General features: G+C 52.3%; 4 protein-coding genes and 1 pseudogene across 10 annotated transcripts in view; 3 read left to right on the forward strand and 2 right to left on the reverse strand.

The window, feature by feature from the left end:
- Window positions 1–2,512, forward strand: part of CTDSP1 (CTD small phosphatase 1) — an 18,992-nt gene extending 16,480 nt beyond the window's left edge. The window contains exons 6-7 of the mRNA XM_039493663.1: window positions 556–741; window positions 1,902–2,512. Coding sequence (XP_039349597.1) covers window positions 556–741; window positions 1,902–2,030 — 315 coding nt within the window. The 3' untranslated portion in view covers window positions 2,031–2,512. The remainder of the gene's footprint in view (window positions 1–555; window positions 742–1,901) is intronic.
- A 6,011-nt stretch (window positions 2,513–8,523) lies between these two features.
- Window positions 8,524–44,611, forward strand: VIL1 (villin 1). Its single transcript, XM_039494682.1, has 20 exons — window positions 8,524–8,633; window positions 27,149–27,244; window positions 27,542–27,616; window positions 28,274–28,488; window positions 29,184–29,274; window positions 30,151–30,261; window positions 32,052–32,254; window positions 33,408–33,486; window positions 33,957–34,055; window positions 34,909–35,062; window positions 35,616–35,716; window positions 36,205–36,342; window positions 37,179–37,337; window positions 38,205–38,384; window positions 38,696–38,841; window positions 39,768–39,912; window positions 41,402–41,590; window positions 42,352–42,420; window positions 42,919–43,053; window positions 44,414–44,611. The coding sequence occupies exons 2-20, from the start codon at window positions 27,170–27,172 to the stop codon at window positions 44,525–44,527; spliced, it is 2,478 nt and encodes an 825-aa protein (XP_039350616.1). The 5' UTR covers window positions 8,524–8,633; window positions 27,149–27,169; the 3' UTR covers window positions 44,528–44,611.
- A 2,756-nt stretch (window positions 44,612–47,367) lies between these two features.
- USP37 (ubiquitin specific peptidase 37) lies at window positions 47,368–101,664 on the reverse strand. 4 transcript variants are annotated; one of them, XM_039494204.1, is made up of 24 exons: window positions 101,438–101,664; window positions 99,125–99,337; window positions 96,410–96,581; window positions 95,770–95,870; window positions 90,310–90,491; window positions 89,872–89,946; window positions 88,964–89,061; window positions 83,014–83,098; window positions 81,530–81,691; window positions 80,384–80,515; window positions 78,421–78,544; window positions 77,359–77,564; window positions 76,103–76,220; window positions 74,771–74,850; window positions 70,984–71,148; window positions 68,732–68,797; window positions 66,699–66,849; window positions 62,390–62,645; window positions 59,433–59,599; window positions 56,925–56,985; window positions 54,369–54,484; window positions 52,555–52,624; window positions 52,127–52,265; window positions 47,368–51,356 (listed from the first exon to the last, which is right to left on the reverse strand). In XM_039494204.1, the coding sequence occupies exons 2-24, from the start codon at window positions 99,278–99,280 to the stop codon at window positions 51,269–51,271; spliced, it is 2,970 nt and encodes a 989-aa protein (XP_039350138.1). In that variant the 5' UTR covers window positions 99,281–99,337; window positions 101,438–101,664; the 3' UTR covers window positions 47,368–51,268. The 4 variants fall into 4 exon arrangements, with proteins under 4 accessions (XP_039350138.1, XP_039350139.1, XP_039350141.1 ...); XM_039494205.1 differs by lacking the exon at window positions 101,438–101,664 and adding an exon at window positions 100,817–100,984; XM_039494207.1 differs by lacking the exon at window positions 101,438–101,664 and adding an exon at window positions 100,521–100,782.
- LOC120374472 lies at window positions 92,198–95,751 on the reverse strand (annotated as a pseudogene).
- Window positions 101,664–114,515, forward strand: CNOT9 (CCR4-NOT transcription complex subunit 9). 4 transcript variants are annotated; one of them, XM_039494211.1, is made up of 8 exons: window positions 101,664–101,842; window positions 106,010–106,189; window positions 107,060–107,175; window positions 108,583–108,692; window positions 110,351–110,460; window positions 112,307–112,405; window positions 113,212–113,303; window positions 113,981–114,515. In XM_039494211.1, exons 1-8 carry the CDS (start codon window positions 101,819–101,821, stop codon window positions 114,147–114,149), a joined length of 900 nt encoding a protein of 299 aa, XP_039350145.1. In that variant the 5' UTR covers window positions 101,664–101,818; the 3' UTR covers window positions 114,150–114,515. The 4 variants fall into 4 exon arrangements, with proteins under 4 accessions (XP_039350145.1, XP_039350142.1, XP_039350143.1 ...); XM_039494208.1 differs by lacking the exon at window positions 101,664–101,842 and having other exon boundaries at window positions 105,977–106,189; window positions 113,975–114,515; XM_039494209.1 differs by lacking the exon at window positions 101,664–101,842 and having other exon boundaries at window positions 105,977–106,189; window positions 113,978–114,515.
- The last annotated feature ends 6,978 nt before the right edge of the window (window positions 114,516–121,493 follow it).

A 121,493-nucleotide genomic window follows, 5' to 3' on the forward strand; every position in this document is an offset into this window, starting at 1 on the left:
GAGCCAGGCTAGGACCCGGGAGTCCTGGCCTCCGGCCTGGCCTGCTCCAACCACTAGCCCTCGCGCCCCTCCCAGAGCCAGGATCAGAGCCAGGAGTCCTGGCTCCCGGCCCCGCCTGCTCCAACCACTAGCCCTCGCGCCCCTCCCAGAGCCAGGATCAGAGCCAGGAGTCCTGGCTCCCGGCCCCGCCTGCTCCAACCACAGTCCTGGCTCCCGGCCCCGCCTGCTCCAACCACTAGCCCTCGCGCCCCTCCCAGAGCCAGGATAGGACCTGGCCCCGATCACTAGGCCAAGCTGTCCCTCCAGTTCAGCCATTCATTGCGCCCCCTCCTCCGCGGTGCCCCCACAATGCTTCGGGGATGGGGGGTGCCTAGGAGCCTGTGCAGTGGCTTTGGGGTGGCTGCTGCCTGAGGCCACCCCGTGCTCTCATGTGCTGGGATGTGTCCCCCGGGGAGGGGACCCCCAAGTGCCCTCGGCCAGCAGCCAAAGGGCCCGGGGCTCGGCCCCTCCCCTGCTCCCCTTTGGCTGAGCCTGAGCGTGTCCCCCGGCCCCCAGTACGCGGATCCTGTGGCCGACCTGCTGGACAAATGGGGAGCTTTCCGCGCCCGCCTCTTCCGCGAGTCCTGCGTCTTCCACCGCGGCAACTACGTGAAGGACCTGAGCCGCCTGGGCCGGGACCTGAGCCGCATCATCATCGTGGACAACTCCCCGGCCTCCTACATCTTCCACCCCGACAACGCGGTAGGGAGCGGCGGGGGCGGTGGTGGCGGGGGGGCAGCTGCAGTGGTTCAGTGGGTTCAGTACTCTCACGTCCGGGGGCCTGGTTCAGACACGATGAGTTCAGGGGGGTGTCTCAGCCCAGTGACGCGACTGATTCATACTCACCAGAGGGACGGGTTATTGGGGTAACTCGGTTCACGCTGTCCCAGGCTGGGGGTCAGGAGAGAGGGGCATTGGCCGAGCTGTGTGTCTGGGGGGGAGCAGCAGCCCCCTACTGAATTAAACTGGCTCTGCTCAGCTGTGTGTCATATGCCCTGTACTGCTTGCAGCAAATGGGGAGTCTCCCTTAGCGCAGGGGCCTGGGCTTTCGGAACAGTGTTCGAGTCCGGTTGCTGACATGAAATGCCAGGTGGCCCCAGTGGGCAGTGGAGAGAATCAGGCTGCACCCCGGTGGTCCCAGAGGGGAAGGGCAGGGTGACTGGAGAGCTCTTGAAGGCTCAGAGAGTCCCCGGGCTGCCTCCCCCACCCCTCCTACCCCCCTCACAGGGAGGTTCTGGCAGATGCTGCTTTCTCAGAGCTGGCGGCTGGCTTGCTCCCAGCACGCTGCCGTCTGTCCTGGGGTATTGGCACCGTCCCACCGGGCCTTTCCTTTCCCCTTAGAGCTGCTGAGTCAGGGGGGCACTCGCTCGGGGGCGCCTCCCTTGGGGCTGGCCTGACGTCCTGGCGAATCCGGGCTCTGCACACTGTGTCGAGGGATCCCTCCCCCGGGCTGAGCTGCAGCTGCCTCTGGGGTGGGGCTGGCAGGCACCGTGCGGCCGTTTAGGACAGGAAGCGAAGGCGACTCCTGTCTCCAGTGGACACAGCAGGGCAGATTTTGGGTGGCAGCCGAGGATCCGATTGGCCGGGATGCCAGGTTAACGCCCCCCGTGGCCTGGCTGGCCGGCACAGCTCGCCGGGATGCCCCCCGCCAGGCGCAGAAAGGGCACAGGGATGGGGATTTGCAGTGCTGGAGGCGCCTGTCTCCCAGCGTGCCATGGGGCAGGCTGCCACTCATGGCTGCGTGAGGCAGGAGCCGCTCGCTGAGGCTCCAGCGGGTTTGCCCGGGGACCCTGCGAGGGCTGGCTCTGCCCTGTGCTGCGTCGGCACCGCGCCTGGCTAACCTCCCGGGGGTCTCTCCGCAGGTGCCGGTGGCGTCGTGGTTTGATAACATGGCCGACACGGAGCTCCTGGACCTGCTGCCTTTCTTTGAGGGACTCAGCAAAGTGGACGACGTTTATACAGTGCTAAAGCAGCACCGGACTAGCAGCTAGTGACCCAGGGCCGGGCGAGATGCCAGCCTGGCAGGATTCCCCAGCCCTCCCCCTGCCGGCCACCCCACTGATCTACCCACAAGCCCCAGCGCCAGCCTGCAGCTTCTCCAGGGCGCAGAGCGGAGGCTGTGGCAGGCGGGAGAGGGGCCGGGCAGGGAGCCCAGTGTGGGGCTCACACCCGCCAGGCATGGGGGAGACGCCCGGCTGCATCACTTGAAACCAGCCACAAACCTGGACTTTTGTCGTCACGTAACGGTTCTTCTCCTGTAAACTGGGGAGGGCCGGAGGGCAACAGAACCACGGCCCGGTCCCCTCTGATTGGGCTGGGGGATCCAGAACCACGGCCCGGTCCCCTCTGATTGGGCTGGGGGATCCAGAACCACGGCCCGGTCCCCTCTGATTGGGCTGGGGGATCCAGAACCACGGCCCGGTCCCCTCTGATTGGGCTGGGGGATCCAGAACCACGGCCCGGTCCCCTCTGATTGGGCTGGGGATCCAGAACCACGGCCCGGTCCTCTGATTGGGCTGGGGATCCAGAACCACGGCCCGGTCCCCTCTGATTGGGCTGGGGGATCCAGAACCACGGCCCGGTCCCCTCTGATTGGGCTGGGGGATCCAGAACCGCGGCCCGGTCCCCTCTGATTGGGCTGGGGGCTCAGGACCGTGGCCCGGTCCCCTCTGATTGGGCTGGGGGCTCAGGACTGTGGCCCGGTCCCCTCTGATTGGGCTGGGGGATCCAGAACCGCAGCCCGGTCCCCTCTGATTGGGCTGCGGGGTCCAGAACCGCAGCCCGGTGCCCTTAGCTGGACCAGGGGGGTTCACAGAACTGCCCCCAGCCCCATCTCGCTTGCCGTGGAGGTGGGAGAGGCAGGTGGGGTTGGTTCCAGGAACTGGTCCAGAGGTGCTTAGCCAGGGGGGCAGAGACCCCGTCACCCCCCGTGCAGGGTGCAAAGTGCCCCCAGGAGGTGGGTGGGGGCATTTTCACCTGCTTTGCCCGGATGGGAACGACTCCCCCGGCTGTGGGCGAAGGGAATTTGTGGGGCCTGTGACCCACACAAGAGCTGGGTCCCAGATCCTGCCCCCTCCAGAAGGCCCTGGGCTCCCATTACCCACTGGTGGGGTGCGGGCCCTGTTCCGGGGGATCCTGCAGGAGGGTCAGTGCCCAGCGCTGGGGCTGCAGGGGTGTTGGTTGCGTGAGGGCGGGTGCTGGGCAGGGGGGATCGGCTCCCCCAGCAGGGCCGAGAGAGGAAGGACATGGAGAGAGACTGGGGGGAGGAGCCAGAGGGACTCACAGAGGCGGGGCTAGCGGAAAGGAGGTGGGGCTAGCGGAAAGGAGGCGGGGCTAGCAGAAGGGAGGCAGAGAGTCTGAGCTGAGCGGAGCTGCTGGAGTAGCCCGGGGTCCTGGGGGGGAGGGCAGCTCGGCCCCCCAGGCTCCAGGCCTAAGGGGACAGGGATGGGCACTAAGGTGAGATTTCCTGGGTGGCTGTTAACCCTTTCCCTTCTGGTTATACGGAAGGTGCCCCCCACCCCCAAACGGTTCTTACTTCCTCATCTCTGGGCCTAACGGGGAAATCAGATTTCTAGGTGCCTTGGGACTGGGGGCCATTGACCCCCTGGGCCAGCACCGCTTGGCTTATGCAAATGTCGCCTTTCCCTGCAGTGCATTGTGGGGCTTTAACCCCTCCCTCCCCTGAGGAACTGCCATTGTGGCTGTCAGAAGCCGTCAAGGTGCCCCCATGCTGTGGTTGGTTAGAGCAGGGAGTGGGCTGGGCCGTTGGGTTGAGCCCACCCCAGCCCTGGACAGGGTGGAGAGGGGGCAGTGGGATCGCCCCAGGAGGGTCTCGGCTGGCCATGGCTGGCAGCAGCTCTCCTGTCTGAGGGGCTGGGCCTGCCGGCCCATGAGCTCCCTGCTGGCCGGTGAGGTGGGAGGGTGCAGTGACACCAGCAAAGAGCAGCTCCACGGGCCTGCTCTAGAGAGACACCACCAGTGCCTGGAAGGATGCCCCATCCCCTTAACTCTGCCCTTCCCCAGGGAGCCGGGCCTGCAGGATTCACACCTGCGGAGAAACAAGCAGCGTCTCTGACTGCAGCTGTGCGGGGGGGGGGGGCCTCCTTCCTCTGGGATCACGTCCATGTCTCCTTCTCTTTAGTGCCTTCAGCCCTCCCTGCCGCTCTCCAAAGGGTTGGGGGGGCAGATTCGCGGGCCTTGGGACTGGCTCAAACCTCTGCCTTCTCACTGTGTTCAGAACCATAAATGCCCCGAACCGACCCCTGCCTGCCTGGGGAGCGTACTGGTGAGATTGTGCCTTGGGACACCATGTCCCGCCCACCCCTAACCTCTGGGGGGCCTTGGATCTGCTCCCCGCTGCACCAAGCGGGACTGGGGTGCTAGCCCCACCCCCCGTGAGTGGGGCAGTGGGGTGGTTCAATGGAGATGGGGGTCTCCCTCACCCCCCCCCCACCAAACTGCTCCCAAAGCTTCAGCTCTTACTCTGGGTTTGGGGAGCAGGGATTTTGAGGGGGGCAGAGGGAGATACCGATTGGCCCCCCAGCCGCTTCCCAGGGCCACATTCAGGTTCACTGGCGACCTGCTTTGCATTGCCCTCCCCCAGGCTCCCCACAACACCCCCTTGTGCCCCACACCACTAGGGGGCGCTGTCTCGGGAAGGCGCCCCCTTTCTATTGCCTTAACTGTTTTGTATGTGAGTTGGTCTCGGCCGTGCCTTGCGGCGGTGGCGTCCAGCACGCTGCCACCGCTGATCTCTTTAGCCTTAGCTTTGGAAATGTCCCTCAGGGAGAGGTCTGGGGGGGGCCAGGGGCAGGGGGGGTCATGCATTTTAACCGGGCACATTTAGCTCATATAAATATGTATCATGTGTATATATATTTTTAGAGAAAGCAACGGCAACACAAGTCACCAGAGGATTTTTACAGCTGGTATTTTTAACGATGTTCCTGGGAAATGGTTATTTTTCTGGTCGGGGCGGTTCCTCATGTGAAGAAGCAGGGAGGGATTTGGGGAGGGGGGGTGGGTATTTTGTGTGCCGGATGATGTCTGTATTGGATGCACGCAGCCCTTCTCCAAATGTCTGCCCGTCCCCATCCAAGCCCCAGGGTGCGCCCAGGGCCTGAGAGCCAACCGCCTCCGTCTTATGGTGCTGGGCTTTCAAGGGAAGTTTTAGCTCTTTAAAAATCCGGGCCCTTCGTTTGGTTTGGTTTGTTGGTTTTCCTCCCTGATTTTGTAACCACCAGGTGAAAAAACTGGGGTGTGTGTGTGTCAATTTCACACCTCCAAATTTGTCCATTTTTATACACATCTATTCTACCCCTCTCTCTATATCTCCCTACACCCACCCCTCTATCTATCTATCCATCCTACTATCCCTATCTATCTATCTGTCTATCCCTACCCACCGCCTCTATCTATCTATCTCCACCCACCCCCTCTATCTATCTATCCATCCCTACCCACCCCCTCTATCTATCTATCTATCTATCTATCTATCTGTCTATCCCTACCCACCCCCTCTATCTATCTATCTCCACCCACCCCCTCTATCTATTTATCTATCTATCTATCTATCTAAATTAGCCAAAACCCGACATTTCTGTGCTATGGGAAATTCAGAGATTTTTGAAATTTCATTTAATCCTAAATCAGGGTGAAGAGTTGAGATCTCAGACGCTGTCACAAACCGACGTGTTTGGACTGATTTTGTTTTGACTTTATGGGAACGTTTTATTTCCGTAGGGTCGAAATGTTTCGTTCTGCCATTCGGCGTCTCTGCGGTAAGGGACAGTCTCGGACAAGGTTCTCGATGGCATGTTTGGACAATTTCCCATCTCAATTGGGGTGAACGCAACATGTCCCCGTGAAATGTTTTGACGTCATCACGTCAGCCTCTCCCAATGGAGAACTGTTCTGTCGGACAAGCCCCACCCCGCTCTGCCATCAGCCCTGCTAGTGATACGTGTCCAGCTCCTGGCACATTGCTCACCCTCCCTGCCCCCACGCCAGCTGTCAGATTCCCCCAGGCATCTGCCAAGCCATGTCACATCTGCCCTGCCGAACCCACTCCAGCAGCATGAAATCTGATTCCCTTCACTGCTGGATTTCCCCTTTAGTGCCATGTCCCTACAGCGGCCTCTGCCTGGGGCCCGAGTCTGACGCCCACCAGCCTGGCCTGAGCCTCTCGATCGCCTGATTTTGTAGAGCAGCCAGCGCCCCATCCCGCTCCCTTGTGGCCAGGGCCTGACCCGCTCGGAGCAGTATTGGAAAACCCAGCACTTCCCTGCACAAGGAAAACGCAACCAATGGCACCGTCGTGTTAATTACCCTGGTTGGTTTCATGGCACTGAGGTGCAGCCCTGGCTAACACTGCCCCCTGCTGGGCACCCCCTGCTTTGGCAGCACAGGGGCAGTTTTGTATCGTAACTGCCGGCATGTGGGGAGCGCCCCTGCACGGGCCTTGGGAGAAAGGGCTGCGGGCCTGCGGCTGGTCGTATTTTCACTCTGTATCTGTTGGGTAAAGAGACGACCCAAGAGCAAATCGCAACTACGGGAGAGAGAGAAACCCGATCAAAGTGCCTTTGTGTGATTAAACTGTACAATAATCTTTAAAGGAAAAAAAATAACCGTGAGAACCAACCTGGCTCTGCTGTGTAGTGATTCAGCCACCAGCCCTGGGGGTGCCCCCTGCTGGAGGGGAGGAGATCTGGGGGGGGGGGTGAGTGACAACACACCCACACACCCGCATGCTGCAGCGCCTGGCCCTCTGCTGGCAGAACTGTGTGTGCCAACGTGTGGGGTTTACTGCCCCCTGCTGGAGGGAAGGAGATCTGGGGGTGCGACTACATTCGTTCTCTGCTGGCCGACGGGCTTAGCACTGAGCATGTGGGTCTTGGTGGCCCAAAGCCAGAACCTGTGCCTGGCCGTGTCCATTCCCCCTGTGAGTGCCCCCAGCAAGGTGGCGCGCTCGCCCTCAGCCAGCGTGGCCAGCTCTGGGCCAGCCCGAAGGCCCAGCCACCGTGCAACTTGTCCGGGCCTTGTACCTGCTCCGTGCGGCACAAGGGGATTTTTAACCACCCCTCTGCCGGGGGCCGGGCAGTGTCCGGCGTGGCGACAGCCGCCCTCTGCAGCAGTCCAGCGAGGGCTCGGCGAAGGTAAAGGGAGGTGACCGTGCCCCTGCTGCGGATCAGCCTTGCCTGTGTCCTTGGGCGGTGGCTTCCACTGTCCCCAGCTGTCACCCTGGCCCTGCTCGTGTGCGGTGGGGGTCTCACAAGACCCCCTCGGGTCATATGCGACGTGCTGGGGGCCCCGTCTCACACACACACACACACACACACACACACACACACACACTATGAAGGACTAAAGTGTGTGTGTGGGGGGGGTCAGGCAAGGGGTGGCCCCAGCACTGCCACGAGGGGAGTCTTGTGACTAAGTCACAGGCTGGGGGCTCAGGTGACCTGGCTTGTAACCCCCCCCAACCCCGCTGTGGGGCGAACGACTGACCTGCCTTCCAGAGGCACTGCGGGGGAGGGGGCTACACCGCAGAGCCAACCCGCCCCCAGGCTGCTGCCCCATGAGCCAGCCTCAGAAAAGCAGGAGGTTTGAGACCAATTAATTGTAGGGTTGGGGGGGCCGGGGGCTGGCCGCAGCGGGAGCCTCTCAGGTGTCTGAGTGACAGGCCCATGGTGGGAGGGGGCTCGGCCTGCCCCCCCCCCCCCAGCTGCTGGCTGGGTGTGCATAGCGCTGTCGGGCGGGATGGGCCCTCGCACGGTCACCACGTCCAGCCCCCTGCGCCGAGGCAGGACCGCCTGTGCCAGGGATCCCACGCCCACCTGGGGACGTCGATTCCTGCGCGGACCCCCCCAGGAGCTGGCAGGGCGTTCCCAGTAGCCCCCTTGCTGCAGCCCGTCGGGTCTCCTGCCCCCCAGCCTGCCTCCACCCCGCTGGGCGCAGCGCCTGAAGGGACTGGGGCCAGTGGGCTGCCTGCGTGACAAGCCCATGGGGCTGGCCCTGGGCAAGGCCTGAGCAGCAGCCCCCCCGCCCGCCCCCCGTGTTCATCCCTAACTCGCTGGTCCCTGGCCTCACCCCCCCACACACCTGGCAGGACCCCCAGCACTCCTGCACCCCCCACACCTGCTCAAACCCGGGATTGGGGGGGGCACGGCCAATAGGTGCCTTGCGTGGCCCCCCCATCGCTTGCCCTGGGGGGAGGCTGTGACAGGTTCACACACCCCCGCCCGGGCACCCGCTCTGCGCCCTGCTGGCTTGGCCGACTCGCTCCCAGCCAAGGGCTCTGAGCTCACTCCCCTGGCAGCGTGTCCCAGGCCCTCATGAATGAGCTGCCTGTCGGCCCTGGCCACCTTTCACCCCCCTGCGCCCAGGCGCCCCCCCCCTTTGAGTACTAATTGCTGGAGTTCAGCTCATTAGCGGGCAGGAGGGGGAGGGGTGCTGGGACACTCCATCACCAGGCTGCCGGGCAAGGTCCCCTCCCACGCCAAGCCCTGGGCAGAGCGACGCCTCGCACCAGCCTAAAGAGCCCAAACGAACATTTGGGCACTAACGCTGCCCCTCCCCCGGCTGCGCTGTGCCAGGTAAGGGGGGGGGCTGCCAGCTGCCGAATGGGGTGGGCAAAACTGGGTCTCGATGGGGCCGGGGCCGGGCGCTCGGGAAAAGCTGCTGGCAAAGGCTGGCGTTTTCCCTGCTGTGCCGGGCACTGCCGAGCCAGGGGGCCCGCAGGCCAGGCCCTGCTGCAGGGCGTGGTGGGACCCAGCAGGTGGGCGAAACGGCCCAAGGAGCTGGAGACCAGGAGGCCCCCACGCCCCGAGCCCAGCCAGAGCGGCAGGAGCTGGGGGTAACTGGTTTTACACGGCGGCGGATGTGATGGGGTGGCCTGGGGTTGGCTCAGGGACCGGGGATCCCGTCCAGGCCTGTGTCCTCTGAGGGGGGGGTGGCACAGGGCGATGGGGGCAGAACGCCCGGGGGCCGCCAGCTCAGCTGGTGAGGGAGGCTGAGTGAGAGGATGGGGCTCTGTGGGGCAGGGCCCACCTGGCAAAGACAGTGAGTTTGTCTCTTGCGGTTGGGGGGGGCAGGACATTGGGAAACTTGCAGATCGGGGGAGTGAGAACCTCCCGCCCCAGCCCAGTTCGCTGCCCTCCAGCGAAACACCAGCACTGCTCGGCCTGCAGCTGGCCTCACCCACGTCGCAGGCAGAGACGCCAGCGCACCCGCTGGGCCCAGTGTCCTTCCGAGGGCACGGGCTCAGCTCTGCCATGAGCCCCAGGCGAGTGCCACAGAGCTGGTATCCCAAGGGAGCAGGGGACGTTCAGAGCCCGGGCAGGGACGTGCCAGTGTTTCAAGGCAAAGCCTCGTTGGTCGTCTTTTCCTGCCAGCGCCGGGTCCCGACGGGAGCTGATTGCCCGGAGCCCAGCGGCAGTGCCAGTGCAACGGCCGCTGTCCCTCGGGCAGACCTGGGCACCAGACGGGGCTTCCAGCTCCGGCAAGCTGCTCTCCCGGGGAACCGCCCTGCCTGGATCGGAGCCGCGGCGCCGCTTGGGAGCTGCCCTTCCCGGGTTGCTGGCATCCCCCTGGCAAGGCGCGGAAGGTGGTGCTCTGCGGGTGGAGCCAGCCAGCGGGTCATGGGGTCCGGGCATGGCACCGAGCCAGCCCCTGCTGCCCAGAGACAAGAGTCACCCAGCCACCCTCATGCTGCCCACGCCCGTCCTGCCTGCAGGGAGCTGTCAGTGCATGGCACCCCCCCACCCCCGTAATGGCTCAGGGCCCCTCCGGTCTGCACCAGCGTCTGTGGAGCCAGGGAGGAGGCGGCAGCGGCCACAGGGCCGTGGGGACACAGCGCCCAGGCAGGGTGGGGGTGCGGCAGGAAAGGGGGGGGGCTGCTGCAAAGGGCTTGTCTCCTCGCGACCCCTCCTCCGCCAGCTTGGGCACCTGCCTCCCCAACTTCAATCAGCCCCGGCCTTGAGCCCCCCCCCCCTCTACCCCCCACTCAGACAGCTCCCAACGCCGGCTCCTGGCCTGTCCGACCCAGACCAGGCCCCGGTGCCCCGGGCACAAGACTTCCTGGCCCAGTCAGTGCGGCTTGTCCTAGGCAGGGATGGAGCCGCCCACTCGGAGAAAGCTCCAGCGGGTGCAGCCGCCTGCCCAGCAACACCAGCCGCCATGCGCCCATCCCCCTGGCGTCCTGGCGCCCAGTGATACAGAGCCCAGTGCAAGGCCTCGGGCCTGGTATTCAAACCCTGCCCCCGGGCAAAGTGTGACATGCGGGTGTCGAGCGAGCCAATGGCCTCCGTGTGCCCAGTCACAGGGCCTGGAAGGGGGCCCAGGCCAAGGGGGTGTGCGTGGGGGGGTCTGCTCTGCGGCTGGAAGCTGTGACTGGGCAGGGAGCCGGTGTGCCCACGGCAGAGCTGTTCCTGGCATTGGCCCAGTGGGCAGACGCCCAGGTCCAACCTCAGCCCTGCATTAGGGCAAGAGCAGCGTGGGCCCCGCCATGGGGTGCCCATGTGGCCCCTGTCTCCGTGGGCACCTGGGGGGGGGGGGCCTGGGAAAGTCCACAGGTTGCAGCAGAGTCAACATTATAAATTGCTTCTGCACCTTCATTTAGTGACTGGGCCATAAATGGCCCCGGAGCCGGGAGGAAGTGCTGGTTAATGTTTGAAGAGGCTTGGACTGTGCCACCAGCTTAGGCCCGATAACGGGGAACGGCCCGGCCTGCCGCCCTCCCCAGCCATCGCCTGCAGCGCCGAGCCCAGGGACCCGGCCCAGGATCCCTGCCCCTGCCAGCAGGCCTTGGGGTGCTGGAGAGCCAGCCGCAAACCCCGCCTCGCGCCCGCCCTGCCCGGCCATCGCCTGCAGCGCCGAGCCCAGGGACCCGGCCCAGGATCCCTGCCCCTGCCAGCAGGCCTTGGGGTGCTGGAGAGCCAGCCGCAAACCCCGCCTCGCGCCCGCCCTGCCCGGCCGCTGCCTCGGTGCTCGGCTCTGCTCCTCTCCCGGTGTGGGCTGCGGGAGGCCAGGGTCAGGGCCCATGACGGGGAAGGGGCCCTGCCCGCGGGACGCTGCATGTGCCAGTGCCAATGTCCGTTACACCAGGCATGATCATTCACCCAGCCAGCTGTGGCGTCGTGCCGCTCCGGCCGTGGGAGCTGGCTGGCTGGCAGACTGTGGCCAGGAGCAGCCGTACAGAAACCTGGCCAGGCAGCCGGCCGTCTGGCCCAGCTAGTCGGCATGGTGGTTGTATTCCCAAGTCACTGCCCCACGGGCGTGTGAGGTTGTCACCCAGCCGGACACAGGCTGCAGAGAAAGAGGTGACACCCGCGCCAAACCCCGGAGGGCAGGCAACGAGGGACAGAGTCTTGCCCATGCGGGTCCTGGGCAGCAAGCGGCCATGGCCGGGCGACACAACTCGGCCCCAGGACACACCCCGCGGCTGATGTCCCGGGGCAGCCGTGCAGGGAGTTGGCTGGCAGGCGCTGGGTGGTGTCGGTGGGGTTGTTATTTGGCTGGCCGTGCGGAGTTGTCACTGCGTTAGTGTCTCACGTTCTGGCTGGGAGAGAAGCTGCGGTATTGAGGGCTGTGCCTTTAAGGGCTGAGCTTCCCTGCCAGCCACTTGGACCCGGGCGCTGACTAAGCCGTCTCCTGCAAGCACCTGACCCATGGGGCGGTCGCCGGACCCCACGGGCATCCGGTTCTGCCCAAGAAACAGCTTGTACCAGCCCCGTGTTGAACAAACGTCAGTGCCCATGTGGAACAAATTGGAAAGAGTCCAGCGGAGGGCAACAAAAATGATCAGGGGGCTGGTGCACATGACGTATGAGGAGAGGCTGAGGGAACTGGGATTGTTTAGCCTGCAGAAGAGAAGAATGAGGGGGGATTTGATAGCTGCCTTCAACTCCCTGAAGGGGGGTTCCAGAGAGGATGGATCTAGACTGTTCTCAGTGGTAGCAGATGACAGAACAAGGAGCAATGGTCTCAAGTTGCAGAGGGGGAGGTCTAGGTTGGATATTAGCAAACACTATCTCACTAGGAGGGTGGTGAAGCACTGGAATGGGTTCCCTAGGGAGGTGGTGGAATCTCCATCCTTAGAGGTGTTTAAGGCCCGGCTTGACAAAGCCCTGGCTGGGATGATTTAGTTGGGGTTGGCCCTGCTTTGAGCAGGGGGTTGGACGAGATCCCTCCTGAGGTCCCTTCCAGCCCTGCTAGTCTGATTCTAACACTTGGCCTCACAAGGGCGCAGGAGCAGCCAGACTGGGGCAGCCCCCGGCGCACCCTGCCCCTCTCCTGTCTCTGACTGGCCCAGCCCAGAGTGGCAGGGGCTGGGTACAGACTAGGGTAACTATGCAACGATCCACCCCTGGCTTCCACTCCCGGCTCTGGTCCCTGCCACGCCTCATGGGCCTGCTTCTGCGCTTATCCCTTCGGCCCCGCCGGGGAAACCAGCTAAGTCCTGGCCCTGCGCTCCCCTCCCCCGCTCTTCCCCACGCTCTTTGTCAGGTCTCTGCCTGCTGCCTGTGGGATCATTAAACATCAGCCCCCCCCCCCCCTTGCTGCTGGTTCCTCTCAGAACAGCCACACTGGGTCCGGCCAATGGTCCATGCAGCCCAGCGTCCTGGCTCTGCCCGTGGCCAATGCCAGGTGCTTCAAAGGGAATGAACTGAGCAGGGGACTCATCAAATGACCCAGCCCGTTGCCCATCCCCAGCTTCTGGCAGGCAGAGGGTTCAGGGACCCTCAGCGCATGGGGTTAGATCTGTGATCATCCTGGCTAGTAGCCATTCATGGCCCTGTCCTCCAGGAACTGAACCAGCTCTGTTTTGAACCCAGTTGTACTTTTGGTCTTCACCGCATCCCCTAGCAGTGAGTTCCACAGGTTGGCTGTGTGATGAAGTACTTCCTGCTGTTTGTATTAAACCTGCTGCCCGTTAATGTCACTGGGTGACCCCTGGTCCGTGTGTCACGTGATGGGGTAAGTGGCACTTCCGGAGTGGCTGGGGGTGATGGTGGTGGATCCAAATGTCGTTCTTCGACCGGCCAGCACGGAGACGGGGCAAACGGCTCCGCTGCAGCCCTGCTTCTGGCCACTGCTGACGCAGATCGTGTGACTCAACCAGCTTGCACCCCAATGGCTTGTCTGTCCCGTCAGCCCTGGCCAGGGCCACTCAGCCACCAGCATCAGGGGCTGGCAAATCCGTGCGCCGCCACGAGGCTGTATTTCTTCCTCGCCGCCTTCCTACTGCTGCTCCCAGGGCCATGCCCTGCATTGCCACCAGCCGGGCTGAAGGACCCCAGTTCCCACCCACGCTGTGCTGGGAGGCCCCAGGCTAGCGCCCAGCCTGTGGGGGGGAGCAGTGCAGACACACAAACAGCCCCCCCCCCCGGACTGTGCCAGCTGGCTACTGGGCTCGATGCCCTCAGCCGGAGCAGCGCGTCCATGGGGACTTGCTGGGTGGAGAAACGGGTGCTCTGAGGCAGGGAGATTCTTCAGTGTGACCTGGTTCTTCACCTTGTGCACATGGTCCCACTTCCCCAAGCCCGTTCAGCAGGCAGGTCCCTTGCTCAGAAATCATAAGAACGGCCAGACTGGGTCAGACCAAAGGTCCATCCAGCCCAGTGTCCTGTCTGCCGACAGTGGCCAATGCCAGGTGCCCCTGAGGGAGTGAACCCAACAGGCAATGATCAAGTGATCTCTCTCCTGCCATCCATCTCCACCCTCTGACAAACAGAGGCTAGGGACACCATTCCTTACCCAGCCTGGCTAATAGCCATTAACGGACTTAATCTCCATGAATGTATCTAATATAATCCCCACATCTGCCCCTCCTGTGGGCTCTGTGCCCAAGAAGCCCTATCACTCTCGCAACTCCTTCACCAGCCTTCCTGCCTGCAACACATGGAGGCTGACCAGTCTCCTAGCCCCACTGCCTGTGCACCCTGAGAAACCCCACCGCATCCCCCTGACTCAGCTCTGATCTGCCATGTGCTTTGAGCGGTCACCCCCCACTGTTTGCAGCTCTCACTAATCCATAAAAGGGCTTAATTGCTTCTGCCCCCGAGTCTGAAAGAAGGTTCTTGGCACCCGCTGACTTTAACCAGGACTGCGATTGTCTGTGGAGCCAGGACTCACCCGATGGCAGCTGTTAGTGCCTTTTGCCCGAACAGCACCTTCGTGCTGGCGAAGGTGGGATCCTGCTGAAATCGGTGCCAAGCCGTGTGCCCAGCAGGGTAGCCTCCTGGCGAGTTGATCTCTTGTAGCTCAGCATGATCATTGCAGCAGATAGTTCTTTGCCGGCTTCATTTCAGGGAGAGCTGGGACGTGCCTCAGTTTCCCTGAGGATGCACCTTTCTGGCCTGAATGTGATGCTCCCCCCCGCTCCCCCCCACCTAGGTTTTTGGAACTTGGGGTGTAGATTAACCTCATGTTCTTCCATGACTGCTCCCGGCACCCCGATCGCATCCGCGTGGCTGCAGCCCCTGGAAACATTCCTTGGGCTGGGTGAATAGCCAGGGGCCAGCGCGGGATGCGCAGCTCTGGGGCCAAGCACTGAGCCTGCAATCTGGCTCCGTGGAGGCCAGGGGCCCAGAGACTGGGTCACTTCCCGTGCCGACTCGGCGCACCCTGACCGCCTCTTGCCTGGGTTTAAAGCAGCAGCTGGACGGAGGCCAGAGCCAGGCAGGAGTTCCCGGCCCAGCAGACACAGAAGCAGGCAGCAGTGGATTAGCCACTGGGCCAATGGGGCCATGCCCATGGGCCCCGGCCAATTGGAGGGGCCCAGGGAAAATGGGGGCCCCTTTGCCCCAACTCGCTCCACCCGCCCAGCGCTCCTGCCGGGGAGTGGGGGAAGCCCCCTCACCTCGAGCCCACTCCCTGGCAGGGGAGCCGGGCAGGTGGGGGGAGTGGGGGAAGCCCCTGGGCCCCACCCATTTCCCCGGCAGGTGAGCTGCAGGCAGAAGGGATGGAGAGCGGCCCCCACTTGCTCTGCTCCAGGGACCCACAAACCCCGACTCCACCTCTGGGAGCACAGAGCAGCCCCAGGCCCAGATACGGAGTGTGGGGATTATGTGCAGCTGGTCCCAGGACAAGGACAGGCACCGGCATGTCCCTGGGGTCGGTTCCTTCCTGCTCTCAGCTCCGGAGATCAGCTGCTCCGCGGGCGCCCGCATGGGGATCCCCCTGGGAAGCAGCAGCCTGGGGAGCCCCACGGCCGACCAGGGCAAAGCCTGGGACCAGCTGAACATAATCCCCACACTCCGTGTGCCAGGCCACCGCGCCCCCTTCCCGTGCCAGAACTGTGCCAGGCCACCGCGCCCCCTTCCCGTGCCAGAACTGTGCCAGGCCACCGCGCCCCCTTCCCGTGCCAGAACTGTGCCAGGCCACCGCGCCCCCTTCCCGTGCCAGGCCACCGCGCCCCCGTCCCGTGCCAGAACTGTGCCAGGCCACCGCGCCCCCTTCCCAACTGTGCCCGGACACCGCGCCCCCTTCCCGTGCCAGAACTGTGCCAGGCCACCGCGCCCCCTGCCCGTGCCAGAAGTGTGCCCGGCCACAGAACTGTGTCCAGCCACGCCCCGCCCTTCCCGCCAGAACTGTGCCAGGCCACCGCCCCTTCCCGTGCCAGAACTGTGCCAGGACACGCGCCCCTTCCGTGCCAGAACTGTGCCAGGCCACCTTTTCCGTGCCAGAACACCGCGCCCTTCCCGTGCAGAACTGTGCCAAGCCACTGCGCCCCTTCCCGTGCCAGAACTGTGTCCGGCCACCGCGCCCCTTCCCGTGCCAGAACTGTGCCAGGCCACCGTGCCCCCTTCCCGTGCCAGGCCACCGCGCCCCCTTCCCGTGCCAGAACTGTGCCAGGCCACCGCGCCCCATCCCGTGCCAGAACTGTGCCAGGCCACCGCGCCCCCTTCCCGTGCCAGAACTGTGCCAGGCCACCCTGCCCCCGGCCCGTGCCAGAACTGTGCCAGGCCACCGCGCCCCCTTCCAGTGCCAGACCTTTGCCAGGCAACCGCGCCCCTTCCTGTGGCAGAACTGTGCCAGGCCACCGCGCCCCCTTCCCGTGCCAGAACTGTGCCAGGCCACCGCGCCTTCCCATGCCAGAACTGTGCCAGGCCACCGCGCCCCTTCCCGTGCCAGAACTGTGCCAGGCCACCGCGCCCCCTTCCCGTGCCAGAACTGTGCCAGGCCACCGTGCCCCCTTCCTGTGCCAGGCCACTGCGCCCCCTTCCCGTGCCAGAACTGTGCCAGGCCACCGCGCCCCTTCCCGTGCCAGAACTGTGCCAGGCCACCGCGCCCCCTTCCCGTGCCAGAACTGGGCCAGGCCACCGGGCCCCCTGCCTGTGCCAGAACTGTGCCAGGCCACCACGCCCCCTTCCCGTGCCAGAACTGTGCCAGGCCACCGCGCCCCCTTCCCGTGCCAGAACTGTGCCAGGCCACCGCGCCCCCTTCCCATGCCAGAACTGTGCCAGGCCACTGCGCCCCCTTCCCGTGCCAGGCCACCGCGCCCCCTTCCCGTGCCAGGCCACCACGGGCCCACCCTGCCACCGCAGTCATAGAGCCATAGAAGTGTAGGACTGGAAGGGACCTTGGAAGGTCATCGAGTCAAGTCCCCTTCCCTCACAGCAGGACCGAGTCCCCGCGGGGTAGCAAAGCCAGGGCAGGGTCGGGCGCACGTGCCCGGTGACCCGGCTGAGCGCGCCTGGCACACGTGGCGTTGCAACACCGCGAGCGAGCCGGGAACGGCCGCTCCTTCCTGCAGCATTAGAGGGAAGTGGCTGCTTGGCCTGAGGACCCTCCACTGCAGCCCGGTGCAATGGGCCGACTCCTGCAGGACAGGCTGCTCCCTCGGGACGTCATCGCTCCGTGTACCTGCACCAGCAGCCGCTCCTGGAGCCCGGCTCTGGGGCAGGGTCCTGCTCTGCCGGCTGCCGGGTGCTGAGCACGGGGTGCAGTGGGGACCCCCCCCAGTTAGCTCTGGGATGCGGGAAGGAGGCTCTTCCCACCCGGCCCCTGCCAGCTTTAAAGCAGGCCAAGCCCAGGGCCTGCAGTGCTGCTTCCCCTGGGGGCAGCGGACATTGGTCTGTGTGCGGGAGTCCAGGCGATAAGATAAGCCGGAGAAACTCCCCAGTGCTGTAAAGCAATAAACCAGGCGAAGGCCCCGATGAAACCGCTCCCGCTCCCCGCCCCGCTCGGGGAATCCAGGCTGGGGGCGAGTGGGGGGGGTCCGGACTGGTCACTCTCTGCACAGCCAGACCCCGGCTCCGATCCCTCCATTCTGCGGCTTCGCTCTCACTGCCAGGCCTAAACCGTCACAGAGCCTGGCTGGGTGCCCGTTAAACAGCTGCCACGGCCCAGCCAAGAGGTGGGAGCTGTCAGGGGGTCCCCGGGCGCTGCCCTGGAGCTGCTCCCCACAAAGCCAGGCAGGACCCTGGGGAGCCTCCTCTCCCTCGGAGCAGCCTGTCTGCAGGGCAAGAAGCTCACACGGCTTCACCTCCTGGGTCTGACCTTGGAGCATTCAGCATCCTCTGCCCCTCCGAGCGCTTCCCCCAGCGAGTCTGCCCGGGCGGGGTCCTGGGGGGGCCACAGGGTCCTGCCCCCCAACTGCGCAGTCAGACGTGACTCTCAGCCAGCCAGTAACACAGAGGTTTATTAGACGACGGGAACAGGGTCTGAAACGGGGCTTGTAGGTACCGCGAACTGGACCCCCTTTAGTTAGGTCCATCTGGGGCCCCCAGGGAGGCCCCAGCCCCATTTGGGAGCCCAAGCCCCCTCAGGGCCCGTCTCCATTTCCCAGCCAGCTCCAAACTGAAAACTCCCCCCAGCCTCTCACTCAGCCTCCCCCCAGCTCCTCCTCCAGCCTTTGTCCAGTGTCCCGGGCAGAGGTGTCACCTGGCCTCCATCCCCCCTCCTGGGGTCTCATGTTACCTGCTCAGGTCTCCTCCCTTCCCCAGTGCCGGCCCAGCACAACTCCCCAGCAACCCTCCCAGGCCAACACTCCCCACTCAGCATCCACATGACGCAGCCCAAACATCCCCACTTCCTCACAGGAGCATTTCAGCGCCAGGCGCGTGAGCCCCGTGCAGTGTGGCTGCGCCTCCCCCCAGCAGTGGCTGCATTTTGCAGCTGGGTGAGGGACTCCCATAGGTGTGCAATGCGGTAAAATGCACTAGGAGAAATAGACCCGGTCGTTGCATCCCAGTGCCAACAGAACCTGAACGCAGCACGTCAGGCCATGCCCACCGGCTGCAAAGCCAGAGCCAGGCTTGCAGCACACGGGCAGACGGGGGCCCTGGGCTCGCTAGCTCACGCCCACAGGAGTTAACACCCAGAGGAGTTTCGCCCCACGAGGGGGGAGGGGGAGTCACGCTGCTCCCGCGGGTGATGGGGACAGAAAGTGAGAGTCCAGCGCACGCTCTCAAGGATTCTTTTGGTTTTGCTTCCCATCAGTTGGGTAAATATTTACCAGGCCGGGAGTGATCTTTGCCAGGCAGCAGGTGCTAAATAATGACCAACCAGGGAGACTTTAATTCCAGCTCTGCTAGCGCCCCGGCCTGTCCAGATCCGAGAGACCAGGATCGACAGCCCCTCTCCATCCGTCCCCACCAGTGCAGCTCCGGGGCTTCTGGGCCCTGCCCCTGCCCCAGGGGTCTGGGCTGAGTCCCCACAGGAGAAGGGGCCTGGCCATAGCGACCTGCCCTTGGGCTGTCAAAGCACCAGAACTGCAGGTCCCTGCCACACCTGTGTCCAAAGAGCAAGACTTGGACCCAGCGTAGGAAACGTCTCCCTGTAGGAATGTGCCACCTGCAGCAGTTCCTGGATTGTAGAGACCTGCTGTTGTAAAACACTCCTGCCTGATGCAGCAAATGCCCACGGATCGTTTCTCACACTATAGAGGTGTGTGAACCTGCTGGGTAGCAATGTGCTACCCAGAGCAATTACTGAGACGCAATGGATTGTAAGAAACTGCTGCCCCACGTAGCAAGTGCCTACAGGGAGCAGCGTGTCCCCTGCACTCAGGGCAGGACTAAGTGTTATCTAGCCCAGCCCTGACAGGTGTGTGTCCAACCTGCTCTTGATGGAGATTCCACCACCTCCCTGGGCCATTTATTCCAGTGTTTAACCACCCTGACAGTTAGGAAGCTTTTCCTAATGTCCAACCTAAACCTCCCTTGCTGCAGTTTCAGCCCATTGCTTCTTGTCCTGTCCTCAGAGGTTAAGAAGAACAATTTGTCTCCCTCCTCCTTGTAACAACCTTTTATGTACTTGAAACTGTTCTCATGTTTCAATCGTCCCTCACAGGCCCAGGTTTTCTAGACCTTTCATCATTTTTGTTGCTCTTCTCTGGACTTTCTCCAATTTGTCCACATCTTTCCTGAAATGTGGCGCCCAGAACCAGACACAATATTCCAGCTGAGGCCAAATCAGTGTGGAGTAGAGCAGAGCAGAATTACTGCTTGTGTCTTGCTTAGAACATTCCCGCTAGTACATCTCAGAAGGACGTTCGCTTTTTTTGCAACAGTGTCACACTGTTGACTCATATTTAGCTTGTGATCCACTCTGACCCCCAGATCCTTTCCGCAGTTCTCCTTCCTAGGCCGTCACTGCCCATTTGTGTGTGTGCGCCTGACTGTTCCTTCCTACGTGGAGCACTTTGCATTTGTCCTGATTGAATTTCATCCTATTTACTTCAGCCCATTTCTCCAGTTTGTCCAGATCATTTTGAATTTTAATCCTGTCCTCCAAAGCACTTGCAACCCCTCCCAGCTTGGTATCGTCCACAAACTTCATAAGTGTGCTCTCTGTGCCATTATCTAAATCATCGATGAAGATATTGAACAGAACTGGACCCAGAACTGATCCCTGCGGGACCCCACTCGTTACGTCCTTCCAGCCTGACTGTGAACCACTGATAATGACTCTCTGGGAACAGTTTTCCAACCAGTTTTGCACTCACCTTATAGTAGCTCCACCTAGGTTGCATTTCCCTAGTTTGTTTATGAGAAGGTCACTCAAGACACTATCAAAAGCTTTACTAAAGTCAAAATAAACCACGTCTTCGCCCGCATCCACAAGGCTTGTTACCCTGGCAAAGAAAGCTACCGGGTTGGTCTGACACGATTTGTTCTTGACAGATCCCTGCTGACTGTTACTTATCACCTCATTATCTTCTACATGTTTGCAAATCGATTGCTTAATTATTTGCTCCATTGTCTTTCCGGGTACAGAAGTGAAGCCGACTGGTCTGTAATTCCCCGGTTTGTCTTTGTTCCCCTTTTTATAGATGGGCACTCGATTTGCCCTTTTCCTGTCTGCTGGAGTCTCTCCCGTCTGCCATCACTTCTCAGAGATACTCGCTAGTGGCTCAGATATCTCCTCAGTCAGCCCCTTGAGTGTTGTAGGAGGCATTTCATCAGGCCCTGGTGACTTGAAGACGTCTAACTTGCCTACGTCATTTTTAACTTGTTCTTTCCCTATTTTAGCCTCTTCTGATCCTACCTCATTTTCACTGGCATTCACTACGTTGCACGTCCAGTCACCACCAACCTGCTTGGTGAAAACCGAAACAAAGACGTCATCAAGCACCTCTGCCATTTCCACATTTTCTGTTGTTATTTCCCCCCTCATTGAGTAACGGGCCCACCCTGTCCTTGGTCATCGTCTTGCTTCTAATGGATTTGTAGGACGTTTTCTTGTTACCCTTTACGTCCCTAGCTAGTTTGATCTCCTTTTGTGCCTTGGCCTTTCTAATTTTGTCCCTGCAGACTTGTGGTGTTTGTTTATAGTCATTTGACCTAGTTTCCACTTTTTGTAGGACTCTCTTTTGAGTTTCAGATCATTGAAGATCCCCTGGCTAAGCCAGGCTGGTCTCTTGCCAGACTTCCCATCGTTCCTACGCTGTGGGATCGTTTGCTCTTGTGCCCTTAATAACGTCTCTTTGAAAAACTGCCAACTGTCTTCAATTGTTTTTCCCCTAAGACTAGCTCTTTAGAGGTTCAGGCTTCTCCCACCAACAAATGAGCCAGCGAAGCAGCCTACCAAAATAAGTAACCCTCCCCTGCTATTTCCATTCGGAGGAGAACTGATGCTGAATCCTGCAGCTGACAGAATGGGGTATAAATAAGTATCACGCAGAAAAAATCCGTCACTGCCTGGACGTTGAGATGAGGGGAGCGGTCAGAAATACAGGGGGCAGGGGGGGCCCATGAGGGCTGAGACTGTTAGGGTGAAGGGGGCTGTACAGCACCACAGTAAACACTGAAAAATGTTTCGCGGCCATTTTATTAGATTTAATTCATGTTTTTATCATCACACAAATTAAAGTTGGCTACACAAGCCTACTAGGAAGCACCACACCTACAGCCTTCTTGTTGTAAGTTTGCACAACTCAGTTCTCAGTGGTGGCAGGTGACAGAACAAGGAGCAATGGTCTCAAGCTGCAGTGGGGGAGGTCTAGGTGGATATTAGCAAACACTATTTCACTAGGAGGGTGGTGAGGCACTGGAATGGGTTCCCTAGGGAGGTGGTGGAATCGCCTTCCTTAGAGGTGTTTAAGGTCTGGCTTGACAAAGCCCTGGCTGGGATGATTTAGTTGGGGTTGGTCCTGCTTTGAGCAGGGGGCTGGACTAGATCCCTCCTGAGGTCCCTTCCAACCCTGAGATTCTATGGTTCTATGAACTCTGTTAATGAACTTCTCGAATGCAGTGCATTCATTTTTGGTGGCTTCTCATGTGTCAGGTACTTCCAGTCCTTAACGATAAGCTCATGATCAGGCAGAAGGTGACTTCTTTCAAAACACAAAATTCTATTCAATGAGGAAAAAGAACACTCAGCTGTAGCTGTTGTGGCCAGGAGTAGACGGAGATGAATTCCTACTTCTCTCATCCCAGGAAACATAGCACAAAAATTGGGTCGAACCACTAGTGACGATAAAGAAGAGGTTGAAATCAAATCTACATTCGTTCATCGTATGATATTCCGCTTTGTGTTCAAATTCTCTATTCTGTCCTAGTCACATGGCAGCCCCATTGCTGGTAGTGCCTCACTCCACTCAACTGTCGGTGTTTTACAAGACAGGCACCTGTAAAAGTTACGTAGAGGTTGATGGAATCCAGAAGTAGTTGTTGTAGAGATGTCCATCTACTTTACTTTCTTAGCTGGCTTAAGAAACACTTCTTGTCTTCTTCATTTAAGGAGTTAATATAAGCACCCTAATTGGTCAACTTCTGAACTGAAGTCTTTGCTTCTTCCAGTACGTCTCCAAGGGATCGCTCGCTGACTGAGCCAAGGGTAGCTTCCAGCACTGGACAGAGATCTAATACTGGTGTAGCAGAGGCCTGGATGGGATTGTAGAATGACCCAAGTGGTTTCTCAATAGTAGACTTACAAGAGAGAACGGCGATTGTGTTCTCTGAACTTAGCAGCAAAAGTCACCCACCAGCCTCACTACTTAGATCCGTCCCATCTTGGTAGATACTTTCCAAAGCCAGTAATAACGGCTGGAGTAATTTTAAGACAACAGCCAAGGATTGCTCATGAGAAAGCCAGCGGGTTTTCCCAGGTTGGACTGATTTGAACTTCTGTCCCAATGAATCTTCTATTTTTTCCAAGATGTTCAGTCCTTTTGGACTCTTGCTGAAAAAGAGTCTAATGAAGACATTACATGTATAGCTTTTTAAACGCCTTTTGAAGATTCTGCAGCTTGTATTAGTGCTAGTTAGAGTAGATGGCCTCTGCAGTGCACATAGGAGAGATTAGGGTTAAGCTTTTCTCTGAGCAACGCTTACACTCCACCATGTCTTCCAGAGACATTTGCAGCTCCATCAAATGCAGAGGCAGCCATCCGTTTGGGGTCCAGTTGATGTGGGTTGTCAGAGATGTGTCTTCTATAACCTGAACATCTGGAAATTCATCCACTGATCTACCACTGACAACAAGCTAACATAGGCAATGACTTAATCCTTGACACCCATTTGCATCAGTGCATTCATCAGCCACGTATGCACATTTTTTGAATGTGCTGAGAAAGTTCCTCCCTTTTTCAACTGTTGAGTCTTTCCCTGTTGCTCCACAGGCTTCTAGCCAGTCAGTTGAGTTTCTTGCAGAAAGATAGCGAGCGCTTGCTGATCTTGGTCGGAACCAGTGTCCAACTTCAGGATGAACAAGTGACAATGCACTTAACATTGGCCTCCAGTTTGTAGTGTGTGGTGTCTCTGGCTTAAAGAGAAAGTCGGATGCCACGGCCGTGTGTGTTTGAATAAACTGTGTTGTGGCTCCAGCATTTTTAACAGCCTCGTTAAGTACTTCTAAACTTGGCTTTGACAGTGACTGGCTGATCAGGCTTTCTGCATGTCGCTGCAGTCCAGAGGCCTGGTGTTTTGCAGCCTTTTCACTTCGTTTGTCAGCATTGGCTTTGCTGATCAGTCTGGCAAACCAAACGCCTCCACTTTTACTATATAAAGCCACCGTCTGCTCACAGCTTGAACACTGGAGCCTAGCAAATTTATCTGGGCATAAGCTTTGGTGGGCTAATGGCCCATCCTGATTATCACTACAAAAGATTTTTTTTTCCTGCTGATAATAGCCCACCTTAACTGATTAGCCTCATTAGAGTTGGTATGGCAACCCCCATCTTTTCATATGCTCTGTATATATCTATAGATATCTATAGATATAGATCTATATCTATCTTTCTACTGTATGTTCCACTCTATGCATCCGATGAAGTGGGTTTTAGCCCACGAAAGCTTATGTCCAAATAAATGTGTTAGTCTCTAAGGTGCCACAAGGACTCCTTGTTCTTTTTGCTGATACAGACTAACACGGCTGCCCCTCTGAATCTTGAACACTGTGTGCAGTCCTGGGCGCCCCATCTCAAAAAAAAATTAAAAAAATGCCCAGGGGCAGGTGGGCACATGGTACCCAGAATGCCCAGGGGCAGGTGGGCGCAGGGTACCCAGAATGCCCAGGGGCAGGTGGGCGCAGGGTACCCAGAATGCCCAGGGGCAGGTGGGCACAGGGTACCCAGAATGCCCAGGGGCAGGAGGGCACATGGTACCCAGAATGCCCAGGGGCAGGTGGGCACAGGGTACCCAGAATTCCCAGGGGCAGGTGGGCACATGGTACCCAGAATGCCCAGGGGCAGGTGGGCATAGGGTACCCAGAGTCCCCAGGCAGGTGTGGTGCCGTCGACCTGCGTGGGCCCAGCGTGTTCAGAGCAGTGTCTGTTCCTCCCCCGGTGGCCGCGGCGCGGCTCTGCCGGGGACCCTGCTGCAGGCGGGGTGCTCTGGACCTGCTCTCCCCGGTGCCTCTCTGCCCGCGACACCGCGCCGGTTCCCTGCTGATTCCCAGCACGGCCAGACTCGGCTCCAGCACACGGGAACCTGCCCCAGGCTCCGTGGCAGGTGCCTCCTGCTGCAGGCGGAGGCGGGGTGGGGCCAGGGGGCAGATCTGCGACGAGATAACGATGCCGCCTGCCAGCAACGAACAGGGAGTAACGGTGCCCGGGCAGCAGGGGAAGCGCCCCAGGGACCCAGGGACCTTGGCTCGCCTGCGTGTCCCTCCCCAGGCTCCTGCCCTTATATGGCGAACGCAGGTCCGGGCAAGGAGGGGACAAAGGTCGCCCCGTCTCCGTCTCTGGCAGGAGAGCACTTTGCACAGGTACCAGCCGTCTCCAAGCTGCTGCCTGGGGCACCACGTCTCAGCCGCGCCAGCTAGCACTGCCGGAGAGGTAAGGGGCTGGCGGAGGGGCTCGGGGGCTTGGCACCTCGCCCCGGCCCCTGCCACTGCATCCCCTTGTGCCTGGCTTTGCCCTGCAGGCCCTGGCGCGGATCTCAGGGCCCAGCCCCGAACAGCTGGGACCCACCTGCCAGGCCTCTCCGGCCCCCTCTGCTCCCAGGGCAGGGGGCAGGTGGGATGTGGAGGCCTCTGACTGACGAGGGCTGCTCCTTGCTGGTGGCTTTTGGGGGAGCGCCAAGGGCTGAGGATATAGGGCCTGATCCGGCGCACTGGGCTTTGGATGGGACCCACAGCCTGCTGGGGCAGGGGAGCAGGGACCCCTCTGGGCTCCCCCTAAATCAGACCCACTCCCCGCCCCCTTGGAGGCGCAGGCTCCGTTCCCTGATGGGTGCCAATCGCCCGCACCTCCCTCCAGCCTGGCACAGCGGTGGCAAGGATGTGGTGTCTCTGGCAGCCCCCGGGGCCAGCGTCTCTGCATGTCAGCACCCACACGGCCCCGGGGAGGAGGGGCAGGAGCGGTATCTGCATGGGACACATGGGGAAACTGAGGCAGGGGGCCAGGCCAGGCCACAGAGGGTGTCAGGGTTTGAGATGAGCCTGGCGGAGCTGCCCGGGGAGGTTCCTCGGGGCCTGGTCGCTGTTTGACGTCACTGGGCAGGCGCGGGGAACTGGGGGCGACGGCCGAGCGGGGGGCAGGCAGCTGGGGGCATGTGAGGGCTGGGTCCAGCTGAGCACAGGGGTGGGGGCGGGAGTCGGCTGAACCCCACACCCAGACCAAAGGCCCATTCTGGGCAGATCGTTGCCCCCTGTAACAGAGCCCAGAGGGGCCGTGTCTGGGCCTGGGGGGCGAGGGGGGTGGGGCTGCTCCAGCTTGTCCTGACACAGGGGGCGACTGACCCGAGCTGAGCAAGAGGGGGCGAGTATCTGAGCTGCTCTGAATGTCGGGGGGGGCTGATCAGCATGGGGGTGCATGCAGCTGAGTGCCCCTGGATCCCGGGGTGGGGGGCCGGAGGGGCCACCCTTCAGGGCTCCAGCCGGCCGTGAGCCGTCATGGCACAAGGCCAGGCAGGGGAATCCGGTGCCGCTGGGGCTGGATGGCACAGAAGGGGGGGCACACGCTGGCCCTGGGAACAGGGGGGCTCATTGGTGGAGCTCTAGGGCGGGTGAGTGGGCAGCGGCGAAGGTGCCTGATCTCGCCCCTCGGACGGGCCAGGGAGGCCAGGCCCCCCCCGCCGCATGGCCCTGCCAAGGTGCTCGTGCGCGGGCCCCTCGGGCCAATCACCAGGTGGGCGGGAGGGATCTCGAGTGAGCGGCACGTCCAGCCCCCTGCACTGAGGCCCGAGCAAACCCGGAGCAGCCCTCACCGGGCTTTGTCCAAGCTGGTGTCGGACCCCTCCAGTGACCGGGACCCCACCCTGCCTTCCCCGCCTCCCGGGGCGGCTTTTCTAACCCTCCTCGGCTCTGCTGCTCTCCTCCAGCTCCCGACGAGCCCCCCGCCCCGTGCCGAGCAGAGCGGGACACTCACCTGCCGGACGACTCTCCTGTTAATACACCCCAGGGTGCCAGTCACCCGCACCCCCAGCCTGGGCGGGAGCCCTGCCCCAGGCAGCTGCAGCCGCCGGCCCCTCGGGCTCCGGCTCCAGGGCTCCGTCAACCCACGAAAGCATCGATCGTGTGCCGGGGCCCCCATGGTCCTTGGGCGCGGCTCCCTGGCCGGGGGCATGCTTCAGGGCTTCCCTGCCCCCACTCCCGGAAGCGGGCACATCCCACACAGGTGGCAGGTAACCCCTGGCATCTGGCGCGCGTCTGTTTATCAGCCTGGCTGGGCCCATCTGTGCCAGCAGCCGGACCCCGGCTGGCAGCACCCACACCCACGGGCCGCACCCCAGAGAGCAGTAAAACCCCATCGCCCGGCGTGACAGCTGCTCCCTGGGCTGAGCCGGGATTAAACCGGGCACCTCTGGAGCTGCCAGCAGGCCTGAGCTGCGGAGCCCGGGCCTGGCCTGGGCACAGGTAATGCCCAAGGGCACGGCCGCTGCCCCTGCCCCAGAGCTGCCCGTCTGGCACCTTCCACCACAGCCCCCGGCCCAGCCCACTCCTCTCGACCACGGCACTGCCCTCGGCGGAGCTGCCTCCCGGGCGCAGGGACTTGCTGGCACATGCACCGGGGGTCCCCTCTCCCCGACCACCAGGGGGAACTGGACACGGCCCCAGAACCAGATCTGGAAATGAGCCCTCGCCCAGCCGGGCCCAGCGCCGGCCCCTTGGAGCGTGGGGTGCACACGGAGCCCCCCGCGAGGCTCCAGGCAGGGGCTCGGCTCAGCGTCTCCCTGTTATTAACGAGGGCGTCACCAATGCTGCATCTCTCCCGTGCCAGGCCCCCGCCGTGCCGCCCACCATGCCGGAACTCACCGCCAAAGTCACCAAGACGCTGAACAGAACCACGCCTGGGCTGCAGATCTGGAGAATCGAGGTGGGTGGCGGGACCCGGCGACGGGGGGGACCCAGCCGGGGATGGGGCTCCTGGCTCTCTGCGCTCGGGACTGGGAGCCGGCGAACATCTCGGGGACGCGGCCTCACCCCAGACTCAGCGGCCGCCGGGGATGCTGGGGGATGTCAGGCTGCCGGCAGCAGCGAAGGGGTTAGCGAGCTCAGGCAGGCGGCACCAGGGGGGTACCTGGGCCGTCCCCCCAAGCCTGGTTCGCCTGCGCTGGTTTGCCAGGGGGGGCCCCCTCCGGACTCAGCACCGCGCGCTTCCTTCTCTTCCCAGAAAATGGAGATGGTGCCGGTGCCTCCCAAAAGCTACGGGAACTTCTACGAAGGGGACTGCTACGTGCTGCTGGCGGTATGAGCTGGGCCTGGGCCTGGGACGGAGCTTGGGGGGCAGCGGGCGCCCTCCCGGGCATGGGCAGCTGCGTGTCTCGCCCTGCGGGGGGGTGGCGTGGGGCAGGGACGGAGCTCGGGGGGCAGCGGGCGCCCTCCCGGACATGGGCAGCTGCGTGTCTCACCCCGCGGGAGGGGGGGGTGTGGGGCAGGGACGGAGCTCGGGGGGCAGCGGGTGCCCTCCCGGGCATGGGCAGCTGCGTGTCTCGCCCCGCGGGGGGGTGGCGGGGGGCAGGGTTGCTTAGCACCGGCAATGAGCGTGTGACAGCGAGTGCGGGCGTGCGCTGGGGCGAGCGGGCGTGCAAGCCGTGGGGTGAGGGGGCTGAAGGGGGACTAGGCTGTAACATTTGCATGAGGCCGGCCAGCCAGACGCCACGTCCACCTGCAAGCAGGAGCCGTACAGGGGAAACTGAGGCATGCACGGGCCTCATTGAACTATTACAGCATACGCCCACTTCATCACGGGGCGAGGGGAGGGGAGGGCAGGGCTGGGACGTGCCCGTGTTCCCTGCGGGCCGCAGCGTCTCCATGCGGTTAGCCGGCGGCAGGGTCCCAGCCCACGGCGGCCCCCGGCCCCCAGACCTCTGCCCGCCGCTAGCCCAGTGTCCTTTGGCCGCAGACGCACAAGACCGGGAACAGCTTCAGATACGACCTCCACTACTGGCTCGGCCGGGAGTCGTCGCAGGACGAGCAGGGGGCGGCTGCCATCTACACCACGCAGCTGGACGAGCACCTGGGCGGGGTGGCCGTGCAGCACCGCGAGGCCCAGGGCAACGAGAGCAACGGCTTCAAGGGCCTCTTCAAACAGGGGCTCGTGTACGCAGGGGGCGGGCGGCGGATCCCCACCCCAACCCGCCCCGAGCGTGGGGGTGGCCGTGGCGCCCCCTAGGGGCCGGTCCCAGCAGCTCCACCAGCCTGCGCCGCACCCGCAGTAGGAGGGGGCAGGCGCTCTCGGTCCCGGGTTCGAGCCCCGCTCTCGGCCGCGGTGCGGCTGCACGGCCGCGGGAGGGGGGTTGGGATCCGGCCCCTGCTGTCTGGGCCCAGGATGGAGCCACAACCCGTCAGCTAGTCCCTGCCCCATGGGAGGGACTCGGGAGCCACTGAGCGGTCCCCGGAAGGCAGGCCTGGCAGGGGGTGGCCAGGTTGGGGGCTGCCCCCACCCCATAAGCAGAGGCCCCTGCAGCTCAGCTCTCCTGGAGAACGCCAGGTTTCTGTTCCCAGAGGCAAGGGCCTCAGTTTCCCCAGGGACGGAGACTCGCTGGGACAGGAGTTCAGGCACCGGCTCCCTGTACTGAGAGGCAGCAGGGTCTAGTGGCTAGAGCAGGGGAAGAGGAGCCAGGACTCCTGGGTTCTAAGCCCCTCCCCTGCCCCTCGCTCTCTGTGCGACTGGGGCATGTCCCCGCCCATCACCCGAATGGGGCTCCCTGGGGGGGGGGGGGGGGGGTGTAACTGCCTGCAAAGCCCTGGGCCAGGGCTGGGGGGGGGGGCCTCCCTCTCTCTGACCCTTTCCCAGCTATATAAGAAGAGAGGCGCGCCGGGATGAAGCACGTGGAGACCAACACGTACAACGTGCAACGGCTGCTGCACGTGAAGGGCAAGAAGAACGTGGTGGCTGGAGAGGTGGGTGATGGGGGGGGCTGGCACAAGCCCCGGAGCCCCCAGTCCACGCTGGCTTTGGGCTTAAACCCAGCGCCCAGGGCCCTTTGCCAAAAGCCAGCTCAGGGCAGCGTACACATGGGGTTCTCCTTCACTTCCTGTCCTAAACATTTGCACTGAGCCGCTGTGCGTCATTAGCAACCACGCCCCACCCCAGAGGTGGCCGCATTTCAGCACGGGGCAGGTAATCCCTGAACAGCATTGCTGTGTGTCTGTTGGAGGGCTGCCATGCCCCACCCCAGAGGTGGCCGCATTTCAGCACGGGGCAGGTAATCCCTGTACAGCGTTGCTGTGTGTTGGACGGCTGCCATGCCCCACCCCAGAGGTGGCCGCATTTCAGTACGGGGCAGGTAATCCCTGAACGGCATTGCTGTGTGTCTGTTGGACGGCTGCCACGCCCCACCCCAGAGGTGGCCGCATTTCAGCACGGGGCAGGTAATCCCTGCGCAGCGTTGCTGTTTGTCTGTTGGAGGGCTGCCATGCTCCACCCTAGAGGCAGCTGCATTTTATTATGGGGGAACCTGTGGCCATAATGCAAATGAGGCTAATGACATTCAGTGTAATGTGGGAGCTGAGGCCGGAGGGGGTCATGTCAGGGTGAGCCTGCTCAGGAGCTCCTAGGCACTGGGACAGGGTGTATGAAATGCAGCCTTCTGCAGGACGACTCAGAATTGCATCGCTGTGTGTCATAGGCCCTGTACTGCTGCCAGCTGGTGGGGATTCCCCTTTAACTCCCATCCCAGGGAGAACCCTTTAGCGCTAGGGAACCCAGGAGTCCTGCCCCCAGCCCTGTGCTTCACCCCCTTGCTCCCCCACTGACCCGGCTGCCTTCGCCTGCAGGTGGAGATGAGCTGGAACAGTTTCAACCAGGGGGACGTTTTCCTGCTGGACCTGGGCAAGCTCATCATCCAGTGGAACGGGCCGGAGAGCAACCGCGCCGAGCGGCTGAAGGTAGCGCGGCAGCGGCCCAGCTCGGAGGGGCCAGACCCCCCCCCCGAGGGTCTCTGTGAGCGCGGGGCAGCCTCTGCTGGGGTGCAGTCGCCCAGCCCCGCTGGCTACTGAGTGAGACCCGGTGGGGACGTGTCCCGCTGGGGGCTCTCCAGGGGCCTCGCCTGCTGTTGCTGTTCACTCGGCCCCGATCCTTCCCCGGGAGCCCTGCTGCCCCCCCACCCCGCATCCCTGCAGTGTTCGGGGCTCAGCCCCTCATCTCTGCTCGCACCTGAGGGAGCGGGACCCAGACACCCCCTCCGCAGGGGAAGAAGCTGGGATGGGACATGGATCAGCTGTCCCAGGTCCCCTAGGCATGGTGGGGGAGCCCAAATGGGTTGGTGCCCCCAAGTCAGCCCTGCTCCAAGAGAGGGGGTCTCCCCTATGGCAGCTCTGGTGCCCCTCACTCCTGACCTGCAGCCCCCTGCTAGCCCAGCCCTGCCCCCTGCAGCTCTGCCAGTGCCCCTCACTCCCAACCCGCAGCCCCTGCTAGCCCAGCCCTGGGCTCCACCTCCCACAGCTCTGCCGGTGCCCCTCACTCCCGACCCGCAGCCCCTGCTAGCCCAGCCCTGGGCTCCCCCCAGCTCTGCCGGTGCCCCTCAATCCCGACCCGCAGCCCCTGCTCCCAGCCCTGCCCCCCGCAGCTCCGCCGGTGCCCCTCACTCCCGACCCGCAGCCCCTGTCACGGAGTGGGGGGGAGTCCGGCCCTGCACCCCTCTTCCTGGGACTCCCAGTGACTCTCAGCCAGCCAGTAACACAGAAGGTTTATTGGACAACAGGAGCACAGGATACAGCAGGGCTCGTGTTCAGCGCCAGGACCCCTTAATCTGGCCTTTCTGGGGGTTCAGGGTGTCTGGATTCCAGCACAGGTTCCCCTGTAAACCCACCACCCAGCTCCCAAACCGAAAACTGACCCAACCCTCCCCCTCAGCTCTTTTCCTTTGTCCAGCTCCTGGGCAGAGGTATCACCTCCCCTCCCCCAGGCCTAGCTCATGTTACAGTCTGAATACCTGCCTCTCACCTAAAATCCTCCCTGGCTCTCCCATCCCCCACATAGACAGTCCCTGCTCCTTACTCCACCACAGCCCCCTGCTAGCCCAGCCCTGGGCTCCCCCGATAGCTCTGCTGGTGCCCCTCACTCCTGACCTGCAGCCCCTGCTAGTCCAGCCCGGCCCTGGGCTCCCCCCCACCAGTTCTGCTGGTTCCCCTCACTGCTGACCCACAGCCCCTGCTAGCTCAGTCCTGGGCTCCCCCGATAGCTCTGCCGGTGCCCCTCACTCCCAACCCGCAGCCCCTGCTAGCCCAGCACTGGGATCCCCCCCCAGCTCTGCCGGTGCCCCTCACTCCCGACCCGCAGCCCCTGCTAGCCCAGCCCTGGGCTCCTTCCACAGCTCCACCAGTGCCCCTCACTCCTGACCTGCAGCCCCCTGCTAGCTCAGTCCTGGGCTCCCCCGATGCCCCTCACTCCCAACCCGCAGCCCCTGTATTATTCCATAAATCAGTTGCCCTGTGGCTGCTGCCCAGCCCAGGTTGCTCTCCCACGCAGCCCCCTGGCTTGTTTTATAATAATAATTGGAGATATAGAACTGGAAGGGACTCAGAGGTCATTGAGCCGAGCCCAGCCCAGCCCCCTGCCTTCACTAGCAGGACCAGCTACTGGTTTTTGCCCCAGATCCCCCTCAAGGATTGAACTCACACCCCTGGGTTCAAGAGGCCAATGCTCAAACCACTGAGCTCTCCCTCCCCCAATGCAGGCCATGAACCTGGCCAAGGACATCCGGGACCGCGAGCGGGGGGGACGTGCCCAGGTGGCTGTGGTAGATGGCGAGGACGAGGCGACCACCCCGGGGCTGATGAAGATTCTCACCCATGTGCTGGGGGACCGGAGGGAGATCAAGCCGGCCATTCCCGACACCGTGGTGGACCAGAAGCTGAAAACCCTTCTCAAGCTCTACCAGTAAGTCACCCGGGGGAGGGGCCAACACGCAGCGCGTGGGGTGAAGGAAGCTGTCAGCCCCGTGGGGAGAGGAGACCCCTGCACAAATGGGCCTTGTGTGGTCTCCCCCCAGGACTCTCCCATGCCCTGGCACACCCACTACATCTCATCTGAGGCTAAAAAGGGCTTCAGGACCATCAATCCACCCCCCAAAGCACTAGCTGTATAGCAGCTTCCTGCAGCAGTGAGTTCCACCAGTCAATTGCAATGTATTTCCCTTCTCTGTTCTCCCTATTACCTTCCACATGCCCTGTAGCGTCCCCTGGTGCTTGCATCATGAAATACTCCTCCTACAGAGACAGCAAGAACAGCTACGGAGCAGAACCCCGCCGGGGCTAGTCAGAGGGTGTCAGGTGAAGTCAGTTTTAAGGTCAATAGCAGCTGGCTTTGCTCTCTGGAGAGCTGTGGCTACGCTTAAATGTCTCCGGCTGTAGCTGCCGTGAGAGGTTTTTAGGCGTGAGCTCAGGAACCAGCCTGTCTCTGACGTGTTCCTGTTTCACAGTCACCGTTTTCGGCCAACGTGCTCACAATTCCCACAAAACGTTGGTCTCCCCTGGTTCTGGAATTCTCTGGTGGATCCTCTGCTCTTTCGTGATCCGCGTTCCTCTGAGGTGGAAAACGTGCATCAGACAGAGTCAGGTTCCTCTCAGCGTCATGCGGGAAGCCCAGGGAGTTAGAGATCTGCTCTGCCTGCAGAAATGAAAGGCGATTCCCGGCACAGCACCAGGGGAGTCTGCAATGTGAAATCGTACTTCCACGCTGCCCACCGTGAGGGGTTGGCTCTGGGGCACGGTGACGAGATTCTGCCACCTTTGTTGCTTTCTCTGTTCCTTTTGGTTGCAACCTTCGTGGCTGTTTTCCTTGTGTTTGTCTCCTGTTTACTCCTGACGCCATGTCATGTACCTCCGTAGCTTGCGCAGATACCCAGCTGCCCTGTGTTCACCATCACATCTTTTAAGACTGGCCCGGTATTTCGCACGTAGCGCCACCGAGTGGCTGAATTGTGCAATCCAGTTTAGCAGCCGAGTGGGCAGCTTTTAAAGGTCCAGGGCCCTGCGTCCCCTGCTCCGTGCGGGGCCAGGGCTGAGCTGGGCTCGTGTCTGGTTTCTCGCAGTGTCTCCGATGCTGACGGGAACCTGGTGATCCAAGAGGTCGCCACTCGCCCCCTGACCCAAGACCTGCTGCAGCACGAGGTACGTGGCCCGGGGGAGGCTCCCGCGGGGTTTCCTCTGACGCCCCTCGGAGCTCCTGGGGCTGGGCACAGGCAGACGGTGCCCTGGACGGGGGTCGCGCCGCAGCAGACCCATGAGCAGGGCACAGCGTGGGAGGGACGGCTCATCGGCCTGTGTCCCCCCCCCATCGGCTGACATCACCTCACTGATCTCCGGCCTGGCCCCCGCTGCCTGGTCCCTCCAGCCCTCCCATCACGCCAGAATCTGACCCCAGATACCGCAAGGAGGCGGGGCCGAGGGGCTGGGAAGGCTTTCTCCCTCCGGCAGTGCCGCGTGCCCAGGGCGACCCGCTGGGAGCTGAGCCAGCAGAGGGGACCCCTGGCTGTGGGATCCGGACCCACTGAGCCCCCCAGGAGGCAGGGCAGGGCAGTGCAGCCATTGCTGGTGGTCACAGGGGGCTCCAGTCTGACCCCTCTCCCCCGGCCCCCCAGGACTGCTACATTCTCGACCAGGGCGGCCTGACCATCTACGTCTGGAAAGGCAGGAAGTCCACCAAGGAGGAGAAGCAGCAGGCCATGAACAGAGCCCTGGTGAGTGGGGGGGCTGGGGCTGGACCCGCAGCGGCTGGGAGGGGGAGATGCCCTGTGCCCCGTTCCCAGCCCCCGCAGGTCCCCGGGTGGGTGGGGGCCGCATGTGCCCAGGTGTGACCTCATGGCCCCCCCACCCCGGTCTGTCAGCCCTGTGGACATTAACCCCTGGGGGTCTGGACAGCTCCTGTGCTGTGGATACCGGCTGGGAAACCCCCGCGGGGATGCGGCGCCCCCTAGAGGCGATTCTCACCGAGCTGCGTCAGCCCTGGGGGTTGGGTGGGGCCCCGAGCTGCCCGCCTGGGCCCTGCCTCTCCTTGCTCCACTGTCACACCCGCTGTAAGGGCCTTGCTGTCAGCGGAGTCACTCCCGATTGGCAGCAGCACGGGCCACAGGCCCCCAGAGCTCTGCGCCACCCGCAGTGCGACAGAGCCTGGTGTTGCACGGACACACGCACGGATTCCCTGGCACACCATGGACATTGCACACACAGACCCCCCTCACATGCACACACTGATCCTCACACACCCGTGTGCACACACACAGATTCCCTGGCACACCATGGACACTGCACACACTGATCCTCTCACACACGCGCGCACACACACACACACACACCCTGCTTTGTACCTGCCGGCACGGAGACCTGGGTGGAGACCCAGGAGCATTTTGGGGGGGCTGTTAAAAGGCTGCCCCCCACCAGGGCGAGGCGCCACCCTCCCTGCAGGGCCCCAGCCTCTCCGATCGCCCAGTGCAGCGCTGGCCTGGCGGTGACGTCGCCGGCTGGACGAGGGGCTGGACCCGGGACGCCCCCTCTCTGCTCCCCCCCCCGCCCACCGGGCGCTGTCTCTTGCAGGGCTTCATCAAAGCCAAGAACTACCCGCCCAGCACCCGCGTGCAGACCGAGAACGACGGGGCCGAGTCGGCCATGTTCAAGCAGCTCTTCCAGAAATGGACCGTCAGCAACCAGACTAGCGGCCTGGGCAAGACCCACAGCCTGGGCAAAGTGGGTAAGGGCCGTGGGCCGGGCACCGTGGGCCGGGCACCGTGGGGCTGGGGCACCGTGGGGCTGGGGCCGGGCACCGTGGGGCTGGGGCACTGTGGGGCTGGGCCGGGCACCGTGGGGCTGGGCACCGTGGGGCTGGGCACTGTGGGGCTGGGGCTGGGCACTGTGGGGCTGGGCACCATGGGGCTGGGGCCGGGCACGGTGGGGCGGGGCCCGGTGGGGGTGGGGCACCGGGGGGCCAGGGGCTGGGCACCGTGGGGCTGGGGCACCGTGGGGCTGGGGCTGGGCACCGTGGGCCAGGCACCGTGGGGCTGGGGCCGGGCACCGTGGGGCTGGGGCCGGGCACCGTGGGCCGGGCACTGTGGGACCGGGGGCTGGGCACCATGGGGCTGGGGCTGGACACCGGGGGGCTGGGGGCCGGGGGGTGGGGCCCGAGGAAGGGTCCTGTGGCGGCCTGCGGAGGGGGGCGGAGCTCAGCTTTGGGGGGGGCTGGGAGCGGACTGGTCAGCCGGGCGCGTGCCCCTCCCCCAGCCTCAGTGCCCGTCTTTCTCCCCCAGCCAAAGTGGAGCAGGTGAAGTTCGACGCCACCACCCTGCACGCCAAGCCCGAGGTGGCCGCGCAGCAGAAGATGGTGGACGACGGCTCCGGGGAGGTCGAGGTAAAGGCCGGGCCCCCAGCAGGGATCGAACCGGGGGCCCAGCGGGCTCCGGAGCTGGGCCTGTCACAGCCCTGGCTCCCGTGTGGCTCAGCACAGAGGGGGACACGGCCCCCCCACCTGCTGGGTACATGGGCTCCCCCGTGTGACCAGGGGGCCCCTCGCTGTCATGTGGGCGTGGACGGGGTCAGCCGAGCGAGGGGCCGTGGGGCCCTGCTGAAGTCCACACTAGCCAGCGTGCGGCAGGAGGCTCACGGCCCCAGCCCAGCTCCAGGACGGGGCACCCGCGGCCCGTCGCTAGCAGGCCTGGCTGGCGTCGCTGGCACGGAGCAGGGCACGCGCCATGGGCCCTCTGCCCAGACTGGCGCATCCTCCAGGTGTCACATGGAGACCGAGACCTCGGCCCTCCGGATCCCTTTACCTCTGCCAGCGCTGCTGGGGGGTGGGGGTGGTAGGGGCCAGCCCCCGGCTCATCCCCGGCTCCCCGGCAGGTCTGGCGCATTGAGGACCTGGAGCTGGCGCCGGTGGAGAAGCGCTGGCTGGGCCATTTCTACGGCGGCGACTGTTACCTCATCCTGTACACGTACCTCGTCAACAACAAGCAGCACTACATCATCTACATCTGGCAGGTGCGTGGGCCCCCCGCTGCCCCGGCCTGCTGCGGGGAGCCCGTCTCTGATGGGCTCAGGGCCTGGGTCATCCCGGACCCCCCGGCCGAGATCCCAGCTCCAGCCGGGGCCAGGCCCAGCAGGCGTGGGCTGATCTCCCCCCGCACGAATCCCGTCCCGTCTGTACCAGGCAGAGAGCGGCTCTCGCTCGGGCGCCAGGTGTTGATTTCAGGGAGATGAAGTCGTCCCTGACCAGGCTACGTCTGCGTGTCCTTGTTACCCGCAGACGTGCCCAGGCGCAATTCTTGTCATCAGCGCCATCCTGTGGCAGAGAGTCCCGCAGGCCGATCACGCGCTGGGTGCACACACCTTGCCTTAGCTTGGAATTTGCCCCGTTTCAGTCTCATGTAACGTCTCCTTGACCCCGGGCCAGAGCCGACGCACCCTGGGCCAGCCGCTCTCCAGTCGCCGCGTGGCATCCCAGAGCAGGGGGGCGGCAGTGAGGTCACAACCCGGGGGGGGGGCCCTCTACCCACGATTCTCTGCGCCCTCAGGGACGGTCAGTTAATGGCAGCCAATGGCCACTCTGGGCTGGTTTGCAATTCCATGTCCCACTCAGACCCTAACCTGCCCATTAATTCGCTGAGGGGCGGCTCTTTGCCGTCATCGTTATGTCCCAGATGGGGAAACTGAGGCCCGGTGAGGGGCTCCCCTGACTTTTGTGGTCGTGTGACTCGCCCTGTGCTGGGTCGGTGTCGGCGCTGGGGTTGGCGCGCCGGAGCGCCTGCGGCTGGCGGTGCTAGGGGTTGCGTGGCTCTGCTCTGAGCCCCTCTCCTCCGTCCCTCGCCCCTCCCTAGGGCCGCCACGCCAGCAAGGACGAGATCACCGCCTCGGCCTACCAGGCCGTCACCCTGGACCAGCAGTACAACAACGCGGCCGTGCAGGTGCGGGTGCCGATGGGCAAGGAGCCCGCCCACCTCATGGCCATCTTCAGGGGCAAGATGGTGGTGTACGCGGTGAGTGCCGGGATGGGGGCCTGCCGCTCCGCCAGTGCCAGCCCAGGGCCCGCTGGCAAAGTGCCATGACCTGTGCCCGCCAGCGCAGCGTCCTGGCCTGTGACCCCAGGGCTGCTGCGGGGGAGTGGGGCTAGGCTGGTCCATTGGACGATACGACTGGCCACTAGATCTGCTCCCAGCCTGCCGGTGCGGAGTTAACCAGCTCTGACGGGAGGCCGCGGGCCCAGCTGATTGGTCGGTGGGCCCATGACACCCCAGGGCAGAGAGCTCGCTTGGGCCAGCGGGGCCAGTAACAGACGGTGCTGCAATCGTGGTTCTGCAGCAGGCGCTGGGGCCGCGCCGGGCACCGCCCGCCTGCCCGCAATAGCCAGCGGCCGGGGCCGCGCCGGGCACCGCCCTCCTGCCCGCAATAGCCAGCCACTGGGTGACAGCTCAGCTCCCCGCCAGCCACGGAACAGAGGCCCGGGCAAGTGGGGGCCTGGGCGGTGTTATCCCCTTGGTGCCAAAGGGGAAACCGAGGCATGGGGAGAAAGCACTCGCTTGAGGCTGCCCTGCAAACCAGGGGGCAGAGGCGAGGCAAACCCCCAGCATCGGGCACTGGCTGGCAGGTGAGATGAAAATGAGCAAGGATGAAATGCTTGGGATGAAATGAGCTTGGGATGAAATGAGCAAGCTGAGCTGTGGGGCTGGAGCAGGGGCAGGCTCCCCCAGGCTGCTCCGGCCGACCCATGAGCTGCATTCAGGGGTGACGAAGGGGCTCCCAGCCATAGCTCCATGCTATAGAAGACGCCGTCACGGGCACGGGGTGAGGGTGGAGGCCGGTTTGACGTCTTCTCTCCTCCCCCCTCCCCCGGTGCTGTTCCCTAGGGCGGCACCTCGCGGGCTGGCAACACGGAGCCGGTGCCGTCCACCCGCCTCTTCCACGTGCACGGCACCAACGAATACAACACCAAGGCCTTCGAGGTGCCCCCGCGCGCCTCCTCCCTCAACTCCAACGACGTCTTCGTGCTGAAGACGCAGGCCTGCTGCTACCTCTGGTACGGGAAGGTGGGTATGGTGCTCGGGAGCCTCTGGCTGGGGGGACGCGGGGGCCACAGCCGGAGAACCTGAGCCAGCGGCGAGGTCCTTGGGGCAGAGAAGTCTCCCTGGCCTGGGGGAGGCCGGGAACCACTCCCAGACCCCTGGCTGCTCCCTGCTGCCCTCCGGCCTCCTCCCACCGGGATCCCGTCTCGCTCCCCTGCCAGCGGGGAGGGTGGCGCTGAGGATGGCTGGACCCATGGCAGGTTCTCGGCGCTGCAATGGGAGGCCGCGCGGCCCCTCCGGGGGGTCCTGACCGATCGCGCTCTGGGTCCCCGCAGGGCTGCAGCGGGGACGAGCGGGAGATGGCGAAGTCCGTGGCTGACCTCATCGCCAAAACCGAGAAGCTGGTGATAGCCGAGGGCCAGGAGCCGGACAACTTCTGGGTGGCCCTGGGAGGGAAATCCCAGTACGCCAACAGCAAGCGGTAAGGAACGCGGGGCCGTCCCCACTGGCAGGTCTCATCCGTGACTCCGCCATCCCCAGCCGGGGTTTCCTGCCCCACGGACGTGGCCCCGATCGTTCGAAGCCAGTCGGTGGCAGAATCCACTTCACGTCGCTTTCCAGGTGGTGGAGGGCAGAGCTCTGGGGAGGGGTCAGGCTGTATTAGGGTTAGTGCTCGAGACACTGTATTGTAGCAAATTTCAGGAGAACAAGGAGAACGGCCCCTGGCTCGTGTCCAGCTCTTCCCAGCAGCGTCACCAAGGAGGTCGGTATCAGTGTCATCACCCCCGGGTTACAGATGGGGAAACTGAGGCACGGGGCGCTGAAGGCGGAAGCGCGAGTTACTGACCTCACTGAAGCACTAATGAGCAGACGGGGTCGGTCACTGTCCCCGCCCGGAGAGCACCGTGAGCCAGAGGGGAGCGGGGGGTTTGGCCGCGGGCCGGCCATCGCGCTACCTTCTAGGCTAGGGTGGTATCGTCTCAGGTGGCAACTCGTGTTCGTATCTGCCGCGTGCCAGGCCAGTCTCTGGTCTCTCTGGCGCGTCCCGGCCGCCAGGTGTGCCGGACGTAGGGTCGACGTGCGGCAGCCTGTCGTGACATCGCGGCGGGACCGTGTCGGGACCCATCGCTGGGGGGGAGGGTAACGCGAGGCTGTTGCCCCCCAAGGTCAAAGCCAAGGGTGGTGGGGGGGACCTTGAGCCAGAGGAAATAGGATCATGGCCGAAGCCCAATATTCCCCCATCCGAGAAAGCCCCTTGGCCGCCGTTGGGCGCTGGCCCAGGGTAGTTCTCCGGGTGGGCAGCCCCTGCTGACCCCCCAGACCCCGTTTTCCTTGGCAGAAGCAGCTGGAGCCAAAAGCCAGGCTGGGGTCTCTAGGACCTGAGCCTCCTTCCCCCCTTGTTCCCAGACTGCAGGAGGAGACCTTGTCGATAACGCCCCGGCTCTTCGAGTGCTCCAACCAGACCGGCACCTTTGTGGCCACGGAGATCACCGACTTTAACCAGGACGACCTGGAGGATGACGACATCTTCCTGCTGGACACCTGGGACCAGGTAAGGTGGGGGCTGGGGGGGCCCTGGGCTCCGGGTCAGGTTTTACAGGCTGGAGGGAGCTGTAGCCCCACTGTCTCCCCCAGGGAGGTCTGTATTACGGTCCCAGACGAGGGAGCTCTCACGGACTCACAGGTCAGGCCCACGCGTGGCCCCGTGCGGTCTGCGGGGGGGGCCCCTTTCAGTGCGACAGCCCTTCTTGGGGGGCCTCTCTCTCTCGGGGTCAGGCCCCTCCACCTCCCGGAGCTGCACCTCTCTGAGCCTCAGCACGTCTGTCTCTGCCGTGGGCCCCCCAGGGAGTTCACGCGCTCTGCAGCCCCCCAGGCCTCCACCCCCGAAGGGGTTAATGCCCCACCCCCCACCTGGTTCTCTAGCCCGGAGCGACTCTCCCCCAGCGTAACACAGGAGGGTTATTGAGGGTTGAACCCAGCACAGGAAACTCTCCGGGCCTCAGGCCTGGCCTCCCTCAGCCCAGCACATCCCAGTCCCCCTGCAGCCAGGGGGGCTCTGCCTGCTCCCCCTCTCCAGACCTGCAGGGCTGCCCACAGGATGCAGGGGGCCTGGGGCAAAGCAATTTCAGGGGCCCCTTCCATAAAAAAGAAGTTGCAATATTCTAGAATATTCTAGAATACTACAGTCCTGTGGGGGCCCCTGCGGGGCCCGGGGCAAATCGCCCCACTTGCCCCTCCCTCCGGGCGGCCCTGCAGCCCCAGCCCCAGCCCCCCTGCTTCCCAGCTGGGCCCCCGATATCCGGCCCCAGTCCCCCGATATCCCCGGCCCCAGGCCCCCTCTGTCCATTGGCTTCTCTCCAGGTAAACAGGGTCGTAAACAGGCAGGCCTGGGTCTCCTCTCAGCCTCCTCTGGCCGGAACCGGCTGGTCAGGGCACCGGGTCCTCTCCCCGCAGCCCATTGTCCTCCCACTGGCCAGAACCGGCTGCGACTCCTGAGCTGCGTCTCTGGGTCACCAGGTCACCAGTCGCTGGGGTCTCCATCCTCCAGGCCATCGGCTGGGGTCCCAAGTCCCCTCTCCGGTCCTGTGTCCAACGAACTCCATCTCCCCTCCCCTCGTTACACCAGTGACACCCGGGGACACTGAGTCCCACCCCCCACCCCCCACATGCAAGCCCTGGAAAACACGGAAAAACCAAGAAAACCCCCCACTTCGTCACATCCGAGAGATGAATCTCCCCCACAACCACGCAGCAAGTCACTGGAGAGCCAGGCTTAGAACTGGGAATCTACTGACCCCTCGCATGGGCTGCCCAAAGTCCCGGGGTGAGGCTGCAGCAAGCCAGGCCTCAGCCCAGAATTCCTGGGTCCTGGTCCTGCTTTCAGCCCCAGGTCCGTCCGTCCATCCCTCCTCTCCCGGAAGGGACCAAGCGCCAGGGAACGCGATCCTGCACTGGCCAGGGGCTTTCCCACGTTAGCGGCTGGCGAGGGGGCGTTGCGGCAAGCGGCTGGCGCTGGCACGGAGAGGCTGTTTCTCGCACAGGTGTTCTTCTGGATTGGGGAGTGCGCCAACGAGACGGAGAAGGCGGCGGCGGCCGTGATGGCGCAGGAGTACCTGAAAACTCACCCCAGCAGGCGCGACCCCGACACGCCCATCATCGTGGTGAAACAAGGCTACGAGCCCCCGACTTTCACAGGCTGGTTCCTGGCCTGGGACCCCCTGAAGTGGAGCGTGAGTGGCTGTGCAGGGGGTTCCCCATTTCCCCTGGCCCTGGCAGGAGCCGTGGGCGCAGGCAGGGCACCGCGGGGCATAAAGGCTACTTCACCCTTCAGATTAAACAGCCTGGGCAACCAGAGACTAACTGGGTAGCCCTGATACCCTCTTAATCTACAGGCCGGGGGTGGGGGGAGCCTCTCCCCAGGGAGCTCTTGGGCAGATCAGTCTGGGGCCTCTAGCAAGACCCCAGTGAGTGGGGCGGGTGTGTGGCAGAACTGTGGGGCGCAGACACCCATTCCCCAGAACCGGCTAGCCGGCTCCGGCTCCCATTGCCAACTGCCCGAGACGGCCAGTCCCTGGTGCCCGTCACTTAATGATCCCTGGCAGCACAATCCCCGTCCTCCAGCCCAAGGGCCGCCGGGTGCCGCTGACTCCGAGACGCTTCCACCCGGGTCGGCAGCAAACGTCGCTACCCACCAGGTCCCCTTTGGCAGGGCTCCTGCGCCCTGGCGCTCGCCCCCTCTGGTGAGCTACATGCAGAACTGCTGGGGGGGGGCAGACCCAGGGCTGTATGGAGATGGGGCCAGGCCCTGGGACCGAGGCCCAGCCAGGCCCGTCGCAGGGCGAGAGATTTGCAGACTCGTGAACAGAGCGGTTCCGTCCCAGCGCCTGCCCGGCTTGACTTCAGTAACCCAGACGCAGCCGTTCCAAACTCTGCCCTCCCGGCACGCCTGGCTCTGGGCCCTCCCGGCTCAGCTCGTGCGTCTCTCCTGCAGGACAAGAAATCCTACGAGGAGCTGAAAGCTGAGCTGGGGGAGGACAGCGAGTTCAGCCAGCTGACGACTGTGAGTGTCTTGGGGAACGGCAGCCTGAGTGCAGGAGCGCTGGAGCGGGGAACGAGGCGGGGGCCGCTGGTGCTGCGATGCTGTGCACACCCCCCGGCTGTGGCTAGTGAGGGATGCAAAAGCTCCCAGGCTTCCCCCTCCCACACCAGCCGGGAGCCGGCTCAGTCAGGGATCCAAGTGCTTTGCCCACAGCTGGCAGCACAGCTGTCCCCAGGCAGAGACAGTCACAGCCATGGCATACCCTGCCCTACAGAGCTTGCAGTCAGATTTAGGCACCGCCCCAGGCTGAAACCTTCCCCCTGCGGCTGGGTGCGGGGTTCCAGGTCAGCCTAGAGGCGGCAGGAGTCCCTGGGAGGACAAAGGGTGGGGACGGCAGCCATGAGACGCGGTGGGTACGTTGGCGAAGGCTGGCACAGCACGGGGGGGGGGGTACATGTAACAGGGTGGGGGCTTCGCGCAGCAGCCCAGCAATGGCTCCATGTGACTCCCCCACCCCAGGAAATCACAAGCCAAGACGTTTTCACTGCCAACACCACCTTCGGCTCGAGGACCTTCCAGACCTTCCCCCCGGAGTTGCTGGTGAACAAGGCCTTAGATGAACTGCCCGAGGGAGTGGACCCCAGCAGGAAGGAGGTGAGAAGGGAGGAGTGTGTGTGTGTGTACATCAGAGCACGGGTGGCAAAGGGGACTGTGATCCGGCTTCCCTACGTCCTGCAGCCAGTGCTCAAAAGCCGAGCCGAGCCCCTGTGTGTGTGTGTGGGGGGGGGGGGTATCTGCCACAGGGCCAGAGCGGCTGGCACTGAAATCAGGGCGGAAGCAGCAGCTGGCCCTGGCCTGTAGCACAGGTCAGCATTTAGGGTCTGATCCTGCCCCAGGGAGCAAAGAGCAGCTCGTTAGCCAGCCAGCTCCACACAGATCTCAGCTCCGTGGTTAGTGGAGATACGCTGGGGAACAAGGCGTTTAATACCCAGCATGCGAGTTCAAGGGGGACCATGGGTCACCCCCCAGCTCCTCGTTGGGGCTGGAGGAGGGAGGGGCTTAGCTAAGGGGCTGTATTCATTATTTGAGGCCAGTGTCACTCAAGGGTGGGCGGCTCAATGGGGTTAATTTTGTTGTGTGCATTAAATAGTGTCCGAGCACCTAGAGCCGCGGCGTAGAAATGGCCAGCAGGGGGCGCGTGTGTGCACGGCGGTGCCAGCCCCCCGCAGGGCAGTTCAGAGACGCAGAGGGGGGGTTGCCGGTGGGGATTTGGTTCCCTGGCAGGGGTGGGTGTTTCGCCCCCTGCTGGTTGCAGAGGAGCATTAGCTGGCCCAGTAGAATTACCCCAGTGTTAAGCGTCCTTAGGGGCATCCTCAGCGGGAGTTTTAACAGAAGGAAACAATTGGCCTTGTGCCACCGGCTCCGAGCCGGCCTCCTGCCGGCTTCCTCTGGCCCGGGCCGGGGTAGTGGTCAGCTGCAATGGCGCCTACAGAGCCATGAGCCAGCCAGGCTGGAGGAGGGAGCGTGAGCAGTTCTGAATGCCCACACCAGGGCAGTATCCGGAAAGTAGTGACCCGGGCCTGGGCCCGGTGCTGCCTCCAGCTCTGAGCTGCTGCAGTCACTGGAGTGTCTCGGAGCTGGGCCGTGGAAAGGGAGTAACTCGAGCCGATGGCCTGGGTTCCAGTCCCAGAGACCTGCAAAGGTCTAGGAGAATCAGCTGCTTCACTGGTGGCCCACGGCTCCTCCGATGGCTCACGCCTCCCTCAGCTCTTGCCATCTGCATGTCGGCTCCAGAGCCCTCTGCTGGGGGCTGGATACCGGCCTGGAGAGCGACGGCCGCCCAGGGCATTATCCCAGCAGGAGGCCCCCTCGCCCTCCCAAAGCCCCCGGTCTGACTCCTGTCACGATTCCTGCTCCCCAGCAAAGCCAGAGGGCTGGGAGCTCGGCAGGATGGCCCTGGCGGCAGGACCGCAGTTGTCCCCACCACTCATCCTGGCCCCTTTGCCTCCCACAGGAGCACCTGGCCAGTGACGATTTCAACGCGGTCTTCGGCATGGCCCGGCCCGCCTTCGCTGCACTGCCCCTGTGGAAGCAACAGAAGCTCAAGAAGGAAAAGGGCCTCTTCTAGGGCAGAGCAGCAGCAAGATGCAGCCGGAGACGCATCCAGTTCAGTATTTTTACTATGAAGAAAGTAAAATTAAAGTTAATTCAGAGAAGGGAGCTGCGCGCTTGCCCCTGCTTCGGTGCCTGCTAACCATTCCTCCCCCCTGGGATTCTTTGGGCAGGGAAAATACTGATCTCCCACTAGGCCACAATCTTTACTCTCCAAGCTACCCTCCTGGTTGGGTTGGGTTGACAGCTACAGTTCGTGTGCTGGGATCTTGCCTTAGCAAAGTGGTGTGGCAGTGGGTAGGACGGGTGAGTGACCAGGCTCTCCAGTAGCACGGCTCCTTCACCCCGGCTTATTGTGTCTGTTCTCCAACCACCCTCAAGGGAGAAACAAGAATAGAGGTGGGAATCAGAAACCTCTGCCCTGTAATCCCAGCACCACCACCGACCTGCTGTACAGCCGTGGGGACGTCACAGCACATCTCTGCCTCAGTTTTCCCATCTGTAAAGTGGGGGTGCTCACATTCCTTAATCTGTGGTTTGAGGTGCCAAGTAGTACATTGTTAAGTGGTATTAGAATGATCTTCAGTCTTTCTAGATATCAGCTCTTTGCAAAGCTGTTTACATTTTCACACGCACTGGTACCTCACCGCTAAAGATAAAGTATACAAGCCACTGCTGCAGCCTCCATTAGCTGTTACGCCTTCATGAAAAGCATTATGCAAATATTTGTGGGGCTGAGGGTAAAGGTTCCAGCCACGGCAGGGAGTGACATTTTAAAAATCCGTATGCCACACACTTTACTGAAGCACAGCGCAAACTTTAATGACCCTGTCCACGCTCGTCTTATCTGTATTACCATGGCACCTGCAGTGGGCCCCATTGTGCTAGGGGCTGTACAAACACACAGAAAGTCCGCCCCAGGCTAAGGCAGGATACACTTTGTGGGAGCAGGGGTACGCGTCCCCCCAGGGAGTATGCAGAGGTCTCTCCGGGGTACATCAGCTCATCTAGATATATGCCTAGTTTTACAAGAGGCTACATGAAAAGCACTAGCCAAGTCAGTACAAACTACAATTTAATACAGACAGAATGAGCAAGTAAGCAAATTGCCAGTACCAGTGTGGCTGTGACACTTTTGTATCTGATTGTGTCTGCCAGTAGTTTTAAGTGAGGTGAAACTTGGAGTACACAAGACAAATCAGCCTCCTGAAAGGGGGACAGTCGTCTGGAAAGGTTGAGGGCCACTGCCCTAGGGATGCAGGGCCTATTCGCTACAGCAGATGTTGCCAGCTGGATCAGACTTAGCATGGTTTTGTTAATACGATTCCCTCCCACTCAGTACTGAGACTGACAATAAAATGTCCCTTGTGACTTCAATTTGGATTTAGTCTCTGATCTCCGAGGCAAAATGCAAATGCGTTAGCCAGAAAGCTGCACTTGTGAGTGCACTGGCAGAGCTGTGGGTCCACGAAAGCGCAGTGGGAGAAGGGAACGTGGGCTTGCGAGGGGCGTAAGGACTGGAATAGCAGGGATTCTTAACAACCACGGACAGAGCTTGGAGCTGCACAGACTAGACGCTCGTGTCCAAAGCAGCTTACAACTGCAATAAATGCACATCTCAACCGACAGGCAATAGAAGAGCCGACATACGCTCTGCTCCGTGCAGCAGCCAGCACTAGCCATGCTGCTTTCACTAGCACTTAAGGTCACTAAAAAAATGCACAAAATAAAAAGTTACTGAGCATAAGAGTGGCCAGACTGGGTCAGACCAAAGCTCCATCTAGCCCAGTGTCCTGTCTGCTGACAGCGGCCAGTGCCAGGTGCCCCAGAGGGAACGAACAGAACAGGGAATCAAGGGATTCATCCCGTCGCCCATTCCCAGCTTCTGGCAAACAGAGGTAGGGACACCATCCCTGCCCGTCCTGGCTAATAGCCATCGATGGACCTATCCTCCATGAATTTGAACCCTGTTCTAGTCTTGGCCTTCACAACATCCTCTGGCAAGGAGTTCCACAGACTGACTGCGTTGTGTGAAGAAATACTTCCTTTTGTTTTAAACCTGCTACCTATTAATTTCATTGGGTGACCCCTAGTTCGTGTGTTATGAGGAGTAAATAACACGTCCTTATCTACTTTCTTCACACCAGTCATGATTTTATAGACCTGAATCATATCCCCTCCTAGTCGTCTCTTTTCCAAGCTGAACAGTCCCAGTTTTATTAATCTCTCCTCATACGGAAGCCGTTCCAGACCCTTAATCATTTTTGTTGCCCTTTTCTGAACCTTTCCCCGAGTCCAATATCTCTTTTTTGAGATGGGGCAACCACATCTGCGCGCAGTATTCAAGATGTGGGTGTACCATGGATTTATATAAAGACAGTATGATATTTTCTGTCTTATTATCTATCCCTTTAATGATTCCCAACATTCTGTTGGCTTTTTTGACTGCTGCTGCACATTGAGTGGCTGTTTTCAGAGCACTAGCCACAATGACTCCCAAGATCTTTCTTGAGTGGGAACAGCTAATTTAGACCCATCATTTCATACGTATAGCTGGGATGATGGTTTCCAATGTGCATTACTCTGCATTTATCAACACTGAATTTCATCTGCCGTTTTGTTGCCCAGTTTTGCGAGATCCTTTTGTAGCTCTTTGCAGTCTGCCTGGGACTTAACTATCTTGAGTAGTTTTATATCAATGGATCAGGGCTGTGCTCTTCTACAGTACAAACTAGTTTCTTCTTCGCTAAGGGTACAGTACAGGCCCTGACGTAAGCAGACTGGAGTCGAGTGTTCAGGTATCCACATCTGAGTCTACAGAAAACTCCATCTTTGTGGAAATAAGATTCAAACTCATTAGAGGGTTAATAAAGAGGTTTTAATTTCACAAAAATCTATCTACACATCATTTAAAAAGGAAAAAACGAGCAAAACTGTAAAGAATACAGAGGAACAGATCTGCTAAAACACAGAGAAAGTGCTGCTCCACATCAATTGTGTAAAGAATCAAAAGTCACTCAATGCAGAATCTAACCCAGTCATGTGGCATCCATCCTGGCTTCTTTCAAACACACACACACACACACCCCTGGAACCCCTTCCCCACCAGTTTTTAAAGAATTATGTAGTCAGGAGGCATATAAGACCTCCGGTGGGACAGGGAATACTGGCAGCAGAGTGCAAAGGACACAGAACGCCTTTTTCTTCTCTCTCTTTGGCAGTTGATTACAATCTTAGATTAGATCAGTTAAAAAGTGACCCAGTTAGTTCTTTGAAGCCACACACAACTTCCCCCCACTCCAACCCCAAGCAAAGAATTCTTCACGGGCATCTAAAACCTTCTGTGAGTTTCAATAAAATGTTAACACTGGATAATCAACTGCTTCTCCCATTGGTTGCAGTGCAAACCGCATATGCTAATCCTTCCAGTACATCAGATACAGCACACAGAAAAAGAAGTCGAGTATACTCCAAATCAGGCCATTTACACCATGATGAAAACACGGCTGGGGAGGCAATCAGCCAAGGTTAGACACAGCAAAATGCTCTCTTCATATTATAGACTGAAGCTTTAGTTAGGAAGCTAGTACCTGCGTTTGGGTTTTTTTTTTTTTTTGGTTCTTTTGCACATCCCAGTACAACAGTCCCTCTATGTGGACTCAGACACACAGCGCAATATCTGGGACAAAAATTCCAGTTCATTTACATAAACATTTATACATTCATCATAAAAAAGTAGCCAAATACAGTGAAGGAGGAAATGAAGAACAAATCAGAGCAGACATCCGATGATGGGGTGGGGGGGAGGAAGAACGCCATTGGTGTTTTCTTTTTTATACGCTGAGGCACACTCAGACCAAACTAAACTGGCTCTCAGGTTCTTTTGAAACCGACAACTCCATACATGTCAAAGAGTGTTTTATAACATGGACGCCATCGAACCCTCTCTAATTAATAAGATACATAATTCATACCAACAGCACTCCACCATCTCCCAGAAAGCCCTACTCTCTTTAGCAGGCCTCAACACTATTAACAGCCATTTTAATAAAGGCATGAAGGGTATTTAAATGATTTCCTCTCCAAGATCTCTGATGCTAAAATCCCTACATGTGCTGGCTTTTATTTGGTTTGTGTCTGTCCTGCATATAATCCAATACGGTTGTAAAGGTTGCACAGAGCTCAGCTCTACTGAATTTCAAAGTTATTACAAAAATGTGAAAGTGAGTAACACAGAACGCTGGGAACACACACTCCCCCCGATTCTGAGTGAACTAGCTATGCTGTGCAAACCCTCCAAAGTATTGATTTATACATACACCCCTTTCCTTCCTCATTGTCACCCTGGAGCGGAGAGAAAGAATCCATCTTTAGACAGGGGATGTGGGGTGCACAGTGCAGCTCTGTTCAGGAAAAGGTTCATAGAGCCAGGCAAGCTGCCATATGCCAAAAGAAGTGAAACACACATAGGTTCACTAGTTGTTTCTAGATATGCTAAGTGAGAACCTGGTTTTCACTAGAGGGACCATGAAATCTGGTTGTAAGTGTCAGCTCTCTCAACTCTGGATCTACATAAAAAATGGTTTTATACATAAATTAGGGTAACAACTAAAATTGGGCAATCTTGGATGTTATTAGAAATGAACTGATTTGGAGTGCTGTGCCTCGACACGATAATCTGCTCCCCACCAAGCAATCAGCAGTGCTAACTCGCTGATATTAGAAGTACGTTTGTTATTTAAAGCGCCATGTGTGCTGCTTTCAGCAGGTAGGGACCATGGGGATGCTGGTTAAGACGAGGAAGGTAGCTTTGCCTTTAGGATGGAAGAGATCTTTGCCACATTTTCACAGGTATGTGCCCTTTTCAGTAAAAGAAAATTCCTACATTAACTCCCCCCCCAAACACACACATTCCACTAACATATTCACTGTTAACAATACAAAATCATAATGATTTATAATAAATTAACATGTCACATACTACTGGTGCTGCACCTTATGAGGTAAAAGCTTTGTCCTGTTTGTAACCGAAGTTTAATGCTTAGGCCATATACTATGAGACCAACACAACCAATAAGATATTATCCAAGCTGTAACAAAACTCATTTAGATTCGCCTGGTACACAGCCCAGAAGATCAGCCTTAACTATATAAGATCTGTGAAGAAATTATTTTGCCTCCTGTCCTCTACAGCAATAGTTTGTCTACTTAGCTCTGGGTGGTTTATTCCTGAGAAACTCCTAATGGTAGTTTAAAAACAAATATCTTTGCACTCTCTGTAACCGATTATTCAAATCGCAAAATCCAGATTAGGGGCAGAAGAGTAACTGCTCCAATGATTAGCAACAATTTCTTTGCAATAAAAGGAAATACCAATTAAGGAAATATTTGCCCATATTAAATAAAAGACCATTTGAAGGTTCAAATAAAAATTAAATCACTGGATGTTTTTGCCAAAGTCAGCTATAAAATGAGCGTCATGTTACCAGGTACAATTAGGATAATAAAATGTAACAGTTCTGCCCTGTAATATCTTATGTGAACACTCAATACAGGTTTTCAAAAGCTTCTCAACTGATTTCGTTTATTCCAGCTGAGCAGCCCATAGTCCTAAAAAAACAACAGACAGCTGGAATAAAAACATCTGTGTCTCTGTGTGATTCCTGGGATCTGTAGGGACAATGTGAAATTATGGATCAGTCTAACAGCAATCCAAGTGCTAAATGAATTTTTCAGACTTTCCACTTGAGGATGACAGAGACAAACATTTATGCCTGCAGACCCTGAAGGGTTAATGCCAGAATGCTCTTTTTCCAATGTGTGATGCAAAAAGAAGAGTTGTAGTTCACTTCCTTTTACTGCTCAGCACTGGCTCTGCTTCCCTTGAAGAGAATCTGCCAACAGGCCAAAGCTCATCTTCCATCCCACTAGCTTCTGCTGTCAGAGTCAAAACAAGGCAGCCCAACGTGATGTAAAGTCAGTGAGAACTAGATATACTGACAGAAAGACGTAAACTGCAGTATGCAATGACACTATGAAGAAAATGCAGTCAGAAAGAATCAACTGTTTAAATGAAAAAAACAATCTCATTTCTAAACAAAGACACCAATGAACTGTATAAGATGACCGAGTGTGAGTAGGTATGCAATACATTCCACAGCACCAATGGTTTGTTTCCTGGAACTGCATGTAAATGGCAGAGCATTTACAACCTCATGAATGTCAAAATGCGCCAACTTGAGTGATGCTGGCACACCTGTTAGCAGGACAGACGGGTAATAGCGGACTTGGTGATCTAGGTTTCCAGTGACTATTACTGACACGATAAATGCCAGGTTGCAGGCTGTATTGCTTTAATTGCTCGTGGGGAAAAAAAACAGAATGCCACGTGATATGTAAATCTTCCCCATTCACATATCATAGTTAATGGACTTTCAAGTCAAGTCTCTTTTTGCACTATTGTTTCATCAGTTTATGAGCAGCTGTGGTCTTGTGGCTTGATGTCACGGTTTAAGGCCCCATGCTGACAGAAATATTTCTGGAACAATAAAAATCTCACCACGGGAGGAGTGCTTTGGGATGTCAAAGGTTTACCAGTGTGGTTCAGGCCAAGGTTTACATGCGTGGTTCTGCAAGTTAAGCATCCCATACGCCTTACTTTTTGTCTCTCGTTTTGGCCCTGAGCTGTTTGCTACTCCTGCGTGTCTTGCACAAGTTCAGAATTCTCCATGCTCAGGAGAAACAAGGGATTTGCTCTTCACAGAGGCTGACGAACAGACCGCCCCACTTCCATGCTAAGCGGCTGTGTGTTCTTTTCTGTTTCTAGTAACTCATCGAAGATGTCCCTAGAAAACATGAGAAGGGAGATTATGAAATCAATGAGCACAGAGCTGCTGCACAAGATGAAGACAGCCCTGCGGGAAGGGAGAATGACACACAGGAAATGAGTGGTTTACTTTAAGCCTTGGAAATTTCAGAATTAGAGAGCCTACTAGTTAAGCCTAAAGAATTACACCTTGTCAGTAAAGCTCTCTAAGCAGGGCTCCTGAAATTCTGAAGCCATTCAGAACCAGTTGGAAGCTGAAGTAAGATTTTTCAACAAATTATAGCAAATCTAAGAGCATGTTAAGCCTTGCAGGGAAGAGGGCAGCAAAAATAGAATAAATTAATGCTAGTAAAAGGGTTAGGGGGAATATGGGAATTTACAAATATATGACTATGTCAGAGGAAAACATACACTAAGGATTAATACTTAGCTGAGATACTGAACATCCTCTTTAACCATGCCTTTAACACTTCGCTATCATCTCATTACGACAATCAGAACCACAGAATCATAGGGTTAGAAGGGACTGCAAGGGTCATCTAGTCTAAGGCCCTGGCAACACGCAGGATTTGTTGTGTCTAAACCATTAGGTATTAGTGAGGGATAATTCTGCGCTACTGAACTTTCAGAGGACGCTCTAGTGCTAGTCAAAATCATATGCAGCAGTAACAATCAAAATTCAGACACACTGACAAATACTAGATTTGGCAACTCCACTGAAGAGGATGGTAGGGAGAGGAGCACAGAACTTCCTGACTGGGAATGCCCAAACTGCTGAGATTCTCTTACTTGTGCATGTAAAAGAAGATATAGCCACTTCGGTCTCTATCACACTGCACAGAGGCCTCTAGCGTTCTAGACACTTCTAGGTCATTGTAGGTGAACCAGGACTGTTTCTTGATATCATAGACATCACTAATATAATGGCCTAAAAAAATAAAAAGAGAAGCCACATTTATTTTCATGCTATAGTTCAAAACAAATCAGTAAATTGTTTCTAGATACCCTGTTGCAGTTAGCTGACATTTAAATACTGAAATGCCATCATGTTGTACAAACCACTTATAGACTAAATGGATATTTTTGACTAAGTCATGTTAACTATGAAAACAGATCTTAAAGCTTTTCTGCATCTTCAAAGAATATTACAACCATTTTCAATTACATTTCTTTAATCTCCACATGAACAGAGAGACCAAAGGTATCATATTCCCTACCTGAAGAGGATGTGCTTCCAATATGGCTGACAATGCTGACGAGACGATAGGAATGGGGGACGTCTCCTACCTGGAAAATACAATCCAATCATTTGCTTTTAAATATGCTCCTAATTCCACTCAGCTCAGAACAACAGGCCTTACAGCACGCTAGGATATGGCTTTGGCTACTTGGTACACAAAGTTCAGCTGTTCGAGAAATGTGATCAAGGAACATAGGAACTGCCACACTGGATCAGGCCAGGAGGAAAAAGCGTCCCTTTAACACTGGGAAATGCCATATGATTTGTTTGGTTTTGTTTCCCCATTCACCATTCTGCCAGCGGAACAGCAACAAAGTCGTCATTGTTTGGATTCCAAAGCAAGAAGATGACACAAGCTCTCCGTTTTGCACTGCCATTTGTCCAGACAAGCTATCGGCTGAGTGACCACTTTCCACTGATAGCAATAAGTCCACAGAGAGAAGTTAAAAGAAAAATCAAAGAGAACTATATTGATTTCTGCGGTATTAAAACCAACCATTCGATAAATGAGGTAGATCAGTAGAGAAAGACTGGACTGGTGGCCTAGAGATTCTCTCTTCCCCTGCCCTTGGAGTGTTAAGGAGAAAATGTCCCTCTCCTCTTATTTGGGATGAAGCTCTGCTCATCAACTCAGCTGTGACAATTAAGAACAGGTAATGCTGACTGGCTTTAAAGAGATTTCCTGGTCCTCCTTGGTCTGATAGGCTGATTGATTGGAGTTCAACAGGGGTGTGAAAATACAGCTCTCTGATGAAGGTACAGCAATTGGAAGGGAAGTAAAACTTCCCTAAAGGAATTCCCTATAAAAACCATTAACCCTTTCCTTTCTAGATGGCTATACAACACTCTTCTTACAAGCAAGATAGATGAGAGACCCTCAGTGGGTCAGACAGCATAGGCAGACAGCAGGAGTTGTTGCTATATTCCACTCAGGGCTCACAAGGCCTCCTCAACTTGTCTGATCTTTAATGGTCCAGGACAGGGGTGGCCAACTTGTAGCTCCGGAGCCACATGCAGTTCTTCAGAAGTTAATATGCGGCTCCTTGTATAGGCCCTGACTCCGGGGCTGGAGCCACAGGTGCCAACTTTCCAATGTGCCGGGGGGTGCTCACTACTCAGCCCCTGGCTCTGCCACAGGCCCTGCCCCCCTCTCCCCTTCCTGCCCCCTCCCCTGAGCCTGCAGTGTCCTCACTCCTCCACCCTCACTCCCCAGAGACTCCTGCATGCCACGAAACAGCTGATCAGGAGGTACAGGGAGGGAGTGGGAGGTGCTGATTGGCGGGGCTGACGGTGGGTGGGAGACGCTGGGAGCAGGTGCTGCAAGCTGCTGACGTATTACTGTGGCTCTATGGCAATGTAAATCGGTAAATTCTGGCTCCTTCTCAGGCTTAGGTTGGCCACCCCGGTCCAGGAGCTAGAAACCCACAGCAGTTACTAGCACGATCACAAACCGCTACACTATCTGAAATGCTGTTTCTTCCTTTTTGATAATTAAGCAGCCCATATTTTTACTTGTTTCACACAGCAGAATGCGTCCAGTAGTCAAGTTACTCTGTTTCCCTGTCCCCTCCCCCATAAGATTCCTCATAGCAACCAAAGGGCCTCAGCAGCTCCTCTCACTGTAGGACCCACTCTTACCGAGGGAGATTACTGACCTATCCATTGTTTCCCAATACTACGGGCAAGCTGCTACGTAACAGGTCCTCTCAGACTGAACAGATGCTCCATAAATACGGGAAGAGACCTTAATTCCCCATTCCCCATTCAGTGCTCGAAACAATGGATCATCACCTCAGCATTCCTCTTCAGCTCTTCGGTTTCAGTTTCTGTGTACTCCATGTCGAGAACATCCTCAGTCCCAGAGTCCTCATCAGAGCCAACACTGTCCAGAAGAGAGCTGGTAAATTCTAAATGGCACAAAGACGCAACGATGCCAGGTCAGAATTTTTGGCACATACAGGAAAGCAGATCACAGTTACAGAAGGTTGGGATATTTTTTTATCTTCATAAACAAACACAAAGGAAATACTAAAGCTAAAGGCTCTCCCTTCTGAGGGAAGCAAGGGATATTGGAAAATTTACAAAAAAACTACCTCACATCCCCTCTCTACCCATCCAAAAAAAGCATGGTGATTTATGCTGTGAATCTGAATCAAGTAACAGACCCTGAACTACAGAATGCAGAATAAAAAGCAACATATAAACCTTTCACCCTTTTTTACAGTAGGACTATGTTAAATGGTGCGAAAACAGTTAATGCAACACAGTAAGGGTGCATGGCAAACCTTTTTGCAAATTCCATTTGATTGCATAGCTGCGTTTTCCATAAGCTTTGGTGGCCCCTGGTCAACATCCACATTAAATGAACTGTACCCATTTTGCTTAGTGATTGGGAAGTTTCCATGGTGAGAAGCATCTCTCTATATTTCAACTATAAATTCTATTCACAAACTACATCTATCAATTAAAACTGTATCAGAGGGGGAGCCGTGTTAGTCTGGATCTGTAAAAGCAGCAGAGTCCTGTGGCACCTTATAGACTAACAGATGTACTGGAGCATGAGCTTTCCTGGGTGAATACCCACTTCGTCAGATGCAAATTAAAATTGGCATCTAAACCTACTGCTGGCAGCATCCATCTTTTCATTGTTTATACATGGTGAGAAGGGCTGCTCCCTGCAGGAGCTTCCAGAATGCTTGGCTGAGCAAAATGCACACGGCTTTCTGTTAAAGCCGGAAGGGCTCCCGTACACAGTGTTCTAAACTTTCTGAGATTCTGCAGCTACCCAACTAAAGCTTTTTCCCAGCACTTGTTACAGAAGAACCTAAACTTTTTCCAGATAATTTAAATTTGGATGGCGAGTCCTGATTGGATTCGAGTTCTCTGCTCTTCTCCTCTCCCTGTTTTTTTAAAACTGTCATCATGCCAGTTATGATGGAAATACTTTGCCCAAAGGAAGGTTCATGCAGTTTGCCCTGTAAAGTCATCAGACACTGGATTAGTCTAATCCTCCTAGGTGTGTTCACAGTTGAACCCTCGTAAGTGAGAATGCTTTATTGCCAGATCTCATGCTCTTGTTCAGAGCTTTATAAGCTACGTTGTCCCAGGGAAAAGCAGGCTGTCCAAGTGAGTCACACACGGAGACGCAGTCACAGAGAATGCTTCATCCCAGTACACTGATAATGCTGGGATTACTACACTGTTATAGCACCAACACTGGACCGTGCTTTTTTTTTTTTTTTAAAGACAACTGCTGGCTACAGGTGAGAAGGGAACAGCAGCTTCATAGTGAAAACTTACTACCATCTCTTTTAGCAAGTACCTGCTGCCACAATTATGAATGACATGACAGCATGCTGGCAGGCATCTGACAATATTCAGGATGTCCAACAAAATTAAGTGACTGCAAATCAAGAGGATTTTAAATTCCCGGTGCTGCAGGGGGAATGCACTCAACCACTCCTGGAGAAGGAACTTGCTTTGCCAAAACACTCCCCACCCCAATATCCGATAAAAGAGTGAGGCTGCGGGCTGCAAAGCGAGCCCGAGAATGCAGGACACTGGTTAGAGCACAGAGTAGTGATGGCTGAATCTTCAGTGTACAAGTGTCATTCCCACGGGTGACACATCACATTGTTCTGAGTATGATACTGTGTTATTCCCGTTAAAGAGCAGACCCATGCCTCTTCAGTAATAAGCAAGGGAGGACTATTTAAGGAGCCTGAGCAAGATTAAAAGTGAATTTTAAGTAATACGCCTGTATTTCACCATCACAACTGCTCCTCTTCTGGTGTGGGGTTTTTTGGCTTTGTTCTGCCAGGCTGCATAACCTCACTTGCATGCTAGCCCTACAAGAGTGCTTAATCCAAAACTACAGAACTATGATAAGCCAGGACTTTGGGAACTGATTCACCCAAGAGGGTATTCTGCAGATGTGAGGCTGCAGGTGTCTCTTGGCAAGCACTGCTTGCATCCGAAGAAGTGGGTATTCACCCACGAAAGCTCATGCTGCAAAACATCTGTTAGTCTATAAGGTGCCACAGGATTCTTTGCTGCCTCTTGGCAATAGACAGCTGGCTTTTCAGGAACACCGAGTTTCAAGAACCAAATATCTGTGTACACAATATTTAAATAAAAAACTACTGCAGTTTTCATGTTAAGAATTTTCGCTGGCATTTACTTCCATAACTGAATGAAATAAACTGAAAAGAACAGAGCCAACTACAATCAAACACAAAAAAAGGCATGAAATTCCAGCTGCCTTTCAGATGCTCAGAGCTGCATTCACAAACATAGATCTATTCCCCCTAAAAAGCAGCATTATGGAAGCTGATAAATAAATTTCACCTTGTAGACTTAATTCGGTAGCTCGTTTAAGGTCATCATCTTCTTTTTGTTCTCGTGCTTCCTGATGGAAAGAAAACAAAAAACTTAGTTCACTGAGATACTTCCCTGTTTAAAATTCTTGTAGTGTGCTTTTTCTATTGAAACTGTGCTGCTTTGGTTTCTACAACAAACCTGACATAGGACATTTAAAGTTCCATGTGAAGGAATGTTTACAACCAGCAAGAGTCCAATGTTCTAGTGCAACAGGACCTGGGACAAACCTTAATTAAAGCTTGTCAAAGCTACTAAAGTTTTTGGTATGCAGCAGAGCAAGTCCCTAGTAACACCATGAGCTCTCTCTGGATCACTGATTTGAAAAGCATCATAATGAATTTGTGAACCATCTGCAAAGTAAAACTGTCACTTCCACACAAAGTTCCCCACGCTACGACAAAATTTACACAATTTTCTGCCCAAAGCTAACTGAGCACACAGGCCTCAAGCAAAAGGTGAAAATATCTGCTACAATTTATTTAAAAATAATTGCTAAAAAAGGGGGGTTGTCCTGCAGCTTAACAAAAAAATATATAAAACTCATGGAAATGTTTCTGTATTTCCCAACTCCAGAAAAGGATTTTGCAAACATTACAGCAATGAATTTTAACAGGTAGAGATAGATAATAAAAGTGAAACCCTATTTTTGGGGTGTCTGTCTGCCCTGTCTCCTCCCGCCACCCTCAATGTTGTAGCAACATTGATTCCAGCTGAAGAGACTGGACGTGGCTGTGTCTGAAGCCCTACTGCATGAAGAGGCTCCTTAATTCGGGGTCTGAATGTATGCCATGCCTGAATCACAGGTGGGATGGCAGGTCCTCATTATGACTACATCAGAAGCTAACATTTAAAGCCATTTTACATTATTGCCATAAGGGTTTTTCATATTTCAATTCCCAAAGCACTAGGAATCTATATCTTAACAGCACAGCTGAAATGAAGCAATCCATCACTGTGTCTCACAACGAATTACACTAGAGGATGGGGAAATTTGCCCCGTGATATCTAGGCCAACCCCATCTCTTACAAGGAGTACCATGATATCTAATGTCAACACAAAGCAGACAGGGTCCTCAGTTCAAGGACTTATAACAAATGATCTTCCCCATCACAGTAAACTGTATTGAACTCCATTTGTCTATACAGGAAAGATGAAGAGTTAAGTTGACTCCAAGTTGTCTAGGTATTTCAAACCTGAAAATATGTAGGGTTGGCAAAATGAGAAAAAAATAAAAATCTAATGATGATGATAAAAATAAAACAAAATCCTTTATATAGATTTTTAATTTTTAAAATGTTTTATTTGTACATCTGCTCAATGGTGCTGGAACAATTTGCATAGTGGGGGTGCTCAGAGCCATTGAATTAAACTGCATATAATGAAAACCACTTCAAGCCAGGGGGCGCAGCAGCACCCCTAGTTCCAGCACCAATTAAGGGCAGGGCAGGGTTGGAGTTAGGGCAGCATTGACAGTGGGGCTGCAGGGGGCTCCCTGCACAGCTGAGGGGCCCAAGACAACAGGGCACAAGGTGTAGGGGTGGCTGCAGTCCTGGCCATGGGGTGCTGCTGAACAGTTCCTGCTTCCCTCAATGAAGGGGAGATGAGCAGTCGGCTCACTATTTGTGTAACACGTTAGCAACCCGGGGGTGGGGGGGCTGTTGGAACTCTAAATGTTTGTAGCTGCCTGGTTTGCCAGTAGCACTTCTTTCCCCATTTGTGTTTGGCTAGAAGGCTGAGTTAGTCTTTGCAACCCTAAGACTGGATTACACGGGGCTATAACTGAAGACTCTTCAAAAACTGCAGCAAGTGCATAATGCACCTGTATGTTTGCTTAGCACAGGTCAGAAGTGCAGGGTGATCTGCACTAGCTTCCAATTTGTTTTGGGGTGTAATTCCAGGTGCTAATATTAACTTAAATGGTATGGGACCTAATTATCTGAGAAACCTGCCCTTATCCCTCATGTGATACCACAGCAGTTGAGCTCAGAGGAACAGTTTGAGCTAACCGTGTTCTGATTTAAACAAGAGAGCTACTGGCATGGCTGTCTGAGGGGGTGGTCATCTGTATTAGAACCTGCTCCTCCCTCTGTCTCTGGACAGGACACACGGCAAGGCCTTGAAGTGGGGGATGAATTAGGGAGGTCTACGGAAGTTAAAGAGTGAGGCTTGTTAATTTTCAGTACATAACTGAACAGTGAGGAACAACTTTGCCTTTCTTGGTATAGGTGGCGCCTTTTAAATACCTAGGTGTAATTCTCAAAGTTTATACTAACTGTGATCAATATAGTTAATCTCAACGACTGAACTGGGTAGTGAATTAGAATAATCTTCTGCTTTTCATACTGGTCTCTTCTAGAAGATAAGCAGTAGAGACAATTTGCAATTATTGTCCAAGCCCAGGGTGAGCTTTTATTTTGCCATCAGGTTTCGGATGCTAGAAAAGACGACTTAGGGAAGGGAGTATTAGCTCTTACTTGTTCTTGGAGGCTCTGAGCCAGTGCCTGCTGAAGTTCTTGTTCCTCCCGCTCTCGCTCCATATCGTACTGCTGCAGCCAGTCAACCTCCCCCTGGGAGCCTTCCGGAGTTTTGTTTTCCTTATTCTCATCAAAATCTTTAGTTATCTCAGTGAAATTGGCAGGAGCTGAGGAAGCAAAGGACATTTATGCTTTTCTGGTCCCTTGTTTGTTACCATCTAAGTCCTCTTTACGCCTCTGAACTCCTTGGAGCACAGTGGCATCTACTGGTAGAGGGACACCCAATCAATCCTGAGGAATGCCTAAGGATTTGATGACAGGGGAATGCTATAACAAATCTTACAGGTTTGGGACTGAGCAAGGTTTTATCAAAACCCTCTCTCCCCGAACTCTACGCTTTCATTTAAAACCAGCAGCCTTTGCCAAAACAAACGTGTCCCATTCTGCTAGGCTTTCACAAGGGAGGCCCAAGTGCAGCTAATGGACTTTTGCCAGAGTTACAATACCTGGATTTAGACACAGTGCTTACATACTACAGTACCAGCACCATAGAAAAACCTAAAATTGAACTATGTTATCACTAAATAAGTCCGAGGGAAGCACCAAAATCTCCTAAAAGCTGTTAGGGTTTGTCAATTTTTTGCTTCAGTTTAGAGCTAGACGATCTACAGATTTTTAAAGTAGTATAAAAGCACAAGTAATTTACAACTGTGTAGTTTATCTTTAAGATGTGTGCAACGGAAAGAAGAAAAAAGTTGTTTTACAAAGCTTCTGGAGGGAATATTTGTTGCTATTACTATATGTACCTCTCCTATCTGCAGCATACTTTCAACCCCCAATTGGCTACAGGTAAATGGTCAGAATCCCCCTAAAAAAAAATCCAGCAAAGCAATCTATCTTAATGTGAACCCACGCTTGAATTGGAAAAACAGACTTCCACATCTGTTCATTAGTTATCAGAGGATTACAGAAAGCAGAATGCCAGCATCTGCAACATCCTGAAAATGTAGGATCACCAGTCAGGATTGTAACCCAGATCTGTCTAATCCTCTTAAATGAATCGCAAAACAGAATTTTTTACATTATTTTTTAAGTCTGTGACTCAGACTTTCATTATAAGGAGCAATACTCCACAAGGTTTCTGGCCATTACACAGCTCTCAACTATGAGTAGGAGTAGGGAAAGTGTGCCCTCCGTAATGTCTAAACTAGATAGGTCTCCCACTCCACCTGCTTTGAAAGTACATGAAATTCAATGTGACTGTGTAAAATGCACCACAGTGTATATGAATACGGGAGCAGACTCAATGTTGTGTGAATTATTTCATGTGTTGACTTCTGTCACGGAGTCCCCGGGCGATGCTCTGGAACTGCTCCCCACAAAGCCAGGCAGGACTTTGGGGAGCCTTCTCTCCCTTGGAGCAGACTGTCTTCAGGGCAAGAAGCTTACACGGCTTCACCTCCGGGGTCTCTCCTTGGAGCATTCAGCATCCTCTGCCCCTCCGTGCGCTTCCCACAGCAAGTCACCCAGGCGGGGTCCTGGGAAAGCCAGAGGGTCCTGCACCCCCACTTCACAGTCAGATGTGACTCTTAGCCATCCAGTAACACAGAGGTTTATTAGATGACAGGAACACAGTCTAAAACAGAGCTTGTAGGTACAGTGAACCGGACCCCTCAGCCGGGTCCATTCTGGGGCCCAGTGAGGCAGACCCCCACGTCTGCCCTCACTCCTCGTCCCCAGCCAGCCCGTCCCCAGCCAGCCCCAAACTGCAAAACCCCCTCCAGCCCCTCCTTCTCTGCTGAGTTCCTTTCCTGGGCCAGGAGGTCACCTGATCTCTTTGTTCACCTTTAACATCCCCTTGCAGGGGGGAAGGGCCTGGCCATTAGTTGCCAGGGAGACAGCGGGTCAGTGATTTATGCACACTGGCCTTTATCCCACCACCTAGAGACTTAAGAAATGCACAGGGGAAACTGAGGCACCCACACAGTATTCAGAGGAAACATTAAGAACAGGCCCACTTCATCACAACTTCCAACATGAAGTTTCATTTGACAGTACCTGACATTTTGAGCTAACTGCAACCTTCAGTAGTGTACGGTTTTGGCATTTAATTTCTTATCTCTTAAGAGGAAAAGAAAAGAAAGAAGGAACTTCATCCGATTGTCTTTTCATGATAGTGGAGTTAGGAAATAATTTGATCCAAAGCAAGTAGCATGAGCAAATTACAAGATTTTAAAAATTTCTGTTAACCAACTAGAAAACCTGAGACCTAATTATCCCACACTCAAATCAATGGGGCTTCCTCACAGTGGTAAAATTAAGCACGTGTATAATTATTTGCAGGATTTGGGGCCACAATCTGTAAAAGCATGTTGGGCTTATTCTGAAGGATTTACATAAATGTAAGGTGCTATTTTAGAAAAAAAAATTTTTTTAATTGTATACACAGGAGGCCAAATTAATTACAATTCTACTTATTTTTCACTACGCATCAGAGGGATTTTAGTCTTATCCTTTGAATGTATTAATCATACACACAAACAACTGTCTTTGGATATTGCTACTATGCTTCTTAGGATTGCAACTGATCTGGAGACAGTTATAGAAAATAAAGTGTACTCAGAATATGGAAGAGTAAAACTCTAGAGTCAGTGAATTGACAGGGGTGTTTGTTAAACAGGAGATGGAAAAAGATCACCAAAACATTGGTGATGACTAAGTTTAGCAGAGACATATTACAAATGTTTGACATGAGAACATTTTCGAAATTCAATACATGAAAAGCTTTAAAGACAGGAAAAATGTAAGATATTTATATATTGCCATGTTCATCAGACGCTGCCTACAATCCATTCTCATGCAATTCATGCCCCATATATTTCTGATCTGATGTTGTAAATAACTTCAGAATCACCATAGAATCTGTTCAGTTAAGATAAAGTTACTTTTCATCCTACCTGATTCTGTAGTTGCTTTGGGTTTCTCCGTCTCTACAGATTGCAGATTTTCCGGCAATTCCTGCACCTCATCCTCTCCAAAACCAGTGTCTGGGCTGCTTGTGGGTTTGTCTTCATCGTGGCTCACAGAGAATGAGGCTTCCCTCTTGCTAATCTCTAACACAGCTGCTAGCAACTCATCCTCGCTCATTCCATCGAAACCAGCATTTCCCAAGTCAGAAGATTTATCACACTCTGGTTTACTTCGTTTTGAACCCTACAAATGAAAGGATTCAGGCTTAAAGGCTTTAAAAAAAGTCAAAGATGTGTCGTATCCAGTTTGCATTTACTGTGCACGTTTCTTCTGGGTTAACTGTCAGGAAGTGGGAGTTTGGGTCTCAACCATATTAAATATAGTTTACATAAAGAGAGTCAATGCCATATGACTTTAGGGACTAATGTTAACTTGGAATAATAGATCTACAACAGTAGTTTTCAACCTTTTTACATTTGTGGACCCCTAAAAAATTTCAGTTAAATGTGTGGACCCCTTTGGAAACGTTAGACAGTCTGCGGATCCCTGGGGGTCTGCAGATCACAGGCTGAAAACCACTGATCTACAACCACCAGGATTTGCAAGATGTGCAAAGCTACAGCACTCTCTTCATCTGTGATCACCCCACTTTCCCCTTGTGACACCCTTCCAGGTAGTGGTGAGCCCTCACCCTCTGGTAATCTCCACATATGAGTAGCAAAGTCATCACCAATAGGTGTTTAATGAAGCTGGACAGCAGCTGCAAGAGATAAATGTAACTTGAATTGGAAGATGGAAAGAGAACCACTGAACCTAGGCCAGGATGAGAAGAGAAGGGGATAGAACACAGTTTCTCAAATGAACCTTAGACGATCTCAGCAGATATGACCAGGAGAGGCCAAAACCTGAAGATCAGGGCAGCAAATAGCAATGCATAAAAGAAAAATAAATGGTTCTCTCACAACGGACAGGCCAGTCAACTCTAATCGGGAAAACTCAGGCTAATGCTGTATCTTTACATTGCTGGTCTGTTAGCCAACTTGTCCACTGCTGCAGTAGCCTTCTGTGCTTGTGCTTATCAGTCAGCTGAACACAAGATGCTGAGGCTACAAACTGACCACCACACCAGTTACATAATCACCCACTCAGACCAGAGATTATTTCCATCTCTGATGCTGTAGGACCAGTACTACCACAAGCACAAGACCATGGACAGGAATGGAAGGCAGGTAAGAGGAGGGTGAAATTCTAGAGAGAAAAGATGGTCCAGCTACTGATAACTGGTAGTTGGTCAGGTTCATGCATGTAGGACAAAAAAAAAAAAAAAAAGAGAATTTGAAGACCAGCTAGCCAAACACTCAAAAAGTAATAGCATAAATTTTTTTAAGTATATCAGAAGCAGGAAGCCTGCTAAAGAACCAGTGGAGCCACAAGACAATTGAGATGCTAAAGGAGCACTCAAGGACAATATGGTCATTGCGGAGAAACTAAATGAATTCTTTGTATCGGTCTTCACGGCTGAGGATGTGAGGAAGATTCCCAAACCTGAGCCACTCTTTTTACGTGATAAATCTGAGGAACTGCCCCAGATTGACGTGTTTTTAGAGAAGGTTTTAGAACAGATTGATAAATTAAACAGTAATAAGTCACCAGGACCAGATGGTATTCACACAAGAGTTCTGAAGGAATTCAAATGTGAAATTGCAGAACTACTTACTGTAGTTTGCAATATATCGTTTAAATCAGCTTCTGTACCAAATGACTGGAAGATAGCTAGTGAGATGCCATTTTTAAAAAAGGGCTTCAGAGGTGATCCCGGCAATTAAGGGGCCGGTAAGCTTGACTTCAGTACTGGACACACTGGTTGTAACTATAGTAAAGAACAACATTGTTAGACAGATAGATGAACATAATTTCTTGGGGAAGTGTCAACATAGTTTTTGTAAAGGGAAATCATGCCTCACCAATCTACTAGAATTCTTTGAGGGGGTCAACAAACATGTGGACAAAGGGCATCCAGTAGATATAGTGTACTGAGATTTTCAGAAAGCTTTGACAAGGTCCCTCACCAAAGGCTCTTAAGCAAAGTAAGCAGTCATGGGATAAAAGGGAAGGTTCTCTCATGGATTGGTAACTGGTTAAAAGATAGGACACAAAGGGTAGGAATAAATGGTCAGTTTTCAGAACAGAGAGAGGTAAAGAGTGGTGTCCCCCAGGGGTCTGTACTGGGCCCAGTCCTATTCAACATATTCATAAATGATCTGGAAAAAGGGGTAAACAATGAGGTGGCAAAATCTGCAGATGATACAAAACTACTCAAGATAATTAAGTTCAAAGCAGACTGTGAAGAGCTACGAAGGCATCTCACAAAATTGGGTGACTGGGCAAAAAAACCGCAGATGAAATTCAATGTTGATAAATGCAAAGTAATGCACATTGGAAAACATAATCCCAGCTATACATATAAAATGATGGGATCTAAATTAGCTGTTACCACTCAAGAAAGAGATCTTGGAGTCATTGTGAATAGTTCTCTGAAAACATCCACTCAATGTGCAGTGGCAGTCAAAAAAGCGAACAGAATGTTGGGAACCATTAAGAAAGGGATAGATAAGACGACAGAAAATATCATATTGCTGCTATCTAAATCCATGGTAGGCAATATCTTGAATACTGCATGCATATGTAGTTGCCCCATCTCAAACAAGATATATTGGAATTGGAAAACATTTAGAAAAGGGCAACAAAAATGATTAGGGTATGGAATGGCTTCCATATGAGGAAAGATTAATAAGACTGGAACTTTTCAGCTTGAAAAAAAAAGACAACTAAGGGGGGATATGAGAGAGGTCTATAAAATCATGACTGGTGTAGAGAAAGTAGATAAGGAAGTGTTATTTACTCCTTCTCATAACACAAGAACTGGGGGTCACCAAATGAAATTAATAGGCAGCAGGTTCAAAACAAACAAAAGGAAGTATTTTTTCACACAGTGCACTGTTAACCTGTGGAACTCTTTGCCAGAGGATGTTGTGAAGGCCAAGACTAGAACAGGGTTCAAAAAAGAACTAGAGAAGTTCATGGAGGACAGGTCCATCAATGGCTATTAGCCAGGCTGGGCAGGGATTGTGTCCCTAGCCTCTGTTTGCCAGAAGCTGGGAGTGGATGACAGGGGATGGGGGTCACTCAATGATTGCCTGTTCTGTTCATTCCCTCTGAAGCACCTGGCATTGGCCACTGTCGAAAGACAGGATACTGGGCTAGATGGACCTTTGGTTTGACCTAGTATGGCCGTTCTGCATATGGTTACATATGAGCAAACCGACAGTATAACTCCTCAACTCTGTCCCACAGCAATCCTAGAAGACTAGATCTGATTGATTTGCTATTCACATAAATAGGCTGCGTTACTCCATTTTTGCAGCAACAGCATTGCCATCTTCCTCACCTATCCCTAAAGGAGAGTGCAAAGGAAAGCACTCCCATGAGTTAAGGCAGATGCAAAGTAGAACCCTCAAAGTTTGTCTTACTTTAGGATGTCATTCCCTTCCCATACAACCCCGATTCATCTCCTTTCTACTGCACTTACAATGCCATTGTACAGACAAGCAGCTTCTTTGGATGAAACCAACATCTGCCACAACAGACCTCAAAGGCAAAACGTATTGAATTATGCCCCCATATCAGAAACTAGGTCTCTAAACATTTCTAAGCACTTATCACCAGAGACTGCCAGCTTCACTTTTCAACCAGCTAAGAGGGCCAGAGTGCAAAACACTTAATTTGGGGGTCCACAAACTCATTCCAATTGTACATTATTTTTCTTCCCCATCCCTAACACGTATCCTGGCCCCTGGATTTAAACAAAGAATTTTACTGGATAATTATTACCAGTGACTGACTTTCATCCTATTTCTGCCAGTGAGCAGCTTCAAGAGACGGCAATTCAAATACCCTCTAAGGTTTGAATAGTAAAACTGTTGTGCAGCTGACACACTTGAGCTAAAGACTTCAGTGCAGCTCTAATACAGTTACCTCTGCTGCCAATGGGATCCCAAGCCAACACATACAGAGAGGTCAATCAGATGGCCTGGCAAAGCATTCCCCTTCAGCACAATTGTGCTAATTATGAACCAATCTTGTATTTACATCGGTTTTATTCACAGTCTGATAGACTCTGACAGCCCAGACACAAACATGTAAGGGATTTTTTAGGTTTGAAAGGGTGTTTTCCTCTCTCAACAACAGAAAATGCACATGTATTGTAAGTCCTACAGAGAGGAAAGAATCTTTTACCTTTTCAGGCTCTTCTTGCTGTTGCTGCTGTTCTCTGCTCTGTACATCACACAATCTTTGACTGTGAGCGACAGAGCGTTTCAATGGCTCATCCTCACTATCTGAATCCACACAGAGTGCCACGGAGCTCTTTGATTTGAATGTATACTTTCTGAAAATTAAAAATACAACTATAATTTCCTAGCACTGTAGAAACCTGTTAAAAAAGGAAATCTGGGTGTAACAGGTAGGACAGTTATGCAGATTTAGAAGAGACTCCAGTTTGCCATATTTAAAATCTATTTAGTTAGCAGATCAATTTTCTACCCTAGCTTGCCTATTGGTGGATTGAAAGCTACTGTATTCCTTTACCAGGTATTTATTAAAAGATCTTCCCTACACTTCTGTGTTCAGGTATTTACAGTGCACGGACAACATTCTGTGAACATTCCCCTAAGTGGACTCCATTAGTATAGAGAACTCATTATTATATGCTGTTTAACTTGGGAAATTTATTTAAACACTATAATTATTCTCTGAAACAAAGGTGCATAGATCATAAAGACGCTACATAGTGTTGGCAGGACAACATTTCACATGTGTAATATTTTTCAGTTTTCCATTTGGCCTTTTGCAGGTGTTGCTTTTGGTTTTAATAAAACCAAAAGCAAGGAGGGCTCAGGAAAGTGAAAAATAAAAGCACTGTGTATAGGTTAAGACAGTGGCTCTCAACCTTTCCAGATACTGTCCCTCCTTCAGGAGGCTGATTTGTCTTGCCTACCCCCAAGTTTCACCTCACTAAAAAACTACTTGCTTACAAAATCAGACATAAAAATACGAAAGTGTCCCAGCACATTATTACTGACTTTCTCATTTTTACCATATAATTATAAAATAAATCAATTGGAATACAAAATACTGTACTTATGTTTCAGTGTCTAGTATACAGAGCAGTATAAACCAGTCATTGTATGAAATTTTAGTTTGTACTGACTTCACTAGTGCTTTTTATGTAGACTGTTGTAAAACTAGGAAATTTCTAGATGAGTTGATGTACTTCGTGGAAGACCTCTGCGTACCCCCAAGGTACATGTACCCCTGGTTGAGAACCACTGGGTTAAGAAACCTGTGCTCTCTACATGCATCCTCCAGTGTCTTCACTTTTAGGCAGCGTAAAGTTATCCAACACTACATTATATTGAGCTCATCTCAATTGATTAGACTTTTCCTGTTGTTATGCACACTTCCACCTTTTCATGTTCTCTGTATGTATAAATATCCCCTGTCTGTGTGTTCCATTCTATGCATCCGAAGAAGTGAGCTGTAGCTCATGAAAGCTCATGCTGAAATAAATTTGTTAGTCTCTAAGGTGCCACAAGTACTCCTGTTCTTTTTGCGGATACAGACTAACACGGCTGCTACTCTGAAACCTACATTATATTTATCACTGTTTCTCAGGAGCTGGCCTTTCAGGATGAAGTGTAGGAACACTGTTCCTCTAACCCCCACAAATAAACCCTAGGATTAAATGACTCTCTTCCAGAACCAACTCTGGTGCACCAAACATAAGGACAGAGAAAAGAGCTAGCTCTTGGAATAAGAGACTATTTTCTTCTCTGGTAAACAACATACAAACCAGCTTCTTGCAGTTATGGTTACAACCAGTTTAAGAGCAGTGGAAATATCAGAGTCCACACAAACTAAGTTCAGTTTTCCTTGCTACTGTAGGTTTTAATACTGAAAAATAAAATCTACTTTGTGTTATAATTATAAACCTCGGAAAACAGGCTTATAAGAGAAATGCTGAAAGATGTAACTTGGGCTGTGTGAACACTAAAAGTGTCCTTAATATTTATGCCATTGGAGACGCCATTTCAAGACAACTCTGGAGCATGAAAAACAGTGTAGAGACAATAATTCAAAACACAAAAAACAACAACAAGTAAAAATGGAAAAGGAAGACAAAAGTGGGAGAAAGGCAAGACTTATTTAAATGCTCAAAAGTTCTTCAGAGAACTCCCCCAAATCAAGGAAATTTCAGAATGACAACTTACCTACAAGGTGTGGAAGTGCTCACAGTACAGGAATTCACCATTTGGGAGGCTTTCAATGGTCGAGAACTATAAACAGAGCAAAGTATTTATTGCCACAGTTATATTCTGAAAAAAATGTGCATTTTACTCATCTGCTACTACATGCTAGCCCATGGCCAAAAGAGCCATAAGGAGAATACCTGTTTCTATTTGTTAATCACAGAGATTTAGAGTAAGAATTCTATGCTATGAATATACAAAAGCTGTTCATAAAAATAATTAACCCTTTCAACTTGATTTACCTCTTAGTGGCACACCCTAGGACAGCTTTGAGATTAAAAGCTGGCAGCATTCCTGTCAGGACTGCAACTCATTCCTTTTTCTACCATCTTTCCAGCTCCTACTGCCAACTCATGACCTGCTCTCCCACAACCTGCCCTCGTGACTCTACTGGTTCCCTACCTGGCCCATGTTTTCACCAAAACAACTGTCACGCAAGCTTTCTGATCCACCTGACCCTCACCTCGGCTCCCTCAATTCCATCAACTCTCCCCACACCCACCAGCTGGCTGCTGTTGTAGCAATCCCTTCCAATCCACAAGGCCGACTTTCTCTCCAAACCCAAGACTGCTGCATCCAGTTCATCACATGTCACCCCCTACTGCTAGCCAAGAGGATAGATTAAGACTGAGAACATTCAGGTCCTATTATAAACCACTAAAAATCTGACCCTTTAAAGGGTTCTTCTCCTTTTTCTTTCTTTACAAAAGTAAAGTTTTCAATTACAAAAATATACTGTTGAAAAAGCTTATTTAACACTAAGCATGAAGAACACATGTGGCATCCTGCTGAACATGCCAGATACACCCTAACTCAGTATGCTATTGTGGTTAGGGCACTGGACCAGAACACAAGAGATTTTGGTTTTGTTCCTTGGTCTGCCAGACTTCCTACGTGACCCTGGGCATGATACTATGTGCCTCAGTCTGCCATCTGTAAAAATGATACGTCCACACTTGGAAAGCTGCATGCAATTCTGGTCACCCCATCTCAAAATAGATATATTAGAATTGGAAAAGGTGCTGAGAAGGGCAATGAAAATTATTAGGGTATGGAACAGCTTCCATATGAGGAAAGATTAAAAAGACTGAGATTGTTCAACTTAAAAAAAGAGATAACTAAGGGGGAACATGATAGAAGTCTATAAAATAATGACTGGTGTGGAGAAAGTGAATAGGGAATTGTAATTTACCCCTTCACATAACACAAGAACTAGAGGTCGCCCAACTAGAGGTCGCCCAGGTTTAAAGGAAGGACTTCTTCATACAACGAACTGTCAGTCTGTGGAACACATTGCCATGGGATGTTGTGAAGGCCAAAAGAATAACTGGGTTCAAAACAGAATGAAGTACGTTCCTGGAGAATAGATCCATCAGTGGCTATTAACCCAGACAGTCAGGCACACAATCCCATGCTCCGACTGCCAGAAACTGGGACTGGACGGCAGGGGATTGATCACTAAAGACTGCCCCGTTCTGTTCATTCCTTCTGAAGCATCTGGTCCTGGCCACTGTCAGAGATGGGATATTGGGCTAGATGGACAGTGAGGTCTGACCAAGTATAGCCATTCTTAAGTAATGCTTCCTTACTTCATAGGGCTGTTGCGAGGACAAATTCATTGAGTGAGGTACTAGATACTGTGGTGACAAGCACCACAGAAAAACCTATAAATAAATTAATGGACAGGACAGCACAGCAAAGGGTGCAGGGGAAGATCAGCAGTGAAAGGGTATGAAGTTACATCTTAATGTAAGAGCTCAATCATTCTAGTACTTGTACTAGAAATAAAGCTGCATTATGGACTCCCAGGCAACTTCCCTTGGTCAATTCTAGCCAGGGGTTAGGGCAGGGTTGTTCCTTACAGAGTGTTCTCTAGATATTGTCCTGTCTAGTTTTAAACATCTCAAAGCAAAGGAGCTTCCGCCACTCTTACATCATGAGATATAATTCTCCTTCCCCACACATCATCTCATATTGGTATCATTATGGATTAATGCAGCAGACAAAAAGACTTGGCTTTACTAATTTTGTAAAGGGAATCACAATGACCTTTGAGAGGGTAGGAGCAATTTTTAAATCTCTTTTATTAATTTGACTCTCTCTAGAGTAGATCTGATGTGTAATATTTGATACCATCCCTTCCTATGTGCCATATACATGAACTTAATACCCATGAATAGATAACTGTGATAAATTCTGCACTTGACACTTACACTGCAGAATGCGCACTCCATCCCAGAGTAAGCGGGGGCCGAGTGCTTTCTGTACAGTGAGCTAACAGGGTCAAATATCTTGGTATAACCACCTGCTGCCCAACTTTGTGATTCAGAGACAGTGCCACATTGAAGCTGTATCGTTTCAGATGAAGAATCAGGACCCTGAAAGATAGGAGGCAGGGCAGAAATAACTGCATTAAGTTCAAAACCAAAGACAGTAGCCAGTAAATAAACACATTCAAAACCCAGCTTGCCCTACCCGCAAAATAGTGACCTCAGTTTCAACTACATTTTATTTTTAGAAAAAAAGTTTTCCATCTCTTGGCTTTCTGACAAGAGATAATTGATTGCATTAACAGTTAGCTGTGTGGTGAGCTTGAGATGTGATCCTGCAGGATTCTGGGAGCTAGGCCACTTAGGGCTCTGGAGATAGTAAACAGTCCCCTGAACTTAATTTGGGTATTTACAGGCTGCTAGTTCATAATGAAGAGCACAGGTATAATATGCTCTCAGCCTGATCCTCGCAGTTCTGTTACTCAGAACTGAGACAGTTCTGGTTACTGCTTCTATCTAGCAAGACCCCGAAGTTGCGGACCATTTTAACAATAGGCAGACATCCTGCTCTGATGAAGCAGTCAGACACCGTCAACTCAAGAGACTTCCTGATTCAATCAACATCATTTTGTTCTGGTCCAGGATGAGCTTACGCCAACCAGCTTTTATTCATGTCCTTATTTCTGCCAGCTAATGAGAGAGCTGGGAAATAACTGATTGCTTCCAAAGAGGAAACAGAGCCAAGTATAATGATCATAGATCAGTGTCATCAGCATATTCCCTCACGATATCCCCTACTGACCTAACGTACATGTTGAACAACAGGAGTGGTCAAGACTTAGGCCTTGTCTATACTACTTCGGTAAGTTGACCTAAGGGCTTGGCTACACTTGCGAGTTACAGCGCATTAAAGCAGCCCTGGGTGCACTAGCTCACTCCCTGTCCACACTGGCAAGGCATGTAGAGCGCTCTGACTCCACAGCTACAGTGTTCCTGGTACTCCACCTCGGCAAGAGGAATAACATTTGCTGCGCCTTGGCTACAATGCCCAGGCATCAGTGTGAACGAGGTATTGCATTACTGCGCTCTGATCAGCCTCTGGAAACGTCCCATAATCCCTTTAAGTCAAGTGGCCATTCTTGTCATTGTTTTGAATCACTGTAGGAATGCGGATATGCCCTTTGAAAGCTCCGTTTCTGACAGCTGGCTGCTTATCTGCTCCGAGAAAAAGCAACCATTACTGTGGAATGCTGTGTGTGTGTGTTGGGGGTGGGGGGAGGAGAGAAGAGGTCTGCTGGTGTCTGAACTTACAAGACAGCAAGCTGACATGCTCTCAGACCCTCAAAAACCCACTCTCCCCCCCCCCACATACACACAACACACTCCCTGTCACACTCCACACACCCCCCCCATTTGAAAAGCACGTTACAGTCACTTGCATGCTGGGATAGCTGCCTATAATGCACCGCTCCCAATGCCGCTGCAAGTGCCACAAATGTGGCCATGCCAGTGCACAAGCAGCTGTCAGTGTGGACAGACTGCAGCGCTTTCCCTCCTGCGCTCTCTGAAGGTGGGTATAACTCACAGCGCTCTACATCTGCAAGTGTAGCCATGCCCCAAGTTACGCTACTCCAGTTATGTGAATAACATAACTGAAGTTGACGTAGGTTAGGTCAATTTACCGCTGTGTCTACCCAGGGCTGTATCAATGGGAGACACTCTCCCACCGACTTACATTGCTCTTCTCAGGGAGCTAGAGTACCGGAGTCGATGGGAGAGCGCTTTGCCATTCACCTAACGGGTCTTCACCAGACCCGCTAAATTGACACCCGCTGCACTGATTGTAGCAGTGCCGATCTACTGGTAAGTGCTGACATGGCCTCGGACTGTTTGGCCCTGAAAATCAAGCATCCTAAAGGAGGAAGAGCAATCACTAACCAACTGGGCACAGGGGTGGTTTTATTAGTCATAAACTTTACCTAACTTCTAATACTTTTGTTCATGAAACTACCACCAACCTTACAAACATTCACTGTGCGGTGAGCCTTCCCTCTTGCACTACACTGTGTGTCTATTTAGACTGGGCAGGGACCACGTGGTATTACTTGAATTATGGTATCACCAAAGGGTCCAAATTAGGGACCCTGCGCTCCATTATGCTAGGTTCTGTAAAACTTACACCATGACAAGATGATCCCTGCCCCAAAGAGCTTACAATCCATGTAATGATTCCATCTATGTCATTAAGAGTACCACGCACACTATCAGTACTGCTTCAAGAGTACTGTGTATTTCTAATGATATCGGCCTGTCCACTCTCTCAGCTACCACCCAGATATTCTGCTCTTTCTTTAGGACAAAGCTGGCAGCTGTAAACCTCCTTTCACAAACAGGAAAGATCTGATCCCTATTAGGAGAAAGTGTCAAGCTCTGACTTTCCGGAGGGAAGGGTATATAGGAGAGAAACCTCTCTGTACTCTTCCTTGCAGCCCACTCTGCTCACTGTGACACAGAAAGACAGCAAGCACCGAGGTGAAAGGGATGGTTGGCCACGCAAAATGAGGTCCTACATTGAACTCGATGGCATTTCTCTGTCAGTCTGGATATAATGTGGTAACTTTTGAACGCCACATTTGATCTATTCCAAAGTTTCAGGGAATGTTTTAGGCATCAGTGGACAGAATCCTATTGATTTTAGTGAAAGATCGGAAAACCGGAAGGGGAAAGTGAGGAATGCATGGAGCCCCAGGTATCTGGTTAGCGCACACATATCAGCTTCAACCAGGTCTACCAAATCTGTAGATCAAAGAATCAGTTCATGGCAGCCATGAACAAGTTCCAGCATAATTCTCACCCCACTGCCCAGCTCAGCTTCGCCCTCCCTCCCAAATGAGTTTAAAATGTTGATAACAAGAATGACTTATCTCCCAGGCCTGGCCTGCATTTAACATTTAGGTCAACATTGCTCAGGCGTGTAAAAAATCTGCATCCCTGAGCAATGCAACTGTGCAACCTAACTCCACTAGTGTCAGACAAAGCTAGGTTGATGGAAGAATGCTTCTGTCGCTATTGTTGGTGTAGCTGTGTCTAACACTATGGGGTTATGCCAGCATAGCTCAGGCACTGCAGCTATGCCAATATAGTCCCCGGTGCACACTGTACCCCAGACAGAAAGGAAATAAATAATGGGGGGCAGGAGGAATGCACAGAGCCACAAGCATGGGGAGGAGAATGGGGGAGGGAGACACTGGAGCACAGCACCGCAGGCATGTGGTGGAGGGGAGGAATGACTGGGGGGGGGCATTCAGAGCCGCTGGCTCTGGGGAGGAGAATGGGGCACAATGATAGAGGGACCCAAGCATGTGGTGGACAGGGTGAAGAGGGGCATACAGAGCTCCTGGCATTGGATGCTATGGAAATGAAGGATAGGGCCCCCGCACGAGGTAAGGGACAGGGGTTGCAGGGAGTCCTGAAACAGAGGGAGTTGGAATGGTGGCCCACAAGAAGCTGGGGGTGGGGAGGGAATGGAGGAATGTCAGACTCCCCTGGTGTACACAATGAGCTCTGCATACAGAAGCAATGATGTGTACAATCCTCTATTTATATCGACCATTTCACTCTTCATCCTCGTCCATTACTCTAGCCCTGCTCTTCCAGGCAGTCCTATGTACCAACACTTTTATCCGCTTTTATGACATGGGAAAGCACCAGAGTAGGATTTTACCCTTACCTGGGAAGCCTATTGAATTTGTGTGTAACAACAGCAGACTTTCCATTACACTTCTCACAAGAATACTCAATCTCCTCTGCCTATTAAAGACAAAGCAAAATATAAGGATGACTCAACCAGATATTTATTGAAAGCAGATGGCCTTTTTCAGTCCAGTGTTTCTCTGAAGAGGGCACTCATCTATTTCTTAATTGACTTATTACTTCAATATGACATACCAAAAAATGAATCAGATAAGAGAACAAGAAATAAGCTTACAGCTGAAGATCTGGCAGTTAAGACAGGTGGAATTAGTTAGGGAGAAATCGCTTTTTCCAAATCTGATACATAGAACTAGAAAATAGAGAGGGTAAAGGAACATCAGTACTCAAAATGAAGGGACAGTAGTTTTGCAAGACCTGCAGCTTTTCCTCTCAGAAACAGCTACCACGTAGCTTTACAGAGCCCTCACTGGACAACATTTAATTCTCCACATCCCTAGTCCAAAGCTATTTTTTTTCTCTTGAAAGGCCCTCTGCCTCTGAGATCATTACTGATGTATCACAGTTAAACAGAATTTCCAAGCAGAGACAGCTAGAGGAGATGAAAAGCATTGTGCGAGGAGTATGCATACAACAGCAATATTGAGACATTGGCCACTGTTTATAGAATTCATTTCTGTAAGTCAGCGATCAAACCACGCCACTATTCATCTACTAAGGATGGAGTCTATACCTCAAGCATAAGCAATGGGCTTACTGTTCAGCCTTAGAAAGGATAAGTCCGTGTTTCCAATCAGTGTATCAAAATACAATGAAGACCAATGTATATAAAAGGGACCGTGGCAGATTTCACTGATTAAAAAAATCTTACTTCTGATCAGTTTGATTTCACAGGGGACTCCTAACAAAATGCAATACTGTGAATTGTACAGGAAATATTTATCTCCAGTTTTGAACAAGCTCGTGTTGGAGGTCTATTTACTGTGTATGCATCTAGATATTTCAAATACAACATCTATTTTTTTAATTAAACAGATATATATGGCTTCTGTTCTGATTTAAAGAAAGAGACTAGTCATCCAACCACCCTAGCACAGGACTGAGAACCAACAATTTCTGAGTTCTAATCCCATCTGAGGTGGACCCGTCTCTAGGATTTACATAATTCTTCTGTGCCTCAATCTCCCTATTTAAGAAACAGTAAAACATGTACATCCCAGGAGCATTGTGAGGATCAGTTTGTGTCTATACAAAACTGAATTCTGTTACTCTTAATATATATTGATGTGACGTAAGAAAGAGAGAGAGAGATGGATGAATGAATGAATAGTAATAAATAAGCATTATGTACCCTGAAAAAGAGATCAAGGGAATCCTGGATGGATCGTGAAGGAAGTAATTTCTTTCTTCGGGGAAGATCAATGGAAAGATCATTAAACTGTTCCCGTTTAGTGACTGTTTCAGCACACCTATGATAAAAAAGCACATGTGATTTTGCCTGTACGTATGCTGGGAAATCATCAGAGTTTATATGGTTTATGTCACAGTAACTTTATGCATGTGGACATACCGAGCCCATTTTAACTCATCAAGCTGATAAAGTCTCTCACTGACTGAATTTACGCTTTAATTTTGGGACTTGGGTTTGGTATTTTCATGATTTAAAGAAAGATTTCCTGTGAGTAACAGTTTGAGAGCAAACATGAACCCAAACTCTAAGAAGTACTTTGGAGTGGCCAAGGGATCTGTCATGTGGGAAAGTCAACAGGCCTGGTGGTATAGCTGAAAACCCTCCAATCTGCATTAACCCTCTCAGGAGGAAAGGCGTCAGCCCAACACCACGAGGGAGCGAAAGGAAATCTGATTTTTTAAAAAAATGAAATACTAATATTTCACACCTTTGAAAACCTTAATTTCATTTCAGGATATAAAAACTGGACCCAAGTAATATCATACAACTTTTAAGGGCACAGCATGTGACACACATATCAACAACAGTTTTCTAGAATGATGACATGATTAACACCAGCACAGTACCAAATGTATGTGGCATTGGCCATAGAGGTGAATGAGCAGGACGATGTGCTTACTTAACACATCCTTGTGTAGCCTCCACTGGCATAGCTCCTTATGGAGCCACAGGAAAGCTGCCATTCCCTGGAAGAAACCACTGGGAGAATGACAGAGAAAACTTGGCCTGCCCACTTCTGGGAACAAGCCCTATCCTGATGTAAAGCCCTTATCTTGTCTAGTGGGTATGGATAGGAAAGCAAAAACGAAAGCACCTACACTGAAACTAAGGCTTCTTTTGCAAAAAGATTTAAAAACTAGCAGGCTGCTCGGCGAATATGTTACAGTAAAGAGCAGTGTGGTGTGAGGGTTTACCCTGTGACTACACAATCTTCCTGTGCAGACAGTTTTACGCATTTGGAGAGTTTTCATTTCTGCTTACATCATATGTAGGAAAAGAAGGAAACAGCTTAGTACTACATGTGGAAGTTGGGCTGTGGATGAATGAGATCACAGAATATGAAAATACTTTCCTTCCATCTGCAGAACTTTTACTACTTAGTCTTCAAAAGTATTGCCTCTCTCAAAAATACTTACATTTTACATATGATAGAATGTTGAACCTCGAACTCTAAGTTAGTGATAACTGGACAAGTGTAAACTTTAGTGGCCGAGATGTCATCAGAGGCCCGTCCTGGTGAGTAATCTTCACCAGACACTGGCTCACTCTTCCAAGTTTTGTTTAACTTTTCCATGTCCTCCTTCAGCTGATCCAAACACTGGCTCAAAAACTCATGTGCATCCTAGAAACGGTGTAAATTCTTTAGATTAGAATGACTATCTGCATATCCTGCTTTCTATCTCTCTACTATACTTGGGGAGGGGGTGTGTGGATGGATGGAGGGCGGGCTGCGGCTGGGATCCAATTAGAACAGGGATTAAGAGCAGCTGAGGGAGGCTGGCTGAGTAGCTGGCCCCAGGTGTGGCCAGCTCAATCAGGACACAACTGGCCCTGATGAGAGGGGCTGTGAGGCAGGAGATGGTGAGTCTCACTCCAGACTTGGAGTGGGAAGGACCTGGCTGCCTGGGAACGCAGGGTACCAGTAGCAGAGCCGTGCTGGGGAAGGGCAAGAGGAGCTGGGGAGCTCCAGCCTGGCAGCTCCCCAGGTGGAGGCCTTGTTAAGACCTAAGGGGGTATTGGGGCTGCAGAGGTGCAGCCCGGGGATAGGCAGAAGCAGGTGACCAGCGATGAGTGGCCATTACAGACTGCAGTCTGCCCCAGGGAGTGGAGGCTAGACGATGACTGGCAGTAGCCACTGAGGCCAGGTGGACATGGGGGTTGGGGGTTCCCCTGGGAGGGGACACCTAGAGTGTGGGGTACTGCTGTGGGCAGAACCCCAAAGTAAAAGGCACCGGGGTCCGGGAGGCACCTGGGGGCTTGAGGCAGGAGAGACAAGGGCCAGCAGGGGGTGCTCAGAGTGCTGGAATCAAGCTAATTCCTGGAGGCCAGCAGGAGGTGCTGCAGCAGTGAGTGCTCAACCTGCTTCACAGCTCCATCAGTCTCAACTTGACTCCAATGGGCACAGACCAAGTCAAACTGACTACTGCTGAGCTAGCACACAAAGCATAGGAGCAGTTTGTACAAGAGAGAGCACTTACATTCTGCATGTAACCCGAGAATCTCTCTGCAGTAGCTGAAATGGCACTTTTCACTTTCTTGAGCAGCTCTCTCTTTACCTCAGGGCTGCAAACATCCTTTTTAGCAAGCAGATGGGCAAAGCGTCTGGAGAAATAAATGCAGTGAGGTTGGTTGGCTGGCTTTCCAAATCTTATGGTAGGTAGTGTAAAACCTGAAGATGTCTCTCTAAAATCATTTGCCAAGTCTGTTTTCCATTAGGGGATGAGGCAGAGGGATTCAACTTGTACAACACTTCACAAACTGTTCCCGGCCCCTTAGATTCCAAGTGTTTTAAAACTTAACTCCTGATGCCATCATTTCAATGGGACTCTGCATTTAAAAACTCCTCCAATGTAAAAAGCACATCATAAAAATGTGTTATGTAAAATATGTTATGAAATAACATCCCATTAAAATAAGCAGATAAATAATTAACCCTAATTCTTATGGCCAATAAACACTTTTGTAAATTACGCTCCATCCAGTTGCAAGTCTTATTTCTTTTTGCAATACAAGAAGTTGCAACATACAGCTTCATTCCTTTACATAACAAGAAGCTGAAGAAATCTGGCAAGACAAAAGTTTCTTTTAACTCAGATATACCATTGTTGTTGGTTTATTAATAATCAGGTGATCCTCTCTATCTCCAGTTAATGTGATCCAGTTAATTTCATAACATATACATGCAAGTGACATATGAAAAAGGAAAGAAAACTAACAATTAGTTAACAAAAGAATTGGATAAATTGCCTGAAACAAAGCAACAGAAGTCAAGACAGGCACTATGAAGCATTCACGTCAGTCCTGTTGTACCTCCACACACAATCACACATGGCCCTCCATCAGAAGATCCTATTATAATGGGTCACAAGCGCTATCTACCTAGTTTGCCTGTAAGGAGATAGGGCGCCATCTTTAGTGCAGCTTTACAGTGCATTTATACAACTACAACAGGAAAAATATGCACAATGGCCCATTTGACAGACCGCTGAAAGAACAGGACTTAGCTGAGAGCACAAGGATGGTCTTCAGAAATTCCTATTTTACTCTATCTGCAAACCTGACAGTAACATTAGACAAAGTGTCCACAACATGCTTATTCTATGACTGATATCATAGATCCAAACAGAGGTCTTATTGCAAATCCTAGCAAGAGGACATTTCAAATGGCATATAGAACTGCCAAGTCCAAACAGTGCAGGAGGGGTTCAAGGAGCTCAAGAAAGATACAACAGCTACTAGGGTTCAAGGCACAACCAACTCCTACATGCCTATACTCAAGCATCATGTCCTACAAATTCACCCCAAGGTCCAGTTTGCAGATAGATTAAAATAGGAATTTCTGGGTATGGAACGACTTCTGTATGAGGAAAGATTAATAAGACTGGGACTTTTCAGCTTGGAAAAGAGATGACATGGGGGGATATGATAGAGGTCTATAAAATCATGACAGGTGTGGAGAAAGTAGATAAGGAAGTGTTATTTACTCCTCCTCATAACACAAGAACTAGGGGTCACCTAATGAAATTAATAGGCAGCAGGTTTAAAACAAACAAAAACAAGTATTTTTTCACACAGCGCACTGTCAACCTGTGGAACTCCTTGCCAGAGGATGTTGTGAAGGCCAAGACTATGAAAGGGTTCAAAAAAAAACCAAATAAGTTCCTGGAGGATAGGTCCATCAATGGCTATTAGCCAGGATGGGCAGGGATGGTGTCCCTAGCCTCTGTTTGCCAGAAGATGGGAATGGGTGACAGGGGATGGATCACTGGATGATTCCCTGTTCTGTTCATTCCCTCTGGGGCACCTGGCATTGGCAACTGTCGAAAGACAGGATACTGGGCTGGATGGACCTTTGGTCTGACCCAGAATGGCCATTCTTATGTTCTTAAATAAAGTTAATGTCAAAAAAGAAAATATCCCACCCAAGCCAATGAAGTTTACCTGATAAGTGCATTGAGTGGAATTTTTTTCCAAGGGATACCCTGCTTAAGCAAATCATTAGCAAACGACTGAATTGAAAACAAGGACTGTAAAATGGCATTCATGTAACAGGTATTTCCCAAGTTTGAAAATCTGAAAAGAACAACAAAGGATATTATTGAACATTGACCTATTAAGGCGTTTGCTGTTTTCCATCCCGACTGCTCCAACATAGCTCTTCCCTCCTAGACCATTAGTAGGGTTCCCAGGCGTCTGGTTTCCGACTGGAACACTTGGTCGAAAAGTGACCCTGGCAGCTCCGGTCAGCACTGCCGACCGGGTCATTAAAAATCCAGTCGGCGGCACAGCAGGGCCTGGGGCTAAGGCAGGCTCCATGTGACTCCTGGAAGTGGCCGCCAGGTCCTTGAGACCAGTAGGTGTATGGGCAGTTGGGAGGCTCCGTGGCGCTGCCCCCACAGCTCCCATTGGTCAGGAATCATGACCAATGGGAGCTGTGGGGGCGGCATCTGCAGGCATGAGGGCAGCACACGGAGCCTCCCTGTCTGCCCATGTGCCATGGGGCTGCAAGGACCTGGCGGCCACTTCCTCAGAGCCACAGTAACCACCGCCGGGACCCCGAACCCCCTCCTGCACCCCAACCCCCTGCTCTCCAAACCCCTCATCCCTGGCCCCATCCCAGAGCCCACACTCCCAGCCAGAGCCCTAACCCCCCTCCGCACCCCAACCTCCTGACCAAGCCCTGAGCCCCCTCCCACACTCCAAACCCCTCATCCCCAGCCCCAGCCCAGAACCTGCACCCCTAGACAGAAAGCTGGCAACCCATTAGTCATCTTGTATATCTGGAAAGCATCTATGCGTATTTCTACAATCTAAATTTAAAAATACTGTGATTGCTCATTTGGTACAGAGAATAATTTTCAAACAAGCTTATTCCTTTCCCTATATCAACTACTAAGTTCTCAGGTTAGCATTTTAGCAAACATTTTTCTTTTCCCAAATTGGGAAAAGGGCTCCTTACTCAGGCACAATTCTCACTCATTTCAGAGCCAGGTCTTGAATTCGTTTCTATGTAATTAGTACACTTCAGTCTGCTCACATTCAGATGACAGGGAAAAAAAGTCTGATATCAAAGTAGCTAAAACTTACCCTTGTAGCTGTTGCTGTGGGTGGCTAGAAAGGGGCACTCGAGGTTTGTTCCATCCTGTGTAGTCTTGATTAGATCTCATTTTTTTAACAGAGAGTGGGGCTGGCTGAGAGAGAAACCCCAGGCTTCTTTTGGCTGAGGGTGTCTGACTTGATATGCTAGACCTACAGTGCAAAAAAAAAGAAGTGTGGGGGGGAGGCGCATAAAATGTAAGTTTTTGACTGCACTGTTCTTTCAAGACAACAATTATAGCCCATGACAAAAATGACAATCAGATCAGCCTTATCCCTTGCACATGCCAACCTGCTGCCTATTTACTCATGGCAATTTAAATGGGATTGAGCTGGAGGAGAGAAGGCTGTCCTAGTCTACCTTTAGTAGATTATGTCTTGAAGAATCTCAAAACAGGACTCACATAAAGGAATCGCTTCACTAATAAAATGGTGCCGTCTCTGTAATGAAGTGTAGCAGCCAGGCAGACAGCGGGTGCACACTGCACTGCAAAATAGTGGGCTACATATGGGAAGGGGAAACAGTGGCCCAGAACACCCACCAAACCCCACAGCAGACAAGTCTTTGGTTTTTAAAGTACCATTGGACAAATCCCCACACAGTAAACTCTGGGAAGGATGGTCTTACGGTTAAGGCATGACTAGACCACAACTCAGGAGATCTAGTTTGAATTTATGGCTCTGCCATTAACTTCCCAGGTGAGCCCTGGACAAGTCCTCAGTTCCTTATCTCTAGACTATGGATAATATTTCCTCTCTCCTTACCCTTTGTCTGGTCTAATATGAAACTCTTTGGGGCAAGGACTGTATCTCTCTGGTGCCTGCCTAGCACAATGTGGCCCCAATCTGGCACTACTGGAATACAGCTACTACTTATAAAAATAACTGAATCAGCCTTCATCCTTCCCAGGTAGATGTAATCTCACTGGGATTTGAACCTGGGATTCTAGAGTTCAGATATTTTAAATGTGACACAGACCATTAAACCATCCACTCTTTTCCTTGCAGTTTGGTTTTGATTCCAGATTCTTCCAAATCCCTCAAGAAACATGGTGTGAAACAATCAAGCCCATAGAATTGAATGTGGGGCTCTGTTCTTCACTGACACAGTGACTCCTATACCCAGCACCAGCAAAGCTCCCTTCAACAGCAGAGCTTCTCAACAGAGAGGTATGTTGTACACAACTTTAATACAACCCATGCTTTTCTTGATGAAATCTTACAACGTGCAAATTTAGATATTTTTAGGAAGCCCATCTAGCCCAATATGCATATAGACCACACGACAACCCAAGTCTAGTACAAAACTAGAGTTTCAGCAATCCTGCATTATTTATTTCAGAAAAAATGAAATGCAATTGTTTTCATGAATAAAATATGCATACTATTTGGTAAACACACAAAAATTCAAATGCCTAATTTCCTGAAAAACAGCTCTTTGTCCTGTAGACAGAACACTATAGAGTCATGCCTACCTGTCCAGGTTGGAATTGCCAGTGGAGAAGTCCTTTGATGAGGACCTGCTACCATAAAAGGAGGATGATTGTAGAGGCAAAACCCCTTGAAGAGCAATAGAAAAAACATTTGTCATGTATTCCAGCTAGCTCAGCTATGTATACTGTACTTGAGGACGGTAAATGGCTATACTTAAAATGTAAAGGGTTTAAAAAAACCTTTTCAACAAGTAGTTTTTTCAGAGTTGTGTAATGAAGAAAGTACTAGCTCTAAATACTAAGTGCATGTAGTTTTTTCATATAAGCTAAAGGCTGGCTTGATACCTCCACCCTGAAATTCTGATTTGTTTAGTTGAAAAAGGCTGCTAAAATGTGGCACCAACAACTGAGACAATGGAATGTGTATTTGTCAGTTGTTCAAACATAAAAAATACATACACACAAACCCTTCTTAGCTATGATTTCCAATGCAATGTACACAAAATTCAAAACAAATACCTTGTACTGAAAATTAAGTTTATTTTCCTACTCTCCATTTCATAGTAAATTAACATACATTTGTGGGCAAAACATGAAGTGTTTCAAATGAGATGTATTCTGACACCCCAGTGATTCAAATTATAAATGTTGCCATGTAAAACCATGACTTCACAAGATTCAAGCATGTCTATTAAGTGGACAGAGAATTATTGTTCACTTTCATCCTGGCTTTGGGATGGAAGATGCAGAGTTCAGGCCAACTGTACAGCCTGAAGGAAGTTTACTGCTGCCACCTGTACTTGCAGATAAACAGAAAACTTCTGTTTCTAATTCTGAAGTCCTTTTAAAATCTTTTTTAAAGACTTCACTCATTAGTTCAGCATCATCCTTACTTGTTCGACTAGCAAAATAATTGTAGTCTGAGCTATACCAAAATAAAGCGTATTCACATTTTTAAATCTGCACCAGCCAATGTTTCTCACAAAGGCAGAATCTAGATTACATTCCCCTTTGTGAACAAGGTGCTCGACGTTTAGAATTGCAATAAACTATATCCTAGAATACTCAAGGAGCTGACTGAGGAGATATCTGAGCCATGCCATGAGTTTTCGAAGATAATCATTAAGATGGGCAAATAAAGCATCAATCTGTAAAAAGAGGAATAAGGACAACCAGAGGAATTACAGACCAGTCAGTTTAACTTCAGTACCCAGAAAGATAATGGAGCAAATAATCAAGTCATCAATTTGCAAATTCCTAGACGATAATAAGATAAGTAACAGTCAGCATGGATTTCTTAAGAACAAATGATGTCAAAGCAACTTAATGGCTTTCTTTGACAGGGTAACAAGCCTTATGGATAGAGGGGAAGCAGCAGATGTGGAATATCTTGACTTTAGTAAGGTTTTTGAGACTGTCCCACAAAACTTCCTCATAGACAAACTAGGGAAATATAGCCTAGATGAAGCTACTATAATGTGGGTGCATAACTAGCTGGAAAACCATTCCCAGAGAGTAGTTATCAGTGGCTCACAGTCAAGCTGGAAAGACATATCTAGTGGGGTCCTGCAGGGATTGGTACTGGGTCCAGTTCTGTTCAACATCTTCATAAATGATTTAGATAATGGCACAGAGAGAACACTTATAAAGTTTGTGGATGATGCCAAGCTGGGAGGGGTTGCAAGTGCTTTAGAGAATAGGATTTAAATTCCAAATGATCTGGGCAAACTGGAGAAATGGCCTGAAGCAAACAGGATGAAATTCAATAAAGACAAATGCAAAGTCATCGGCGATCCCTCGAGGATGATCTTTTTCACGGGTTTTATTTTTCATGACTGAGGAGCCCGACCCTTGAGCCACAGGGTCGCTGGCAGACGTTGCAGGTGGTGTGAGAAGACAGGGTTGGGCCATGATTGCTGCGTTCTTTTCTGGTGTTTTTCTGCAACTAGGGCAAGGCGATTTTCCTCAAAAGTGGACATTCCCGCTCTGACAAGCCATGGCCAGTTATCCCTATCCTGGGCTGCTGTCTCCCAGTGTGTGTACTCCACTTAGGAAGGAACTATCAATTGCACACATACAAAATGGGCAATGACTGCCTAGGAAGGAGAACTGAGGAAAGGGATCTGGGGGTTATAATGGATCACAAGCTAAATATGAGTCAATAGTGTAACACTGTTGCAAAAAAATGTAAATAGCATTCTGGGATGTGCCAACAGGAGTGTTGTAAGCAAGACACAAGTAGTAATTTTTTCACTCTACTCCACACTGATAAGGTCTCAACTGGAGTATTCCAATTCTGAGCACCACATTTCAGGAAAGATGTGGACAAATTGGAGAAAGGCCAGAGGAAGAGGAACAAAAATCATTAAAGGTCTAGAAAACATGGCCTGTGAGGAAAGACTGAAAAAAATTGGGTTTGTTTAGTCTGCAAAAGAGAAGACTGTGGGGGAGTGGGAAGAGGAGGACCTAACCGTTTTCAAGTACATAAAATGTTGTTACAAGGAGGAGGGTGAAAAATTGTTCTCACTAACCTCTGAGGATAGGACAAGAAGCAATGGGCTTAAATTGCAGCAAGGGAAAAACTTCCCAACTGTGAGGGTAGTCAGGCACTGAACAAATTGCCTAGTGAGGTTGTGGAATCTCTGTCGCCAGAAGTTTTCTTTAAGAACAGATTAGACAAACACCTGTCAGGAATTGGCTAGTTATTACTTAGTCATGCCTTGAGTGCAGGGGACTGGATGAGATGAGCTACTGAAGTCCATCCAGTCCTACACATCCATGATTCTGAGAAAAGAATTGCATTGGAGTCTGTGCCTGCCATTTACCTATCTTGACTTGGCAGGACTATTTATTATGACCTCTCAAGGTCCCCTCCCAGCCCTACATTTCTATGATTTCATGAATAATAATAATTTGTATTACCATAAAGCCTTAGAGCCATAGTCATGGACCAAGAGCTCATTGTGTTAGGTGTTGTACGGACAGACTAAAAGACCATTCTTGCCCTCAAAGACCTTCCAATCTATGTACAAGACAAGAAACAACAGGTGGATAGCACAAGGAATCAATGAAGCCTAGTCTACACTACCGCGGTAAATCGATCTAAGCACGCTACTCCAGTTACGTGAATAACGGTACTGAAGTCGACGTAGCTAGTTCCACTTACTGCAGTGTCCACACTGCGCTGTGTCCCACTGATTTACCTTATACTTCTTGGGAAGGTGGAGTACAGAAATCGACGGGTAAGCGCTCTCCCATCGATTTAGCACATGTTCACCAGACATGCTAAATCGATGCCACTGCTGCAATTGCAGCAGTGCCAATTTAGCTCTGTAGTGAAGACATTCCCTGAGATAATATTCGTCAAAAAAACAGATCAGTGCTCTTCATTATTTTTTGAAGAGGGGGCCACTTTGGCAAAAAAAACCTTCAATGTGAGAGCCACATCAACCCGACACAGGCAGTCGAACATTCCGAGTTCTTTGTTGGTTGATATGGTAATATTACCGTTATTGGTAATATTGCTTGGGGTGCAGGAGGAGGTATGGAGGACTGGCTCTGGGAGGGGGCTCAGGGCTGGGGCAAGGGCTTGGGGTGCAGGAGAGGGTATTGGGGGATGGCTCTGGGAGGCTACAGGTTGGGTGGCAGAAGAGCTATTCAGAACCTGCCCACTGAAGTGGCAGCACTTACTTTGGGGGGGCCCCAGCCCCATGCCACTCTTGGAAGGGGCCAATGCGCCCCTGCGGCCCACGTGGCTCTGGGGGCTGCCCCTTTCTGCAAGCACCATCCCCACAACTCTCATTGGCCACAGTTCCCCATTCCTGACCAATGGGAGCTCTGGGGGGCAGTGCTTGCAGGCAGGAACAGCACGCTGAGACCTCTGTTCCCCTACTTTCCTCCCGGGGCCGGGGGGGCATGCTGACCACTTCCGGGAGTGGTGTGGAGCCACAGTAGGCTGGGAGCCTGCCTTAGCTACAGCCCCACTGCGCTGCCAGAGAGCGCGATCGACAGAAAGCCACACTTAGGGTCCATGGGAGCCGCCACTGGCTTACAGGCCTTGCAGCGAAGAACACTGAAATAAATAGTGGTCCCAGCATATCAGTGCCCTAAACGTTGTCAAGTTTTTTGTAGGCATCATGGCAAACGAAAGCTACTGAGGGATTTGAAGGAGAGTAATGAATGTGTGCAGCAGATGTTTATGGGTAGCTCCTCCCAAGAATGAGGGGTAACGTGGAAGAAAGCAAAAAGGTGCTTGTTTGAAAATTCAGTAAGTGACCGATGGAGGCTGGTATTAAGGGCCAATCAAAGTTGAGAACTCAATAGTGAATGAGAGATGATAGGTAAGGTTGGGCCTGTAAGCCTGACTTCAGTACCAGGCAAACTGGTTGAAACTATAGTAAAGAACAAAATTGTCAGACAGATAGATGAACATAATTTCTTGGGGGGATGTCAACATTGTTTCTGTACAGGGAAATAATGCCTCACCAATCTACTAGAATTCTTTGAGGGGGTCGACAAGCATGTGAACAAGGGGGATCAAGTGGATATAGTGTACTTAGATTTTCAGAAAGCCTTTGACAAGGTCCCTCACCAAAGGCTCTTAAGCAAAATAAGCTGTCATGGAATAAGAGGGAAGGTCCTCTCATGGATTGGTAACTGGTTAAAAGATAGGACACAAAGCGTAGGAATAAATTATCTGTTTTCAGAATGGAGAGGGGTAAATAGTGGTGTCCTGCAGGGGTGTATACTGGGACCAGTCCTTTTCAACATATTCATAAATGATCTGGAATATGGGATAAACAGTGAGGTAGCAAAATCTGCAGATGAAACAAAACTACTCAAGATATTTAAATCCAAGCAGACTGCGAAGAGCTACGAAAGGATCTCACAAATTGAGTGACTGGGAAACAAAATGGCAGATGAAATTCAATGCTGATAAATGCAAAGTAATGCACATTGGAAAACATAATCCCAACTATACATACAAAATGATGGGGTCTAAATTAGCTGTTTCTACTTAACAGAGAGATCTTGGAGTCATTGTGGAGAGTTCTCTGAAAACATCCACTCAATGTGAAGTGGCAATCAAAAAAGTGAACAGAATATTGGGAATCATTCAGAAAGGGATAGATAATAAAACAGAAAATATAATAATGCCTCTATATAAATCCATGGTAGACCCACATCTTGAATACTGCACGTAGCTGTAGTCACCACATCTTAAAAAAAGCTATATTGGAATTGGAAAACATTCAGAAAAGGGTAAAAAAAACCTTTAGGGGTATGGAATAGCTTCCATATGAGGAGAGATTAATAAGACTGAGACTTTTCAGCTTGGAAAAGAGACGACTAAAGGGGGATATGATAGAGGTCTACAAAATCATTATTAGTGTGGAGAAAGTAAATAAGGAAGTGTTATTTACTCCTTCTCATAACACAAGAACTCGGGGTCACCAAATGAAATAGGCAGCAGGTTTAAAACAAACAAAAGGAAGTATTTTTTTCATACAGCGCACTGTCAACCTGTGGAACTCCTTGCCAGGGGATGTCGTCAAGGCCAAGACTATAAGAGAGGTCAAAAAAGAACTGATAAGTTCACGTACGACAGGTCCATCAATGGCTATTAGCCAGGATAGGCAGGGATGGTGTCCCTAGCCTCTGTCAGAAGCTGGGAGTGGGCGACAGGGGATGGATCACTCAATTGCCTGTTCTGTTCATTCCCTCTGAGGCGCCTGGCATTAGCCACTGTCGGCAGACAGGATACTGGGCCAGATGGACCTTTGGTCTGAACCAGTCTGGCCTTTCTTATGATAGCTGCAAAGGGCCTTGAAAGTGAATACAAGTAGCTTATGTTTGATGTAATAGAGGGCGGACATGGTCAAAGCGACAGGCTAGGAAAACTATTTTTGCAGCAGCTTTCTTAATAGTTATGAGTGGAGTAAGACTGCATTTTTTTCGAGGCCAGAGAAAAGGATATTAAATGCATGTTTACCTGATGTTCTGTTCTCCTCTGCCTGTTTCAGATTCAGCTGTTTCTCTCTGCTACTATTTAAAAACTTCCATGCCGGATCAGTCATAGCTTTGTTATTGCTACAGATAAATGGGAGCTGAAGTCAGAGCAGTTATGTGAAATACAGTTTTTCCCTGGTTAATGTTTACACTTTAAATTTTTTTAGATATTTAAATCATATTGGTCTTTGTTATAATTAACTATGAAGTATGTACACCTCATCAGCAAACAAATTTAGCCAACTATACCTCTACCCCGATATAACGCTGTCCTCGGGAGCCAAAAAATCTTACTCTGTTGTAGGTGAAACCGCGTTATATCGAACTTGCTTTGATCCACTGGAGTGCACAGCTCCCCCCACCGAGTGCTGCTTTACTGCGTTATATCCGAATTCATATTATATCAGGTCGTGTTATATCAGGGTAGAGGTGTAATTCATTAAATAGGCCTTTTCACTATCACATCAAACACACAGCCTATATCTCTCTGCTGTATTAAATACCATCCTCCTTTGTGCTTTGACCTCCTACAAGTCAAAACTCAAACCCAATAAGACAACTTCTGGCAAAACAAGTGCAAATTACCACCAAAAGGTGAATATCCCAGATATCTATTTAGCATCCAACACCGTTTAGAAGATGTGTTTGGTTAGTGCTAACTGACAAGGCAAACACATTGTCTGTAGATAACATACTACTGCAGAATTAACATACCTATATAGGGCTATATCTCACTCCCTAGTCCTTAACCCTTTCCAAACATAGATTACAATGTTATGATGACAGAGAAAGATCTGTGTATTCTTTTCAAGAAGACTCATATTTTAAGAGTAGGTGGGCACATGCAGGAGGAACTTGCATCAGAACCTATAAAGATCAGCAGTAACTTACGTTGAAGAATCATTCTCTTTGGGATAATCTTCATTCATCTCTGAACCAGAAGGCTGTGTTCTTTTCCTCTTTTCACTAACATAGCACAAGAATAAATCATTTTAAGGAATCATTAATTCAGACGGACAAAGACAAACCTCTTCCTTCACCATGCATGCCTCGTGCGCTCTCTCTACTTCCTGCTAACCTTTCACAATTTTCAAGTTTCAAATATAAAATACAACAAAGAATTTTGCACACACAGCTCTTTTAGGTTGTTCCCAGAGCTCATGGACCAGCCATGAGCCAGAAATGTGACTTAACATTGTTTTCAAAGCAATACCAAAAAATCATAAAAATGAACCAAAAGGACTTATACGTACAGTAAATTGTTAAGATTACACATTTGTATAGTGCTAAATTTTGATAAGAGCATATGGAAGGAGCTTTATTTCATACCGGTTTTCCAGTAAGCCCGTTCTGTGAGGAGTTGATGAAGTGGGAGACACTGAAATGTTAACCCTGTTGCTAGGAGTTCCACTTCCTGGGGAAGTCTTAACAGATGCTCTACTTGGGCTGCCCAGAACCTTTCGAAATTGATTTTCTTCCTTTCCCTCCATAGTCACTCTTTTTGAAGGAACCTGCAAAATCCAGCAGGGGAAATCCACAATAATCAAAAATGAAAAAGACTTTATTGTTATTCTAAATTGGCATTTAAATGTCTCTCCCAGAAATGCAGTATCTGAAAACAGGGAAATGCAAAGATAAGGACAGTAGAGTGTAATGTTGCACAGATGGAGTAAAGTTTGCATACGTGAAAAGCCATTGTAAAACCACCAGATTGTGGTAATGCATAAATGGAGTATCCATGCAAACTTTACCCTTCTCCTCCTCCCACACTATCAGCATCATTGATGTTCTACAGTACACCAAATTCTTTCAGATACAGACCATGTCTTAGGTCTTCTGAGATGCACCTACTACACCTTTGGGTGCTATAAAATAAAGCACAATAATATTAAGACAGATATTTTTAAGAACAGTGTCCTGTTGCTTTTGACCAAAACAAAGAAAAACAAATGTAATGCCGTGGAAAGAGTTGACATAGTTGGTTAATTCTAAGTAATATTGGTAGGTTTCAGGCTTGAGGACTGAATTAGAGGGGCTAACCAGGCTGTCCACAGCATTAGTTTTTATTTTAAGACTCTTTAAGCAGCACTGAAAATTTGTTTGGAATAATCTTAAAACAACTTCCGCTTCAGGTTGCAATAAAAGGATTGACTTGGTACTTTCACAGAATTGTTATGTAACTGAAAGCCTTTGACTACAGAGTGAAACTTACAGTAAAGGGCACCATGGCAATGGGTCCTCTGTTCCTTGCTAACAACTCTCACCTTAAACCTGACAAACTCACTACACCAACCACATCTTACAGGATATTTATCCATAAAGAGTTACATATAAAGTACAGAAAGCTCGTAACATGTCAAGATTAATAATCATTGTGAGATGTATGTATGGGTAGTATTTAAGGAGTAATGTATTTACACTGAAAGTATGTTTTATGGATTTGGAGTAGAAATTAGTCACCGTCTCAGTGATGGACCACTTGGGCAGGGGGGAGTTGTCACCCCACCGTGTCGACTAGTGATGCAATGCAAGGTTCAATTGTTTAGACCTGCGCAATACTAAATCTTAGAATAGGAAACCACCTGAGGCAACAAACAATCAATCAAATCCACTCAAAGGTAGCACTTCACAAGACGGTGAATCTCTGACTATAAACAAAATGCTGTTTGCACTATAACAGACAAAGGAGAAGCACTCTGTATCCACTCACTGAGAAAAAACCCTTGTGGAGCATAGGTGCTTTCAGGAAGATTTGGATCCTGGTTCTTGAGAAACTAGGTAGCTATGCAACAGGCTGTACTTTTTTTTTGGGGAGGGGTGGGGGGGGGATTACTGTATTAGATAGGAAAGGTAACCATTAGCAAGTGCAGATCTGGGGTCATGTTTTATGGATTTTATTTTATATTATAACCTTTTGTTTCCACCTCTATTTCTAGTTAAATCTTTATTTTTCTTAAATAAACCTACTTTTGTTTTACTGTAAATGCTCATAAGTGTTGTGTGGTTTACAGGAGCAGGGGTTTAAGGTAAAACTGGTATAGTGGGGTACACTGTACCTTTCAGCACAGAGGATCTGGAATTTCTGTGAGTAGCCTGTGTCAGGGGCTGGCTGTCACAGGGCAACAATTCAAAGGGTACTACTCGGGCTATTCTGCACCAAAAAATCCAAAATTCTGCAAATTTTATTTGTCAAAATAATGCAATATAATGACACCAGTTTCAATTGTTTAGGCAATTTATTTAAACTACAATATAGAAAAAAAGTCGCAATAACCATTCAGCATTTCCTAAACACATGAAAGTTAAGTTATAAACACTTGGTAACTAATACCTGCATTCCAGTTCTGGCAGGATATAAACACGATGAGGATCGAATAATCTACAAACCTTCCGAAAATTTAGACCTGGTTGTCCAAAAGACAAATATTTGTCAAGCTTTTCAGATGCTTTATGGAATGCCTCTTTAAAGAGATCTAGATAGGCAAATCTTTTAATGGGAGATAAGTTTTCTTTCTCCCTAAATTTGAAGAACTCTGAGGTGCTTTCTGAAGGGAGCTCTAGATGTGAACTGAACTATATCTGCAGTTCTTCCAGAAGGTCAAATGCTTTAACTGTGCAAGGCTTCCTCTCAAATGCCAGATTTAAACTGAGAATTTGTTCACATTTCTGTGCTAGAAAAGTGATCGGTTCTTTCAACAATGCATAATTAGTTGGGTCATTCAGCATTTGCTGAATAGTTTGCACAGAAACTGGGGAGCTGCTATTGCTCTCTTCATTAAAAAACTCCTTCTAGAACTGAAAGTTCTTAGAGTGATACTGGACAGCATGGAACGAGCTGTTCCAGGGGGTTCCACCTGGTGGGCTAGGAGGCATGGATGCTTTGGCATCTGGAGACTCCTCTTGTAGTTTCTGGTTCATGAAACGGAGGTCCTCGCTTTCCTACAACCAGAGTTACAGAACATGTTTTTGAAGCACCTTAAAATGTATCAACCAGCAGACAAGGCTTTCTAAATGATTCACCAATTAAGTTAACAATATGTGCCGAACGGGTTATATGCACAGAATTTGGAAACAGTGTAGAAAACACAGAATCAAATGACATTTTCATGCAACTAGCATCGTCAATATCAATTACAACAACATTTTCATAATCAATCTGGAACTCACTCACTGCTTTGACTACAGCCTGTGAAACAGTTGTGTGATTAATAGCATCTAAAAACACCGTATCCACCAAAAGAGAGTTAACAGGCTCACAGCAATCAGGTTGTAATGGTGCAAACAGTACATTCAGAACTGATCTTGCCTCATCATGACAACATTCAACAAAGATAACAGTGATTTTCTTGTCTTTAAGCTTCAGTTTTAAATTTTCCTTTTCTTTGAGGTACACTTCAGCTACGTATGTCTCAGTCAGTTGTGTCCTACCAGGAATTGCACCACCATTCTGGACCCTGCTGTCAAGAAATTCCCTCACAAGTGGGTGGTCAGTCTTTGACAAGGGGATGTTGGCACCTGCTAGTGTCTTCACCCATGCTGTACAAATCTGAAAGCAGAAGAAGTTAAATAAGCCTTGAATGAGCACAAATATTTACCATCCATGTAACATCTTTAATCTTAGATTAATACACTTATTCAAATATTTAGTTCTGAATTTCTAGATTTTAATTTAGATTTATAGTATAGTAAATGATCACATAGTCATCATTTAAAAAAAAGTAGTTTAAAAACAGAGCTGTCTCTTCAGGATTTCAGAGCAAGTGGAAAGACACAATCACGATGTCTGTTCTATGCTACTTATCTTATTTTTCTGTATTATAACATTTTCTTATATTTCCACTCACCTCCACACGTTCTTTCTCTGCCGGTGTTTTGTATTTCAGCGGACTTGTAATGGTCTTCCGATGTTTATTTCTGCTTTTCTCTTGAACCACATCTTCCTTCAGTTTGTGTTTTTTTTGATGCAAAATGATCCACAATTACAGACCATCGGTCATAACTGAGAACAACACTGCACAATGTGCAAAATAATTTGGCCCCATCTGCATGCAGTTTTGTGGGGAATTCTTGAGCACGAGAAGGTGGTGTAGCTGTTTTTGATGCGTGATGTGAAGGTCGTTCACATTGTGCGAAAGAACGAATATCCCTTTGGCAACTTCATCTGGACCTGGCTGGGTACTTTGGGAAGTGTTTGGTTCTGATTGTCCTGACATTTTATTGACTGCTTGGTAAATGTTTTATTTGCCCCCCCCACCCCCTTTTGTTTTTTGTTATGAGTAAGTAAAATAAATCCTTAGCTGCAATCTAATCCCACTGTGCTATTTTGGCCCAGGAAAAAAGTGAGAAAGCACATAGATCTTCCCAGCTGAGGATTCTCTTATTGTAATTTATAAGAAGACTCCTTTACATCACTCTGGTAATGTAGCTGCCTTAAAACTTCCACAGGTTTATGCTCCTGGGGGAACTGACTGTGAATGGGAACTTTTACTAACAATAGGAACATTAACAATGTTACTACCAGGCAGGCTGCTACATTTGTGCCTGAGAGAATGAGAACAATTAACCATCAACAGCAACTTTAACAACATTACTACACAGTCAGGCTGCTACATTTGTGCCTGAGAGAATGAGAACAATTAACTAGCAGACAGCCTGCTACATTTCTGCCTCTAGCCTGCCTCTTGCATAATAAAAAGCCCTACCCTTCCACGCCAGTGAGCTGCAGTAGCAAGCAAGAGGGACAGTCTCTCTCTCTTTCTCTCACTTGTTGCCATGCAGGTATGCCCAGCTCCCCACCCCCATGACGATGATCAACCATGCAGGCACGCATGCCCAGCCCCCCACCCCCATCTCTGAGGCTGCTCTAGGCACACTGGAACAGATGCGTGGGGGTGCACAGGAAAATGCGGGCCATATGAATTCTGCACCCCCACAGGGGCAGAATTCTGTCAGGAGTAAAAGGGGACTCAGGGATGGGGTGCAGCTACTGTTAAACTGCACGTTAGAGCTAGCATAGCCCACAAGAGTGCTTGAATGGCTGAAAGGCTGGTGGTGTCAGGGAGCTGACACCCAGCTACCACAAGACTCTCCTTCAAGTGAAGACTGGGGATAGAGCAAAGTGACTTCTGGGTATCCCAAGAACCGTCACAGCAACAAGCAAAGGAGTCAACAAAAAGCAGCCTCAAGAAAGTTGGATGTAAGTAAAGTAGGTCTGATAATTTTGCCTGAAAGGCTGAAGAGAATCTCACAAAAGATTACAATCAAACTAATCTGATACCAAAAACTGTGTAACAGATGTTTACCATGCAAAATGTCACTTGCAGCCAGATCTGCCAATTACCATATACCTGAGCTTTGCATTTTTATTTCATCTATCATACTCAACTTCCGAATGTTACTTTAAGTTTTTATGCTGAAACACGGCACAGAACTATGCTGGGAGCAGATCCTTAAGTATGTGTTTTTCTCCTTTACTTCACTTCTCCAGCAGCCTGACTTGCCTATTCAACAAGGAGTAAATACACCCTTCCAGAGCCAGTCAATGCCGTTCCTGGATCATACAACAGATTGGAACACACTTTTCCCACTACTCCACCAAGGTCTCAACTAATGGTATATATATCTGAGCCTGTCCTGATTCAGAAGGCTTGGGACACAAACTGGAATCACCTATTGTGCTACTACAATATGCATCATACATACAAAATGAGGCAGGGGGAGAGAGGAAGTGATTAAAAGGAACTGAGGGAAAAGCAAAGATCTGAAGTGTAAACAAACTGTTTAACAAACCTGGTTTTCAATATATGGAAATTGCCTGTTAGCTTCCTTCTGGGTTGTCCTGCTGCCCAGAACACCTCCAAAGCTGCCAGATCCCTGAGACGGTTTCACAGCTGACAATAAATGCACACGCCATTTAGTTTACTTGTAGTTTTATATATCCTTGCTTTCTTTGTCATAAATAATTTAAGGCTAGATTTTCAAAACATTCACCAGATGTATGTGTAAAAACCAGAATCTATACCTGGCAGATAATACAATATCAGGAGTGCATGTGTTTAAAAAGCAAATGTTTACAGATTTTCCTCCTACGGTCTGTGTACTTAATGTGCAACAAAACCCAAGTGTTCAGAGAAAGGAGAGGAAACTGTGCATGTCTTTAAAAATGGTAAACAATACCAACACACTTATAAATTAAATACTGTGCATGCCAACCTTGCAAGGAAGTTACATAAACATTAAAATAAAATTGAGTTCAATGGCCCAAAGAAAAGTATTCAACCAAAAGCAATGCAAGGAATAAACAGCTTTAAGAAAAGGGAAGATGGTCAGAGATGGACAAAATGGTCAAAGGTGAACTGACACAAACTAAGTCAGAATCTTATCTTTATCCAACCTGCTATTAACACAATTTGCATTGTTTTGCACTTACCAGTATGAACCCTGTCATGGAGGACTGCATCCAGATACATCCTCATTTCGTTTGCATCCTTAGATGGTACCTTATCAATAGTCAGGAAGCTGGCATCCTTTAGTGTTAGCATCAGGCAACACAATTTTCCACCATTTGGTCGTAGGACCACAGTTTTAATGTTATGGCTTAGCTGGAAAGAAATCAAAGGTGACTATAATATAGATCATTGTAAGAAATTAAATTATTTAAGTTCTTCCACAATAAAAGTAAAAAACTTCAAAACCAATTATGTTGTCCAAGAGTTATAAAGAAAGAAAATGTACTTAAATACAAGTATTTCCCCCTCCTCCATACGAGTCATCACTAAACCTTAAGTTAATATGGTTAATGAATTTTTAAAATGCCACTCAGAAAAGGCAACACTATCGCTATCATTGACAAGCCCCTATTTTCAAGTGTTTACAACATTCTGAAACTTACTTCACTGGATTCAAATTTCTTGTTTCTCTCAATCCTAAATGAATGAGAGTTCAGTAAAATTTCATTTAGCTGTTAGAGTTATCAAAATTAAAGAAACTTTTCACCAAGATTTTTTTTTTCAGATTTTTATCAGTTGTTCAATAACTCAAGACTTTTAGAAACTTTCATATAGTTTAGCCCTCAAAAGGTAAAAATTCTTGACAAGTTGGAAAAAAACTGGCTTGGTAATCAGTAAGTATAAAAAGATTGCTGAATATTCAGTATCTATTTAACTTGGTGTCTTTTTTTTTAAATAAAGTAAAAAAATTACTAGTGCAACAAGTCAAATACAATATTAACGTAAATAAAAAATCGCCCTCCTTAATTAATCCACATATTCATTCGCACTTTCTGCTAGGTTGGCTACAAGAAATCACCTGACTAATTATATTTTTTTTGGTTGCATGTATGTTGAGGAAAACTTTTTTAAATAGATGAATAAACAGAGCTCTTGGTATCTTCAGGAACCAAGTTGTGCAGCTGCATCACTGTAACGTTTCTAGCATAGACAATATACTTCAGTCAGTAATTAGTTTTTCATTTGGTGAAGCTACCCTTCCACCATCCTTTATGCCCAATCCTTGCTTTTTTAATTAACTGAAAACTTTCAGTACAGCAAGAATTCAAGTGGGGCCTTCAAATTTTCCACTTTCTCCTAAAACAAGCAAACCAGAGAAGACTTGCAATCATGTCACCATCCAAGGTCAAACCTCCTGTTGCAACTTAAAAAGCTCCGAAGACATAATAGTATTCATCATCCTCCATTCTCTCCAGCCACCAGTTGTGTGTTTTGTTTAAACTAGATTATAAAGTCTCCGGGACAAAGTGTGTCTTTTACTATATGTAGAATCTAGCTAGCACAATGGGGCCCCCAATCCAGCTGAGGTCTCTAGGCACCACTAACATAAATTATCATTTTTACAAGTATGAAGAGCTGCTAGCTACTCGAGAGAGAAAGATTTAATTCAATTTGCCTCTATAACATGACAAGAGGGTCTCCCAAACCTGCAGATGAAGAGGTTTCTGATGAATCTGAATTGGAAGACAGATAAAGGGCCTAAAATTCCTCCCAGCGTTTTCTGTTACAGGAACTGTTGTTCCAATACATGAATATCACCAAATTGCTGAGAATTAAATGCACACACTTTGCTTATCACCTTACAGTTGGCATGATCCCTGTCTATTTTTCTACCAATATACTCATTAAAATCTTTGGCAGCACATGATACTAGATTTACTCATCTCATCAATCCAAACAAATTCCCTGCCATTAATACACAACTTTGCTCATCCGTTCCTAATGTAGATTCAGCAGGTACCTTTCTAGACCATTAAATCCCCCCTATCCACTGAAGGGGAACCCCCCCCCCAGGACTCATCAAGTAAGAAGGCAGACAGTCCTTAGGGATATTAAATATACAGTAGCACTTAGACAAAGAATCACCCAAGCTAATCTTTTTCTTACATAGAAAACATAGGACTCACCACACTGGATCCAACCCAACTTTTATGCTTTTATACTTTGTCTTTTTTAGATTGTAAGCTCTTCAGGAAAAACACTGTATCTTCATGTGTGTTTGGACATAACATTTGGGGCACAAATAATTAGGAGGAATGGGATGTAAATAAGAGAAGGAAAATGTAGGCTGTATATATGAGACTTCCTGACAGCGAGATCTATCAAGTCTCCCAAGGGAAGTGGTGGAAGTCAGGTTTCTTGGCACATTTAACATCTAGACTGGACAGAACTGTAGCCCATGTACAATAGTGAAGAGTCTTGCACTAAGGGTATGTCTACACTGGGAATTTTCAGCACTTCAACTGGGAAAAGTGCTAGTGCAGACAAGGTGTAGATGACTAATAGTCTTCACATACATGCTCTGAAAGTTTATCAAATAAGCAAACAGAGTTTCAAAAAGGTAATTAGAAAAGCTAGATACTATATAGTTTGGTAATTTTCTTTCATGTCTCAAGCTTTTTCATTTCTTCCCAATTAATGGTTTGCTCACTCCTGCCTTGGCATGCCACCCAAGAATGCACCTGAATAATTTAAAGTATGGTTATACAAAAGGATTAGTGTTCTGGAAATGAAAACCAAGGAACAGCCACAGAGGGAAGTTTGTATGATACTCAGTAGTCTTGGAGATGACAGCTGTTCACAAAAGGGAACAATCCACGCATTGCTCATACAAAACACTTTGATATTTGGAGTACCTGAAATGTCTTTGGAATTCCTCCAACATTGTAGTGCACCGCTAGACTCACTTTGTTGTCCTTCTCCACAATTTCAAAGCTTCCTTCTTTCCATTTTGTAATCCCAGTTTGTATGCTGCGCAACCGGACAGGTCCATGCACCTTCAGTGGAGCCATTTTTCTTACAAATAAATAACTTATAACAGATTAACTAAATTTACTTCACCTTGAAACCTGTTAAAAATAAGAAAATTAAAATTGGCAACTGGCAAATATATCCGCGTAAAGTGTAAAAATAAGGAATAGCATAGTGAAAAAATAGAATACAGTAAATGAAACATAGATAAAGAAATCTTCCACAATTTGGCCAGCATTACTTTAACCCAGTGGTCCCCAAACTTTTCAGGGTCATGACCCCCTTACCTCTGTCCACGTTCCCCCTCCACCGAGGCTGAGAGTGAGGCCGTGGCTCAGGGAGAAAATGTGGACAAGAGTAAGGGGGCTGGGGCCACAGCTGGGCACTGAGTGCGGGGCCAGAAGTGGATCTGGGTAGCTCTGCCCCCCTGTCCCCCATGGGGGCTGGCCCAAGCCCCAGCCACGGGGTGTGCCCCACAGTTTGAGGACCTCTGCTTTAACCCCTAAATGTTTAACGGTGGGTGAGCTGACTCAGTACAGACACCAAAAGATCTTGCAAATCTAAGAATGTAGTTTCCATAACAAATCCACCTTTAGCTAAGACAAGACAAGGAAAGATGATGGGTAGAGGAGAAAAAAAACAACAAAAAATTTTCAAGGAAACCACTTTGTTTCCAAAATTAGACAATAAAACATCTAATGAGAAATCAGCTTTTTAGTAACAAAATTTATTCTTTGTATTTTACATACTTGAATTGTCACCTCAACCGCATCTATTTTTCCATCTCAATCACCTGTTGCATCTTGTCACTGGTCTAGATTGTAAACTTTTGAGTACAGATTGTGTTTTTACATTGGTACAGCACATAGTACAATGAGACTCCAACTTGAATGAGGCTTCTAAGCAACACTAATACAAATTGCTAAAACAACATGACAAATTATTCTGTAAATACGTCATGTTTTGATAGGCATTGTCCAATAAAAGCTTTTCTTTCCTTGGTTTTTAATAAGAACTCACATACAACCACCATTTTCTATTTAACTTTTGACTAAAACACTATTCTTAATTACAGCCTAGGACCCACACCAGGTATAGTAACTAAGTAGCATGCTCAAAATAGTTCAAGTTTGAACAATATAGTTTTAAGGGAGTTTCTTTAAAGACAATGAAGGTGTTTCTGCAATGAAGGTTAGTCAGCAGCAATATGCATAGCAGAGTGCCTTACTCAACCTGCTCTTTCGTCACTAACCCTGACACAAATTCCATGAAAAGTGATACCATTTATCCAAAAAACACAAGAGGAAGAAGTTACATTCCATCACCATCCCCTAGTGTAGCCTTTTTCCTCTCTCCGTTTCTGCTCTGCTAGTGAAAGCAATGGTAGGAGATGCCAATATGCACAAGATACAGGTGTCAGCTAGATCTGCTCTCAGCAAGGTTATACCCATTAGTCAAAACCAGCGCTTCCTCCATTGCTGGCACGTCTAGAGCTGCACTGGAGGGAAATATTAAGTGACAGTCTAGTGTAAATACACCCACAGACCGGACCCTTGTGGATGGCTACAGCCGAGTACCTTTGCTACTCTTTGTTGCCGCTTACTCGCCCCACTCCCCTTGAGTTTTCTTGCAACAATGTAGCCAGGCCAATGGGCGGAAAGACCGAACTCTACAGACTCCCAGCTCCCCCGGCACCCGAACAGCGAAAGGTGCTCCGCCCCGGCCCGCTTTCCGAGGCTGAAGGGGCTCGCTCGGGGCTCGCTCTGCCAGGGAGACAGGCCGGCCCATCACCCTCTGCGCCGCCAGCTACGGGCGCCCGTCCCTTCCCAGCAACGCGGCGCGCGGGTCGGGCCAGGGGCCGCCCCCGGACCCCCCCCCGGCGGGTGGCTCCGGATCAGCGTCCCCAGGCGGGGCTGGGAGCGAGCGGGGCCCGGGGGGGGACAGTAACGCCGGGCCGAGCAGGGGGCTGCCGGGAGCGGGCCGGGCCGGGCCCCTGGCGGGTGAGCGGAGCCGCCAGGACCGAGGGGAGCAGCCCGACGAGGGGGCGCGGGGCGGGGGCCGCCGGCTGGGACAGGGCAGCGGCCCGAGGGCGGCCCGGGCTCCCCGTGAGCCGGGAGGAGGAGGGCGCGACCCCGGGCTCCCCGTGTCTGTGTCTGGGGGGGGGGTTATGGCCCCTACCCGGCTCCCCCCGCCGCTACCTGCCGCTCGCTGTGTCCCGAGGCCCCGCCGGGCCCGGCCGGCGCTCGCTCCCTCGCTCCTCAGGGAGACGCGGGGGGGGGGGGGGGGGCAGATGGCGGGAAGCGGGCAGCAGCGCGAGAGTCCCCGCGCGAGACACGCACGCACAGCGCGGGCACGTCACCACGCCGCGGAGCACGCGCGGGGCGAACCCTCCGCATCCCCCGGACACGGACCGCTCCCAGCCCCAGAATCCACCGCGCGCGGCCTCCGCGCGCTCAGAGCACGTGACGGGGCGAGAGGGCGGAGGGCAGGGGTCACGGCGGCGCGCAGGCGGCCTGGGCCCCATGGCGGCGGCGGCCTCCTGATCCCGGCCCTGGGCGGCGCGAGCGGCGGCTCCGAACATGCACAGCCTGGCCACGGCCGCGGTGAGTCCCGCCCCTGCGGCCGCCCGGCGCCGGGTCCCCGTTCGCAGCTCGCCGAGAGCGGCCGGGTCCCCCCCGCCCGGCCTGGCGCCCCGTTCAGCCCGGGGGGGTCCCCGCCGCCCCCCTTCTCCCCCCGCCGGACTCCTCCCCCCGCCCGGCCTGGTGCCCCGTTCAGCCCGGGGGGGTCCCCGCCGCCCTTCTCTTCCCGCCGGACTCCTCCCCCGCCCGGCCTCGTGCCCCGTTCAGCCCGGGGTCCCCGCCGCCCCTTCTCTTCCCGCCGGACTCCTCCCCCGCCCGGCCTGGTGCCCCGTTCAGCCCGGGGGGGGTCCCCGCCGCCCTTCTCTTCCCGCCGGACTCCTCCCCCCTGGTGCTGCCCCCCTGCCCCGCGCCGCTGGCGGATAAATCCCGCCTCTCCTGAGACCGCCGGGGGCCCCTGGGGGCCCAGCCTGGGGCCCCGCGGGATCCGCTGCTCCGACCTGCTGCGTGAGGCAGCGCAGACCCCCCCCCCCCCGGGAGCGGCGGGTCTCCCAGGCCGGGCCGGGCCGTGTCCGGCGTATCCCTGGGCAGGTCTGTGCGGTGCGCAGCGGGGGAGGCTCGTGGTGGCCTCAGCCCCGCTCTGGAGCGTTGAGTTCGACTCCCGCGTGCGGATTCCGCGGGTTAAAAATCCCTCCTCGAGTTGATTGACGCTCAGCGGAACCGAGTCTTCGCCGTGGTTTGCTGTGAGATCAAGCTGCGGGGATGTTGTAAATTCAGTGACTGCAAGTACTAGTCGGGCTTAAAACAGAAACAAATGTGAGTCACTCAAGTACTTAGCGGTGCCTAATTCGAGCAGCCTTTAGCTTTCCTAGGCAGTGGTTGTAAACATTCATTCCTGGACTAAATACGTTTGTTGAGCACAAAAGGGTGAAAGCAGAAGGTTAACTGGTTTAATCCTTCCTTACGTTTTTAGAGCAATGAGAGTCTCTCCTTTTTTTTTTTTATAGTGGATAAGGAATTGCTGTGCCTCCCATTAAGCCCCCAGCTGTACACGAGGCTTCCTTGTGAGAAACCGTTTTTAAACAGTCATTTAATAAAAACAAGGGGTTGATGTGAATGGAGAGGAAGTTGTTGAGGGCTAATTTAAAAAGTCTCCAATAAATATGTGAACTGTGATGAAATGTGTTTACTGTCCACCAACCTGCACTGATATATAGAAATGTAAATGGGGCCTGAAATGCAGCTGTCTCTGCAAGGTACTGATGGCTGCGGTACATAACACTATCCTTAGGCAAGGCTGTTGGGCGTATAAACAGGTATTTTTATTTTTTAGATTGGAAGAAGTTGTTGTTACAAAACTGTAATAAGGCAGAGCACTGGCCATTTACGTAGTGAGACCGCTGGCAGAGCCTGCATTTAGATGCTAATCTGAAAGGGGCGTAAGATAATAGATGTGAGGTCCAGAGAATGGAGCAAAAACAATAAACGACAGAAAACTTGAAATAGAAGCAGGAGAGTGAAAATACAAATGAATCAGACCCCTGCTAGGTCATTGTTAAATAAAGGTTCATTTGGGTGTTATCAGGTTGATTATCTAACAATATGGTTAGAAAAACACAAACAATTAGGCAATATTGTGTGTTAATCAATGTTTTTTACCCAGAATGCTTTGGGGAGGGGCAGTTGCTTAATTAAAGAAGTCTCCAATTGGCTAAATCAAGTTTGTTATGTAATTGTCAGAGTTGCAATTTGGCAGGGACACTGCAGGTAAATGCTCTTCAGTGATTCACAAGCACTCAGTGCATGGTGCTTTAAGACAGCTATGACATTACTCTTTCATACATGAGGTGCAACAGAGGGCGTTTAGTAAGATCATTGATAAGTAGCTGCAATATTTACATAGAGCATTTGACATTCCCCAAGATCTTATGGAGGGAGAATGAGACTGTGAGCCTTAAAAAAAATTAGAATATTTTATCAGTGACTACATTAAAAATAAAAGAGACTTTCAGGGAAAAGTACCAGATGGGAGTCTGTGGGGAGAAATTTGATTCTTTCTTAGGAAGGCACTGGACACTATACATTTGTGCATGCATTGCTCAGGAGTCAGCATATTTGAACTGTGCATCCGATGAAGTGGCCTGTAGCCCACGAAAGCTTAGGCTGAAATACATTTCTTAGTCTCTAAGGTGCCACAAGTACCCCTGTTCTTTTTGCAGATTTGAACTGTTAACTTGAACTGAACTTTCCAATATGTGTAGCAAAATAGACCTGAATGTTTAGCTGTCGAAGGGCTTGTCATTCAGTCGTCATAAACAAACACAAATTAGACCTTCCAGTTTACCATGTATTTCTAAGCTCTGTTATAGGCGATGATAACAAGATTACACTTCTAATTCTTGCAACAGAATAAATGTCACTCTTCACCATTCAAGAAATACCCTGGTTTGAGGTTCTGAAAAAGTATCTGGAAAACAGGGAGAGAGGAGAGGGGACCGGAAGGATTGATTCAAGGAAAGATGAAGTCTTAAAATGTGTAGTGAGCTTTGCAGGGCAGGGATTGACTGTGTCTGACATATACAGATAATCTAGTATCACTAAACAAATACTTTCCTAAGTGAATAAGAGCAAGAGGTTATTAAGTCTACAGATTTTTAATAGCATAAATACCCAGGGTGGGGAAGAATTAGAACAGAGGTAGGCAAACTATGGCCCACGGGCCACATCTGGCCCACGGGCCTCCTACCCGACCCCATAGCTCCTGGCCCGGGAGGCTAGCCCCCAGCCCCATCTCTGCTGTTCCCCCTCCCCCGCAGCCAATGCTCTGGGAGGCTGGGCTGTGAGCTCTTGCCTGGCCGTGCCTCTGCAGCTGCCCTGCCTAACCCGGTGCTCTGTGCTGCGGGTGGTGGGGCTGGCTCCAGCCGGGCGGTGCAGCTGCCTGTCCTGGTACTCTGAGCGGCACGGCTGTAGCGCCACCAGCCACCGGTGCTCCAGGCAGCGCGGTAAGGGGGCAGGGAGCGGGGTGGAGGGGGGTTGGATAGAGGGATGGGGAGTTCACGGTGGTGATCAGGGGGCAGGGGTGTGGATGAGGTCGAAGCAGTCAGAGGGTGGGGAACAGAGGGTTGAATGGGAGCAGGGGTCCCAGGGGAGCAGTCAGGAATGAGAGGAGGGGTTGGATGGGGCAATGGGGGGTGGGGGTGCTTAGGGGACAGGGAGGGATGTATAGGGTGGGTGGTCAGGGGACAGGGAGGGATCAATGGGGCGGGTGGTCCCGGGGGGGGGTTGGATGGGGTAGTAGTCCTGGGGGGGCTATCAAGGTGAGAAGCGAAGCACGAATTCGAAGCAGTGCTCTGCCGGATCAAAGCAAGTTCGATATAACGTGGTTTCACCTATACCGCAGTAAGATTTTTTTGGCTCCTGAGGACAGCGTGATATCGGGGCAGAGGTGTATACTTAGGGAAGAGACTGACGTTCTTGGGGACACAAGAAAGATGGATTTGTGCAACACCTAGTTGTAGCACAATATCTCTCTAGCAATACTTTTTAAATGCCCTGTTGTACCATGCGGAGGTTGATGAAATAATCAGAATTTTTTTCATGTATGTGGGACACTTATTTAATGTAGTTTTGAGTGAGTGTCACTTGTGTTGAAAAGCTGCTGTCTTGAGCTTGATGGGGGTATAAAAACAGTGGACTCTAAACGAACATGTCTTAAGTACTCCTTTAAATACATTTTTATTATGCTTACACTTTGAGTGCAGGGTCTAGTTAACGTAGACAGGGTTGGTGCCATGATATAGCACAGTTTTCTACTGGAAAAAGAATGAAAAATAACCTGTCTTAGTCTTTTGCTTGTATAGATGTGAAGTCGTGCGATTCACTGAATGTTGCTGAGGGAAGTTGCTAGATAACATTTTGCCAGAGGATACAGAGAAACTACAGTAGCGATAGATTTATTCCATGAAGCAAAGCCACCTGTCCATGTTTCGTGGCAGGTGAAATGATGAGCATTGAACTGAGACCATTATCTGTATCCAGAACACTATTAGAAAAGCAGGTCTGCTGCTTTCTCCCTCCTCTAATTGAGGTTGCATTAACTGCCTGGCTTCATCTGTCTCTCTCAAAGTGAAAAGGGTCTGGTTTGAATCCGATAAAACCACAATGTACTTATCCCTTTTATTGTCTCCCCTCAAGCCTGTGCCGACAGCACTGGCTCAGGTGGATAGAGAGAAGATCTATCAGTGGATTAATGAGCTGTCCAGCCCTGAGACCCGTGAGAATGCCTTGCTGGAGCTGAGTAAGAAGCGTGAATCAGTCCCTGACCTGGCCCCAATGCTATGGCACTCATTTGGCACAATTGCGGCTCTTCTGCAGGTGGGTGCTTTGCCTTTGCACCTGAAATGATGCTCGGGTGCTGCGTGGGTGACCAGGAGAGCGCACTCGTTGATGTGGCGTCTCTTGGGTTTCCTGAGTTACCTCTCTGTCGCTTAACCCTGCCTACTGCAAGAAAGCCTTCTGAATAAAAACATGCACGTCCCTCCCTGTTCACCTTGTCAGCACTCCAACAAGTGCCACAGCTGCGGCTTGACTCTCTGAGAATGAGACCTGGGGGTTTCCTTTGAGGAATTAAATTAAAATAAGAGGGACGGGCACTGAGAAACTCCGGTCAGCATACGCATGGAGCAAGGGAAGAAAGTCAGAAAGCACTTATGTTAGAAATGGACCGGCATGGGTCAGACTTCCTCCTCACTCACGTCCTTATAACTGCCCCCTGTGCTCATGCAGTTCATCCTTGGTACCCATAGCAGCTTTGCTTCAGGGAGACCAGAGGTCCCAGCATATCCCAGATCAGGATAGAGCTTTGCATGCTGGGATTCTAGGCACAGTGAACTGCGCCGCTGTTGTTTGTTGGTACTTCCAGAGCATCAGTATCTAACCCTCAGTATTTAACCATAGATACCATAGTATCTAACCAACAATTAAGGGCAGTTGTAATCTGCTTAATTACATGCAAAGTAGATGTATCACCTTGATACCTGGCAATTTGCACGGTGCGGTCCTCAGTTAGGCAAAGTTTGAGTTCCCGGGGTTACATAACTTCCTTTTAAAATGATGCTTGCAGCAGTGATGTGGCAAATAGAAGGCAGCCATCTCTCTGGCACTTGCAGCCACTTATCAGGCAAATGTATTTCTGCAGCTTGGTCCAGTTTTCTCCTTTAATTTTGCTTTGTTTAACTTTCTTAGGAAATTGTAAATATTTATCCATCAATCAACCCGCCAACCCTGACAGCCCATCAATCTAACCGCGTCTGCAATGCTCTGGCACTCCTGCAGTGCGTCGCGTCGCATCCGGAAACCAGGTAAATGTCATCAGTCATATTGGTTAGCCTCGAGGTCCCTGCAAACTGTGTCGGGCGGTGTAAGTCGTTTGCTTTGTGTTACTCTGGGCAAGGGGTACGTGCTTTGTACTGCCTCCACATTCAAGGCAGCGTGGCAGGTGACACTAGATGATAGACAGCAGCACTCTGTTGTCACTGGTTTCTTTGGGGATCTTTGCATGCAGCGTTACGGAAGCCCCAAACATAGGACATTGTGTATTGAGGTTTCCTTAAATACCCCGATCTCTAAAATGTGGTCTCCCCAAGACACCCAGCTGAGATTGGGGAGCACCTGATAAGCGCTTGCCGTGTAATTTGAGAAGACAGCGGGTGGGAGGAAGAGGGGCACAGCCTGGGAAAATGTCCCAGAGTCACTCAGCAGGTCAGCGGAAGTGCCACGTCTGGAGTCCCAGTCAAGTGCCGTATTTGCTGGAGAACACTGCCCCTCCAGTACCCTAGGGCCTCATTGTCCCTGTTGTTTGGCCAAGGAAAGGAATAATCCAGGTGCTCGCCCTAAAGAGCTGTGCCTGAAACCCAGAAGAAATCCGGCCTAATGGCCATGTCCTCTCATGTTTCCGCTCTCCCTGTGGATAAGCAGAATGTCTTTCAGCCTCTGCCAAACAAGCTTTAACAGCACTGCTCCTTAAGCCAGTCTACAAGGAAACAGTCCAGATTTTTCACTGGTTTCCTTTATAACTTCATAAAAATGTGAAAACTCAAGGAGGGTGGAGTCTCTTTACTCTGAACGCAATCCTGTGCATTCAGCAGAGAGAGCTCCCCTAGGATGGCCTTTGGAAATGGTATGTCAACAGGGGAACCTCTTCCTCTGGGGACTTCCCACAGTCAGAATCCTTTCCTGCCCATTCTCGGAAATGGGTTCTGGGGCTGGGCGCCAGGGCTGACTGAGTGCTGTGGTGACGGTTGGTCTTGTGCAATATTTATACTGTAGTAGTATCTAGAGGCCAAGCAGATTGAGGTCCCATTGGGCCGTGGGCTGAGCATGCACCTAGTAAATAAGTCACTGCACCAAAGCATCTGCAGCCTACAAGATCAGCTGTTACGTGGCTGACACAAGAAGCAGATCAGGATGAGGGAGATGGGGTAATACAGAAATGTGGATATGTGTGATCCTTAGCCTGTTGGGAGCGGTACCTGTGACCCATCACCTGCCTGCCCGTCCTGCACTGACGGTGCGGCTTGGAGCATGTCACTTCCCCGCTCTCCATTTGTAAAAGGAGGATACTTTGCCTGCCGCCCAAAGCGATGGGTGTTGACGACTGGTCGGGCGGAGGCAGATGTACCACGCTGCGTTACTGGATTGTGCGTTCTGCTTAGCCCGCTTGGCTTTTCATGGTGTATGTTCAATGTGTCTTCTGCCTTTTCTTCCAGGTCAGCCTTCCTTGCAGCTCACATCCCTCTCTTCTTGTATCCCTTCTTGCACACAGTTAGCAAGACTCGTCCATTTGAATACCTGCGGCTTACCAGCCTTGGAGTGATTGGTAAGCAGCCGTTCAAACGCTGGGAGCACCGGTTCCTCCTTTCCTATGGGCCACTCATCCCATGCCTCGAGTGTAGCAGCACCGTAAATCACTGGTGCTGTCCTTCCCTACGTGATCTTCTGAGTTATGTGAGAACGTCTCACTTCCCATTGCTGTGCGGAGAGCTTACCAGCATGACTACTAGTGAGAATTGTGTAGATCAAGTCTGTGGGTCAGTGGTAGAAAAGCCCCGGCTGTGTTGCTGGTGGGTTTGTCACACCAAATGCAAGTGCATGGCTGATGTATCGATCGCATGCGCCTAAGCCGCGTCTTGGTTTGGCACAAGAAACATTGGCTCCATTGGGAAGTTCTGGCCTCAGAGCAGGTGGGGAGTTCACTTGCAGGAACAGTGAAGCTGCTGTTTCTTCAGCTACAAGCTGAGCCTGTCAAGAGAAGTAAAGAGAAGGGGCCAAACTTCCAGAGTTTTCTCCATTTTCTCGTCATGAATTTACTTGGGTGTCATTTTCCCCTATTTTTTCCCTCTAGATTATTTTTTTCCTAAAAGCTTTCTAACCCAGCACAGTAAGTGGGCCATTAAGATGGCGTCTCTGAGATGCATTCATTTTTCATAAAGGTCGCCAGTGGTCAACTGATGGTACGATTCAGATCGGGTTTGTTTTATTGCTGGGAGGAGACAAAGCTTAGCCTTTACCTGCCTTTTAAAAATGGCATATTTGCTTCATTCTGCTGAACCGATGCAGTTCCCTAGCTAGAAACGTCAGCAGATTCAGCATGAGGATTGCACTGGCTGCACGGTGCCCCCTTTAAAAGCCCGGGCTGAGTACAGGCACCGGTTTATGTAGCACGTTCCCGTGCCAGTCACACTGTTCTCGACTCAGATACTGGCTCAGAGAAGCAGTCTGCACCCCCATGCGCAGCGTGGGGAGGGTGTGTGCCTTGGAGAGGCTTGGAGCACAGCTTCCAGGGACCTTTTGGTCACCCAGCGTTCAGTGTTGCATGAAGCCATCTTCTCTTCCTCTTTTTGTGTGTGCGTCGCTTGGCATGTTGGTCCCAAGGTGCTAGCTGGTTTTCATAGAGAAATGGCCCAATCCCTGACGCGTGAAGCAAACAGTGTAAAGTCAGACAGAGAAAAGCAAGGGGAGGGGGTACAGCCAGTGAGCGATGAAGGTAGCGTTCCCACTAGTCTTGGTAGCATCAACGCTTTCCTCTTTTCCAGTGAGATGTGCACCTTATTCCCAGTAACCCCTCCTGCTTCTTGCTGCAAGTCAGCTCGATGCGCCCAGGTGCCATGGGACTGGACAGTCCCTCAGCTGACCATGACCCCGGTTAATGGCTCTTAAGTTCCAGACAAGCGAGTGGGTGGGCCGCTTTCGGCAAAGCAGGTGCTAGGAAGCCAAAGGATTGTCCCCACCAGATGGTAACGGTTTGAGAAGCCGAATTTGGGATACGGCTGCTGCTTGAGCCATGGCTCCGTAACCATTCAGAGAGTCTTGCTTGGTACTCGGGCGTTGCCCAGAGTCTCCCGTTGTGCTGGACAAACCCGAGCGGTGCTTGCGTTCTGCTCATCGCTGTGGTTGTATAAATCTTTGCCCCCTAGCTCAGGCTGCTCTTCCAAAGACAAGAGTGATTAAAATCTGCAGCTCTTTTGTCTGTTTTAGGGGCCCTGGTGAAGACGGATGAGCAAGAAGTGATAAACTTTTTGTTGACAACAGAAATTATCCCCCTCTGCTTGCGCATCATGGAGTCTGGCAGCGAACTTTCCAAAACGGTATTTGCTTTTAGTTGAATGAAGTGATTTGTTTTTGTTGGCCGTTTCCCAGGTGTTACGTTCATGTCCCTGCACGCAGCAGATCAGTGCATCTTACCACTTAGTTTGAACTTCCCCCTGTTGCAACTTGACATCACAAAACGACAGGGGCAATTGCTGATCCCTTCATCGCCTTTAAAAATGTTGCTCTGAAGATCTGAGCTGGATGTTATCCACCGTCATCCTCCGCACTAGCCAGAGAATTGTATTCCGTCAATCCTGTACCTAACCCAGTCACTGGTGGTTGATTAAAGCATCTCTTCTAGAGAGGCAGCCTGGCTGTGTAACACTTGAGATGAAAACCACAAGCCAGCTGGGCAAGGTTGTATATGGCTAAGCAGGGTCCTCTCTGTCTCCCCTCTCTCGACAGTTGACCGGTCTGAATTGCCCATTACCTCGGGTTGCCTGGCAGTAATTGTTAGGTCATGTCCATGCTACAACTTACGTTGGCAAAACTTACATCGCTCAGGGGTGTGAATATTCCATCCCCCCGAGCGATCTAAGTTACGCTGGCATAAGCATCGCTGTGCAGAGCGCTGTGTCGGCGGGCGAGCTGCTCCCGCCGCTCGTTGGGGGTGGTTTAATGATGCAGACGGGAGAGCTCTGTCCCGCCAGCGTAGACCAGCTGGATGAGAGATCTGACAGCGGCGCAGCTGCGTCCGTACAGCTGTAGTGCAGACGCAGCCTTAGCGAACGTACGACTCAGCACAGCCCTTCATTGCTATCCAGCTGTTGTATCTGCCTCTCTTCCCTTTGGAGCATTGTTGTAGCTGTGTTGGCCCCAGGATATTTGAGAGACAAGATAGGTGAGGTCGTATCCGTTATTGAACCAACATCTGTTGGTGGGAGAGACAAGCTTTCAGCTACGCAGAGCTCTTCCTCGGGTCTGGGAAAGGGGCTGCAGCTAAATACCAGGTGAAACAAAGGGTTTAACACAAGTTATTCACACACATTCTGAGGGACGTACGTTCAAGGTGAAGTCACCCATTAACACCCAGGCAGTCATAGGACAGAAAAGAGAGGATAGTGGGTTACAGATTGTGGTAACAAGCCATAAATCCAGTGTCTTTATTAAGACCATGATTTTTAGTGCCTAGCAAAGTTATGAATCCCTGGCTGGGATGATTTAGTTGGGGTTGGTCCTGCTTTGAGTAGGGGGTTGGACTAGATCCCTCCTGAGGTCCCTTCCAACCCTGATATTCTATGAGTCTATGAATTGGAGCTCCCAGGCTCGTCTTTTGAAAGTGTTCTGTGGGTTTCCTTTGAGGCCGGGGACTGGTAGGTCAGATAGAGAGTGATCGCTTTGTGACAGGCGTTCGCCCGTAGGGGTCGTGGTGTGTTCGTCTTTTATCATCTTTCTGTGCAAGGTTATATGGGGGAGTATTGATTTCATCCACGTCGTCATTGGTGGGGCATTGGGTGAGGTGCGTCACATGTTGTGATAGGTATGTGTAGCGCCCAGGGATCCTGAAAGGTGAGTTGTGGGGTGTAGATCTCTGTAGCGGTGGAGAGATGTCTGCAGGTTTTGCATCTGTTGTTCAGATCAGGGTCTGGTGCCCCTTTGAGTTGGTGGGTCCTGATCTGTTTGTTCCTTTCTCCCCTTCACAGTGAATTCCGTGTGCTGTGTAAAGACCAACTGTTCCTTCTGGTTTGAAACTGAGTAAACCTGTTAGCCCCCCCGTTGAAATACTTGGTGCTCTTGGCATGTGTCCGTTGTGCAGTTGGTTGGGGTTGCTGTCAGAAGAACAAACAGGACGTGGTCCGTTACAGGCGCAGCTGGTTGAGTGATTTCTCTGCTCTGTTCCAGGTTGCTACGTTTATTCTACAGAAGATCCTCCTCGATGATACAGGATTGGCGTATATCTGCCAGACTTATGAGCGGTTTTCTCATGTCGCCATGATATTGGTAGGATTGGTGCTGCCTTCGCTTACTAAAGGGGTTACGCTGGAGCAACCAGCTTGTGTTTACTCATGAGAGCACCTGCTGCCAAGGGTCTCTCCTATGCAGGCTTCTCATGGTCAGTTTTGTAAATTCACCGGCAGCTTCCCGTCTAACTCTTACTGGGATGGGTGTAAAACATATCGCTGATATTTCTGAATAGACTGACTCAAACCTGCACAGTTAGAATCTCCAAAGAAGATCCCTCAGCAAGGGGAGTGAGGTGGGACGTAAACGGTGGAAAAAGAGCTATTTTAGCAGCATAGATTAGTTAATATCCAATGGGCCTGAGGTCGGATTATGTAGATTTCTGTCAAGTGCTTTTTAGAGATTCGTTACCCCTCTGTCACGGCTCCAAAGGCGGTGGAATGCTGTCACCTATGGGCAAACCGAGTGAGCAGATGCTGGAAACGTAGTCCTGGGAAATGCTTTCCATCCTGAACCTTGGCCCAAAGCCCAGGGAGGTGGAACTCTTGCAGGTTCTGGGCTGAATATGAATTAATCAAGTTTTGAAGGAAATGGCCGGTGATATAATCTGTAATGACATCTGGGTCCATCCCGCTGTAAGTGGGTCTTGGTGGGAGAGAGCCCCGCAGTACCGGCCCTGGTTTGAGTTGGGGTCATCTCCTGTTAGTGTTACGAGCTAGACTGGGAAGATGACATCCGCCTGCCAACAGGCACCGTCATCTCTGCTTTGGTGGCTGCCAGGACCCGGTCCCAGCCCTTTTTCTAAAGCCCGTTTCTCTAACCGGCGCCGCTTCTTTGTTGAACAGGGGAAGATGGTCCTGCAGCTCTCCAAGGAGCCGTCAGCAAGGCTGTTGAAACACGTGGTCCGCTGCTACCTTCGCCTTTCCGATAACCCAAGGTAAACATTTTAGGAGTGTTCAGGGGCTCTTGGGAGGCAGCTTCCCCCCCTCGCTGGAAGTGCCGGTCCATCGTTCGTGTGTCTGCCTCTCGGTCAGCCTTGGGACCTTTCTCGCTCCAGGCCTCTGAGCTCCCCCAGCACCTGCCGACCTGCCAGCTCCCCCAGCTGGGCTCTGCCCGACTCTGGTAACGTGGGTTGAATGGTCATAAATTAGAACTGTCCCAGTGCGACTTGACCCCGTCGGGACCGGGACAGGGCCGGTGCCGCTGCGTGAGCCCCGCTCGCTCCTCTGGGGCTGTGCTGGCGGGTGACACGGAGAAGTGCTGCAAAGGGCTCGTGGAGTAACGAGGGGCCACGGCTCCGGCTAGCTTATTGGCACTTACTCCGTCCCTCGCTGGGCAGGCTCCGAAGCCTCTGACTCGGCTTCCTGGGCAGACGTGCCGCCCCCCTCGTGTCTGGAAGGGGGTTGTGACTGGGAATGTGTTGGGACGGAGACGGGGGCCCTTGGGTCAGTTCCCTTTAACGTGGGGGATCTGCCTGGGGCTCTTGGGTTTGGGGAAGGAGGGAGGTCGGGGCGGGGAGTTTCCCAGGCTGTAACGTTCCAGCAGGGGGCCAGCTCCCCTCTTGTCAATGTGAGTTTATTTGTTGGTCCCCCTGTTTCTTGTCTCCTGATGTAGGGCACGAGAGGCTCTCAGACAGTGCCTTCCTGACCAGCTGAAGGACACCACCTTCGCCCAGGTGCTGAAGGATGACACCACCACCAAGCGCTGGCTGGCACAGCTCGTCAAGAACCTGCAGGAGGGTCAGGTCACCGACCCCAGGGGCATCCCCCTGCCCCCGCAGTGACACCCGCGTGGGGCGGGGCACCAGGGAGGAAACAGCTCAGGTTTACGGAGAACCAGGAACCGATGACCTCTTCCAGAACCGCCTGGGTGCGCAGGCCGGCCTCCAGCCAGCAGGCCCGCTCCCCCGGCCGCAGGGGGATTGTGACACCAGCACATACTGTTACCGCAGCTTAAAGCCAAGCACCGCCTCTTTCCAGCTCGGCTGGCGTCTGCCGGGGCCGTGCTGGCCGTGGACTCTTCCCCGTAGCGCAGGCTCCGTGCCGGCGGCGCGTGGGGCACGGGCTGCCTCCCTCGCATTCCTTGTCACTCTCACCGTTTACAAGCCTGTTAGACGAGCGAGCTCAATAAAAGTTGACCTGTTGTTTTATCCCCTCCTGAGAGCGCGACCCGGCTGCGTCTCGCCCGGGGGCGGCTCTCTCCCCGTCTGACGTGAAGCAGCTTCTCTGGCTGAGTGTCCGGCTGCTGCAGCTGCCTGCCCGGGCTTTGGTTTCCGTTTGCGAAGGGCGATGGCTGGAGCGAGGCCCATCTGCGCGCCACTGGCTGGGGGAGCGAGGGAAGGGGGAGAACGTGCAGTTAAGCCAGGTGGCCAAGGTTTTGACTTCCTGGGTTGTGGCCCTTCCTTGGGGGTGGAGGTGACAGCAGGGCAGCGTTCCTGGGCTGTAAATTGTGCGGTTCAGCCGCTGGGACTGCTGCCCTCGAAGCACCGTGAGCTGGCTGCCCGGCGTCCCCTGGACTGAAGCACAGCACCTCTGCCGGCAGGCCGGAGCTGGGTTCAAAGCCCGCGCTGCTGGCCAGGCTGAGGCAGCAGCTCGTGAACGTGTTAGCTCGGCCGCTTTGCTGTCCAAAGCCCATTGAATGAGCAGATCCCGCCTCTGGGCGGCAGGAGCCATTTCAGGCAGGTGCCCAGGGCTCCAGGGACGTCAGCTTTTCTGGGGTGCCAGGCCTCAGGCTGCCTCCATGCACAAGGGCTCTGGCTCTCCTGCCCGTCCCCCTTCTCCCCGGCCCGGCAGCAGTGAAGGCGCTCGCCTGCCTGCGTGGGGAGGGACAGACCAGCTTTTCCCGCTGAACCGAGCGGGGAGGCAGGTTGGCCGTAACTTGGCCAGAAGCCGGGGCCCCCGGTGACTGCCAGGCCTCACCCCGCAGTGAGAGCTGGGCTTGGCCGCGGCACCAAGCAGCCAAATCTCATGCTTCCTCGGGGAGAAGCTTTGTCCCTTTTTGCTGATTGTCGGCCATGTTGTGCCAACAGTGTCTTAACCCCCTCCAGGCCTCTCCTCCCCCAGCCTGCGGCCAGCCCTGCGGAACGGGGGCAGAGCGCCAGGCTCCCTCCCTTACCCGGGGCTCTGGTTTTATAACAGAGAGTCTCATTTTTTCCATCCCCGCCTTGACGCGACTTAAAAATGCTTCTGTTTTGTAACTTAAACTTAATAAAAAAAACAAACCCAAAGCACCACTGCTCCGGTCTGATCTCTGAGTGCGGGATCAGAGAGGGGCCGTCCGCAGGCAGGAGGGCCGGGAGGCCGGGTAAGCGCACCCTCAGGCTCCCGGAGCCTCGGGAGTGGGAGGTGAATCCGCTCCAGGGAGGATACTGGCAGTTTTAAGTGGGTGTCTCCCTGACCTGTCCCGTGTCTAGACTCACCCCACGGTCTTGTCTGCGCCTGGTTGCAGGAGCTGTTTGTGTCTTGTCTGCGCCATTCAGATGAGTGGAGCACGGCCATGGCTCCTAATCTTGTGTTTGGCCGAAGCCACCCGCTGTCAGGTCTTCCGGCGAAGCGCTGAGTGGGCTTAGTGGAAATCTCTGGTGCACTCTGGGCTTCCTAGCTAGCTCCTGCCTGCGGCATGTCCGCGCTCCCCTGCCGAGATTACCCGCCCCTCGCTGGCGCTGCCCAAGCCCCAGCCATGCCCGGCCTGCTAGAGCAGCTGCATTGCGCTTGGGGCTGCAGGTCTGCTGGAGGCGCAGTGAGGGGAAAACAAGGCGAGAGTCGGGGGCTTCGGCCGTTCCTGAGCTGCGTGGAGAGGCAGATGGTAAGTGAGGCCGGGATTCCGGTGTGAACTAGGCCTTGTGCCATCCTCTGAACCCAACTCTAGCTCCTGTCTCTCAGCCTGGCTAGCAGCCTCTTGGATGGGGGCTTTTCCCCCTTCCTGCGTGGGGACCCTGGCAAGAGCTGTCGGGTGATTTGTGGTGGACCTCGTTGGCGTGAGTCCCATGGGAAGATGTCAGGTGCTGCCAGCAAGGGAGAAATGAAATTTACCTTCCTTCAGTGGGGGTGAAAGCGCCAAGCGTCCCCCTGGGAGCGGCTGGCTGCGCTGGCTGAGGGCGTCGACGTGACCGTGCGCCAGCAGACGGAGCAGAGCTGGATGCAGAGGCTTAGCTGGGCCTGTCAGGGCTGCAGATCGCTCCCGCCAGCACCAACAGCCTAATCCTCCACCCAGCAGCTGTTCCCTGGACTCCCGGCAGCGCCGGCCTGGCTCGCAGCACCTCGGGGGCGGCCGGAGTTCAGAAATCCATCTGGGCTTGTGCGGGGCGGCGACCGGCGGAGCCATTCCCGGCTGCGAACTGACAGAACCGGCCGCCTTCTGGCAGGTAGGGAAACTGAGGCACTGACGGGGCTAGACGAGCTGGGCTCCCACCTCCCTCTGCGAGGTGCTGCCCACAGGCTGGGCTGGTGTTACTGTAGCAGGGCTAGAGGGGGTGGCGGCTCTTGGCAGAGCAGGACGTAGGTGATCTGGGCTCTCCTCAGCTCTGCCTGGATCCTTTGCAGCCCCCGGTTGGTCCATTGGCCATTCCCCCCTGTATTCTGCTCTCCGGGGAGCCCGAGGGAGCGCTGCGCCCACGGCACGCAGGCTGGGGGAGCCGGGGACGGGTCACAGCGCGAGCGAAGCGTCAGGCTGACGGCCGCGGGTGGCTCGTGAGTCACCGTAGCTCTGAGCTGCCCTCAGTGGCTGTCCTGGCCCCCACCATGGGCGTTGCAGCGGAAACGGCTTGCGAGGTTTTGTCCTGCAGGAGGCAATGGAGTCCCTGCGTGGGACCTCTGGCTGGGGGAGAGGCTCCTGAAATGCGCCCGCCTTCTGCTGCAGGCCCCCCGGAGCCACAGGGGCACTGCCCCTCCAAACGGTGCCGCCTCCTCCAGCCTGACCATCTCCATCCAGTGCCAGCCCCACTGCTCTTTGCATCCCTTTCCCAGCCCCAGAGCTCACCAGGCCAGGCCAGGCCTTTTCCGGTCCCAGGGGGGCCTCACCGAAGCCCAGGGTCTATTTCAACCTGCCTGGGTCCCACCTTCGGTTGCTTCCAGCCATGGGTTGCAGGAGATGAAAGGTAAAGGTAATAATTGGAGCTATACCAATCTCCTAGAGCTGGAAGGGACCTCGAAAGGTCATTGAGTCCAGCCCCCTGCCTTCACTAGCAGGACCAATTTTTGCCCCAGATCCCTAAGTGGCCCCCTCAAGGATTGAACTCACAACCCTGGGTTTAGCAGGCCCAAGATGGGGCTGGAACGTCTCCCTGGCAGGTGCCACTGGGTTGGGGCACCTTCCTCCCGCTTGCTGGAGCCAGGGCAGAAGGGGGCTTCCCTCCAGGCCGGTTCCAGTTCCCCGGCACCCTGGGGGATCACGCTCGTCTCCCTGGCACACGTTCTCGGTGCTGTTCCTGGAAGGCACCCCTGAGTTCCCATCCCCCGCTTGGGTTTCAAAGCCCCCTCGCTGATTGCTGGTGGCAGGGGAGGGTTGGGTTGCAGGCAGGGTGCCGCTGGCGCAGGCTGCCTGCTGACAGCTCTGCTGGGACACAATCGGAGGAAAATGCTCCGGCTGCCACCTGCCCCTGGAGCACCCACTGCTGCATGAATGCTCCTACCCCTCCTCGTAGCCAACCTCGGCCCCAAACGCAGCAGTGCCCAGCGCCCTGGCCTGGCTCCGCCGCGGAAGTGCCCTACACACGTGTGCATGGGCGTTACCCACCCTAGCGCCCGCTAGAAATGACGTGGGAAGATGAGACCCCCCCCAGTGACCATTTCTGACCCAAGGCCTGGGCAGATGGGCCGGGGGCTGGTGTCCCAGATGTGCTGGGCGATGTCCATAGTGCTGCTGAGTGAGGGTTGATCCTGTACCCAGGGAAGACAATGGAAAACTCCCACTGGCTTCAGTGGTGCATGTTTTCGGTGCTGTGATTCAGCCGTTCCTACTTCAGCTGCATCTTTGAGCTGTAGTGCCGGAGAGGGGGGCAGAGATTCACATTGCACCGGTGGCTTGGGAACGACTCTTCCGCACCCCTCGCTGCTGTCACTAGTAGCCCCAGAACCTGTGTCCTTAAAATCCCCAAGTCTCTGGCTCCTACTGGCCCCGAACCACCTGCCAGGTGCTGGAGCTGCTGGGTGCTGGCTGCTTCCCCTTAGACCCTGGACATGTTGTGATGGGTTGGATCACAGAAACCCCCTGGGGGCTGCCAACTGATGTGCCAAGACTGCCCCTGCCCCTGCCCGAGACCCCAGCCCCCTGTCCTGCTGAGCCAGATGCGCCAGTCTGCTCCAACACAGACCCAGGGGCTGGGCCACGGCTCCCAAAGTTGCAGACTGAACTGAAAGCAAGTTAAGAAGTGTTCCTGTCTAGAACACTCAGATGCCCAACTCCCAGCGGGGTCCAAACCCCAGATAAATCCGTTTTACCCGGTACCAACTTTATACCGTGTAAACTCATAAACTGTTCGCCCCCTATAACACTGCTAGAGAGAGATGCACGGCTGTTCGCACCTCCCCCCACCCAGGTATTAATACAGACTCTGGGTTAATTAATAAATAAAAAGTGATTTTATTAAATACAGACACTAGGATTTAAGTGGTTCCAAGTAGTAACAGACAGAACAAAGTGAATTACCGAGTAACATAAAATAAAACACGCAAGTCTACTGCCTACAGATAAAACCTCCCCCGTTCCAGTGAGCTTCCTTTTACAGACTAGTCTCCTGCTAGTCTGGGTCCAGCCGTCACGCGCACCCCCCAGTTACTGTCCCTCGTTCCAGTCTCTCTCAGGTATCCTGGGGGGTGCGGAGACTCTCTCTTTAGCCCGCTGAAGACCAAATGGAGGGGTCTCCCAGGGGTTTAAATAGACTTTCTCTTGTGGGTGGAGACCCCGCCTCTCTCCTATGCAAAGTCCAGCTCCAAGATGGAGTTTTGGAGTCAGCTGGGCAAGTCACATGTCCATGCGAGTGTCTTGCCAGCCAAGCCACGGTCCTGGGAAAGTCCAGCTGTGGATCGGTGGCTTTGAGTTCATTGTTGGCTTAAGTGGTTCTTGATTGGCACTTAATTTGCACACCCCTTTGTCAAGCAGCTGCCCAAGTCCTTCACTAAGGTTATCAAGCCAATATACAGCCAATATTCCTAACTTCAGGTACAGAAATGACACATGCCTGGAAACAGGAGGAGTGTGTTCAGCAGATCACAACCTTTGCAGAGATTCCCTAACCCTGAAGCATGATCCGGTTATATCATGTGTACATTCATAGGCATGTTCCCATGGAGCCTTCTGGGGTCTCCGTCCCAAGGAAGCACAGGAGGCCAGGGCTGTCTGGGAGTTCCCAAAACACCGTCTTGCCTTCCATGTCTTACCTGGGAGGTACAGAGCCGCTTGCAGGAGCCAGCACCCAGCTGAGTGCAGGAGGGAGGGGGCGGCCGGATTCAGAACAAGCTCCCCCAGTTGCTGGGCACTGCCCTGCCACTTAGAGGAGGAGAGGTGGGGTCAGGGGGCAATTTAAGGCACTAGTTTTTCCCCCTCAAAGATTTGCTTTCAAATCCAGATTAAATCACAACGGACATGAGTTTCTGGAGAGTGGTGTCTGGCTAGGAGCTGTGTGTTCAGATCACTGGGGCTGGCCTTTCAGGGTATAATGCTGGAGTGGGAGGAGGAGCAAAAGAGCTGGGGGTGGGAGATGGGGAGCCCAGGGCTGGGATCACAGGGGGCTGTGGGTCGGGATTGAGGGGCACCGGCAGAGCTGAGCGGTGGGGGGAGCCCAGGGCTGGGATCGCAGGGGGCTGCGGGTCGGGAGTGAGGGGCACCGGCAGAGCTGGGGGGTGGGGGGAGCCCAGGGCTGGGATCGCAGGGGGCTGCGGGTCAGGAGTGAGGGGCACCAGCAGAGCTCGGGGGTGGGGGGAGCCCAGGGCTGGGATCGCAGGGGGCCTGGCAGTCAGGATTGAGAGCCCACAACCAGAGCAGCTGTGGGGCTACGGGCCAGGACGAAGGTGCATTAACAGCCCCGTAAGCGGAAGCTTGCACCGCCCCTGCCCCCCCGGCCCGAGCTTGCATTCTGCCCTGCGTGGGAGTAGCTCCTGCCAGCCCCCTCGGTCTCTGCGGGGCGGCAATTCCGGGCCTGGCTCCGTTCCAGCCCCTGGCAGGGAGGTCGAACCCCCCTGGGCTTTGCAGGGATTGTCGTTCCCCGCTCGGCAGCGGCGAGGCACAGCTGGGGGGGGGGGGGTTGCAGGATGGCACCAAACCCGCCGGCCGCCCAGCCCCACGGCCCTTGGTGAAAGGAAGTTGGTACATTTCCAACGCTCCGTTCTCATTCGTTTCACTGGCTCTGTCCCCCCCCCCTTTATTTATTGCTGCTCATTTCCATAACCGCAGCCCCCGCCTGTCCAACCTGGCCCCAGCCCAGGGCATGAGCGAACCTTGCAGTGGCCAGGCTGGGGGGAGGCCAGCAAAGACATTTGCAGATGAAAGCTCAGCTCAGCCCTGGCTCCGGGCTCCGGGGGACTCTGAGCTGCTGCTCGGCCCTCTCACCGCAGCTCACTCCCAGGCGGTTCCTGGCCCAGCTGGGACGGCAGCGTCACAGCCCGGTTAACGGGTGAGCATAGGCGGACCCAGCTTGGAACCGGCTGGAAGCCCTGGCCGCTCTGCAGTGTGGGGCAGCGGGGCAGCGACCCCCAGGCCACAGCTCCCCTGGCAGACCCCAGAACAGACAGCAGCTGAGTCCCTGACCCGGCTCTGCCATTGGCCCCGGGCGCACTCAGACGTCCCCTTCCAGCCCTGCTTTGGGGGCAGGGGGGACTAGCCACGAAGGCTCGTCCCTCAGGTTGGTCTGCTGGTGGCCCCAAGACAGCAGCGTATCCCCCAGCTGTGGGCTCTGCCCCAGCGTCCTGGGCTGCTGCTGCTGCCGCCACCCGTACGAGAGACCAGGACGGAGTATGGAACCCAGGCGTCCTGGCGGGCAGAGCATTAAGTGAAAATGAGGCCGACTGGATCTGGGTCCTGTGACGAGGCGGTTCTGGCGGGACCCAACTGAGAGGGGTAGGAACCTCTTTGTCCTCACTGTGGAAAATTACAGCAAAATGGAGTCTGGAGTCACATGGGCAAGTCCCTGCAC

The sequence above is a fragment of the Mauremys reevesii genome, linkage group 11 (assembly GCF_016161935.1).
Source record: "Mauremys reevesii isolate NIE-2019 linkage group 11, ASM1616193v1, whole genome shotgun sequence".
NCBI lineage: Eukaryota > Metazoa > Chordata > Testudines > Geoemydidae > Mauremys > Mauremys reevesii.

Excerpts from the sequence above, each read along its gene's own strand:
- USP37 (XM_039494204.1), bottom strand. The coding sequence starts at position 99,280 with ATGGCTCCACTGAAGGTGCATGGACCTGTCCGGTTGCGCAGCATACAA. Across the intron at positions 89,947-90,309 it reads ACGGGCTTACTGGAAAACCG|TGAAAAGAGGAAAAGAACAC; the intron begins GTATGAAATAAA and ends GTGCTATGTTAG. Across the intron at positions 68,798-70,983 it reads TGGAGTGCGCATTCTGCAGT|TTCTCGACCATTGAAAGCCT; the intron begins GTAAGTGTCAAG and ends CTCTGTTTATAG.
- CNOT9 (XM_039494208.1), top strand. The coding sequence starts at position 105,977 with ATGTACTTATCCCTTTTATTGTCTCCCCTCAAGCCTGTGCCGACAGCA. Across the intron at positions 107,176-108,582 it reads GCGTCGCATCCGGAAACCAG|GTCAGCCTTCCTTGCAGCTC; the intron begins GTAAATGTCATC and ends CTTTTCTTCCAG. Across the intron at positions 113,304-113,974 it reads CGCCTTTCCGATAACCCAAG|ATGTAGGGCACGAGAGGCTC; the intron begins GTAAACATTTTA and ends TCTTGTCTCCTG.
- VIL1 (XM_039494682.1), top strand. The coding sequence starts at position 27,170 with ATGCCGGAACTCACCGCCAAAGTCACCAAGACGCTGAACAGAACCACG. Across the intron at positions 28,489-29,183 it reads GTGTACGCAGGGGGCGGGCG|GCGCGCCGGGATGAAGCACG; the intron begins GCGGATCCCCAC and ends ATAAGAAGAGAG. Across the intron at positions 35,063-35,615 it reads CCACAGCCTGGGCAAAGTGG|CCAAAGTGGAGCAGGTGAAG; the intron begins GTAAGGGCCGTG and ends TTTCTCCCCCAG.